General features: G+C 53.0%; 8 protein-coding genes across 20 annotated transcripts in view; 2 read left to right on the top strand and 6 right to left on the bottom strand.

The window, feature by feature from the left end:
* The window catches only part of NES (nestin), an 8,898-nt gene extending 7,781 nt beyond the window's left edge, over positions 1–1,117 (bottom strand). The window contains exon 1 of the mRNA XM_059675244.1: positions 169–1,117. Coding sequence (XP_059531227.1) covers positions 169–951 — 783 coding nt within the window. The 5' untranslated portion in view covers positions 952–1,117. The remainder of the gene's footprint in view (positions 1–168) is intronic.
* Positions 1,118–15,690: 14,573 nt separating this feature from the next.
* On the bottom strand, positions 15,691–20,192 carry CRABP2 (cellular retinoic acid binding protein 2). The gene is made up of 4 exons (XM_059673461.1): positions 19,944–20,192; positions 16,569–16,747; positions 16,237–16,353; positions 15,691–15,762 (listed from the first exon to the last, which is right to left on the bottom strand). The coding sequence occupies exons 1-4, from the start codon at positions 20,011–20,013 to the stop codon at positions 15,712–15,714; spliced, it is 417 nt and encodes a 138-aa protein (XP_059529444.1). The 5' UTR covers positions 20,014–20,192; the 3' UTR covers positions 15,691–15,711.
* Positions 20,193–33,679: 13,487 nt separating this feature from the next.
* On the bottom strand, positions 33,680–40,313 carry ISG20L2 (interferon stimulated exonuclease gene 20 like 2). 3 transcript variants are annotated; one of them, XM_059674286.1, is made up of 4 exons: positions 40,177–40,313; positions 38,704–39,552; positions 35,718–35,918; positions 33,680–34,658 (listed from the first exon to the last, which is right to left on the bottom strand). In XM_059674286.1, exons 2-4 carry the CDS (start codon positions 39,436–39,438, stop codon positions 34,545–34,547), a joined length of 1,050 nt encoding a protein of 349 aa, XP_059530269.1. In that variant the 5' UTR covers positions 39,439–39,552; positions 40,177–40,313; the 3' UTR covers positions 33,680–34,544. The 3 variants fall into 3 exon arrangements, with proteins under 3 accessions (XP_059530269.1, XP_059530268.1, XP_059530270.1); XM_059674285.1 differs by having other exon boundaries at positions 40,122–40,257; XM_059674287.1 differs by lacking the exon at positions 40,177–40,313 and adding an exon at positions 39,921–40,053.
* Positions 40,259–47,280, top strand: METTL25B (methyltransferase like 25B). Of its 9 annotated transcripts, XM_059674283.1 has the most exons (11): positions 40,259–40,392; positions 40,586–40,915; positions 43,260–43,384; positions 43,541–43,733; positions 44,230–44,292; positions 44,597–44,740; positions 44,860–44,928; positions 45,112–45,313; positions 45,510–45,692; positions 46,426–46,540; positions 46,942–47,102. In XM_059674283.1, the coding sequence occupies exons 2-11, from the start codon at positions 40,805–40,807 to the stop codon at positions 46,952–46,954; spliced, it is 1,218 nt and encodes a 405-aa protein (XP_059530266.1). In that variant the 5' UTR covers positions 40,259–40,392; positions 40,586–40,804; the 3' UTR covers positions 46,955–47,102. The 9 variants fall into 9 exon arrangements, 8 of the variants coding, with proteins under 8 accessions (XP_059530266.1, XP_059530267.1, XP_059530265.1 ...); XR_009449857.1 differs by having other exon boundaries at positions 45,112–45,692; positions 46,942–47,075; XM_059674284.1 differs by lacking the exon at positions 44,860–44,928 and having other exon boundaries at positions 45,208–45,313; positions 46,922–47,280.
* Positions 47,281–48,111: 831 nt separating this feature from the next.
* Positions 48,112–51,476, bottom strand: MRPL24 (mitochondrial ribosomal protein L24). 3 transcript variants are annotated; one of them, XM_059674264.1, is made up of 6 exons: positions 51,344–51,476; positions 49,289–49,532; positions 49,112–49,207; positions 48,804–48,907; positions 48,443–48,573; positions 48,112–48,340 (listed from the first exon to the last, which is right to left on the bottom strand). In XM_059674264.1, the coding sequence occupies exons 2-6, from the start codon at positions 49,469–49,471 to the stop codon at positions 48,204–48,206; spliced, it is 651 nt and encodes a 216-aa protein (XP_059530247.1). In that variant the 5' UTR covers positions 49,472–49,532; positions 51,344–51,476; the 3' UTR covers positions 48,112–48,203. The 3 variants fall into 3 exon arrangements, with proteins under 3 accessions (XP_059530247.1, XP_059530249.1, XP_059530248.1); XM_059674266.1 differs by lacking the exon at positions 51,344–51,476 and adding an exon at positions 51,208–51,323; XM_059674265.1 differs by lacking the exon at positions 51,344–51,476 and adding an exon at positions 51,061–51,201.
* An 815-nt stretch (positions 51,477–52,291) lies between these two features.
* HDGF (heparin binding growth factor) lies at positions 52,292–61,785 on the bottom strand. Its single transcript, XM_059674263.1, has 6 exons — positions 61,389–61,785; positions 55,339–55,415; positions 55,061–55,199; positions 54,207–54,398; positions 53,780–53,988; positions 52,292–53,603 (listed from the first exon to the last, which is right to left on the bottom strand). The coding sequence occupies exons 1-6, from the start codon at positions 61,473–61,475 to the stop codon at positions 53,597–53,599; spliced, it is 711 nt and encodes a 236-aa protein (XP_059530246.1). The 5' UTR covers positions 61,476–61,785; the 3' UTR covers positions 52,292–53,596.
* Positions 61,786–69,880: 8,095 nt separating this feature from the next.
* On the top strand, positions 69,881–94,989 carry PRCC (proline rich mitotic checkpoint control factor). The gene is made up of 7 exons (XM_059675269.1): positions 69,881–70,855; positions 81,261–81,308; positions 83,509–84,075; positions 86,625–86,720; positions 89,099–89,242; positions 91,979–92,044; positions 94,566–94,989. Exons 1-7 carry the CDS (start codon positions 70,397–70,399, stop codon positions 94,650–94,652), a joined length of 1,467 nt encoding a protein of 488 aa, XP_059531252.1. The 5' UTR covers positions 69,881–70,396; the 3' UTR covers positions 94,653–94,989.
* A 5,141-nt stretch (positions 94,990–100,130) lies between these two features.
* SH2D2A (SH2 domain containing 2A) lies at positions 100,131–109,559 on the bottom strand. Its single transcript, XM_059673268.1, has 8 exons — positions 109,450–109,559; positions 108,515–108,669; positions 107,570–107,754; positions 106,731–106,820; positions 106,380–106,548; positions 102,615–102,764; positions 102,104–102,415; positions 100,131–100,425 (listed from the first exon to the last, which is right to left on the bottom strand). Exons 1-8 carry the CDS (start codon positions 109,481–109,483, stop codon positions 100,276–100,278), a joined length of 1,245 nt encoding a protein of 414 aa, XP_059529251.1. The 5' UTR covers positions 109,484–109,559; the 3' UTR covers positions 100,131–100,275.
* Between the last annotated feature and the right edge of the window lie 8,554 nt (positions 109,560–118,113).

Below are 118,113 nucleotides of genomic sequence, written 5' to 3'. Positions count from 1 at the left end.
GAAAGTCTAGGGCCTCTGGCACCAGCTATGAGTTTTCTAAGAAGTGGTCCCTGAATGGGCAGCCACCCCCCTTCCACCCCCACTTTCCACCCCCTTCCCCAGAAGGTCTCTGAGCCCCGTAGGGACTTTTCGGAGCCTTGTTTCGCCCCAAGTCCCCCACCTCCTCACCTGGAACTTCTCCGTGGCCCTCAGCTGCTCCTGCCAGCGGCCCTCCAACCTCTGCTCCAGGGCTGCCCTGCGCTCTTGGAGGCCGCCGCGCTCGGCCTGCAGCTGCTGCAGCTCTAGGTGCCCCTGGCGGGCGCCCTGCACCGCATGACCCAGCCTCTGGCGGGCCTCGCCCAGCGCCGTCTCCATGCGCTCCACGCGCTCCTGGTAGCCGCGCACGGCCCCGCGCCACGCCTCGCCCAGCAGGCGCGCGAGCTCCTCCACTTCGGGGCCGGGCGCCGGGGGCGCGCGGGGGGGACCGGGGCGGCACGGGGGCCCAGCGGCCGGCGCGGTCAGGCCCGCGCGCTCCTCCTCGTGCGCCGCGCGCAGGGCCTCCAGCTCGCGCTCCAGCTCGGCCGCCCGGCGGCTCAGCCAGGCCTGGGCGCACTTCTCCGCCTCCACCGCGCGCCGGCCGCGGGCCACCTCCTCCGCCGCGCGCTCGCGGGCCAGCCGCTGCTGCCGGCACCGGCCCGCCACGCTCCCCGCCTCCTCCTCCAGGCTGTCGCGCGCCACCTCGGCCGCGTGCTTCTCCCGCCAGCGCTGGTCCACGAGGGCCCGCAGGGCGGCCAGCTCGTCGGCGGCGCGGGCGCGCCAGGAAGCATCCCCGGACTGTGCCCGGAGACCGACGAGCTCCGCGCTCAGCAGCTCATACTGTTCCTCCAGCGCCTTGACCCGGGCCAGGTAGGCCTCCAGGCGACGGTTGAGCTCCCACATCTGAAAAGATTCCACCCCCAGGCAGCCCTCCATCCTGCACGTCTGACCCGCCAAAGAGGGAGAGGCGCTGGGCACCGGGGGAAGCCAGCGGCTCGCACAGCTTTTAGGATGAAAGGGAAAGGGAGGCCGACGGGGACAATGACAGGACGGGGCGAGGAGCGGCTGGAGCGACGGGGAGTCCGGAGTGGGAGCGAGGCTATTCATACTCCCGCCGGTCCGGCCGGGGCGGGGGCGGGGCGGGGCCTGGGCCTTAACCCCTTCAGCTGGGAGGAGCCGCGGCATCCCCTGTCCGTCCCTGCGGCCTGGTGTGCCAGATGCAAAGTGGAACTTTTTTTTTTTTTTTTTTTTAAGGACAAGCCATGCCTGGAGAATCTGATCCCAGGGTGTGGCTTTCTGAGGGAGGAGGCAGAGGGGAAGGGTCATAACCCTGATGAAAGTCGATTATGCACAGAACTAGCCGTCCAGGGGGTGCCAGGGCATTCGGGGCCCGAAGAGGATTCCAGTCTCAGTTACTCAGCACACCCGAGAAAGGTGTCACTTCCTGAGCTCCTCTAAGACTCCGTTTCTTCGTCCATAAAATGGGAGCATGATGGAAAGCCCACGGTTGTTCTTTTTTTCGTTTCTTTTTCTTTCTTCTTTTTTTTTTTTGGTAATTGCAAATGCCCCACCCCACCCCACCCCACCCCAAAATACTAGAAAAAGGCAGAATTGCAAAGAGAGGATAAGAGAGACACTGCCTGGGGGAAAAGAACAGATGCGTTGTATTGGGAGAGTGAAATGGACACACACCCTATCGCCTCTGTGTCCATCCGAGAATGGAAAGGTCAGATGCAAGGGTACTTTCCCCATTACTCACCTCCATGCTTCCTCCTGCTCTCCCACAAAACCCGAGGTTCACGTACCCACCCCGCTTAGTCCGAGGCCTCCCCCCACCCCCGCAGTCTCAGGGAAGGGCGCCACGTCCTGGCCTAAGTGTCAGGGACTTTTGGGCAGAGGACGCCCCCTGGTGGCCTACAGGCCTGGCCAAGAAGAGGAAGCAGAAAGAAGCAGCGGTTCTTCCCTTGATCGCAACCAGCCCAGATTTATTGAGCCTTTGTGATGTGCCAAAGCGTGCTCTGACAACTTTACTTACATTGTCTGATTTAATCCTTCAAACATCCCTCTGATGGTTCTGCATTTCAGGAAGCAGAGAGCTCACCGAGGGTGGGAGTAGTTGGGGAGGCCCTCTGAGGAGGAGGGGTCCTCCTCCTGGGTAGGGGAGACTGTAGGACTTGGGATATGCAGAGTAAAGGCGAAGCAGGGCCAAGGAGGAGAGTCAGGGATAATGAAACAGGGGGATCTTACGGAAGGAATTTCTGCTCACATAAATCCAACTTAGATCTACACGTGTTAGTCAGCACCTGCTATGTGTCAGCATTCAGTCCCAGCCCTGGAGGAGCTGGGTGATGTGAGAGCAACAGTGATGGGTGCTCATCTGTAATACTATCAATCACAAAGAAAGTATATTAAGCCCGGCCGGCTTGGCTCAATGGTTGAGCGTTGACCTATGAACCAGAGGGTCACAGTTCAATTCTTGGTCCGGGCACATGCCCGGGTTGCGGGCTTAATCCCCCAGTGTGGGGCGTGCAGGAGGCAGTTGATCAATGATTCTCTCTCATCACTGATGTTTCTCTCTCTCCATCTCCCTTCCTCTCTGAAATCAATAAAAACATATTAAAAACAACAACAACCAGTGATGGGTGCTCATAGTCTGGTGATGGAAGTGGACATATAGCTTATTAGCTCCCAAGGTGTCTGTAGAGTCGAGGGAGCACAGACAATGAAGAGGGTCTCCTAAGTTACAGCAAACCAGAAACCTGGAGGCCATTCCTACCCGTCCCCTCCCAGCCCCAGGCAGGCTGGGATTTGGAATTCAGTACCACTATGTGCCATAGGGACTGGGAGGGCCCACGGGTGTGGAGTGCGGGGAGCGACTGAGGGCTGGTGTAGACAGGAGGCTGAGGCTTCTCCTTCCTCACATTACCTCTCAAATCCCGCTGTTTGGTTTGGGCTGGGAGCTCCCCAAAAATAGTGTCCAGGAGAGCTGACTGGGGTCTCTCCCTCCTCTTTCACTTCCTCCCTATGGGGAGAGAGATGCTGAATACTTGGGGTCCCTGGAGTCCTTAGGGAGGTCCCCTGGAGAGGTGGGGGGGCATAAGGAGGTGAATGTCTCTCCTGGCCACTCCCTCTGATGCGGAGGGGAGACATTTGGCACTGTGTCTCACACAGAGAGCATTGAGTCTGACCTTTGAACTTTCTAGTTGAATGACCTAGTGCCGTGGTCGGCAAACTGCGGCTCTTTGGCCCCTGGAGTGTGGCTCTTCCTAAGCCTTAGGAGTACCCTAATTAAGTTAATAACAATGTACCTACCTATATAGTTTAAGTTTAAAAAATTTGGCTCTCAAAAGAAATTTCAACCCTAACCGGTTTGGCTCAGTGGTTAGAGCGCAGGCCTGCGGACTGAAGGGTCCCAGGTTCGATTCCAGTCAAGGGCATGTACCTTGGTTGCGGGCACATCCCCAATAGGGGGTGTGCAGGAGGCAGCTGATCGATGTTACTCTCTCATTGATGTTTCTAACTCTCTATCCCTCTCCCTTCCTCTCTGTAAAAAAAATCAATAAAATATATTTTAAAAAAATTTTCAATCGTTGTACTGTTGATATTTGGCTCTGTTGGCTAATGAGTTTGCCGACCACTCACCTGGGGAAAGTCACATAACTTCTGTAGGTGATCCTCAGTTTACCTGTTGGTAAAGGAGGTTAACACCCATCCCCATAAGTTTTACCTGAGTATCAAACAAGACCAGGTGTGGGGACGTCTTTCTACCAAGCCATTTAGCTGGAGCAAACTGCCCGCGCATGAACCGCTCTGGGTGAGTTTTGGGGCTCATGGGAAGCAGAGATGATCTAGAATGCTGGAGAAGAGTCTGGTGTTGCTTTTCCTAAGGCAGGAGAAGGTGGGTTCTAGCAAACACAGCCTGACAGAGCTTCATCAATGCTCCGAGGGTTCTAAGCAGATCACCGGTATCTGAAGCGGAAAACTGAGAAAAATGAGGCCCCGCATGGGGCCAGCAGGCACTCCCCAGGCACTCCTAGGCAGTGTCCTCCTCTCCTCCCCCGGGGCTTGCACTGGATTACGGCGTTTTTGTGAGGCCTTTGGCTGCACTTCCTGTGTCTCTGGGCCCAGGACACATGGGCCATGTGACGCTACAGGGCTGGATACAGAGTTCAGTAGTTGTCCCCAGAGATATCCATGAGCAAGCCGAGGAGGGCTCTGGGCTGTCTCGCTGGGTTCTGCCCTCAGTCCTGACTGTTACAATGTTTGTTTGGGGTGTGTGTGTGTGTGTGTGTGTGTGTGTGTGTATGTGTTTAAGTAGATTTTTTTAAGTAGATTTTCTTTTTAAAAAATTTTAAAATATATTTTTATTGATTTCAGAGGGGAAGGGAGGGGGAGAGAGAGAGAAACATCAATGATGAGAGAGAATCATTGATCGGCTGCCTCCTGCACGGCCCCTCCTGGGGACTGAGCCTGCAACCCAGGCATGTGCCCTGACCAAGAACTAGCCGGTTTTTAGGCTTTTCACAATCCGCAGTGTGTTCATTCCGCATAACTGGAAGCACATCAGAGGAGGCCTGAGGCCATAGTGTTGAGAAGGAAAGCAGCTGCAGGAAGTATGCACGGCAGATGCGTTTCTCAAACATTCAAAACCCTGCAAAACAACGTGTTTTTTGGAGAAACGTGCATATGTAGCAAACATATTGCTGAAAGGCAAAAGAATGATAAAAATCAAAGAGAGCACAGTGATTCTGTCTGGGGAGGAGGAGGGGATGCAAGGGGGATGGAGTGGCACACCACTGGGTGTAATATAATTATTGATAAAGGACTTGAAGTATTAGAAAATAAATACATAGAGTTGGGCATCTTAAGTGTCTGAAGAGTTCTAGGGTAAAAGGACCCAGACTTTTCTTACGTGGATCCAGGAACCGGAACCAGGGTGGTGGGTGGAAAGGATGGGGCCCAGATGCCAGCCCAAAGGAGACGGTTGCAAGGCTTGTCTCTGTCCTGAGCAGGTTGCCACCAGATGGAGGGAAGGCTCTGTTACTGGAGCCCAGGCCAGCTGCTGCTCCAGGCTGATTCATTTTTGGAGCCGTCCTAGTGGATCTCGGTGGCTTCTTCAATCCTGGGGACTCCAACAATTTAGGAATGAACAACATGTCTTGACCCCAGGGTCTGTCCCTCTTCTGTCCTCCCTGAGAGCTGCAGTTCCTGCCCTGGATTACTGCCAGAGGGTTCTTTGGGCCAAAGCAAGAGGCCTGGGAATGAATTCCAGAAAGAGCTTGCTTGCGTTGTGGGATCAAAGAGAAGTGGAGTGGGATAAGGGAGAGGAAGAGGTGGTGCGCTCTCTACCCCCAGCCCCTCCCTGCCCAAGTAACGGTGGGCCCCAGGCCCCAGGTGGGGCCAAGCAGGCAGACCAGTCTGCCCCAGCCTGGGCCATGGAAGGGGAAGCGCCCGCCGGAGCCCCTTGTTGGGTGTGATGTCTCAAGAAGGCACTAGGTGGAGCCAGGACACCAGGACACTTCCGCCTCATCTATGGGATTTGGGGGTCAAGCGGTTTTCCTGCGGGGAGTCCAGTGTCCATGGGGACCCACTAGGAGGGAATGTGAGGAGGATTCGAGACAAGGGAAGTCTGAGGAGATGGGAAGAAGGGAGTCTGTGTGGGGGAGGGGGGAGGGGAGCGGGGTACCCAGGACAGCTGGGGGGAAGGGGAGGTAAATTTATCTTCTGCGCTGGTGGCATTAAAAATAACTGGAGGCTCTGAGTAACCCTAGCTCCCAGCTTTCTATGTTGGGGTGGAGGCCATCACGGGGACTAGAAGAGCAGAGTGATGCGGAAGCGGAGGGTGGGACTCCAGTGGTCCCCCACACACACACACACTGCCCCCCTCCTGCCTGGGGCTAGTGCACCAGGGCCTGGGCCTGCTGGTGGGCTGGCTGGGGAGAGGGGACAAGGAGGGAAGGAGGAGTGAGCGGGAGCCGGGCAGGAACAATGCTGGCTTCCAGCCAGGCGACTGAGGAGAGAGGAGGGAAGGGAGAGAATGAGGGGCGGAGAAAAGGAAAAGAAAAGAAAGGTGACAGAAAGCGCCCCACCTGGTGCGACTCCCTCCTCCCCTTCCTGGTCCCTGAAGCCACTGGAGGAAAGGAGCCTTTCTTCTGGGGTCAGCCCTCCCGCGGAGCTAAAGCTGCAGCAGGAGGCAACGCAGTGAGCCCTCAGCAAGGACTTCCCTGGAGGAACGGGGACCATGGGAAGGTCGTGGGAGGGTGGGTTCCCTCCTGCTCTGGTGAGTCCTGGCACTCGGCTGGGTTGTAGCACATGTTCTTGCCCCGAGACAGGCTGCCAGACGGGATGACCTCACTCCCCTGTCTCTGTGTTTCTGCGGTCCCTTGGCTGGCTTCTGGGTCCAGCTTAGATGACAGGACAATTACAGGAAAGTTTCGCTGAAAGATTTAGCCTCTGTACACAGCTATGAGGAAAGGGGCTGGAGCTGAGGCTGGGCAGCCTGATGGCAGACGCTGGGGATGGTAAGAGAGGGCCCTCGTGGACACCTTGTCCCACAGAGCTTGCTCTGGAACGGAGGAGAGGTGTGGGGCGACATGCCTGGCACATAATAGGAGCTCTGTGACTATTTCCTCATTGGATGGAAGAACAGATGGGAGCTCTTGTGTCGGGGATTGCACTGGCCCCGCTCACCACAGTGTTTGGCACATAATCGATGCTCTGTCAATGTTAGTCAAGGGAATAAAAGCTGCCCCTCTGCCCAGGGCTGGACCCAGGGCCGGGTCCTGCCTTTATAGGCACCCCCGAAAGCAGTGATGGCACCTGTGCCCAGTGTGGCCAAGAAGGCAATGACCTGGCCCTGGTTCTCCTTATCCTCGGGCTCATACCTGTGTAGGCTGAAGTGGGTTAGGGGCTAGGTTAAGGCTCTAGCAGGGGTGGGGAACGTCTGGCCCGCAGGTCCCCATATAAGGTCTGCGAAATCATTCGGTCTGGCCCTGCCAAGGCATGAGGGGTGAGTTAATTAAATGTTTGACCAAATATAGCAGGCTAATTTTTAAGTGGATAATTTTGTAGAGCACAAGAACGATGTTATAAATATCCAAATGGCCCCTGGCAGACATGAGGTTCCCCACCCCCCAGCAAAGAATCTCCCTCAGTGTTCCTCCCCGGCTGGGTGCAGGATCCCATGCCCTCAGGCCCCTGCTGAAACCTTAGCCCCTAATCCCCACCTGAACCTGAAGGGTCCGCACCTGTTCTGGCCTCATAAAGAGAGAGGGCCAGAGGGGCCCAGGCTGGGCCCACTCCAGGCTGAGAGATGGAAGCTAGACTGTGGGAGAACTAACATTTCTCTCCACGCTAACACCTGCTCCCCTCGCTAGAGAGCCCGGGGGTTGGAGGGGCCCAGCCGACAGCCATGTGACCTGCCAGTGTGTGGTGACCTCAAGCAGCCCCTTCATGTTACCCGTGAGTTCTCTGTCCCTGCCCCCTCAGTGACCCCCCAGGCAAGCCACACCCTTTTCTGCGCCTCAGTTTTGTCTGGACGGAAGGAGAGGGGTGATCCCTGAAGGCCCTGTCTTTGGGGACTCTGCTCTCTGGTCCCAGGATTCCCAGCTTCTAAGATCCCACCTGGGATGGCCAGAGGGAGGCTGGTGGCTGAGGACTGTGACGTGTCAGCTGCTCCAGCTTCCCTCACCTGCTTGAACCCCAGCCTGGCTTGCCACACCTGCTCACTCCAAGGGCTGGAGGCAGGAGCTGAGGCCCGAGCCCAATCTCCTCTGGGCACCCCCAGATCTCCCCTGGTGGCTGCCAGGGTTGCCCCCCTTTCTGCTTTTGAACCTACGCTGCTCCCTGCAAGTGGCTGGAGCCCTGGCCAGCCCTGCAAGTGGTTGGGAGAGCCTGGCCAACCCTACGGCAGGCTGGGACAGGAAGAAGGAGCAGTCTGAGGTTTCTGGGGCACTGGGCCGAGGCAGAGGTCAGGCAGCCACGAGGAGGCAGAAGAATGGAGGAGCTGGCCCTTTAAAGTCCCTTCTAGTTGGAGGGGTCGGTGGCTGCAGCTCCAGGGGATGAGAAAGGAACCAGAATGTCCTGGGAAATGAATGATGGTTCCAGAGGAGTCTATAGACCGGGGTTAAGTGGGGTCAACCCTGTCTCCCCCTCCCCCATCAGTGCCAGTGACTGTGCAGGGGGCTGACCCTGCTGTGGGAGCCACTGCTGTGGAGGGGGGGAGAGGGGGGAGGCTGGGAGGGGCTGAGGGGGTGCAGGCCAAGCAGACCAATGGGAAACAAATGGAGGTGGGGATGGACGCCCAGGGGAAAGCCGAGGGACAGACGCGCCTCTGAGAACTGATCCTCCGGTGGGAATGGGCTGGGCAAGGGACTCTGGAGGGTCCAAGTGTCACTGGAAGGGAGGAAGGGGCATGGAGACTTCCTGGGGCCTGGGGCTCCTCAGGGTCCCTCTGTAAGATACAAAGCCTCCCGGAGGCCAGGGAGGGAGACCAAGGGTCAACAGCAAGGGGTGTGCCAGGGCGCAGAGGAAGGTGGTGCTGGACAGGGGAGAGACGTGAGGGAGGAGCAAGGCCTCGGTGGGCCTCGAGTGGGAATCCTGGCAGCCCTGGGTAGGGGCGGGGTGGTGTGGGCCTGCCAGGTTTCTGCCGCTGCCTGGGAAGAGCCCAGCCCAGCGATCCTTATCCAGGGCAGAAACAGAACTGGTTTCTCGACTGGCAGCTGGCAGTGCCAAGGGGCCGGGGCAGGAAGAAGCCAGAGGTCAGGAGGGCAGTGGCAGGCCTGAAGGAGAGGTGGGAGGACCTGACAGGGGACCCTGACCAGCACTCGGCAAGAGTCTCAACCGCTGCTGCTGGGGCCACTGCAGGCACTGTGTTCGTGTCTTATTTGCACAGACTGATTCACTTTCCTTATTTATTGAATTTAGAGAGAGGATGAGAGAGAGAGAGAGAGACTAATTTGTTGTTCCATTCATTTATGCATTCATTCATTCATTGGCTGGTTCTTATATGTGCCCTGACTGGGGACCAAACCCGCAACTTTGGCGCATTGGAAGGACGCTCTGATCCACTTTCTATATAGACTAAGTGACCCCCCCCCCCCCACCCGGTCCCTCCTGTCCCTCTACTCTGTCCCCCATCTTCCTCAGGTATGGCTGGCCCAGCCAGGAGAAATACCTGGTTGGACTCAGCTCCTCCCCTCCTCCCCTCCTCCCCTCCTCCCCTCCTCCCCTCCTCCCCTCCTCCCCTCCTCCCCTCCTCCATTCCTCCCCTCCTCCCCTCCTCCCCTCCTCCCCTCCTCCCCTCCTCCCCTCCTCTCCTCCTCCCCTCCTCCCCATTCCCCCCTGAGCCTCTCCCCCATCCCCCACTAACTCTGGGAGGCTCCGGAGGTCACTGTGGGGAGGGGAAAGGGAGCTAACAAGAGGTGGGGGACCCTGGAGGACTGTCTCAGGGTCTGCTCCCTTTCACCTCCTACACTCCCTCCTCCTCCCACCACAAAGGGCCTGGCAGTCCCATCCATCTTGTGCCTGTGGAGGTCCTGAGGCAGCCTTTTGTAGGGACCTGGGGTCAGAGGGCTGACCATCAGACCCCCTCTCCTCTGACCCCGCACCCCCGGGGCCCTTTCTTTCCCCCTCCTCCACTCCTCTCTGGTCTGGGTATCTCCCCCTCCCTCCCACTAACTTTCTCCCCGAAGTCTCCTTCCCCCAGTCTCTCCCTCTGCATCTCTCTCTCTTCCTGTCTCTGGCCAGATTTCTGCCAGTTCCTCCCATGTGGGTCCCTGTAACTTGGCTCTTCCTGCCACATAGAAGCATGGAATTGCCCTTGGGTTCTGGGAGCTTCAAAGCCACTCTGGGCCCTGGGCTCCCCGCAGGCTTTCTCTTCTCAGGTCTCAGCGATGCCCTGAATTCCTTGGGCTTTGTTTTTGTTTTGTTTTTTCCAGATACAATTTTAAATTTAATTTTACTTGAATTTCACCAAAGAAAAGGAAAGAGAAGTTGATGGAATTGCTGAATTCATATCAATATTTCCTCGGGACAAGAGATACTTCCCCTAAAGTATCCATTCAAGATTTAAAAAAAAAAGAAAAAGAAAAGAAACTGAGAACATTAAAGATTGAAGTCATGATTTTTTCCAAGGACATATTTTCATTTTTGTTTGTATAGACTGACTTCTTGCTGTGAAAGATGAGTTTGTTGGCTCAGCCACACTGGCATGAACACACAGTTCTGAAAATATTGAAGCCCTTCTGTACCAGTTAGTAAATGTCAGCCACTGGACTCAACCCAGGGCTCTCGCTCGCGCTCTCTCTCTCTCTCTCTCTCTCTCTCTCTCTCTCTCTCTCTCCTTCCTGGCTGCCCCATCCCACCACCAGGACCAACCCCAACCCCCAGCTCCCAGTGCCTTCAACACCCACAACTTCTACCCCAAGCAGCTTGGTTTCCATGTTTTATGTCATGGCCATCAGGTAAGGCATTGTTTGCAGAAAGTACTCAGTGTGAAAACCCTTTGAAATCCCCTGCTCAAGGTCAGCCCTCAGGCCCTTGCCAGCTTGCCTGGCCCTGGATTTCTGAGAATGGAGGCCTTTCTCCCAATTCTCCCCAACACAGGGAGCTCCTTATGGAGTCAAGTGCACATCTGCATCCTGGTGTGATTACCTTGCCTCCAAAGGGACAACAGACACAGGCCTGTGGGTGTAGAGAGGACCCCTGAGCCGGCTCCAAATGGGGTGAGGCTGAAGGTGCTGGAGCCCGGGCTCAAGTGGAGGTGGCAGGAAGCTGGTGGGCTTTGCTCCGTGCCCAGCCCTGTGCCCGGTGCTCACGGTCCAGATCCTCTCCTATCCTACGAGAGGTGCCTTTTTGCTCCCTTCCCTCCCTCCCTCCTTCCTTCCGGATTTACTGAGCACCTGTCTGTGCGAGGGGCTGGGGTACAAAGGAAAAGCTAGCATCCCCAAGACCTCACCAACCCGCCTGTGAGAGCATCATCAAGAAAAGGGCTGTGACCGCGGTGGGTGCAGGATGCAGGGGGAGCCCCTGGGGACTCAGGGGAGGTTCTCCAGTGGAGTTAAAGCTGCTGGGACCTGAAGGCTGAGGAAGGGCTTTCCAGGTGGAGGGAACTGCATGTGGGAAGGCAGGGAGGCAGGAAGGAGCTCGCCTGGTCTGGGAACTGTGGGAGGGCAATGGAGTCCAGGTCCAGGAAATCTGCTGTTTGAGGTTGGGGTCCCAGAACCCACTCCCTGGGCCCTCTGCCTTCTTGACCTCCTTTGCTCCCGGCTTGGAAGAGGCCCGGGCCCAGATGCATAAATGGATGCTTTGACATTGGAGAGAGGGAGTGAGCAACGAGGGGCCAGGGGCCAGCTGGTGTGTGTTCGGGGATTGCTTTTCAGAAACCTGCCCCTCCATCTCTTCTTCCTCCTCCTCCCCCTCCTCCTCCTCTGACACCATGGCAACTGGGAGGCACCTGGGGAAGCCACCTGTGAGCTGGGCTGAGTTGAGGGGGAGGTGGGCTGGGGGTAGGGACCTCTGCTCCCCCTCTCTGAGCCTCAGTCTTGACATCTAGAATATGGGCATGGCAACCCAGTTGTGGGCTCCTGTCAACCCAGGTGCTCCAGGAAGCCCAGGCGCAGGCTGGACTCCTTAGGGGGAAGGCCTGGGAGGTAAGGGCGGGGCTGGGGCGTGCCCTGCATCATCCTGCAGCTGGGGACTCAGGAGGAGAGAAGTCCCTGAGCCAAGCAGCCTGCCTGGTGTGCCCACTGCACTGTCACTGCCCAGGAGCCCGGGGGAGCAGGAGACAGGGCTGAGGCACAGACACAGGGATGGATCTCCCTCTGAGCCCTGCAGTGAGCGGTCTAGGGGCTCTACCCTGCCAGGGCACAGAGCTCAGCTGTTCCCAGAACCCGGTCAAAGCCCCAAAAGAAGGGGCAAGGAGGAGCCTATTTCCTGAGGCTGCTGCTCAGATGGCTACAAGACTGGCTTAAAGCAGGAACATGCGCTCTCCCCATCTGGGTGCCAGAATCTGAAATCAGGGTGTCTGGGGCTGTGCTCCCTGGAAGGACTCCAGGGAAGGGTCCTTCCTGCCTCTTCAGCTCCTGGGGGCTCCTGGCCACATCCCTTCAATCTTCACGTGGCCCCTCCTTCGTCCTCGCATGACTTCTCGCGAGTGATCACCTGGCCTCTTGGTTTTGCTATTACCAGGCCTGTCTCTGCCTGAGCTCCATGCTCCTGCGTCCAGGATGTGTGTGCTTCGGTGGCACCTGTTTCCCTAAGATTTTGGCGCAGACTCTCCAGTGCCTGCTGGTGCCCCTGCCATGTTTGTCAGCCCCAACCCCGGGGCAGAATCACACATGGCCCCTCCCTTGTCTTTGCCTTCCGGTCTTGGGCCTCATGGCCTGGGCATCTCTGCCGCCTGAGCCCTTTCACCCTCCAGTGGCTGGGTTCGGAGAAGCTTGGACTTAGAGAAGGTTGTCCATGGGACTCGCACAGGATGTAGGCAGGGGGTGGGCTTCCCGTGCATTTTCTTCCAAACTTGCTGCTGAGTAATGAAGACCCGGGTAGCAGAAGAGCTCAAGAGGGACTTGGGGGTGGGAAGGGAAGCTGGAGGGACTTTTTTTTTCTTTCTTTTTTGAATCCTCACCTGAGGATATTATTGTTATTGTTATTGTTATTATTATTTTAGAGAGAGAGGAAGGGAGAGAAACATCATGTGAGAAACATCAGTCAGTTATCTCCCCGTTGACTGGGGATCGAACCCTCAACCCTTTTGTTGTACGGGATGACATTCAAATCAACTGAGCCACCTGGGCCAGGGCTGGAGGGACTTTTTCAAGGGTTGGGCCAGGCTGGATCAGATGGGTGAGGCGCCCCTCCCTGATCCAATCTGTAGGTTCAGGACAGTGATTTCCTTGTCATCTCAGGCTGCTGGGCAAGGAAGTACGGGAGAAGCAGAGCCAAAGGGAAAGGCCCTGCCACCAGGGAGCCACTGCCTCTGGGAGCCCCCAGTCTGATGGGGGAGACCCAGCCCCTGCCCTCTGGGATCTCCTGAGAAAGAGAAATTGGCCTCTTCTCTCTGCCTTTCTCAACATCTTTGTTCCAGAAAGAGACAAACTAGGCAGAGAAATGAGCAGGTGCTCGGAGCAAACGGGAGACAGTTCCAGCCAGGATCTGGGAAGGGGCCAGAGGGTCTCTCCAGGGTGGGGAGGGAGTCGAGCTCAGGTGGGAAGGATAGGCTGGGAGCCAGCAGCCTGGATGGAGGTCAGACAGAACTGGGTCCAGGATGGGTGAGAAGAGGGGAGGTGATGCCGAGAGAGACGAAGCAGGGGCTCAGGCCCGGAGTTAGGGCTCTTCGGGATTACAACAAACAGAAACTGGCATCCAGAAAGCCCAGCCTGACTTATGTTTTCCATTTCTGAAAACACTACCACTCCCCTAGTGGCCCAAGCCAGAAGCCCAGGGCACAGTGACACCTCCCTCTCTCTCCCTCCCCTCCCCTCCCGTCTAATGTATCACTGAGGCTGCACCCTCCACCTCTGCGCCCCCTCATCCCCTGCCCCTGATGAGCACCTCACTAGCCTCCTGCTGGCTTTCCCTTCACTCCCCCTTTTCCCCCGACTCCACTGGCAGCCAGAGGGACCTCTTACAAACACAAATGTATACTCTCTCTCACCCATTTTTTTGGGGGGCGGGGGAGGCAATCTAATTTTTGGAGGCCTTGCTTGGGAAGGCAAAACTAAAACAAACAAACAAAAAACCCACAAATGGGATGCCACCCGCCTCCCCCTTTTAAAAGCCTTTCAGTGGTTTCATTGCATTTAGAATAAAATAAGAAATACGGTGGCCCTCAGGCCAATCCAGCCCCTGACAGCCCCAGCCACCCTGCCCTGTACTCCTCACAGGACCTGGACAGCCCCAACCTGTCCGCAGGGCCCTTACCCTGCTGAGCCCTGTGCCTAGAGCACCTTTTCCTCTGCTCCATCCCACTAGGTGCTTCAGGATCCCCCCCCCCCCCACCGCCATGCTTTGTCCTCCAAAACACCTGCCCTCCTCCATCTGCGCCCATCCCAGTCTATCATGCTCTCTCCCTTTCTCCTTCATAGAACCTGCACGATATGCAATTATTTATTGGTGCATTTATTTTTCCATTGTCTATCTTTCCCCATTAAAGGTCCGTTTCCCTCTTACAGGCCGCATGAGGGCAGAGATCTTGTCCATTTTTCTCTTATCTGTGTTCCCAGCACCTAGCAGGGTACTAGCTCCTAGGAGGCACTCAGGAAATGATAGTTGGTTGAATACATGAACGGACCCCTCACCTCCCCCACCCCACATTCTGAGGAGACTTTGAGGAGACTCTGTCTCCCCAACTCCCAGGCCCTGATCCTCTGCCCTCAGCTGCATATGTGGCCTCTCAGGGGGCAGAAGCCGTAGGCCCTGGCACTGCTGACACAGGGAGAGGGAGCGCACTGCTGACGCAGGCTGTGAAGCGTGCCCACTGGCGGGAGCACAGACGCAGGGAGAGGCCACTTCAGGCTGTGCGAAGAGCTCGGGCTCAGGGAAACCCACCTGTCTGAGGTCACACAAACAGCAAGCAGCAGAACCAGGACTCAAAACTCTCTTATTCCAACATTGTGCTCACTTCCCTTTATCATGCCAGGAAAGCCAGTTAGAAGCTACTGCTGTAGGGAACCTGGTGAGTGATGACAAGGTCTGGCCTAGGGCAGTGGCCCGGGGAAGGAGGGCAAGCATTTGAGATCAGGATGGAATCTGGGAAGATGCGGTGTAGACTTGAGTGTGGAGGTTCAGGGAGAAGGGTCCAAGGGGCCTGGGAGATGTAGGAGCCAGGGCAGAAGGGGTATGTGAGAGGTCTCAAGGCAGAGACCTGCTTGTCTCAGACACGGAGACCTGGGCAGGAGCAAGGCCAGCCTGAGGCATCGATGAGCTCACCTGGAATGTGTGGGAGGCCAAGGCCAGGCCTGGGGTCGCCCACAGACTGAGGCTGGAGGAGAGAGAAGGAACAATTGGAGGAGGAGGAGGAAGCTGTGTCACCTTTGTGGAGAAGGTGGGAGGAGCGCCCCTCCGAGGGGTCAGGGGAACGAGGCCCTGGTGACCTTGGAAGTCAGAGGGGGGACCAAGGAGGTTGGAGGAGAGGAAGTGGGGGTGATGCTCACAGATTCAGCAGCAGATGAAGCAGTGGTGGTGAGAACAATGAAGGGAAGGATCCTAACTCATATTCCTGCTACTGAAACCTCAGCTCCCACACATCTCCTTTCCAATGAGCCAGAGACAGGTTATATTTTTTTTAAAACATTTTAATAAAATTAACCAATAAATATTCTATACTGTATAGGCTACAGGGACAAAGTAGAAGCCTGAGGGTTGTCTTTCCCTCTCAGGCCCTCAGGTCCCCTCACAGAAAGAGACGGTTCTGGGCTGGTTTGGGGCTGGGACTGGGTATTTGGGGGGTGAGGGGAGTGATTCCAAAATGGGTGAGCTGGGCTCCTGCAACCCACCCCTCTTTGTTGGAACAGGGGAGTGGAGGAGGGGCAAAAAACGCAGAGCCCCTGCAGGAGGCATCCCAGCACCTGGGGAAGTGGCATGGGTGAGGGGGACAGCTAGCCTAGAAGGAAGGGGGGAGGGACGGCCCACAGGGCAGAGAAGCAGGAGCGTGGGCTGGGGATGGGCTTGGGCATCTGTCAGATCCACAGCCACTCACTCTCGGACGTAGACCCTGGTGCACACAACGTCATCCGCCGTCATGGTCTGGAAGGAGGACAGAAGTCACTGTTAGCCCGGGAGGCCCCCGGCCCTGTGGCTTGGGAAGGGGAGGAGGGTTGAACAAAGGAACTCCGCTCTGTCTCTAGGCTCAAACCTGCTTCTTGGTTCAGGGCCAACAGTCAGAAGCTGGTCCCCAAAGGCCTGGGCATCATGGGAGGGAAGATGGCACCAGAGCCCCAGGGGTCTACCCTATATCCTCATCCCTGAGCGGGGGAGGTCCCCTGGAGAACTGCTGGGACCTCTCAGTGAATATCCACTGTTCCCCTCCGAGGGGGCGCCATTTCTCATTTGCGTGAGGGCACTGTGTGGACAGGGACAGCTTACTCACACCCCAGCAGTCACATCAGGATGTGGGAACCAACCATGACTGTCCTCGAACCCTCTGCACCCTGGAGCACCCCAGGACATCCCCCGAGGTAGCAGTGGGCTTGCGCTTAGCTGGGAGGAGGCAGGACTCACCAGGATCAGCTCCTCATCATTGGTCAGTTCTCTGGTCCAGGAGGTCTTGGGACCCTCTCCCTTCAAAAGCCTCTGCTCGCAGACCATTTTGTTCTCACTTTCCCATTTCACCAGGCTCTGCAAGGGAGAGGTGGCCAAGTGAGCTGCGCCCCCACCAGGGACAATGTAGCAAGAGAGATAGGGGCTGTACCCCCTTTCTCCCCACCACCACGACCGAGGGACTTCCTCCATTAGAAAAAGAGAAAGGGACCCAGGAAAAGACTAGAAAATGGCATGCTGAGAGGCAGGGCCATAGAAGCCAGGATCCTGAGGGACTCCTTCCTGGCACTCACCTTACAGGGCCTCCCATCCACAGTCTGCTCCTCGAACTCTTCTCCAACCTTGAAGTTAATCTCCGTGGTGCGCACGGTGGTAGAGGTTTTGATGTAGAAAGTGTCTCCCTCCTGTTTGATCTCCACTGCCGGCTTGGAGGCGGCAGCCACGGCGATCTTCCTCAGCATCACGTTCACCCCTGCAGAGGAGAGAGGCTCACCTTTTGGGGTGCTCCAGGCACCTGTGTTACACCTTCCCCAAGAGACAGCTGGAGCAGTCTGGCTAGTTTCCGAGAAAGTTCATGAAGGACAGGGCAGGTGGTGCAGCCCTAATGAATGATGGGGTTTAGGGAGGAGGGCAGAGAGGCAGTGCCTGCCCTTAAAGGATCCTGCTCCTAGCAGCCACCCCACCTGGGTGAGTCAGCAGTCCTAGATTAGCCACCCCGCCCCCCCTTCCCAGCTCAGGGGCACTTTTTCCCATTCCCCTCACCCAGCAGGCATCCTGCTATGGGCTCACTGGCTCTGTCCACCTCACTTTGGGCCCTTTGTCTACCCTGCTTGAGACCCTCTGCTGGGTGGGCTCATTAGAGCCACTGTGCCCTCACCTCTGCCCATGTGCAGGACAGACCCTCCCAGGCAGCCTCACCACTTTGTCCTGGAGGTAGGGACCACTTCCTCCCTGTGCTTCCACCTCCCCTATCTGGTGCCAGGTGGGCCTTCATTTGCCCAATCTCTGTCCCTCCCCAAAATGATGGGACAGGGATTCTCAGCCAGGGAAGAGGTGGCCAGCCACTGGGGAAGCCAAAGGTTCTGGAGTAAGATCCATTTCCTCGATTTCCACCTGGTTCAGCCGCGCTTGTAGGCTGGGTGACCCTAGGTCAGTGATGGCGAACCTATGACACATGTGTCAGAAGTGACACACATGTCAGAAGTGACACACGAATTCAAAAGGTTCGCCATCACTGCCCTAGGGCCTAGGCAAATGGCTTAACTTATCTGAGCCTTAGATTGCTCAACTGTAAAATGGAGACAATAGTTTCTCCCAAAGCCTAGCAAATGGGATGAGGTAGGTGTGTTTAGGGCCTAGTACTCAGTGCCAGGCACACCTTTGAGTTTTTAAGAAATAGTAGTTAGTCTTCCGGTAGCAGGCACTTTTACTGATAGAAGGAAGGCAAAGAAAAAGCCAGAGCTGGGGCTCAGACGTTCTCTGCATCAGACTCCTGCTCACCTGCCCTTCTCCCTTCGCGGGACAGAGGGGGGCACTGCCCTCCCCGCCCCTGATGTGTCCCCAACTCACCCTGGTAAGTGCTTCTCATTCAGAGTCCCCGTGCCTGTCCGCCTATCCTCTCCCAGATTGGACCGCTGCTCTCTGCTCCCCAGTTATTAAGAGGGGTGGGGGTGCCAGGAGAGAGCACCCCCCTGACAGAAGACAAGCAGGCAGGCAGGCGCCTCTGACCAGGGCCCGGGTCTAAACTGCCCGGCCAGGCCTCCTGCCCTGACTGGAGCAGAACCCCCCAGAGAAGCAATTGGTGGGGATGAGGGGGCCAAGCTGGGCCAGGTGAGCGGGATTCCCCTACCCCTGACCCGGCCCAAACTCCCTGCCCCTCCTCTAGACTTGGGTTCCGAGAGAAACAAATCTCTTTCCCCCTGGCACCACAGCACACACTCTGGCCAGAAAGAGGGAGTTGGAGGGAGAGAGCCCTGGCCCTCAGGAGCCCAGGAGCCCCGTTCCTGACTGCTGATCTCAGGCCCGGGGAGAAATGACCGAGCTTCCAGGTCCAGCTGACTGGGCAGAGGAGGCACGTCCCACTCCATGTTCTTGCACTGAGACTACTTCCCCCTTTTGCTGCCTGGGAAGTCCATCTGCTCTCTAACATTCATCTTTCCTGTTACAGGAGCAGAGCCTCCTCCATCCGTGGCCATCACACTGCACGGGACAGTTGTCCCCCAAACACCTGAGCATCCCTCACCGGAGAGGGACCCTGGACTAGGGCCAAGGAGCGTGAGAAGTGACTGAGGTTCCGGTGGAGGCAAGGCTGCTGGGTTCCGAGGAGACGCCCCTCCAGCCCGCCTCAGCTGCCTGTGGAGTGCGTCCAGCCTCGGCCAACCTCGGCTGACTCAGGGCTGTGTTAATGGGTCTGTTTGCAATCTGTCTCCCAGCAGGGCCTGAGGAGGGCACGTGGCTCTGAGAGACCCTGCAGGGAGGACAAACAGACGAAGATAGACAGACAACAGGGCTGGGCTTTGGTCTTATTCTCCAGCTGGGTCCTGGGGGTGCCTCACCCACTGGGGAGAGGAGCCAAATCTGGAGCTGGGGGAGGGGATGACACCGAGGCCTTCTGAAGGGAAATTTCCTATCCTTTTGGTCTTTCATTTCAGCGAGGGCAACACAAGTGCTGTGGTTAGACTGCAAGGAGAACCAGCAGCAAGGAATGCTGGAAGTCCCTGCTTTTCGGATCGCATTCCAGACCCTTCCTAGGTTCAGATTCACCCCTACAGCCCCTGGCCCCACACAAGGTGCCCCTCCCCACCCAGCCCAACTGGGTTCTCTCTGTTCAGTCCTGAAATGGATGGCTCTGGGGCTCCCAGGTGGCTCCCCAGTTGCTTAACCAATTTCCATCTCTTCCCAGAGCCCCCCACCCCCTCCAGCCATTTCCTAGCTTTCACCCCTTCCCCAGACAGGGGGCACACAAGACTTGGGAAGGACCATCTGGGTGGGGACAGTTTTCCCTGCCTTTAACCAGCACACCCAGCTGGGCTGTAGTGGGCATCCAGGGAGAAGGGAAAAGAGAACTCCTATTGGAGAAAGGGGGTGAGGGGGGAGTTCCACACAAAGCCATTTCTTGAAATCGAAGAAAGTGATAATTATCTAGAGCAATTTTAGGTTTCTGGAACTCGCTGTAGGAAAAATACTTGCCTCACAGATGGGGGTGAAGAGGGAGCAGAGTGGGAAGTGCTGAAGGGGGAAGGAAGGAGGGCCAAGGGGGGCTGGGGTGGCCCTCACCTGGCGGGTGGAGAGCGGCGCATGGGGAAGGAACTTGCCTGGGCTGGGTTACCAGCGGGGACAAGGGAAGGAGGCCGAAAGGTCTGGGGTGGGGGTGGGGGGGAGGGCCCCAGGCTCCCTGCCTGGATGCAGGGTTTGCAGCTCCTGAACTGAAGAGAGCCCCTCTTCCCCACCCAAAGGGATACGGACCTCGTGCTTCTGGTTTCTACTTGATTCACAGGCTGAGTCACTGCAGGAGCTGGCATCGGTGGGCGCCCCGCCAGAGAAAGCAGGATTTAGGTGGCCCGGCCCAGCACTCTGGGACCCCTAAGCCCTGATTCTACCCCCCTTCCTTTCTTACTCTTACCCACCTCCGAATACTCCCTCTCCGGGGCCCTTGCAAATCTCCTTACCCAGCACTTTGAGCAAATCCTCGAAGTTTTCCGATCGGACGATCTTCCAGTTGCCAGAGAAGTTGGGCATGGTGGCGGCGCTGGAGGCGGGCCCTTAGGGTCTACGGCTGGAGCACTGGACGGTGAGTCCTTTAGTCAAACGATATGTGGCCGCCGCCTTCGCCAGAGCGTGAGACTCGGGAAGCAGGACACGTCCCAGGACAACCCCAAAGCTGGCCGGGGCTCCCGCGCGGGCAGTTTTTATACCCGGTGCGGGCCCGCCCCTGCCCAAAAAAACGGGGTGGCCCCTCCTCCCGCCCCGCCTCCCACCCCACCTGGGGGGCCCTGAGCCGCGGCCCGCCGCACAGCCCCCACTGCCAAGCCCCCTGCCTCCCGATCTAGCCCCGTGGGCGGGACCAGGGTTTGCTGGGGACCGAGAGCGCGCGCCCCGCGCCCGCGGTGGGACGGGGAGGCGAACGGAGAGCGAGGACTGGGATTGGCCTCTCAGCCCAGAGGGGCGTGGGGCGCCGGGCGCAGATGCTCAGGGCTCAGGTCTTGCCGTCCGAACCCCAAGGTCATGTCGTGCGGGTTCCCCGCGTCTCCCCAACTCCTTGGTGTCGGGACCTGGGGCCGTCACCGCGGGCCAGCCCTGCTCGCGATCGGGAGCCGGAGGAGGGAGGGCGCGCCCTAGCTCGGCTCCGGGGAAGCCTGAATTGGACCCCCGGGACCACTCCGAACTCGAAGACCCGCTAGGGGCCCCGGGGGTTCTGGGCAGGCTCTTAAGTGAGGCAACGACGCCCCCTGCTGGGACGATTCGAAGGGGCGGGAAGGGGGCAGCACCCCCTCCGACTCCCCGCCGGGTTGCGGGCCCCGGTGCCACCTGGGGACTTTAGAAGTTGGCGCAGGGAGACTGGTCCCTCTCCAAGCGCAGGGCGTGCACCAAAGGGTTAAGCAGGGCCCCCGGCGCGAGGCTGGGGAGGGCAGAGGTCACAGCCAATCACTCGACACGATCTCTTTATGGAGGCGCTTTCCCCGCCGCTCGGCTCGGCAGACCCCCGAGGGGATCGCGGCGGGCGCGGGGAGAGGCGGGACCGACGCGGAGCCCCGAGGTTGGAAGGAGGCTGGGTGCCCCCGGGAGGAGGCGGAGCAGGGTCTCAGGTGTCACCATTCTCAGCCGTAAACCGGGCGGAAGGAGCGGCCGCCGCTAGGGAGAGGCTTTGAAGTGTGAGATCAAAGGAGGGGGCAGGGCAGCGCTTCCCGCAGAGACCCCGACGGAGAGGGCCGGGGGCCCGGGGAGCAGAAATGGGGGCCAGGCGGGGAGCCTCGGGGACTGGCTGGAGACCCGGGACTGCCCAGGCCGAGGGACGGAGCGGGGCGGGCGGCGTCTGTCCCGCGCGGGGGACGCTGCAGCTCAGGTGCCTTTGGCGAGTCCGCGCACGGGGCCCCGCGGCCCGTCCGTCCCCACCCCCGCCACCCTTCCTGGGCTGCCTCCCAGCTCCTTCCGAGGCGGGACGAGAAACCCCACATCTGGTCGCGGCCCCGGTCTCTCCCTGCCAGCGTGGCCGTGGGTGGAGCAGAGGACAGGCTCTGAGATTCCGAGCCCTGGACCGGTCTCGAGGGTTGGGGGCCTGCGCTGGGGGGAGTCCAGAGGCCTAGAGCCAAACGACAAGGGCTGGAGGATTTACCCGGGACTGGAGGACGCACTGCGGGTGGAGCCCCCGGGCCCTGAGGAGGGGACTCTGAATAATGGACGTGCAGGGACAGGGCATCTAGGTTGACTCTGCAGCAAGAGAGAGGGAGGGTAGACGGTAGAAAGGACTTTTGGATGGGGCCTCGCGCAGCGGTCACGAATACACTTGTCAGGTTTAAGGAAGGGAGCTGGAGGTTCAGCCTGGTTTGGGGGTCTCAGTTTTATGCGGAGGAGCTTATCTTGGGGGGGGGGGCTGGGCTTCTGGAAGGCAGAGGGCAGCAAGTAGAGATCTCTGAGGAAGGACAGACAAAAGCAGAGGTGGAAGCAAGAAGGGGTGTCCCTGGGGGATGTTCCCCCGGAGTTGCAGGCTCTGCCTGTGCTCCTCCCCCACCCGGGCTCCAGCAGTGCTGTAGGTAAAGGGAGAGGGATTAGGTTCTGACAGTGAAATCGGGCTCCTAGCCAAAGGGAGGGAACATGGCTGAAACCAGACTCCCACCGCCTCCCTCCCCCTCACTGCCCCCTACCTCCTCCACCCAAATCACTGTGTCCATCTCCACTCCTCTCCAGCCCTCTTGAGCCCCCAGCCAGAACAGTCTCGTCCCCTGCTCCATAGCCAGCCTGCTGCAAAGAGAAGGGCCCCGGCGGGCCCACGCCCCCACTAGCCTGGTGACTGAGGATGTTAAAACCTCGCCCAGAAGATGATCCCCAGGACGAGGGAGCCTAGACCTACAATAGCATGAAGGGGGGACATGGTCTGGCTGAGGACACTGGGGAGGCTGGACGGGAGCTCCCTGGGGTGGGGGCAGGGAGGCCTGGGCCCACTCCCCTCCCTTTTCTTCCTCATTCCCCCCACTGACTAGCCGGCCAGAATTTCCAAAAAGACAGAAGACAAAGGGAAGTCAGGCTGGGAAGGGAATTTTTTCCAGATGTGTTTGTGGTTTGGCAGCTCTGGGCCTGAGCTCCAGCCCCTGCACCCCAACCTTGGCTGAGGGAGGTGGTCCGGGGGTCTGGAGGAGGGTGCTGAGCAAGCGAGGCTGGAGGTCTCAGCCTCCAGCAGCCCCGTTAACCCGTTGTAAAGTGCAGGGGTGAGGGCAGGTGGGTGGGTGCGGAGCTTAGGGAAGATGCTGGGGAAGGGAGTCAAGGAAAGGGAATGGGATGAGACGGCTGGGGTGGGGTGGTAAGGGGAAAGGGGGCTAACGGAAGGAGAATGGGAGAGTGGGGGAGCCTCGGAGAGGGGCCAGGGAACCTAGCAATGGGGAGGATCTTAGCCAGCATCAGTCGCTCAGTCCCAAACAACTGGCTCTAATTTCCTGCGGGGATCAATAAGGAATTTCTCAATGTCGCTGGTCTTTTAATTACAACCAGATCTGGTGGGGCAACCCGCTCCCCCTTTCTAGGAGCCTGGGCCATACCCCTCTGGGGGCTCTCCCAGGAATTTGAAGACTCAAGCTGGGGAGGGTGCAAAGTTGGTGAGAAAAGCTGGGGGAACAGAGGCAGGATGGGGCGGGGTGAGGAGGAAACAGGCTAGAGAGAGAATTAGGGAAGAACATTCTAGGACTGTTGCATTGCAGGGTGGCGAAGAGGAAAGTGGCTGGTTTTGCAACAGCAGGAATGGAGCTGAGCAGGCATCTGCATGGCTGGAGAAGTGTGAGGGAGAGTGGCTATATTGTGTGCTCGATTAAGGGGTCTGGGCCTTGGGAAAAGGAGACACCCCACCCCTCTCTATCACTCCCTTGAGGCTGGGTGGGGGGAGGATTGGGAAGAGTTGGAGAGTCATGTACCCTTCACCCTCACCCCCAACTGGGGCCAGAGAGAAGCTCTGGCCAAATTCAGCACTGGTGGAAGGGCCTCACCCTGAGCCGTGTTATTGCATCTGTTGGGTCAGAGAGTTTGTTGGCTGGGAGTCATGTAGAAATGAAACCCAGGTGGGGGTGAGCCTTGAGTCTCTGGGACTCCTTGTAGGGGCAGCAAAGAAGGCAGGACTTGAACAGAGGATGGAAGGTCTGAGAGTGGAAAAAAGGAGTTGGTGTTAGGGTTGCCGAAGGAAGAACGCATGCAGCCAGAATGGTAAGGGATTAGAAATTTATTAGGTCATCTGGAGACCAGATGGGCTGAGCCCCAAAATGGCGCCAGCACCCAGGGACAGGGAGTCAGAGGTTTTAAAGGACTCTAGGCGGGCTTTTTCTGGGCGGAGAATTCTCTGGGCGGTCCGGATCCTAGGAAGGTCCAGAGGGGAAGGATAATGGTCTTAGCAAGTGGAATGTGGTCTCAGTGAAAGGGAATGTCCATTGTGAAGTGGCCTAAAGGTCAGTTCCCAGGGGAGGGGTGTTGATTCGATTATTCAATCAGACCAACAGTTGGGAATGGCTGGGCCAGAACAGTTGTGTCTCCTGGTCTCCCTAACCCTCAGCATTTCACTTAGCACAGTGTGGCCTTGAGCATCCTGCCTCCTGGTCTGGTCTGATCCTCCATACCCATGGGAATGTTCCATTCCTGTCTCCCTGGATTCAGGGACCCAGCCCTTTTCAAATCTGATAAGGCTCTGATTCTCTCAAATAAAATTGCCATTGAGCAGGATGGATGGGACCAAAAAGAACTTCCAGCAAGCTGACGCACAAGCTGGGAGATGGAGCCAGAGATCCAGAAAATAGGAGACCCATTTCCCAGAACCCTTTGGGTGCTGGGGAGAGACCCTGAGCACTAGGGAAGGTATGGGCAGCTGGACTCAAAGAACACCTGGCTGACCCCTAGGGCCAGCAAAGGGAGGCAGGTGTGGCCCGGTAGGGTCAGAACCACAGGGGGGAAGAAGCTGCAATAGAAGGTGTTACAGTTAGACCAGGAATGGGCTGCGCAGCATCTAGGCGAGGCAGCCAGGCGGCTCCTCTGTTGTTTTTGGCTCTGCTACCTGGTTCCCAGCTCCAGCTGCCAATGCGCTCCTCAGGGCTGGGCCAGCACGCCGAGCAGGTCAGGCTGAACCAACGGAAGAGCAAGGGAGACAAGAGGAGGGGATGAACTGACTGAGGAGGTGTCTGGACTGGATCTCTGTCCCTTGAAAGAGGTCTCTTGGGAGGGCGGGGGGGCAGTACACAGGTAGTCATTGAAGAGCCTGGAGACCCCGAACAGGTGCTGGCAGCTGCCGCACTGACCTTATTCTCTGACCCTGGGGTCTTTGCTTCTCTTTTCCTCTGCCCACATTGATGCTTCTTGCCAGTCAGGCATGGTGGGGGGGGGGGTCATCTTTTTCCCCACTCAGGCCCCTGCTGTTTCCTTTCCTACTACAGTGAAGGCACCAGTTTGACCCCCCCTTTCTCCTGGCCTCCCTGCTTCTCAGAGAACCTCCAGGGAGAGATGGGGATCTAGTGTGGCTGGGACTGCTGGGGGCCGTCCACATCTAGAGCGGATCAGACCTGGGCCTGACCCTGGCCAGCTGTGGCTCCTTCTCCTCTCGAGGGCAGCACTGCTGGATGGAGAAGTCAATCAGCAACATGACCTGCAGTTAAACTCCTCTTGTCTTTTGTGATCCAGTGACTGGGCCAGACTCCTCTGCTGATCCCACCTCCTGCCCTGCACTGGCCCTTTCACCCCTGGCAGTCAGGGCACCAGGGAGAAGGCTGTAGCTGTGACAAGTTTGGCAGGCTGGGCACCTGCGGTCTAGCCTCGAAGCCTGCCACTGTTGCCCAAGGTGCTGGGCCTAGGGAGCCCAAGCCTTCGCCCAGTGCCACCTTTCCCACTTTCTGAGACTGGGGAATGGAAGAAGAGCAGGGGTCCAGGAACCCCTCTCCTCATTGAGATGAACTGGATGGAGTTTCTCGATGAATCAGCAGGCCTGCAGACTGGGTGTGTGCTATGTGCCTCCTCTAGCCTGAACTGCAGAAGGTGGGCACCGGGCCAGATAACCAGACTCCAGGATTGAAGAGGAAAGAGGCAGGAGGGAAGGGGGAAAGGCAAGGTCCCAGAGAAGATACTGAGGGGGTCTCAGGTCTGGGCTTGGAGGTGCTGGATAGGGATAAAAAGAGGGCAATGGACTGACTCACTGTTGGTGCGGGGAGGTTCCAGGTAAGAGGGGCTGAGAGGTCAGGTCAGCCTTAGGAAGGTCAGGCAGCTGGGGGAGAACTCCTCTGCAAGGCACTTGAGTGCTTTTATTTTCCTCCTCTCTCCAGCCCCCAAATGCAGCTATTGTTTCCAGACACAATAGTTGCTCCCCAGCCTGGCTCCTAGGGGCCTATGGAAACCAGCTGTGCTAGCAGCTCCAGGAGGCGGCGGGAGCCCTAGGAGTGAAGTAATAAGGGCCAGCTTCCCCAACCCCAGGGCCCTTCTTGTTGCTGACCAGGCCCTGGCCCTTGGGGCCAGAGGGCCAGAATCCTTAGAGACAGAATCAGAGGTGCAGGGGGATTTAAGAAGAGCAAGGGAGGTGCCAGGAGCCCAGTTTCCCGGTCCCTGCCCCCACCCTTCCATCACTAGCGGGCAGGGAATTAAGAAGGGGCATGAGTTCAGAGTCTGGCCCCTTAGGCAGGCTAGGGCTTGTCCTTCCAGTGACCCTCCCCACCCCCCAGCCCCTCCTTATAATAGACTGGAGAGATGGGTGGCGGGGCGGCCCCAGCCTGACCTAGCCCTAATGGCTTTCCCTGGGCAGCCTGAACAAAATGGGAAAAAGATGTGTGAGGTGGGAAGCTCCGATTTCCTTTCCCCTGCGGGCGCCAGCTCTGGAAAATGTTAGCTGTCAAAGAGAGACTCAACAGTCTCCGCCTCCCACTGCCCAGTACCCCCTACCCCATCCCAGCCACCAGGGCCTCTCAGCCGGCCTGGATTCCCAAGGGCACTGGGCTAGCAGCTGTGAACATCGGTTAGCCAGGCTGAGCAGGCGCACTGCCCTGAGAAGCTCCCAGCCTCCCCGGCCTGTCTCCTCTACCAACCTGGGGAACACATCCAAGTGGGAGCTTTGGCACTTGGGAATCCGTAGGGACATGTCCCTGGGGATCAAAGGAGAGAGCAGCTCCTGGATTTCACAGTTGCCAACCTCCTGGCCACGGTTTCACACCTCCTAAGTCCCAAAGCTCTGGGACTGTCAGCCACAGGTTTCCAGATGATCTGGGGTTTTGGTTAGTCAGTCTTCCCACTGAGCTCACAACCGAGAGAGGGCATCATCCTCTCCAGGATGGGCCCTTCTCACTGCCTGTGGGCATATGGTCTCTGTGGGCCAGTCCCCTCCGATATGCTCCCTGACCCCTTGGTGCCAGCTTCCAGGAGACTCAGGGAGTTGATTCCAAAGCTGGGAGCAGTCAGTCCCTGCCTTGGAGTGGAGAGTGGGCAGAGGTGGGTTGTGTGTGGGGGCCTGGCTCTAGCCTCTGAGAAAGCCTTCAGAATACTCTACCCTTTCTCCAGCCCGGGCCCCTTTGCTCCTACCCCAGCTCCACCTCCTCTCCTTCAGGAAAGCTTCCCAGATCTCGCCACTCTGTCAGCACAGCCTCAGGTCTCAAGCGGCCAGGCTGGATTATCTGCCTCTGCCTCCCTGTGGGTCCTGGGTGTGGGCCGGCTCCCAGAACAAGGGCATCTCCTTCTTCCTCCTTGGGTTATGGTTTGGATCCCTCTCATGGAATCTTTCCAAAGAGGCCACCAAACAGGATTCCAGGGGGTGGTAGGAAATGAAGGGCCTGGCCTTTGGGGAAGTTGCCTCTGGCTGAGGGATGCCAGGCAAGTTGGGTTCCTGGCGCTGCTGTGCAGAGACTGAGGGGTCAGGTCACAGGCGCAGGGCCCAGCCCTCCGTCCCCAGGCCTGGGAGAGGGAGGCGTGGCTGAGCCCACGCTGTGTGAGAGCTTTCCTTGTGTTTCCTTAGAATCTGCCTGATTCTAAAGCTTTGCTCCTAAACATTTCAGAATGGAATCCGGTTGAGCCTGGCAGAGAATTAAGGTATGCTTGCTCTTCCATGCCAAATTTTTAAAAACACCTTCTCTCTCCCCGCACCCTGCCTCTCAATATCCTATGTGTTATATATATTCTTTCAAAGAAAGCATAGTTGATGGTGTCCCTAAATAAGGCCAGAAGCCGTACATATTAAAGAAAGAAACAAGACAAGTCAGTCTGCACAGTTAAGTGATGGGAGGGCAGAGAAGACACCAGAACAAAGGTCTATGTAGGAATTCACAAAGGCCAGGGACTGGTGCACAGAGGGCCAGGGAGTGAGACCTGGCTTACCAGGACCCCTCCCCTCTGCAGTGCCACTACATATCACTTATCTATTCAGTTACTGCCTTGATAACTAGAGATCATGCAACCCAGTATATCTCCACCCCCAAGCACATGTGGGTCCCCACCTGAGAGGCACACATGCACTCCCTGAGCACTCTTTGCGAAGCCAGTGTGTACAGGAACTTGGTTGGGAATTAAAAGACCAAAGATATCGACTCGGATTTAAACATCTGCTCAGGATCAACCACATCCAAGGTCATCTGCATGTGTAAAGCTAATCTGCCCCCAAATTAGGCCACTTACTACCTCTGCTGAGTTCCAGTCTGGTATCAGCTGCTGGCTGATATCTCCCTTTGGCTATCTTTAGGCAGCTTAAAGTCAACCCAATCAATACCCAATTCATCTTCAAAAACCTGCTCTTCTGCCTGCCATGTTCTCTGTTGTGGTCAATGGCACCACGCTTGTCTGGTCACTGTAATTCAGAAATACCAAGTCTACCTTTAGTCCTCTTGCCCTGATCTCTGAGTCTTGCTGATTCCACCTCCTCAGTGATGCTCATATGCATCTTCCCACTTCATTGATTCAGGCCTCTGTCACCGCTCATCCAAATTACTCAAACAAGGACTCATCCCCTGGCCCTTCTTCAATCCAGTTTCCACTTGGCTGTGCCAGCGTCATCCTCCTAATACTCAAATTTGATGATATCACTCCCCTGCTTCAAATCTCTCAGTGAATGTGGACAGGACCTGCCACTGTGCACTGGAATTAGTACACTGGTTTCTCCTCATGTTGCTGTACCCAACTTGGGGGCAAAGACAAGGCTACTTCCCTTAATGCCTAGCAAAATGCCTGGCACATAGCATTTTGCTTCATAAAAATTTGAGTGGAAGGATTCCAAGTCTCACCAGATGCCACCTGGATGTGTTAATAGCAGAGTAGGGTGCGGTTAATAGCAGAGGCTTCAGACTGGCAAACCTGACAGGTCTGAGTGCCAGCACCACCAACCTTCAGCTATTTGGCCTGGGGAAGATTTCATACCTTTTGTCATCCTTGGTTTACTCAGCTGTTAAATTAGAATACCACCCCCTCCCTTACAGAGAATGGGAAAATGAACCTGAAGGGGTTAGCACTGTGCCTGGCACTGAGAAGCACTCAGTAAAGAGTTGCCAATCATCAGTTAAACATAAAGGGTTAGAAAAGAATCCAGGCCCTAGCTGGTTTGGCTCAGTGGATAGAGCATCAGCCTGTGGACTGAAGGGTCCTGGGTTCGATTCCAGTCAAGGGCACATGCCAGGGTTGCTGGCTCGATCCTCAGTGGGGGGCATGCAGGAGGCAGACGATCAATGATTCTCTCTCATCATTGATGTTTCTCTCTCCCTCTCCTCTTCCTTTCCTCTCTAAAATCAATATATATATATATATATATATACACACACACACACACACACACACACACACACACACACACACACTAGGGGCCCGGTGCATGAAATTCGTGCACTGGGTGTGTGTGTGTGTGGGGGGAGTGTCCCTCAGCCCAGCCTGCCCCCTCTCACATACTGGGAGCCCTCAGGCGTTGACCCCCATCACCTTCCAATCGCAGGATCGGCCCCTTGCCCAGGCCTGACGCCTCTGACAGAGGTGTCAGGCCTGGGCAGGGGACCCTCATTTCCCCCCATCACTGGTTCTGCCCCCAGCCCAGGCCTGACGCCTCTGGCCCAGGCGTCAGGCCTGGGCAGGGGACCCCCATACCCCTCCGATTGCTGGCTCTGCCCCCTGCCCAGGCCTGATGCCTCAGCCAGAGGAGTTGACCCTCATCACCCTCTGATCACCAATCACCGGATCGGCCCCTTGACCAGGCCTGAGGCCTCCGGCAGAGGTGTCAGGCCTGGGCAGGGGACCCCCAGCTCCCCGCGGTTGCAGGCTCCGCCCCTGCCCAGGCCTAATGCCTCTGGCCTAGGCGTCCAGCCCGGGCAGCGGGGACCCGCAGCTGCAGTAGCCCCGCGATCGTGGGCTTCGCTTTAGGCCCAGGCAAGGGACCCCTAGCTCCCGGGACTGCCAGCTTCAACTGTGCCCAGCTCCCATCGCTGGCTCCACCCCTACTTCCTGCTATCACTGGCCAGGGCAGCAAAGGCGCCTGATTCTCCGATCATGGCTCGGGGCAGGGCCGCCTTTGCCCTGCCCCCCAGCTCTTAGCTCCCCCCTGGGTTTCCGATCACTGTCAGTGGCAGGGGGCTTCTTCCTGCTTTCCCTTTCGCCTCCCTGCATTGTGCCTACATATGCAAATTAACCGCCATCTTGTTGGCAGTTAACTGCCAATCTTAGTTGGCAGTTAATTTGCATATAGCCCTGATTAGCCAATGAAAAGGGTAGCGCCGTACGCCAATTACCATTTTTCTCTTTTATTAGTGTAGATATTCTCCAGGATTTTAAAGCTAGAATCATTAGGCTCCAAGAAGCAAAGTGACAATGTCACAAATTTAGCAAGGGGTAAAATCAAACTTAAAACCCAATGTCAAACAAGGTAACTTGCTGTTACTCTATAAAGCTGTGGATGAAAAAGGGGCCATATACTAAACCTGACAAGCTCAGGGGAGGCCTGCAAGGTGGGCCTTATAGAGACCAAAAGTAACCACACAGGATAGTCTGAACATAAAAATTCCTAACCGAAAACTAGTCATGGCAGTAGCCACATCCTAGGACTATAGCTTCCTTGACAAAGGTCATTCTTTTTATTATTTTTAAAAATTTCTAGAGAGAGATTGAGAGAAACATCAATGTGAGAGTGAAGTATCAATTGGCTGCCTCTTGCATGCCTTTGACTGGGGATGGAGCCAGCAAAAGCTCCACATGTGCCCTGACCTGGAATTGAACTATGGTGCATGGGCAAACATCCCACCAACCGAGCCACACCAGCCAAGGGGACAAGGTCAGTCTTAAATGAGCCTCTGTTGTCTTTTTGCATCAAAGATAACATATCCTCAGAATGTCAATCCCCTTTTCCAGATCTCAGGGATACCTACCTCACCAGAGCATCCCACAGAATCCCTCATTGTTCTCTTTTTTTAAAATATATTTTATTGATTTTTTACAGAGAGGAAGGGAGAGAGACCGAGAGTTAGAAACATCGATGAGAGAGAAACATCGATCAGCTGCCTCCTGCACATCTCCCACTGGGGATGTGCCCGCAACCCAGGTACATGCCCTTGACCGGAACCGAAACTGGGACCCTTCAGTCCGCAGACCGACGCTCTATCCACTGAGCCAAACCAGTCTTGGCCCCTCATTGTTATCTTTTTCCCCTGCGTACCATCTCCATGTGCTGTAAATGTCAACTATCTTATATCCACCAATGTAAAAGTCTGTTTTACTTTTTATACAATCTCAGAGATCCCCTCCCCTTTGCTTTCTCCTGTCTCCCTAATCTACCAATCAATTTCATGTACCCTCCCCCCCCTTATGTCTCCTCCTTTGATTCTAATGTATAAAATAAGCTGTATTGCCAAAACCGGTTTGGCTCAGTGGATAGAGCGTCGGCCTGCGGACTGAAAGGTCCCAGGTTCAATTCCAGTCAAGGGCATGTACCTGGGTTGCGGGCATATCCCCAGTAGGAGATGTGCAGGAGGCAGCTGATCGATGTTTCTCTCTCATCGATGTTTCTAACTCTCTATCTCTCTCCCTTCCTCTCTGTAAAAAATCAATAAAATATTAAAAAAAAAAATAAGCTGTAAAACTGCCATTCTTAGGAGCATTTTCTCAATTTATTGAGATTTTGCTTCCTGGAATTTGTCGTCCATTTGGCTCAAATAACTCATATCTCTACAGGTTTGTACGTTTTTTATGAAGACACAGCTGTTTGGTGAACTTACTCTACAGTACAGGTAAGTGAAAGTGCTTTGTGAATAGGACACAGACTGTAGATATAGGGTATTCATAGATGTGCCTAGCATATTGCAAACATGGATATTCATCTCTAAACTTGGACTTGGGCTAGCATGCCTTGGGGCAAGTTCATAATTACAGCACTGTTGATCTTTCCTATTGTCGGCTGTAATCATCTGTTAAACTAGGAATTAAATGATTCCTCCTTGGAGCCTTCACTAGATCCCTGGTTCTTTAAAGTGGAGAAAGGGACAGTGCTATCATCTGAAATTTTTTCAAAAAATTGATTTTAGAGACAGGGATAAACTTCGACCTGCTATTCTCCCTACCCGTGCATTCATTGGTTGGTTCCTGTTTCTGCCCTAACCCGGAACCTGCAACCTTGGTGTATCAGGACAGTGCTCTCATTGAGCTACTCGGCCAGGCCCCCTTCCTCTTTTGAGAACCACTTGGTTACGTGGAGTTTTAGACTATTAAGTTTATGTTCGGCATACAGTTCTCAATCTTTGCCCTTTCCCAGGCTCACCTGCAGCAGGGGACCTCTTAGCATTAGAAACATCATTATGCCATGAAGAGGATATCAGAAGAGCTTGTGTTTTATCATACATGTGGTCCACTCTGCCAAACAGGACTTGTTGACAGAGATTCAGGCAGCAATCTGCAATGGGGCTCTCCTATTATCAGTGGAAGCCCGGGATCCTGGGGACAGAGGGGTGCAGAAGGAAGGACTGAACAACAGGACATCCCCGGGCACTCTGCAGGGGAAGCTGGGCTCTGACCAGAAAGTGAGAGAAAAGCGAGGAAATGGTTACAAGGTTCTTTAGTCCCTCAGGTTCTTCCTGGCAAGCAAAGTAAGACTGAGTTCTTTCCAATGTTAGACTGAGACCAGGGACCCTGCAGAACATGGGGGTGAGGGGATGAAGCATGAAAGCCAGTTGCTACTTTACCAAGATACACACAAAGCCAGGTTTGTTTCAGCCAACAGGTACTCTAAAAACAGCTCAAACGAAAATTTTCTAGTTTACTGATCACAATATAATGTATATGTAAGCACAATGTAATGTGCTTTGATGTGTATACCCAGTGTGGGGTGTGGCTCTCCTAGTGTATAGGACACTGGCACCTCTTTAGAAGGTGTCATGGACATTTCATGTTGGGCTCAGCAGGAACCAACTTGCTCAGAACTCACAGCTGCCTGTGCAAGCAGATCCTGCAGCACAGGGCGTGACAAGACCATGTTGAGTCTGGTGCAGCCACAGAAAATTCCTTGCTACAAGCAGCCATGACCATGACTCTGGCCCCTGGAGCCAAACCAGCCACTCAGGAGGGCACAAGTCCTGCTGTATATATGGAGTCTGCATTTCCTCAAGACAGTGATCCCAGACACAAGGTTAGCCCTGTGACTCACATTCCCAAAATGAGGGTGTGCAACCACCAAGGAAGAGCTAGCAGGAGCAACCAGGCTGGCAGCACCAAGCACCCTTCCTCTCTTGCTCCATCACTCCCATGTGCCCATTCTCCAAGTCACTTTCCTGGTCACAGGCACTCCATATACAGGTATTCTAATGGCCTGGGGTGTGGTCCTTGGTATGTGGTAAGGATGAGGACAAGGCGCCAGAGCACACGGGCTACACAAAAGGCTTGGTCAGTGCTTCCCCATGATTTCCAGCAAACAAGGGCCTAGTTAGTGTCATCCAGACTCTGAAACCCCCTTACAGAATTATAGCCCTACAGGACCCGTGACAAAAGTTTAATGTAAAGTTAATAAGGAAACACCACACACCCTGGCTGGGTTGCTCAGTGGGTTGGAACGTTGTCCCGTACACCAAAAGATGGCGGGTTCGATTCCCAGTCAGGGCACAGTTCCAGGTTGTGGGTTCAATCTTTGGTCAGGGTGCATATGAAAGGCAACTGATTGATGTTTCTCTCTCACTTTGATGTTTTTCTCTCTCTCCCTTCCTCTCTAAAAAAACAAAGCAAAAGACAAAACACCACATAATTGTTTTTCCATTATTAAAATTTATCAAGAAAAAAATTTATCAAGGGAATAATTTGAGTTTTTAGAGGCTTGGTTTAGCAAAGTAAAAGCCTAGAAACTGCTGGGAGGACAAGGGTAAAGGGAGAAATGGGAGATATTTGTAATACAATCAACATAAAAAATATATTTAAAAATAAAATTTTTACCCTTGACGGGGGAAAAAAAAGACTAAAATCATTTAAACATTTTAAATCTTTTAACCTACCAAGTGGGATCTCAGTTAAATAAATCCTCTCATGCTTTAGGAAAGAGATAGCTTTCCTAAATCATAAAAGTTGACTTCCAAGTCACACTCTTACCTCGACTGCCCTGTAATCCTACGAACCACACCTCACCAGGGATGGTTTCTCTGGAAGTCAGGGTGGGATAAATAGGCGATATCCTGACACAAATTAGATGTAGACTCTGATATGCGATCATACAATTTATCATCCAACCAGGATACTTTTGAGAGTGAAAAGGGGTGCTGTTCACCACTTGAGAACAGAAGGCATACAATGGCCATCCTTGGATAAGGCAGTTTGGGAGACTAAATTTCCCAATATGCCCTGCCCTTGAAAGTAAAAAAGCTTGACTAGAACAAAGCACTCTGGGATCTGTGGTTAGCACCATTTAAGAGGTAAACAGTATAGGGCTGGGTGGTGGCACGGAAACTTCCTCCTTCCATGGGATACTTAACCAGACACAGAACACAACACCTGAGGTGAGATTTCAATGGATATTAAGTCTGGGGAGAGCCTCTCACCCTCCCCAATAACTCTAGCTTCCAAAGGTGCGGAGCAGGTAGAGCCATCCATTGGTTCACTGCCCTGTGCCCACACTGCTGCTAATCTTTAGGGGAATTCTGGGCCAGGTGCTGCTCCCACTCAACTTCAACCAACTTGTACAGCTCCATGGTAGCCTGAGCGTCTTCCACAGAGGAATGTCCACTTTTTCCAGCCTGAACAAGGGAGGAAGAGAAAAGCATTGGGCTATAAGAAAGTGTTGTTTTATATGCATAACCCATAGACCAGACAATGGGGTGGTGAAGGCTTGGGGTGGGGGGGAGGTTGGAGAGGGCAATGGGAGGAAAAGGGCCATATGTAATACTTTCAACAATGAAGATTTTTTAAAAAGTGTTGTTTTTCCCCCTTCCCTACCGGTTCCCCCTAACCCAGCTGTGGGCAAACTACGGCCCGTGGGCCGGATCCGGCCCATTTGAAATGAATAAAACTAAAAAAAAAAAAAAAGACCGTGCCCTTTTATGTAATGATGTTTACTTTGAATTTATATTAGTTCACACAAACACTCCATCCATGCTTTTGTTCCGGCCCTCCGGTCCAGTTTAAGAACCCATTGTGGCCCTCGAGTCAAAAAGTTTGCCCACCCCTGCCCTAACCCCTTATATAAGCAGTTGTTTCTGCAGTTAGTAGGCTGCAAAGGTAGAACTATGGTAGGGCCCTACTCCTTATTTAATTTCAAGGGTTCAACTCCTAGGAAGTCTGCTCTTATCTGCCTCAATCCTTTCTGTGGCAACATGTGAACGCCATATTCTTCTATTCTGTAGAGACAAGACATCTAGATCATAGCCAGGCCTTCTAAGTCTTCCATTTTCCCCAGTTCCAAACTCTCTCTTTATGACATGTCTACACCCTCTACCAGGCAGGTCCCCCCTTTCTTGAATGCCAAATATGTGAAATACATGAGAGGTCCTTGCATCCACTCTGAGGTCTTTAGACCACCACCACCTGGTTTCCTAGTTTCTTAGGGTTTTACACCCACTTAAGACTTTTTTTTCCTTTCCCAAGTACAATTTGGAACACTGGTAGCGAACAGGAATTATTATCCTTATATACACATGGAGAGATCAATGGGCCTCTTAGCCCACAGCTCTTCCTTTAAGAGCAGCCTGCCTGGATTTCTCTCCAAAGGAATTCTGGGCGCAGAGCCTGGAGAGGCAGTAAGAAAGGACCCCCCCGTGTCCAACCAAGGGGCCTGGCAGCCTTTGGGGAGCGGTTACCTGGATGTCCCGGTTCAGCAGCTTCTTTGTGAGATGCTTCAGAGACATGGTAACATTCTCTGGGCAGTCAGCCTTCCGGTTGAGAGGAGGGATATGGGACGTGTCACGGGTAAGAGACTTGGGGTGAAAGTACTGAAGGGCTTTGAAGTCATTGTGGATGGCATGTCCCACCACTATCTTCCCTGTGAGTATTTTCAAGATCTGAAATCGGCATGGAAGAGGTAGTAAGGAGTAGGACTCAGGTGGAGCCCTGCATCCTAAAAGTCCATCGTGGTCCTAGGTCCTTTCAGATTCTTTCCATCAAGTGCCCACCTCCTTCTCCTTGAAAAGCCCTCTCCCCAAGTTTCCTTTCACTTAAAATCTATCTTCTCCCCACAAGGTGAAAGGTGAAAGTAGGTATTTGTGTGTGTGTGCACGCGCGCACGTGTGTATTATTTTTATTTTTCAATTACAGTTTATTTTCAATACTATTTTGTATTAGTTCCAGGAGTACAGCATAGTGGTTAGACAATCATATACTAATACTTTACAAGATGTTCTTCCCAATATTTCCAGCATCCACCTGGCATCATATATAGTTATCACAATGTCATTAACTACACTCCGCATGCTATACTTTATATCCTCATGACTATTTTATAATTACCAATCTGTATTTCTTAATCCCTTCACTTCTTTCACCCAGTCCCCGAACCCCCTTCCCTGAAAGTAGATATTTTTCAGTGTAACCCTTTTTGAACTTACATCGTCCGTGATTCCTTACCTTCTCATCAACTTCCACTCCAATGATAGATTAACCTGCTACAGTCTTAAATCACACTCACATTCAGGATGTTTATGTACCTATATAGTTCAGTTCTGGCTTGCTACTTGAAGTCCTTTAAACATTATCATTATGTTGACCTTAGGCAGAAGGCTGGGACAAACGGAGTCAAAGATGGGCTCCAGGGAGGTGACAGAAGCCCCAAATTACAGGCCAATACATATATATACCAGTATATAGTTTGTTTTTTTGCAGGGAGAGTCTATGGCTTTCATCATATTCTCAAAAAGTCTACAAACCATAAAAGGTTAAGAATCACTTATGGCCCTGGTCACTGTGGCTCAGTTGGTTCAGCGTCATTCTGTGCATGGAAAGGTCGCTGGTTCAATTCCAGGTCAGGGCACTTGCCCAGGTTGCGGGTTTAGTCCCCAGTTGGGGTGTGTATGAGAGCAACAGATCGATGTTTCTTTCTCTCTCTCCCTCCCTCCCTCTCTAAAATTAATAAAAACATGTATTTTTTTTAAAAAAGAATCACTTGTAGACTAAGGCTGTAGAGGGAAGTGGGTGACCCATGCCTGTGCTGTTTTGTTTTGAATGTTTTTATTAATTTTTTTTTTTTTTTGAGAGAGACAGAAACATCGATGAGAAACATCCATCAGCTACCTCCTGCACGCCCCCGACTGAGGATCGGGCTGCAATCTGGGCATGTGCCCTGATCTGAAATTGAACTAGGGACCTCTTGGTTCACGGGTCGATGCTCAACCACTGAGCCAGAGCAGTGCTGTTTTAACAGAAAGTCAGTTTCACTGCTGTATAGCTCCTCCTGTCATAACCAAAGGGTATTTACCAGCTGTTCAGGAAACATGCACACTAGACTTGCAACCAAATAGCTTCCCATGATTCCAGGATCCTAAAGTATGACATACTACCTACCAGTGAGGACAACCAAAAACTATGCCATGGGCTCTGAAGGCCATTCCAAAATGGATTTCCAAATAGGTTGTGAGCAAGAGCAATAGTCCTAGAAAAATCAGTGCGTGGCCTCCCAACGGGACCTCTTGGGAGGGGCCAGACTCATTGGGATAGACCTTAGTCTAGTGATGGTGAACCTATGACACGCTGTCAGAGGTGACACGCAAACTCATATTTTTGGTTGATTTTTTCTTTGTTAAATGGCATTTAAATATATAAAATAAATATCAAAAATATAAGTCTTGGTTTTACTATGGTTGCAAATATCAAAAAATTTCTATATGTGACACGGCACCAGAGTTAAGTTAGGGTTTTTCAAAATGCTGACATGCCGAGCTCAAAAGGTTCGCCATCACTGCCTTAGTCTCATGCACAGCTTGGGCACTGGGAAGTGATTTATGATGAAAACCAGATGTGTGTAATCAACCAAGTATTTAGTTGCTCTTGATTTCACCTCCAGTTTATTGTCCACCAACACCTTTACTTCACATTAACTTCAACACATAGCCCTTGTTAGAGCTGAGTGGATTTGCTGTCAGAGACCCGCCCCATCTTCTGCCTCTCCCAAGCCTTTGTTCAGCTGTGCCCCTAATGAAGACAATGTTCTTTAACTCCATTCTGAAGGCTAGGCGCTCTCGCCTCCTGGGAGCACACCCACATCTTCCCTCCCCTCCTCTTCTTCCTCCCAGGCATATTTCCTTTACCCTTCTCTCTCCTAAGCTCCAAGGGTCACCCCCCCCCTTTTTTTTTTGCCTCTGAACTTGTTTTCTGAGCCCATTTCTTCTAACACTCACTTCTTTACCTCTATGAATTCCTAATTAAACTTTCCCTTATAGTTTGAAAAAAAAAAATCCACTGTTTTGGCATATAATTGGCATATAAGCAATTATTGGAACAGAGTGTGTCCTAGAGAAGGCAAAGAATGTGACTCTGAAATTACAAAGAGGTGGACCAAGGGCGCCCTCTGCAGGCCTCCCTGGTTCATCTTCCTTTCCTGTTCATTTGTTGCGCTCCCAGGACCCAGCACAGGGCTACAATGAGCAGGTTTGCTCAATGGGTGAAATTAGAAATCGGACACATCAACCCTGGGTCTTTTATCCCCTCCACTGCAGGCTACCTGTTCCAGTTATACAAATAATCCCCAGCTCCTTCTGTAAACGTTCTGCCTTCTCCTACCACCAACCCTGTCCGCACTTACCTGGTCCTCTCCCCACCCACCTGGCTGCTATCGTTGTGCCCCATGACGCTCACCTGGCCCCGAGCAATCTTGAAGGGGGTAGCATTCACCATGTGCTGCTTGCGGATACCACTCCATCTGGTGCGGTAGTCCACAATGTGACAGGGGGGAAGGATGTACTCATCGTAGAGCACATCTCCGTTGTAATTGACGATGCTACAGCGAGCCAAGGAACTCACATGCCCCTTGGGTCCTGTGCCCACCATCTCGCAGTCAATTGCCACCATCTTCCTTGGCGTCTTCTGGGATGCTCCAGAGCATTTATTCTCTGAACGAGCCAGGGTGGAGTTATGGGGTGTATTCTTCTGAATAGGGTTCTTTTGGGGGTTCTTCTTCTGAGGGCGAGTTGGGGGGCTCTTAATCTCTGGAAGGGAACTCTGGAACTCCTCCAGCAAATCCGCTTTCGCCACAAAAGAACCAGTCTTCTGCGAAGGGGCAGGGGTCAGCCAGGGCACCGAGGCTTTCTTGTCCAGGGACCGCTCTGACCCACTGCTCGAGTCTGCAGTCTTCTTCTTTTTTGGAAGGGGAGAAATTTTCCAAGCGCCATCCACCTGAGGCGTTACCCCTTTCTTTGCAGGTTCTGAGTGCAACTTAGGCACATTGTTAGGGGGCTGTTTCTTCTTATTCAGAAAGCCTCTCCTCTCTAGGAACCGCCGCCTCCTGACAAATTTTTGGTGCTTGGCATTCCCTTCTAATGCCTTTTTGGGGGGAGGTTCGCCAAAATCCAGATTGAGGAGTAGGGTAGACATGAGGATGGTGGATGGTAGGAGAGCAGCTGGGACGAGTGGCTCACCAATGAGAGGAGAGAGGGCTCATCCTCTGCAGAGTCCCACAGGCCAGCCTCCGAGGGTTTGTGGTATACCCTGGGGAAGAAATGAACCTGATAACAGATCCCAGATGGGAGAACAGTAAGACCCATCTCCATAGAACTTAAGGTAGGAAATAAAGCAGAGCAACCTCCCAGTTAGAGGGGGGGCAAATCTGTAATGTGAAATGACGGAAGGACACTGTCCGAGACAAGCCCGCGAATCACCAGTCCCATGGCCTTAGGAAGGTCACCTCCCGCTCTCTAGATCTGTCCCACTGGCAAAATGAGGGGGTTGGAGGGCCAACCAGCCTGATTCTCTTTCCGAGTCTGGAAAGCCAGGATAGGTGGGCTCTACATCGCCCAGGGAGAGAACGTCTAAGTACGCTCGACACCAGGGACGAGGACGGCGTAGATGACTCTTACCTGGCATCTATCTAGGTTTGCCAGGCATCCCCAGCGCGGGTCCCACGAATAGGTATAATTCCAGGTACCTCTTTCCCCCGTTTCCGGGTGGAGGCCATCTCCACATGCTTCTCACCCACGTCCTTCTCCCAAGAAAGGACCTTTTACAACACACAGCAGCGGGGGTGGGCGTCGGGGGAGGCCGAGGCCGGGGGCAGTTACCTCGGCGAGCTCACTTGGGCGGTCCAGAAGCCGGTTCCTCGCCATCACCACCTACCTCTCAGATGTGCCCGCTGAGAACGGAAACGCTGGAACCGGATACGGAAATGGGCGCGCGCCGACGGGGCCCCGGGCCGGCAGGCGCGCGGCGGGGAACGTGCCGGAGGCCGTAGGTCCCCTGCCCCTGGGAGCGAGGTCCGGGCTTCCGAGTGCTAGAGCAGCGGCAGCGCGGCGCGGGCGGGGCGCGCTCCCCGGCCCCTCTAGCCCCGTGGAGGTACAACTCGAAGGTGTGGGGAGGCCGAGACGAGCGGGAACTGCCGCGCGCTAGGGCCCCGAGCCCCACTTCCGGGATGGGCGGGAAGTGCACGGGGTAGGCGGGGCGTGCACGGGGTGGGCGGGGCCTGAACGCCGCGGCCCGTCTCTGTGGCGTCACAGTCGGGCACACCATTTGTTTTCCGTGCTGACAGCTTCGCTCTGTGGACGTCGCGACCTGTGATGTCAGGACGCCTGGGGTCTTGAACCTCCATCTGGAACCTGGAAGAGGCAGCGTCTCGGGCCAATGCTGAGCGCTTTCTTCTCGCCCCGCCCGCAGAGCTGAACCCAGCCCGGGCTCTGGATCCGCGTGGTGCTGACCCTGCTTCCGTCCTCACCGCGTTCTCGCTCCAGGCGCCACCGACCGGACCCCGATGCCAGGCGTTTCCGCCCGGGGCCTCTCTCTCGAGGAGAGGAGGCAGCTAGCTGTGAATCTCACCCGGGTGCTGTCTCTCTACCGTTCCATCCTGGACGCCTACATCATCGTGAGGCCACGGGGTTGGGGCCGGGGTGCTCCTGGTTGTGTGCTTGGCTGGGTGCCCGCGACAGGTAGAGCATCTGGACCAGCGGTTCTCAACCTGTGGGTAGCGACCCCTTTGGGGGTCCAATGACCCTTTCACAGGGGTCGCCTAAGACCATCGGAAAACACATATATAATTACATATTGTTTTTGTGATTAATCACTATGCTTTAATTATGTTCAGTTTGTAACAATGAAAATACATCCTGCATATCAGATATTTACATGACGATTCATAACAGTAGCAAAATTACAGTTATGAAGTAGCAACGAAAATAATTTTATGGTTGGGGGTCACCACAATATGAGGAACTGTATTAAAGGGGGTCACGGCATTAGGAAGGTTGAGAACCACTGATCTGGAGAGTTAGCATCTCTTTTCTTTCATGATTTTCAGTTCTGTCATTACAAGAAGGGGTTAAAATGGGGGAGCTTCTTTTTTGTTTTTTTGCAGATGACGCATACATTCATATTTCTAATATTAGGTTATTTTTCCAAATCCAAAGTAATAAAACACATGCTTGCAGCTACGTTAAATTGTCCTAGGAGCATGTGAGGTATTCCCAGAACACACAAGTTTGTTCATCCACGCTTTGAATAAATTCCGGGTTTTGTAATGTAATGGACAATTTAAACTTTAGAATTAGGCAGGCTCCAACTGGAATCCTGCCTCCCCTGCTGTGTTAACTTACGTAGGCATGAAATGGAAATTCCTCCTCGCCCCGGTCGCTCAGCTGTAACATGGAATCCTGTTTGAAGGGTCCTTGTGAAGAATGAACGAGATGATGTGTTAGTGGCACCAGCATCCACTGAATTGTTCAGCCCCTAAACCCAGAAGCCATTTTTGATTCAGCTCTTTCCTTCACTGATCTACAGTCCAATTCTTCAACAATTCCTGTTGGCTCTACCTCTAGAAAAGATACCACCAAATTCACCCATTTGTCTCCATTTCATTGCTACCACCCTGGACCAACCCACCATCACCTCTCCTGGACTGCTTCCTAATTAATCTCTGTGCTTACTTCAGCCCCTCCATAATCAACTCTTCACAAGCAGCCAGATTAATCTCTTTAAAATAAAAATCTGATCATGGCAGTCCCTTGCTTCCTAGGTGTTTTGATGAAATCCTAACTCTTTACCAATACCTGTGCTACCCATGAAGCCCTATGGGATTGTCCCCTGCTGTCTCTTGAATCCTGTCACATTTCATTCTCTCCCACATTCACTGTACTGTACCTCCAGTGGCCTGAGTTTTGCTCCACAAATATGGCAGATATCTGGGTCTTTGCTCTTACACATCTGCCTGGAATGTTTGTCCTCAGCAGAAAGGCTATAGAGTAGAATGGTTAAAAGCAAGAATTCTAAAGTCAGGTTGATTTCAAATCTCAGCTCTGATACTAGCTTTTTGCTTTTTGATTTGGGCAAGTTACTTATGTGTTAGTTTTCTTATCTGTAAAATGAGGGATAAAAAAATGGTACCTACCTCATAGGGTTGTTTTGGGGATTAAATGTGTATGTGTGTGTGTATATATATATATGTGTGTGTGTGTATATATATATATATATATATATATATATATATATGATGTTTAGAACAGTGCCTGGCATATTGTAAGTATTTAATAAGTGTTTGCTATTACATGATTTTTTTTTACATGCCTGTTTACTGTTCATCATTCAAATCTCAGCTCAAGTGTCAACTCAAGTCTTTTCCTCATTACTCTTACCTAAAGTGGTACTGTCTCAATGTCTCCTACTGTTTTGTTAGTGTTTTCTTATCCATGTGTCATTTGATGTTCTGAAAAACATTTCTTTTTAATGTGAACTGTGCAAGAGTAAGAAGTTTGTCTGTCTGGTTCGTTGTTGTGTCCTCAGAGCCTAGAATAGAACGTGGTGCCTACCCAAAACTCCAGAATTTGTGTTCAACGAATGAATAAAAATACATTCTGGCATATCAAGTGTCTGACATATACACAGGTCCGTTACTAAATGGTAACATACTAACACTGCATGTTAGTCACTGTGGTGTTGGATGGGATTGTAGGGAAGGCACCTTCCTTCTCTAGGTTCTTCACTCAGTTGAATGAAGAAAACAGACACATAAATGGGAAACTGCTAAAAGGAGAGGTGTGTTCAGAATGCAGTCTGGGCTCTGAGGAAGGAGTGGGAGGCTGGGGCAGGCTTTAGAGAAGAGGTAGCTCGGATGTGTAGTAGGTACCTGCTGGTTGCAGCCAGTGGCCCTGTGTTGAGAGTGGGGTGGAAAGCATGGGAAAGGTAGGAGCCTGCTGATTGCTTCTCCCCTTCTGCAGGAATTTTTTACAGACAACCTGTGGGGCACACTCCCTTGCTCATGGCAGGAAGCATTGGATGGACTGAACCCACCACAACTGGCCACACAGCTGCTGGGGATGCCTGGGGAAGGGGAAGTGGTCAGGTATGGGCAAGGGGGGCCCTGTGCTGGGGGACTTGGCACTGAACCCTGTCACCAGTCATTGCTCAGAGGGTCTCACAAGGGATTCCTGGGTTGTAAACGGGTGCACCCAGGATATAATGGGACGATTCACTGGGGTTCTGGGCCGGGCTCTCTCAGGTACAGGTCAGTGTGGCCACTCACCCTGCTGGCCCTGAAGTCCACAGCCTGTGCCTTGGCCTTTACCCGGACACCTAAGTTTCAGGCCCCCTCAGAGTTTCGGAAGAACCCCAGCCAGAGCTCCCGACTTAAAGCTCCATTCCGAAAACATGTCAGGCCCAAGAAGCAGCATGAGATCCGGCGGCTGGGAGAGGTGAGGAGATGCCTGGGGTGTAGGTGGTGTCTGGGAGCCTGGGGACTGAAGCCAGTGGAGGGAGGAAAGGACAAAGATGTGGGCACCTTATATCATCTGCCGGTCCCTTCCTTGGCAGGTGTACAAGAACCCTAGCTTGATGCTGGTTTGGGGGATTTGTGGTTTTTTGTTTTTTTTTTTTTATCCTGGGTTGGTTGGTAGCCTTGTCAGAGTCACTGTCTTATTCCTGTGTTCACACCTCCATAATCTGTTCATGGCTTCACAGAGGGGCTCTTCTTGTTCTGGGGGGAGGTTGAATCACTGACCTTAGAGGGGTGAGGAGAGTAGCCTGAGCCCAGGGTCAGCACCCCTAGTTCTGGTTTCCCTATCTTGTATCTTCCATGGCACCCTCTACCCCTCTTCCTCGGCCATCTTCATCTTCTCCACTCTCATTATGGCTAATGGTCCGGGCAATCAAGAACCAATGGCAAGAGAGCTTTGTTCCCTTCTGTTCCAGTTGGTGAAAAAGCTGAGTGACCTCACAGGCTGCACCCAGGTTGTGGATGTAGGCTCAGGCCAGGTGAGCCAGACACTCCCAACATTCTTATTTTTGCTGTTGTTTGTGTGTGTGTGTGTGTGTGTGTGTGTGTGTGTGTGTAGGAGGAGGAAGGGGGGGGGGGCATTGAGTGTGGGGATAGAGCAGCTGGAAGGCAACAGGTTGTCAGGCCTAGGCCCAGGGAGGCAGGTGCCAAGGAGTGATAGAAGTAAACGGTAGAATTTAAGCCCTCTGGGCGCCTGGGACCCAGGTGTCTTGGCCACTGAAAGAGGTGACAGTAGATAAGAGCTGAACAGGGCTGTCTCTACCCTCCCTCTCGTGACTCCAGGGCCATCTTTCCCGCTTCATGTCTCTGGGGCTAGGGCTGAAGGTGAAGAGCATCGAAGGGGATCAGAGGCTGGTGGAGAGAGCCCAGCACCTGGACCAGGAGCTCCTGCAGACTCTGGGAAAAGAGGAGAAGAGGAACCCGCAGGTAGGCCTGCCCTTCCTGCAGCCAGGACTGCAGCAGCGGGGTCTGCCTGGCTGGATTCCCGCTTTCAAGTTTCTCAGCTTGAGATGATGTGGTCCCAATCTCCGCTCCCCCTCCCCCAGGTTTCCCCTTCGCCAAAGCCTCTTCACATCTTAGGGGCACTCTCTGGTTCCAAAGTGCTTTCCACACGGGTACGTCCATCTCACCACCACCTGTGAAGTGGCCAGTCGGGTATTAGACTCATTACACATGAGGAAATTGGGACTCAGACATGAAAAATTTGCAGTTATGATGACAGATCCGTAATTTATCCCTTCTGGTTCCAGGTCTAGCTCTCTCCCATGCCCCAGCTTCTTCTCCATCTTCTTCCTTAGGAGGGAACACAGAGGACAGACCCCTCCTGCAGCCTGAGGTGGCATGGGGACAGCACACAGACTTCCCAGCTGCCTTGTCCTTTCCTGCCTCCACAGGTGGTGCAAATGCACTCTCACCGCTCCCCGCACCATGTGGCCCGGTGGGTAGACCCTAGGACCCTGTGTGAGGAGGTTCTGCTTCCGCTGGAGACCTCCCCTCAGGGTGAGGCCCGCTTGCTGCTGACAGGCCTCCATGCCTGCGGGGACCTGAGCGTCGCCTTGCTGAGGCACTTCTCCTCCTGCCCTGAGGTGGTGGCCCTGGCCTCAGTGGGCTGCTGCTACATGAAGCTGAGTGACCCTGGCGGCTACCCACTGAGTCAGTGGGTGGCCGCGCTGCCTGGCTATGAACTGTCCTACAGGCTGCGGGAGGGGGCCTGCCATGCCCTGGAGGAATATGCCGAGAGGCTACAGAAAGCAGGCCCTGGCCTCCGAACCCACTGCTACCGGGCAGCACTGGAGACGGTCATCCGGCACGTCCAGCCCAAGCTCCGTCGGCCAGGCGTGCAGGGGATCCCCAGGGTCCACGAGCTCAAGATTGAAGAGTGAGGCTGGAGGAGGTTGGGGGGCGGGGGTGTTGGGAGCTTACTGGAGGTCCGATTCCCTCCCACCCTCGCTTGTTAGCAAGTCTTACAGTAGAGCGAAATGCAGGCAGGGGAGTGATTGAATTCTCTGACTGGGGCAGCTTCTCAAAATTTCTTTAAAAGGGAGTTGTCATTCTTTTATCAGTAGACTATCAAGACTTAAATGTTAAGAATATGGCTAATTGGACAGGTCTGGCTGAAAATACATTTTTGGATCAATTTGTTATTGGATAGACAACTCATAGCCAGAGAAACATTTAAAGGTGCCAATTAGGCCCTGCCTGGAGGGTGTGGCTCGGTTGGTTGGAGGGTCGTCCTGTGCACCGGAACATGCCGCAGGGCGACAGAAAGCAGCCCCTGGTCCTGTTCCGGCTCAGGGCACATGGCAGGTTGTGGGTTTGATCCCCACCCAGTCGGGGTGAGTACGGGAGGCAACCAGTCAATGTATCTCTCACATCGATGTTTCCCCCGGCCTCCCTCTCTAAAATCAATTAACAACAAAAAAGAAAAATACAAGTTAGGGTAGCAAATCAAGCAAAGTTGGAACCAAATGAGGAGTGGACAGTTTGAGTGGGAGGTGGAGGTTCTGAAACCAACTGAGCGCTGTGTGTGGCTGACCCACAGATACGTGCAGCGGGGGCTGCAGCGGGTGGGGCTGGAACCCCAGCTGCCACTGAACCTGGCTGCTCTCCAGGCCCACCAGGCCCAGGAGAACCGCGTGGTAGCTTTCTTCAGCCTGGCCCTGCTGCTGGCCCCACTGGTGGAGACACTGATTCTACTGGACCGGCTGCTGTTCCTTCAGGAGCAGGGTGAGGGCGGCCTACAGCAGGGACCCAGGGCTAGAGGGGCTGGATCTTGGGGTTCCTCCTTCGGGTCCCACATTTCATCACTGTAGTGGTTCTTAGACCACCTGCTTCAGTCACCGTGGGATGGACGTGGGGTGGGGGACTTGTACAGAGAGATTCCTACTGACTCAGCCTCCGGCCTGCATTCCGGAAGTGTACTTTAAGCGAGTGTCCCGGGCAGTACTGAGGACTGCCTTCTCCCAAGTCAGTACCTCAGGCACCGGTGTTCCTGGTAGAGACCCCGGTCTCCTTAGTATCCCGGGGCCTCCATGGGGGAAGGGCTCTGCCTGCCTGCAGCCTGGGCACGAAGTGGGGCTGAGTGGGCTTCATGTCCACCCTTCTCAGTAGTCCTGCCTTTCTCCCAGGCTTCCATTCTGAGCTCCTGCCCATCTTCAGCCCTCAACTCTCTCCCAGAAACCTGGTTTTGGTGGCTACCAAGAGGCCTCTGGGTCAGGCCTTCTCTGTTCTGGAGACTGAAGACGCTGCTGCACTCTGAGGAAAGGTGCATCTTGGACCCCATCTGAAACCACCCAGGTGCCACAGTGGGTGGCAGTCTGCACTCCTCACCCAGAGAAGCAGCATCCCGCATCCTCCCCAGAATCATGGTGTCCCACAGACCTTCAGCTTCGTACTCTCTCTCCCTCCATGTGTTATGTAATATTATGTAAAAACTTATTTTTAATTTATTAAAGATTTAAAATCTTGCCCTGACCGGTTTGGCTCAGTGGACAGAGCATTGGCCTGCGGACTGAAGGGTCCCAGGTTCGATTCCGGTCAGGGGCATGTACTTTGGTTGCGGGCACATCCCCAGTAGGGAGTGTGCAGGAGGCAGCTGATCGGTGTTTCTCTCTCATCGATGTTTCTAACTCTCTATCCCTCTCCTTCTCTCTTCCTCTCTGTAAAAAATCAATAAAATATATTTTTAAAAAAAAGATTTAAAATCTTGCTCTGGCTAGTGTTGCTTTGTGGTTAGAGTGTTGGTCTGTGCACCAAAGGGTCATGGGCTCAATTCCCGGTCAAGGGCACATACCTGGGTTGCAGGTTCAATCCCCGGCCTCCGGGTGCGTGTGAGAAATAATCAATTGATGTGTGTCTCTCACATCAATGTTTCTCTCTTCCCCCTCCCTCCTACTCTCTAAAATAATCAATGGAAAAAATATCTTCGGGTGAAGATTGCCAAAAAAATTACAATATTATTTCCCTTCCACTTCTACTAAGTATAGAAAAGGACAGATGTGCACCCTCTCTACTTAGATCCTGCAGAGATGCAACAATCAGATCTTACACCCCCAAACTCCACTGCCCTCCAGAACAGGTGGCATCTTCTGTTACTCAGAGGTCTCCATTGAAGGGAGCCTCTCTCCCTTTGGTCTCTATCCCAGAATCTGTCAGCCCTGCCCCTTGGGAAGGCCACCTTAAGGCTAGCGAACTTCCATTCCGGACCCACAACAACACTGGGACAGATGCTCCCCTCCTCCAGCCCCAGAAACAGGTACCGTGGGGTTAGGGGTGCCAGAAGACAGCAGCTGCACGGAGAGCAGGAATCATGGCTCTTTATTGACGTCTGAAGGTGATGTGGCCCCAGTCTTCAAGGCTAAGGCTAGGAGGGGGCGAAGCTCCCCCAGGTTCAATACCAATAGACTTTCTTGTGTCTCCGAGGCTCCTGGATCCCCATTGCCTCCATCACCTCTTCTTCCAGTGTCTTCAGACGGGGCACATAGGTTCTTTCTAGAGCATCTTCCACTGATGTGTCTTTAGGGCCATCTATTGAGGAAGGAAGACCAGTGGGAGGTCTTAACATCTCTTATTCCCACTTCTGTCACCCCCACCCCCACCCCCACCTTCCTGTCCATCCCCCAGCCTCACCAATCCATGTTTCAGGGACGATGCCATCCGCTCGGGGAAACTCAGGTTTGGGAATAATTCTTCCTGATCTTGTGGAGACTCGGACCCGCTCTCCTGCCTCAGTGAACCTCCACTCCACCTCAGTGGGTTTCCTAGTGGGCGGAAGAGGTGAGCCTGGCCTGGGAGCCAGGTTTCCCTGCTGCTCTGAAACCTAAAATTCAATGGCTGGAAATACTGAGGTCACCATCTTGTTTCACTGCTACCTCTGCACTGGGATTGCCTGTAGGGTCATGTCCCACAAGATGACCACTCTCAACTTCCAGAGCATCCAAACCACCATTCAGATGATGGAAACCATCTGACCAGAACCCCACGTGCTTGCCTGTCCACAGGATCCACAAGTTTGACCTGGTTGTGGAGCAAGGGTGCTTCGCTAGGGATCATGGTTCCTCGGTAATCCTTGGTCCTGCCAATGTAGCGGTAATGCTGTCCAAAAGAGAGGGTTATCAGAAACCAAAGGGAATGAAGGCAGCTCACCTACTGCAGCCCTGCGCATCGGTCCATGTTGAAGAACGGACGGTTCAGTGGTCTCACCGTGCCCGCAGCTAGCGCCAGGCCCTGTGCTGCTCTTGCTGACAGGGCTGGATGGGACAGGCCTCCTGAGCACCCACAACCCCACGCCTCACTCACCGTATTCAGCCCCTCCAGGACCACCCAGTTTCGCTCCCGGATGACTTGAACCACTTTGCCTTGCTTCCCGGCATCCTTGCCTTCTAGAATCTCCACCTGTGGCAAGACAAGAGGGTCAGGGAGGAAGATCCTTCCCCAGGAGCCCCACCACCACGCTATCCCCCCTGAGGTTCTCACCCTGTCCCCACAGAAGAGATGCCAGTCTTCATCAGAAATGGGTTCCACAACCACAGGGCGCCGCCGGGTCCCTGGCGGGTTCCTCCTTTTGTCTGCCAAGCTACCCGGGCGGCTCATCCCATAGCGGTAGTTGGGGGGCAAAGTGACCTTGGATGCCAAGGCCAACAGGGCCGAGAGACGCATGGCTGACGGCTGTGAGAAATCCCCGGGCCAGGGAAGGACCCAGAAACCTTCCTGGTCAGCGCTGGGGTAGACAGGTGGAAACAAGGGGACAAAGAAGCAAAGGAAGGGATTTTTTGTAAGTATTTACTCCGTTGTTCAATGGGCCTCATCTCGTTGAATCCCCACATTATATCGCCTTCATTTTACAAATGAGGAGATCGATCCAGAGAGGTTAACTGACTTGTCCATGGCCGTAAAGCTACTTATGCAGGAGAATCAGCATTCAAACCCACATATATCTGACTCCAAAGTCCAAAGAGTTCATTGAGGCCAGGAATCATATTATCTAGCTCACCCCTGAATTCAACAGATCTCAGTAGGGCGTAGCACATAGTAGGTACTCAATAAAAAGTTATTGAATAAATACACAAACAGCAGGATAGGAAGAAAACAGGTAATGGAACAAAACACTAACATAAGGCCAAAAAAACCCAGGCAGTTATAAAGTATAGCAAACAGAGAACAGAGGTAAAACTGTTATTAAAATGTTCCTACATTACTTCCAATTCCTATCTTCCGTCAGGAAAAGACCATTCTTAAGACAGCTTCTTTTCTAAAAGAAAAGGACCCAGAGCCAGACTCTAGGATTATGATGAACTAAATCAACAGGGTGGTGGAGAACTGATGGCAAAAGTAAGTGCTTCTGTTCATTGAGCATTTGCTACCTGCCAGGTGCCATCTAAGTGCTTTCCTGTATTGTATCGTGTAAGAAAGGAGGCAGCATTAACCTTGTTGTAGAGCTAAGAATGAAGCCAAGCCTCGAGTACAAATAAAATGCACTGCAATGGCGTAAACATGTCTGGACGGGGAGTTAGATGGTCTAGGAGGTTCTAGTTCCTACTTCACCTTATTCTGTGACCCAAGGCCCCTTAACTTCTGAGCCTGTTTCATCATCCATGAAACTTTACAGGCTTGTTGGTGTCATTCAAATTATTTGTAATACTTCAAGAATAATGTAAGCAGTATTATTCCTTTTGGGTAAATTAAAAAAATATATATATGTATTCTGGTACAATCATAAATATTTATCGGAAGGAATTAGGAAGTAACTCTAGTTTTGGGGGAGAGGAACAGTTTGGGAGGGCTCTTTCCATCTGTGCCTTGCCACGACGTTTGCATTTCTTAACCATGGGTAGTTTTAAAAAATTGTTTATCTGAACAGACATTTCTTTATACTTCTCAATATGAAAAAGGCCTAACGTTATTTTGAATGTTAGTTGAACATGAGGGTCTTAATGCTCCCATTCAGAATTAACAAACGGTCTAGTGAGCACGACTATGAGAACCAATGCTGGGAACTTCACTCTTGCTGGCATTTGGTCTTCACACTGCCTGTGAGACCAGGAAACCGAGGCCCCGAGAGCTGTGTGCCTGTCCCAGCTCACACAGCTAGACGGGCAGAGCCCATCCTAAGACCCACGACTCCTGCGTGACTCCTGCCAGAAGTCCTTTAGCCTCAGCCATGCTAAATTTGAAGCTCTGGGAGGAGATCCCCAAAGCGAGCCCCTTGCACCCCCGCCCTGGATCCTTTCCATTTCCCCCCTCCATACCCTGGAGTGGTTGGTGTCTCTTTCACAGTAAAGCGCCGTGCAAGGCAGTGCCTGGTGGCGCGTCTGCCCTTCCGGCCCCAGCTCCAAAGGCTTTCGCGCCAGCCCCATCCCAGGTGCGGGCATGTCCCAGCAGCGGGCAGCACCCACCCGCTCCAAGCTTCCGGTGCAGGGCAAATCCAGGCGATACCACTGAGCAACAGCCCGGGAAAAGGAAGGCCTTTACCGCACCCACCTCCCCCACGAGCCCGAGGCTGTCAACATCCCCAAGCTGAGCGGGCCTCACCTCCACTACCCGTTGCACCGTGGCCCTTCCGCCCGTTACCTCTTGCATGTGGGCCCCAAGTCCTGTCCGTCCCCCGTCCCTCGGCTTTCTGGGAAATGTAGTCTTACCGTAGAGCGGAAGCTCAATCAATCTAGCCTCTCTGCATGCTGGGAGTTGTAGTCCGCCGCTACGAAGCAAGCTGAAACAGGAAGTGGGGTCGGGTAGGAAATCAAGGAAGCGTAAACTCACCGTGAAGCACCACGGGCATTGGAGGCCGAGCGCGATAGGCTGCCGCACCGGGCACAGTCCTGAACAAGCTGTGTGGGCTGCTGGGAATTGTAGTTGAGACGATGGCTCCATTTTCTACACGATTGTGGCTTCCAGGTTAAAGCAGAGAGCCACCCTTTCCAGGCAAGGCTACGGATAATACTCTTCCCACACGCCCTTCTCTGCCGGAGGCGGCCGAGGCAGATTAAAACACTGTCAGCCAATGATCTGGTCACGAAATGTCAAATCCGCCAGGACCCGCATATGATCTCATCCACCTGGGAAGATTCCACCTACCAACCCCCTCGCCTCTGATCACCAGTGAAAGGTGCCTGTTTACTGCGCTCTTGAGTGTCAGTTACTTCCACAGCCAACCCAGATGCCCCACTTCCATGGCCAGTGGGCTGTGCCTGGTATCGACACTGACACCTCCATCGTGTGCACTTTTTTTTTTTTTTTACCTTTTCAGGTGCTTATGGAGAAACCTGTGTTAAACAGTGACTGGGCAAGAGAAGTAAAACGAAATAGTGTATTCTGTGACTTTGCCTTCATGCAGAACTTTGGATATTTTGAACAGCCTGAGAATGAAGGAGAGGCTGATACCCCCTACCTCAGTCTGAAAGCTAATTTGGAAATCATTGGTATTCCCCTTCCCCTCTCCCTCTCAATAGACCCCCCCAAAAAATCAGTCAGAATCCAATGTAGTAATCAACAGGTTTATTTTCCTAGAACTGAAATTGTCTACGGTTCTCAGAGCTAAACTACAGTCAGCAATTTTTCATCAGAGCCCTAGGGAGAGGGAGAGGGGCACGAGATGGAAGAGGCAGAGAGACCCCGAGAAAGAGGCTGGGAGGGGCACTCACTTCCCTGTCCTCTCAGTGGGTACAGTCGGATCTGGTGAAACACGGAGGGAGCGGGTGGGAGCGTGTGGGTGGGGATGACACCAGGAGGGACACCAAAGCCCCAGCTACAGAAGGAGGTCACCAAGCCCTAGCAGAAGGGGGGCCTCCCAGTGCACCTCAGAAACGAGGGCAACAGCGAGGAAGAAAGGAGCCGAGTGGGGGCCACACAGAGGGATAGGGGTCTTTAAATTTTTTTTTTTTAATTTTCTTTTATTAAAAACATTTCCTAAAAAATGTGTCTTCTCCTTTATGTCTGGGTGACATGTGACTGCAGGCTGGCCTTGAGCACTGTGGGGAGAGGGGAAGGGCAGTGAGGGGTCGCCCCAGGGCATCACATCTCTGGCCCAAGATCTAAAAGGAGAAGCTACTCCTCAACACTCCCACCGAAGCTGAGCGAAGTCGGCCCTTCAGATCCCAAGTCCATGGACCAAACAACTGGAAGCCCAAAATCTTCTGATGAATAACTACAACTCCCAGAACTCCTGGGGTGATCAGCAAAGGGAAAAATGGGTGTTATCCATCATCGAGGGAGGCCCTCCCCCGCAAGCTGCCCCACTTTCCCTGAATCTAGGCAGCTGAGATAACAGGTGTCGGAGGAAGGGACCGGAGCTCAAGAAGATGCCGTCCTCCCGCCCACTCCCCACCCCGATCTGAGGACTGTCCCTCTCGGCCCAGAAGCCCACCCTTGCCATTTACCCTCCATCCTTTTTACTCCTAACTCTGACCCAAACCAACACAGAGACCCAGAATGCCTGGGGCAGGGGCAAAAGGGTGTAAGGAGATGAAAACAGCTGGTCCAGAAACCCTGGGACCCAGATCCAGGCAGGGAGGGACATAATGGCCTCATCTCAGCCCATGGAGCAGAAGACATAGCCCTGACTCAGATCCCAGCGGTGTGGGGGCATGGAGGTGACGTGGAGGCAGGGCCAGATGGCATGCCACATCCAGGTCCATCTCCGGGGACCGGGCTTGGGGAGGGAGAGTGAGTGGAAGAGAGCAGGTGGGGTGGGGAGGGGTTCCCAGTTTGCAGGCCATGGCCAGTTTCCCCAGTAGCACCCAGACAGCAGCAGGAACGGGGCAGGGGCTCCTCTTGAAACATTGGTGGCTACAGGCTGCGAAGGAGGGTTAGAGGGGAGAAGGGTTAGCAATGAGGCCTTGGCCTGCCCTCGCCCCAGCCAGTGCCATCTCCTGGCCAAGTCCACCCGGCCTCCCGAGAGGCGGGTAGCTGCAGACCCTCCACCCTCCTCGCCAGAGGTGGCTGGGCCCTCCCAGCTCAGGGCTCACTCACCTCTCATTATCTCTGATGCCTGGGACCTCAGCATCTTCCTTGGCAGCCTCTTCCTCCTCTTCCTCTGGAGGCTCCCGGCCAGAGCTGGGCTCCGAGGGGGTGCTGTTCTTCTCCACCTCCACAGGGAAGGGCCGCTCACCCTCCAAGTTGGCCACCTCCTTCTCCTCCCCTTCAGGATCTTCCGCCTCTTTGGGACGTTTCGGGGAGTCCTAGGCGGATCGGTAGAGATGGATGAGGTGGGCTGAGGCTAGAGCGGGAGGATGGCAGCCACCGGCCTGGGCCTCCCCTCCTTTCTCCAGAGGCTCCTTCCTGGATAGGCCAGTCCCTGCCCAGCCCTCTGCTTCTCAGCAAGGGACTCCCTAAGACCAGGGGCCAGGCCTCTCTCAGACTGGGAATCCAGCCCCGGGGCCCCAGGGAGGCCAGTTACCTCCAGCAGGTCCCCTGCTCTCCTTTTCAGCACCCCCTTCTCATTCTTCTCCTTGGTGGGCTCGTCGATGACCAGCTTCCCTTCCTCATCACTGCTACCCTCGGTGTTCCCCTTCTTGTCACCATCGCCCTCTGCGGCCTCAGGCTCCGGCTCCGGCTCCGGCTCCTCCACGCAGCTCTTTTTCTGGGAGGACTGTGGCAGTGACGGCAGAGGCTGAGTGGCACCAGTGGCTGCCAGGCTAGGCCCCCTCCCCAGACCCCTCCCTCAGCCACTCACTCCTTCCTTTTCCCACCTCTCCCCCACCCCCACCCAGGTGCCCAGTCTCACAAGTGATTTGAGACCCACCTCTGTCGGATTAGCCCCGGGGTAAACCCACTGGCCGGGCAGGCAGGGCTCTGTGCAGGAGGGGGGAGGGCTGGAGCAGGAGGCAAAACCTCGGGTCAACTTCTCCCAAAGGGAGCTAGGACCCTTTCCCCGCCAACCCCCGCCCCCCACCCTCCCGCCTCGTCCTGCCCGGCTCACGTGCACCTCCTCCGGGAAGCCTTTGTGGAAGAGTTAAGGCCAAGTGCTACACTCACCCTGGGCCCAACAGAGGCCTCCCCACTTACCGCCTCCATCCTGTTCTTGCCCCCTCCCCCCGGTCTCACAGCTACACCACACACCAGCACCCCATACCCTCTTGCCAGAAGCCTCCCCCGCCCCCCGCCCCCCTGCCCTCTGAGCTACTACTGTGAGAGCCCTGGTTCTCCTGAGACCCATTTCTGAAGACTAAGCATCCTGCTTGGGCCCGGGGTGTCCAGAGCCTGTGGCCACACCTGCGCTCCAGGGGGTCTACTGGGCAGTTGGCAGCTCACCTGGTAGCCAGAAGCCTTGACCGTAGGGTTGTTCTCGATCTCCCACAGCCCCTCGCTGAACCCTTTCCTCTTGTTGGGCTTGCCAAACTTCTCCTTGGACTCCTCGTAAGGGAAGAGGTCTTTGGGGCCCAGGAATGCCCTGGTGAGAGATGGGAGACTGTGCTCTCGAGCCCCTCGCTGCCTCGGAGCTGTGCAGCCCCACAGGGAAGGGGCGCCATAACCACCCGTTCCCCAAAGCGGTCTGCCTGGGGCCCTCCCCACCGCTGCCCCTCACTCACGTCTCGTGGGTCCCGAAAAAAAAGACTTGGTATTTGTTGGCTGCTGACTTCACCGCAGTCTCAGGCATCTCGTCAATCTGTGAACAAGGAGAGAAGTAAGTTGAGCGGGAGGTCTGAGTTGCAGGTTTGGGGTGGGGGCTGACCTCTAAGGCACATCAGCGTAAGCCGGAGAGGGACCCAGGAGGTCACCAAGGGGCTGTGGAATGACCCTTAGCGGTGGAACTTTTCAAACAAAGCTAGACATGACGGCGCATCAGAAACCCCGGAGTTAAGTCACCCCCACTCCTTCACAAATCAAACAGCATCAAATGCCCAGACCCTATCTGTATGCTCTGCATCTCTGCTATCACCCTGGGCCAACCACGGTCCCCTCTTGCCTGGACTAAAACCACAGCATCCACGTCCTTTCAGTCTCCATTCTTGCCCCCTACCACCCACCCTCCCCACGGCAGCCAGCGTGGCCTTCGGAAGTGCTGGACCCGGTGAACATTTCCTCCCATCAATCTGTCACCTCTTCTCATGACGGCAGGTCGGAATCCCACTGCTGCCACCAATATTTGTACGACGCTGGGCAACTATGGCACCTCTCTGCCTCGGTTTCCTGGTCTTTAAAATGGAGATAGTCATAGTGCTTAAGCCACAGGGTGGTGAGGGCTACAGGACCGTAACCAGTCAGGCTGCTCCCTCAGCCTCCTGTACTCACCAACGCCTGACCAGCCTTCCAACCTCAGCCCTGTCACCACTTCCTCCAGAAGCTCCCCCATCTCCCCCAACCTGGTCAGCTCCCCAGATACAACTCTCAGCACCTCTCCTTCACGGCACCCTCACGACCCCAATTTCAGCCGTTCACGTGATCATCGAATCAATGTCTACAGGACCACGCATGCCCGAGATCAGGGAGGCCTGTCTGTACGCCCCGCAGTGCCCAGCACACAGCAGGTGCACAGCAAAGGCTGCCGAATGGACCTCTGAGACAGACAAAAGCACACGGCTCTGGTGCCAGTGGAGGGGTGAGGCCATGGCTGCCTATTCCCCGCCCCCCCCCCCCCCCCCAGTAGTAACCACAACAGGCTTCTAGGAAAACACTTTGAAAACTTATTTGCCCAAATAACAGGGCAAGTGAGTGAGGGCCAGGGCTTGGGAAGAGCCCGGCCTGCCCTGGGCGCTGCAGGCAGCTGTGAACGTGCAGGGGTCTGAGGTCCGGGAAACGCAGAGGGCAGTGGCCCAGCCGGCCTCTCAGATCAGGCCCTGGCCGCCCAGGCCAAGCTCAGCGGAGGAGAAACTACAACTCCCAGCAGCACTTGCAGCAGCTCCAGCTACCGGGCTTCCCTCGGACGGAGGCCAGGTGGCCATGTTGCCCGGGGCCCCAGGCGCAGATAGGAAAGAGGCGGACAGGCAGTGATTCACGCATCCAGACGGGCACAGAGCACCTGAGGGCCCGGGAGACAGGAAGCTGGGAGGTTGGAAATGTGCTAAAATAGACCCAGGAGAGAGGGTGGGCCCTGGGCGCGAATCGGAGGGGCATCTTGCTCCAGACATGGAGCCTTCCAGCCCCTGGGCACCTCCTCCACTTGCCCCGTGGCCTCTGGGGACAGAGGTCCAGCCCCTCCCCCCAGGAAGGTCGGGCACCGACGGGGCCTCCCCGTGACCAGCAGACGCTGAGGTGCGAATGCGGGAGGTGGAAAGGCACCCTGTCCCCCCCCCCAAAAAAAAACACACACACACACGATCTCCATCGCCATGACAACCCAACCCCGCCCCCCGGGGCCACTCAGCAACCAGGAATGTGACCACCCCTCCCCCAGGCCCTCTCTCCGGATCGGGGAGGAGGGGACGCTGACACACACCCCACCCACAAGCCTGGAGCCCAGCGCCCGGCGCAGGGCAGTGCTCTAAGCTCCAGCCCGGGCCTCTCGGGGAGCGAGGACCTCGGGGTGGGGGTGGAGGCAGAGGGGCCCGTCCTCGGCCAGGACACCTGGGTCCAGTTACCAGCTAGCTCCCCGCCCTCTTCTCGGAGGGAGAAGCAAAAAGCAAACAAACAAAAAAACGCACCACAAACTGAGAGCCTCCGGGGCTTAGGGATCCCGGGAGACTGGCACTATAATAGCAACAATAGCCCCTTCCCTAAGCGGCTCCCCGGGGCAGGGGTGGGGTCTGAGGGTCCCAGCTGAGAGCGCCGCAGCGAACTCCGAGCTCTGTGCTCAGTGCCACGCGGGAGCCGCGCATGAGCATGCGCCCGGAAAATGCGTGATGACAGGAGAGAAACTGAGGCTGGGAGAGGGCGTGGGGCCAGCGAAGCTGTCTCCAGCACAGACACAGCCGAGCAGCTCCCCAGACCGCGGGGCTTGGAGATAAGGGGTGACAGGGCCCAGGAGGCCACGGCTGCCCAACCTCAGGGTGGGAGGGAAAGAAAAGAACGGCTGGAATTAAAAATAGACAATGAGACACACCGGACAGACCCTCCCTGCTGGCCTCTAGCCGAATAAAAGGTGGGTCTAGAGGAGAAGAGAGACCAGGGCCTGGGCAGATGGGCCGCTACCCTTAAAGCAGTGGTTCTCAACCTTCCTAAGGCCGCGACCCTTTAATACAGTTCCTCATGTGGTGGTGACCCCCAACCATAAGATTATTTTCGTTGCTACTTCATAACTGTCATGTTGCTACTGTTATGAATCGTCATGTAAATATCTGATATGCAGGATGTATTTAGGAGACCCATGGGAAAGGGTCGTTGCACCCCCAAAGAGGTCACGACCCACAGGTTGAGGCCTAAAGGGTCACCCCACCCCCCTGCCTCACTTTGTGTGGACACCTGTGGGGAAGGGGCCAGGAGGCACATTCTTTTCACTAAATGGAGTTTCTACCTCCCCCACCGCCCAGAGAAATCCCTTCTATCGTGGGCCCTCCACTATACGCATTTGGAAGATGACATGAGGTCTCTGAGGATGCCTGTGCCCCCAATACAGACATACGTCTCCCAGGCGGTGCCTTTATATCCCGGCTGTGACTCAACACGTGAGTCAAGGCTAAGTGGGTCGGGGTGGGGCCAGATGGGTGCTGGAGACCCACTGCAGCCCCTCCACTGGCCCAGCAGGGGAGCGGGGTCTGCTACTTCTCTGCCCTCCCAGAATCCAGGCAAGTTACTTTTTCCTCTCGGGCCAGGCCCACGCATAGGAAATCCTGTCCTCGCAGAGCCCACGGGCACCCTGAACAATGAAGAGGGATCGGGAATCCCCAGGTGAGGAGAGGCCTGAACACCTCACCTCCAGCCTCAGACCAAACCCCGGCCCAGGGTGGCCTGAGCAGTTCAGAGGAAGGCAGCAGGGAAGGCCCAGCCCACGGCCCTGCCAGCCAGGGCTCTAACCACCACACCCAGGGCCCAGGCCCCACCTGACCCAGGAACCGGAAAATCTGGGGCAGGAGACAGTTGGGGCCGGGAAAGTGTGGCAAACCCAAGAGGCAGAAAAGAGAAGGTAGTGTGCTGGGTGTGGGGGCGGGGCGGCGGAGGAAAGAGGAGTGAGGCCCTCGGGCTGCTCAGGTTAGGTTGTCCGGGACCCAGAGGAACAGGAGAAAGGAGGAAGGAACCTGGGGGGAAGGGGGGCAAATGCCTGAGTCCTGGTGGTTAACTGCTAAGAGCTTGGAGATCCCCCAAGAAGTCAGGCAGGAGGAAGAGGGAGGAGAAGGTCAAGATGGAGTCACACCATCCTTCCAGGTGGGGCCCAGCACGTGGCCCTCTGGCTGACGCTTCCCACACCGGGCTGCTCTAGCCTCACCCAGGATCAGCCATGCTGCCCAGAAGCGGGAAGGAGGGTGCACAGTGGCCTTCACCACAGCAGAGGGGTGGTCCCCTGCTCATCTCAGGAGGGGCCGGGCCCCTCTAGGGACTAGGACCACATCCAGGGGATGGGGAGGAGACCAATTTGTCTGTTTATTTTTATTTTGGGGGTGGGTGTTTTTTTTGGTGTTTAAGGGGGATGCATGTCAGAAATAACTTGGGTGTAGTGCCCCCACCCCACCCCACCCCACCCCACCCCCGCCCAAAGAGCCAGAGCACAGGCAAAGGGTGGAGTCCCAGCTCTGGGACCCTGGTCTGGTCTTCCTCCCCCAGCCCTAACTTTATCTAAGAGGCCCAGGCATCAACCAAGGAAGAGGCTCTGCCTGGGGGGGTGGGGGTGGGGCCCACCCTCTGCCCTGGAGGCCAGTGGGAAGAGATGAAATGGATGGCATCCCCAGCCCCAGGCATTGCCCTCACTACAAACAGCCACCAAAACCTACAGGTATTCCTCACAGGGCCAGTGTAGGCCCACCTGTGTCTCTCCTGCCCCCTCCTCTCTAACCCACCTTCCAGCTGTAACCCCTCCCCGGGCCCTAGCCCAGTCTCTGGACTTTGTCCCACCCCAGCAGGCAGAGCAGAAAAGACCTGGATTCAGTTCTTGCCCGGCCCACCAGGGCCTTGGTATGCAGGCCAAGAAGCCAGTTGGATCAAAGGTGCAGGGTAAAGTACATGAGTGTTCACATGCCACACACATACATGTACACACCAGGCCTCTGTGGGTGCTGCCTCCCCTATCCTCTAGGAGGCCCTGGGGTCGGGGAGAGTCCAGCTCTTTTTGTACTCCATTCCAGAAGCCAGGCATCTAGAAGTTCCAGGAAACAGGAGCTCAAGGCATATGGGATTAGGCAGACTCCTCAGAGGAGAGTACGGAATGAGGAAGGGTCTTCCGGTTTCCTCCGAGTGACCCCAAAGTTGGCCTGACACTCTGAACAGGACACCAGGGAGCCTAGGGGTAACTTCCTAAGCTCAGGGCAGGATCTGGGCCAGATGAAGACACACAGACTCGCGCCACCAAGAGCAACCACGGCCTTAAGGGAATTCTGCACGTGGCCCCCTGACCCAGAAGATGCCCTCCCCCTCCCCCCTCTCTGCCTTTGGACTCCACTCTCCACCAGTCCTACACTCTAGGCACCCCCTCCGAATGCCAAGGCCGCCCCATACCAACTTTGAAAGAAGTTGCCAGAGGCACTGCCCCCTGTGGCATCCCCGAACTCCTCCAGCTCCATCCCGCCACCTTCCTCCCTCCTACTTCACCTGTCGCAGGCCTCAGGGGGGAAACATGACTACAAACCCAGGACTTTGGGGCCCACCCTCCCACCTGGCCAGGTGCTGGACTGGGGGGAGGGGCCCTCCTATTGGCGGGCTGATCCACCACATGGCACATTGGGCCTTTGGGGCCCGCGAGGCTCACGTGGGGGTGGGATGGCGTGGGGGGAGGTGTAGCGGCAACTCGGGCTCTCCACCCACGTCGCCTCGCCTCCAGCCTCCGCGAAGAGGCGGTGTGGACTGGACTTCCCTGCCCCACCGGGTGCGCCAGGCACCCTCAGGCCCAAATGTGAGTTGGCGGCATATGGAGGCATGTTTTCGTGGGGCCAAGGAGTGAAGAAGGGTCCTGGCGGATGGTTTCCGAACCAAGGAGAGCGCCTCCTACACCGTCCCCAACCACTCCTCGACCCTCTCCACGTCAGACCTCTGAAGGACGCCCCGAACCAAAGTTTTCCAGAAGCCAACTCCGCCTCCATCTATTCCTTGCACGGGCTGGTGTCCCTCTTTCATCATTTAACCCAGCGAGGAGTTTGAGCTTGGGGCGACAATCAATGAAGAAGCGGGGCGTCTAAGGGGGTCCCAAAGGGGGTGGCGGTGGCGCCTGGGGGGTGGGAGGAGTTACAAGACCGGCCCAAACCGAAGGCAGCGGGTCCGAAGCCGCTGGGAGGACGGGGGCTGGGAGCAGAGCTGAGCGCGCACGGCCAAGTCGCAAAGTGACCCGCGCCCTCGGGTCCCCACGCCGCGCACACGCCTCTGCGCTCGGACGCCGTCTTGCCAGGTGTTCGCCGCCCCCACCCGGTCGCCTCCCCATTATATAACCCGCGAGCGGGCTGGGGGCAAGTCAGGGGCCCGGACCCCCGCCCCCACCCGCCTCGCGGACCGCTCGCACCCTCCCCGGTGTTATGCAACCCGAGCCCGAGGGGGGGATCGGACGGCTGGCCGCGCTGCTCACCCGGGCTGGCCAGTGTGGGTAGCCTTTCATCTTGGCGAACACCAGGTCCCCGCATTTGTACTCCTTCTGCCGGTTGGATCGCGACATGGCTGGGCTCCGGGTGCCCCGGGCTCCGCGCCGGGCCGGGAAGCGCGAGCCCAAGTTGGCGCGCGTGGCGGTGGCGGCGCCGCTCCGCTCCGGCCCTCGCGCGGCCCCCGCCTCGATGGCGGCCCCCGGCCCGAACTCCGGCGCGGCCACGGCGTCTCCCCGCGCGCGCCGCACGGACGGGGCGGGCGCCGATCCCGGGGCGACGCTCCGGCGCGGTGGGTGCGCGCTCGTGCAGTTGTTTGTGTTTGAAATTAAATTGCTCCCTCCTCTGCGCGAGGCCTCTTCCTCCACCCCCCGCCCGGTCCCCACTCCCGCTCCCTCCTCCCCCACCCCTCCTCCTCCCCCGCCGCACCCCCTCCCGCCGAGGTTCGATGCGCGCAGCTTCCGGACGCTCGGGCCTGCCACCGCCCGACGCCCAACCTGAGGCCGCCCTGCCGGCGCGCGGCGACACAGGCCTGGGGAGCCGAGCGCCGATCTCGCCGAGCAGGCTTTGTGTGCCCCCGGTCGGAGGGTGCCCGCCCGGCGGGAGGAGCTGGCGCCCGGCTGGACGGAGCGGCCTGGCGCCCCTCCCCCGGCCCCGCGGGGCGCTCACCACGGTGGCCTGCTCTCGGTCAAGTGGCGACTTCTCGCAGGGTCTCCCTGCCCTCTGCCCCCTGCCCTCTGCGCCATCCCTAGCCGGGAGCGTGTGCTCGGCGCCCGCCGGGCTTCGCAGCCTGCTGGGCGCCGGGGCGAGGGGCGCGCAGGGGCTGCCCTGGACCTCCACGTGCTTAGAGTCGGTGACCCCGGGGACGTCGGAGATTTGCTCCTCACTGCGGGCTTTATGGAAGCGTTTGGTAGCCAGGAGGTGGCAGAGGGGTTGTGGCACGAAGTGGCCACGTTCCACGTGCATTAGATGGATGTCAGTTCTCCATGCTAGCTCCTGCCAAAAGAGAGCTGGGCTCTACGCTAGCCAAGCCCTCGAAGATGAGGTGTATTCTAGCGGGAAGAGGTTGTAGAAGCCAGTAAGTCCCAGATCCTTAGCAAGCTGTGAAGACCGGGAGCCGGGCACTACCTCGGTTGGGGTGGGAGCGGGAGAGAATCTGCGAAGGCTTCGCAGAGGTGGCTACCAGAGCTGGGCCCTAAAGAACGAGTGTGATTTTGCTGGATTCCAGAGACTACATTTTAGCCAAGGTTGTAGCTTATCTAGTGATAGAACAAAACTTGGCCTCAGGCCTCTTCCCACTGAGCCAAACAAGACTTTATTCTAATGACATCTTTGATTTGCTGTCCCTGTATGGGTCTTGGATTTGCCCAAATTCCAGATACCTGTGGTCTCTTAGAAATAAGATATCGGTGCCCTAGCCAGTTTGGCTCAGTGGATAGAGTGTAGGCCCACCGACTGAAGGATCATGAATTTGATTCCGCTCAGGGGCGCTACCTCTTTTGCTGGATTCCTGCGGGTGGGGCGTGTGCAGGAGGCAGCCAATCAATCAATGTGTCTCTCTCCCTATCTCTTTCCACTCTCTAAAAATCAATGGAAGAATGTCCTAGAACAGTGGTTCTCAACCTTCTGGCCCTTTAAATACAGTTCCTCATCTGGTGACCCAACATAAAATTATTTTTGTTGCTACTTCATAACTGTAATGTTGCTACTGTTATGAATCGTAATGTAAATATCTGATATGCAGGATGGTCTTAGGCGACCCCTGTGAAAGGGTCGTTCGACCGCCAAAGTGGTTGCGACCCACAGGTTGAGAACTGCTGTCCTAGAGTGAGGATTAACAACAACAACAAAAGAAATAAGATATTTGAATCCTAGCCCGGACCGGTTTGGCTCAGTGGATAGAGCATTGACCTGTGGACTGAAGGGTCCCAAGTTCGATTCCAGTCAAGGGCATGTACCTTGGTTGCGGGCACATCCCCCGTAGAAGGTATGCAGGAGGCAGCTGATGGATGTTTCTCTCTCATGGATGTTTCTAACTCTCTATCCCTCTCCCTTCCTCTCTGTAAAAAATCAATAAAATATATTTTTAAAAAAGATATTTGAATCCTCTGTTATAGCGTGTCCAGATCCTTAAAGTTTTGCAACAAAATATTCTAGGTTTGAAAAGGTAAAATATGCATGTTTTTCTTTGCACACGTTTCTGGATCCTACTTCAAAGCATATTGTAGTCTCCTTGCAAGGAAGGGCAGGAGGTAGCCAAAAGGCCCAGGTCCACATCCCACTCTGCTTGCTGTTCACCCATCGCGAGAACTTGGACAACGCCTGAACTTTTGAGTTGCAGTGTCCTCAGCCATCAGATGGGGTAACATTGCTGCCCTGCCAACGTCGGCCGCAGGGAATAGGTGCTCCTCATTGGCGAAGGCCTGCCCTTCCTACAGTCCTTCCTGCCAGTTGGTTGTCCTGCCCACGGCAGTGCACGTCACAAGTCTTGCCTCTATAACAGTGTGTCCTCTTAGTATCGTTCATTCCCCCTTGTGATAGGAGTCCCTCAACCAGTGATGGCGAACCTTTTGAGCTCGGCGTGTCAGCATTTTGAAAAACCCTAACTTAACTCTGGTGCCGTGTCACATACAGAAATTTTTTGATCTTTGCAACCATAGTAAAACAAAGACTTATATTTTTGATATTTATTTTATATATTTAAATGCCATTTAACAAAGAAAAATCAACCAAAAAAATGAGTTCGCGTGTCACCTCTGACACGCGTGTCATAGGTTCGCCATCACTGCTCTAGACCCCAGGCTGCTGGCACAGTGGGGCCCTCTGCAAGGTCCTGGTGCAAGAAAAGAGCATGTCTTCAGCCCTGGACTTGCAGATTTGTCCAATAGCAAATCCAATCTTGTTGCAACAGAGCAGCTCCATTCCAGGAGGCGTTTATTCTGCGATGCATTCTACTTAGAAATGCAGTCAGTCCGTGTGATAGTCCGTTTTCTGTCAGGCTAATGTTTTCCTTTGTTGTTCTTACTGTTGTTAGGAGAGACACTTGTCAACATTTTTAAAGATATTTCAGTAAAGCCAGTGTCACAATAGGTTTTCTTTTAGCGCCCAGGCCGGTATTATAAATCTGCACACTCGCAATGCAACAAACATTTTAAAACTACTTTCCAATGTAGCACACACCCATTGAGTTAAGAGTCCTATATACCATTTCTCCACTTTGTTGTGTCAGGAAATCCTGTGCAGAGGTGGCAATACGGATCCTACGTTCTGTTTTGCAACAAATCTCTTGGGCCTGCCTCAGTCCACCATGCAGATGCTGGTTGCAAGAAACCAACCAGGGTTCCCTTTGTTGCTGTAATCTCCCAGGCCTTGGGTGCAATTTAATATCCAAGTTCTCTTTACAACAACATCCACCAACTCACAGCTGCCCCTACCAACCCAGCCAAGAGCAGAAGGGGGTCAGTTACAGGGGCAGGCGGGCATAAGCCCGCATCCCTTGGGATTTAGGTCTGACTTAGTGCTGTGTAATCTTTAATGTGCAACCGAATCACCTGGGAATCCTCTTAAAAAGCAATTCTAATTCAGTAAGTTTGGGGTGCCTGCATTTCTAACAAGCCTCAAGGTGCCGCGGCTGCTTTACACGACCCTTTGAGTGGTCAGATCTGAGCACACAGGTCACAGGCCCCCCGACTGCCCGGGCAGCTTGGAACCAGTTCACAAATGTCTCAGTGAAATGATGCCGTGGCTGCTGGTGCTTGCTTCTGCGTTTGTATGGGAGGGAGGACAGGACAGAAGTCAGGGGACTTGAGGCCCCAGTGCCGAGCAGACGTGTGAGTGCAGATCTGGTTGTGGGGTTCTGAAGAGGGGGGTGGACTTATTCTGTCCATATCAGGAAGGAAGATTGGCTCAGAGCAGGAGGGATGGGGCTGAGGGTACTAGGGAAGGGGAAGTGTGAGCTACTGGCAACAACCTGGGTTTGTATTCCAGGGGACCTGGGTTTGAATCTTGCTTTCGGCAAGTGACTTGAACCTCTAAACAACATTTTCTTCCACCACTATACACATGTAAATACAAATAGCTGTGTTATGGGGTGGTAAGGGAGATCATCAGTATCAAAACCTCATAGATGCACCCGGCTGGTGTGGCTCAGTGGTTCAACGGTGACCTATGAACCAGGGAGTCACGGTGTGATTCCTGGTCAGGGCACTGCCCAGGTTGTAGGCTCGATCCCAGTAGGGGGTGTGCAGGAGGCAGTTGATCAATGATTCTCATCATTGATGTTTCTATCTCTCCCTCCCTCCCTCTCCCTTCCTCTCTAAAATCAATAAAAATGTATTAAAACAAAAACAAAAAAAACCTCACTAATTCATTAGTTTCCAAGGAAATGTCAGTTTCTTCCCTTTAAACTCCCGAGAGAGAGTAGAGGGGTTTGGCGCCAGCCCTCAGGGCTGTGTGACCTACTCCTATCACCACTTCTTGGCGCCCCAGTACCCCCACTAGGAGAGGAAGATGAGTAGTTTAGACCCAGTACCCCCACTAGGAGAGGAAGATGGGTAGTTTAGACCAGTGGTTTTTCAAAACAATATCTCTATTGCCCCCTCTCCCGAGTGCCACCCAAAATAAAAGTGCAGCCATGCTGCTATGCATTTTAGGGGGAATCAGAGTGGTTAAGAATCAGAGATATCGGGGTCTGAGTGCCCGCTCCACCTTCCGTGTCCCTTTAGGAAAGTTACCTAATGGACCTGAGTCTCTCTTTGAATGTCTGTAAAATGGAGTGTCTCCGTTTCCATGTCTATAGAATGGGTTGTATTGAGGAATGAATTAATATACTTAAAGTGCTTCCAACAGAGCCTGGGAACATAGTAAGTGTTTAATAAAATTGGTTATCACTGCCCTGGTTGGTATGGTTGGAGCGTTGGAGTATCATCTCGCGTACCAGAAGATTGAGAGAGAGAGAGAGAGAGAGAGAGAGAGAGAGAGAGAGAGAGATATATCACTTGGTTGATTGGTTGCCTCCTGCAGGGGCCCCTGCCTGGGGCTGGGGAACCTGCAACTGAGGTATGTACCCTTGACCAGCCCCTTGACCGGGAGTCAAACCCACCACCCTTCGGTCCTCGGCTGAGCCTCTAATCACTGAGCCAAACCAGCCAGGGCGCCTCCTTTTATACTTTTTTAATATATTTTATTGATTTTTTACAGAGAGGAAGAGAGAGGGATAGAGAGTTAGAAACATCGATCAGCTGCCTTCTGCACCCCCCCCCCCACACACACACACACTAGGGATGTTCCTGCAACCAAAGTACATGCCCTTGACCGGAATCGAACCTGGGACCCTTCAGTCCGCAGGCTGATGCTCTATCCACTGAGCCAAACCAGCCAGGGCGCCTTCTTTTATTCTTGTCTGGGGTTGGGAGAGCCTGTTTCCACCATCCTGAAGCGGGGGAGGGGCTATAGCTGTTCCTTAAACAGCTTTTAACCAGCCCTCCTTTCTGTTCCCTTCCCCTCCCATGTCTCACTCCCTCCCAGAGGCCTCCTGAGCCCCGGGAGGCTCTTCAGGAGATCGTATTGATCCTCACACTCCCCACGGCCAACTTGGGTCTCCGCTGTCTTGGATGTGCCAAGCCAGTTACCACTGGGCCATTGCTTCCCATCTTCCAAATGTTGTAACTGTGCTTTCCTCTTTTCATCATCCCCGTCTTTGTGGGTTTGAATCTTTTTAGAATGGTCTTTCATGCCTTTTCACAAAAAATTTCTTTATTGAAGTTTTAGCAGGATTTCAGGAGGGAATCCAATTAGGTAGGTTCAATTCACTATTTTTTACTGGAAGACTTTATTACTATTACTACTTTTGGAATAGATAATACATGTACAGGTTACAAATTTCTAAACGTATGAAAGAGTGCACATAAGAAATATATAAACCCTTTCCCACCCATGCCCTGAAGTCTTCCTTCCTTCCTTCCTTCCTTCCTTCCTTCCTTCCTTCCTTCCTTCCTTCCTTCCTTTCTTTCGTTCCCTCCCTCCCTCCCTCTCTCCCTTCCTTCCTTCTTTCCTTCCTTCCTTCTTTCTCTCTCTCTCTTTCTCTAATCCTCACCCAAGGATATTTTTTCATTGATTTTTAGAGAGAGTGGAAGAGAGAGGGAAAGATAGAAATATCTATGTGAGAGAACACATGGATTGGTTGCCTCCTGCATGAGCCCTAACCAGGCCCTGGGCCCTGGAGGAGCCTGCCACCGAGGTACGTGCCCTTGACTGGAATCGAATCTGAAACCCTTTGGTCCACAGGCTGACGTTCTATCCACTGAGCCAAACCAGCTAGTGCACCGTGAAGTTTCTATTATCAGTTTCTTGTATAAAAATAGCCATTTGAGGGCCGGGTATATACCTAATAAGATGAATCATCAATCTTTAGAGTAAGAGGACCAGCTTTGAAAATATCTGTCAAAGACAGGTCCCTGGCCTCGTGGGGCTTCTTGTCTCTGCAGGGCAGCAGATGTGTTAACAAGGAGCAAGGATAGCCACATCCCTTTAAAAGATTCTTATTCTCTTAGGGTTCTAAGTCGTTTCACTGTGTGTTAATAGCAGGGGTTTCTCACAGAAGTAGGACAGGGCTCCTTAATGCTCTATCCATTTTTCAAAGGAGAAAAGTGAGACTCAGAGAAGAGAGGTGACAGCCCAAAGTCACCAGAAAATAGGTTGGGGGACCGAGATTCGGAAAGCGGGTATCAGAAGGCAGCCTTGTGCAAAGCTCACCAAGATTGGGAGGTCAAGTTTCCCAGAGTGGTTCTGCTTTGCAATTAATTTCTTAAAAATGGACTCTGGGCCCCACCCCACCCCTATTGAATAAGCACCTCTTAAGCACCAATTCAGAAATTTTCCTTTTTAAGCAGCTTTCCCAGCCCTGGCCGGTTTGGCTCAGTGGATAGAGTATCGGCCTGTGGACTGGGGGTCCCAGGTTTGATTCCAGCCAGGGGCACATGCCCGGGTTGCAGGCTAGATCCCCCTCAGTGGGGGGCGTGCAGGAGGCAGCCAATAGATGATTCTCTCTCATCATTGATGTTTCTATCTCTCTGTCTCTCTCCCTTCCTCTCTGAAATCAATTAAAAAATATATATATATAAAGTTTTCCCACTGACCTCAGGGGCATTAAAGTTTATGACTTGATATGCAGAAAGAATGCTGTGGAATCCAGAGCAGGAAGCAAACAAGAAGGCTTCATAGAGAAGGTGGCATATGAGTTTGTCTATATCGGCAGGGTGAGCTTTAGACACACGGAGAGGGTACAGGAGAGGGGGCCATAGCAGGCGTTAGGGAAGATTCAAGCTTGGGCCTTTCACTGTCCTTTCGTTTTTGTCATCATCTTTGTCCCCCTCATGATCCTTTCCATCTTCCATTATATATTTCTTATATAATTCATATATAATTGATTTCAGAGAGGAAGGGAGAGGGAGAGAGAAACATTAATGATGAAAGAGAGAATCATTGATCAGCTGCTTCCTGCACGCCCCACACCAGGTACCAAGCCCGCATGTGCCCTGACCAGGAAGGGAACCGTGACCTCCATGTCCATAGGTCCACGCTTATCACCGCGCCTCCGGCCAGGTTCCATCTTCCTTTTTGGCCTCCTCCCCCAACTTCAACAGAAGTAGAATCTTCTCTCTGGGAGCAGGAAGGTGGCGCCCACGCAGAGGTGGATTAGCGTGTGAAGGACACAAGAGGCAGAGCGGACAAGGGCACCCAGTCTCAGGCAGGCAGGGACAAAGAGGGATAAACAGGGATAGGACACAAGGTCGCTCACAGATGGACAGGGAAGGACAGGTACAGAACCGTGGGCATCCGAAGGGCACACACAAAGGCCGGATGAACGCCAGGCACAGACAGAGCCCATCTGGAGGGCATGTGCAGAGGGGGGGGGTGGGAGTCATGGCAGACAGCGATGGCGCAGGGGATGCCCCAGATTTGTGGGGGGGCTGAGGTGCAGGGGCTCCTTTGGGCCGAGGGGAAGGGAGTAGCCTTAGACACCGGCTCTGACGTCTTTCTGTCTCGCTGGCTGCTGCAGAGGGAGCCAGTCCCCAGGCTGCAAGGGCTAGGTTTGCTCCGGGATGTGCACCTTCGTCAAGAGGAGGGGGGCCACCTCCTCCCTCTTATGTCACATGTATTTCAGCTCTCAGATGTTTATTGTTAAGCTTGAAAGCTCGCCTCTTTCTAGCTCGCAGCCCAGTTTCCTACAGGTCTCTCGGGCCCTGTCTCTTTTGGGGGTGTTTGATTCCAACTCCGGTTCAGCCGACTGGGGAACTTCAGTTTATTTCCGTAGCACTTTCTCTTTAAGCTCTTCTCCTCTGGCCCCTAATCCGCCACCTTCCCAGACTCCCTCTCATTCCCGACATCACTTGCAGTTTCGACGAGCACTACAACTCCCATAAACCTTAGCGCTCAAGAGGCTACCCTAGGGAACTTCAAGAACCAAAAGGCTCTCCTGCCTGCCTCCGTGATTACCGCGGTGACCGACGGGGCTGGTAGTCACCCAGGAATTGTCGGGCGGCATCACCGCTCGAAAAAACCTACTCATCCCAGAAGACCTCGCGCCAGAGGCGGGTGGACCATCTGTCTTAAGGCGCAACCCTTAATCCTCCCTCGGACTCCAACTCCCGCCGGGCCTTGCACCGAGTTCCCTGCGGCGGAGAATGGGGCTATGTCCAAAGCTTTCTGGGAGTTGTAGTTCGTATGTTAGAGAGGGAAGGAGGGGGCGGAGTGACGCGGCGGCCATTAGCTGTGTGTAGTTGCCCGGGACTGGGAGCCTAAGTGAAGAGGGAAGTCTTATTCGGTGGAAATCCGCTGTGGCGATGGGCTACTGCCGGGGCTAGCCCTCGAGTACGGAGAAGGTGGACTTTACGGTTCCCCGCCCCGCCAAGTGGCGGGGCCCACTAGGCCTCCGGGCATCCCCGGTCTCAAGTAGGCCTAGTCTGCCGGCAAGGGCGCCCCCAAAAGCGGAGGCGCCATGTCGCTGGTTGCTTACGCCAGCAGCGATGAAAGTGAGCCGGATGAAGCGGAGCCGGAGGAGGAGGCGGCGGCACCCACATCTGGGCCGACTTTAGGGGGCTTGTTCGCTTCTCTCCCCGCACCCAAGGGTCCGGCCCTGCTGCCTCCGCCCCCTCAGATGCTAGCCCCCGCCTTCCCCCCTCCGCTGTTGCTGCCCCCACCCGGCGGAGACCCCCGGCTCCAGCCCCCTCCCCCCTTGCCCTTCGGCCTGGGAGGCTTCCCCCCACCTCCAGGCGTGAGCCCGGCTGAAGCTGCGGGAGTCGGGGAGGGGCTGGGATTGGGGCTGCCCTCGGCGCTGGGCCCTGGCCTCAGCCTGCCCCCCCCTATCGGCGGTGCCGGGCCCCCCCTGGGGCTCCCCAAGCCAAAGAAGAGAACGGAGCCCGTGAAGATTGCGGCGCCGGAGCTGCATAAGGGGGATGTGAGTATCCGAGGAGGGCACCCCTACACTCCGTCGGGCGTGGGCATGGGCACAGCCGTAGGCAGGACTCCCTCCGATGAACGCTTCCGTGGACTCCAGGCCACTGGCTTCCTAGTGCGTGCAATGAACTGAGCTGAAGGTTGCCAGCCTCGGGGAGTGAAGGGGCTGGTGCATGCCGCTTCTCGAGGCTGGACCCGCCTGCAGGAGGGTCGCGCCCCATCACTTGGGCCTGAGACCCAGGCTCAGGCCTGGGCACACCTGGCGCTGCTCCCTCTTGTTGCATCTTCTACCTCGGGCCAGGGTTTTGCTCTGTTTTGTTTTCCCTCTTCCGCTGAGAGCAGCATGACACCTGGGACCTGCGAGGTGACAGGAGAGCGGATTCTTGAAGCCCTTGGGCTGAACTCTAACCTCTCCCTTTGCCTCGGGACTTACAAGCGTCAGGGTCTGAAGGAAAAGGGTAGGAATCCTGGGTTCTATTTTTGAGGGGAGTTAGGGAAGAAAGGGAGTATCTGTTGAGCTCAGATCGTTCGGCAGGCTTTGACCCTTCAGGTATGACAGAACTCGGGTTCTTACAGTTGAGAAAGGGTGTTGAGCGGGTGAGGTCTTACCTGGTGGAGGGCGGAGTGGGTCTGTCTGAGCCCCAGGTCCGGGGCTCGGTGTCACCATTCAGGCACTGCCAAGCTTAGGGGAGTTAGGATGCTTGGGGACTATTTCTAGAAGAGGCAGCCAAGCGTATATTTCCTGTTTATTAGAGCAGAAAGCTAGAAGGCCTTTTCTGGAATACTTTGGGGATCGGGGCAGGTAGTGTTTTATATGTGTAAGTGTTTATTGATCTCAGAGAGAGGAAGGGAGAGGGAGAGACAGATAGAAACAGCGGGAGAGAAGCATCCATCGGCTGCCTCCTTCACATCCCCGACCGGAGACCAAGCCCGAAACCCGGGTATGTGCCCTGACCGGTCATGGAGCTGGTGCTTGACCACTGAGCCACACCAGCCGGGACGGGCAGGTAGTGTTTTAGAGTTACCCCGAGTTCCTTCCTTTCTTTCTCTTCTGAAAAGTTAACTGGCCAGCCCCTGGCTTACCTTCAGGAGCCCCCCAAGAGAAGCTTCGTGCTCTTTTCTTACCGCTTTCCTTCGGACTTCCGAAGCTGCCTGGGCGCCGTTTCCGCTCTTAGTGCTTCCTGGGCCCTGGGTTTCTTCCCCAGGAATCCTAATGGTCTCTCCCTCTCCTCTTTCAGTTCTTAGCTTAAAAGACACGTTTTTCTGCCCTAGCCGGTTTGGCTCAGTGGATAGAGTGTCGGCCTGCAGACTGAAGAGTCCCGGGTTCGATTCTGGCCAAGGGCACATGCCCCGGTGGTGGGCTCTGTCTCTGAAATCAATAGAAATATTTTTTTTTTTTTTTAAAAAGACATGTTTTCAGTGAGGACTTCCTAGCCTACCTATTTAAATTGCAACTTCTTATCACCCACTCTTCCCCATCCCTTTCTTTGTTTCATTTTTCTCTATAGCACTTACCACCGCCTAACATACTATCTACTTTTTTTTTAAATTGTTTTATTGCTTATAGTATTACAAAGAGTATTACATATGTCTCCTTCCCCCCGCCCCCGCCCTTTTTTTCCTCCCGCCTAGCATACTATCTACTTTTTCTGTTTGTTTGTTTTTTCGAGAGGAAGGGAGAGGGAGAGAGAGAAACATCAACGATGAGAGAGAGTCATTGATCGGCTGCCTCCTGCAGGCCCCACACTGGGGATCGAGCCTGCCACCTGGGCATGTGCCCTGACTGGGAGTCAGACCACGACCTCCTGGCTCAGAGGTCGACACGCAACCACTGAGCCGCCGGCCGGGCAGTATACTATCGAGTTCCGTTGCCTCCGCAAAGGCATGGCTTATGGTTTGTCTTATTCACACTATGTCTCTAGGCAGCGGTTCTCAACCTGTGGGTCGCGACCCCTGAAAACACATCCTGCATATCAGGTATTTACATGACGATTCATAACAGTAGCAACATTGCAGTTAGGAAGTAGCAACGAAGATAATGTCATGGTTGGGGGTCACCTCCACATGAGGAGCTGTATTAAAGGGTCGTGGCCTTAGGAAGGTTGGGAACCGCTGCGAGTGGTTTAAAACAGTGCTTGGCACATGGTGAGTGCTACTGAGTATGTCCTGAGTGAATGAACTCAAATAAATATGGATTATTCATGGGAAGGGCGGTTCCAGAATCTCCCTCCCTCCCTGCTCCAAACTTTCTTCCAGATTACTTCCTCCTCCTTTCTCACCCGAGTCTGTCATTTTTAAGTCGAGGGTCCAAAAGCCTCTTGTTGCCACACTGAAATTTACTTTGACCTGGATTTAACCTGAAACAAAGGAAAGCCCCTGAATACGACAGAGGAAAATAGGTTCATTTCCTTGGCGTTCTCTTTTCTCCCCTCCTCACAGTTCTCTCCCCAGACTGGACCTTAGCCTCCCTGTGGTGTCTGGGGGAAGGGGCCCTGAACCAGCTGCCTCCTTCCACCGCGACCGTGGGAAGGCTCATTTCTGGGTCTGGGAAGGCAGCAGTAGAGAAGTTGCTGGTGGGGACTACTGAGCCTTCCATTTAGGCTGGCCGACATGGCAGCACACTCTGAGGACTCCTAACTCTATCCCTGCCTTGTAAGTCTAATTCCCTCAGTTTCTGAGGTGAACTGAGTGACATGGATAGTTAAGATTGTCACACGCTGGCCTTTAGCTGGCTCCGTTTCCCACTTTGTTCTGTTTAAGTTATTGTTCTCTGAACACATGATTCCTGGGGAAAGAAGGATAGCCTAGGAGTGTTCAAGATGATCAGGTGAGGGTGACCTTCGCCTCTGAAATCGTGCCCCCTCCAGGTCTCAGCTCCTCTGGATCTAAGCTTTGTGTCTTACACTTAGTAGGCTCTCAGTACACGTTTAAATAAACGAATTAGGTTTCCTTAAATAATTTCCCTTTAGAGTTGGGTGCTAAAGTAGAAGTAATTAACGCTGAACTTTTATTAATTAAGTTAACTCAGTATTGAGCTACTTCTCTGCCAGGAGCTAAGAGAATAGCAGTGAACATGATAGACCCTGCTCAAAAGGAGTGTATGGTCTATTGGAGGAGCCCAACAAGGAAATGTATTTCAGGTCAAGTCAGAGGATAGAGCTGGTGCCATGGGAGCACACCAGTCCAGCGGTTGGGGAGGCTCCAGAAAGAGGAGATAGCTGAAGAGAGAGAAGACAGATGAGTAGGAGGTGGCCAGAGAAAGAGCGGTGGACTGGGGAGGAGCCCCTCAGGCAGAGGGAATAAAATGTACAGAAGCCTAGAGGGGGGAGAAGGAAAATGCTGTGGGAGAACCTGAAGGTACAGCCGCTGGAGCCCATGGGTGGGCAGGGGAATGATGAGAGAAGGTGTTACCGCCCTAGCCAGTTTGGCTCAGTGGATGGAGCGTCAGCCTGGGGACTAAGGTCCTGGGTTGCAGGCTTGATCCCCAGTGGGGGAGTAGGCAGGAGGCAGCCAATCAATGATTATCTCTCATCACTCATGTTTCTGTCTCTTTTCTTCTTCCTTCCCCTCTGAAATAAATAAATGTATACATATACATGTATATGAAAAAAAAGAAGGGGTTACAGAGAGAAAAAGGTTGAGGCCAGATGATAATATGCCTTAGATGCCATGCAAAGGCCTTTCTATTCTGGGGTAGTGAAGAGCCCTTAAAGGCTGAGCGAGAATTCTCTGATCACAGATGGCGAAAGGCCTGGAGGGAGCAGGACTGTCAGAGACACAGTGTGTGAGATGATGGCCGCCTGGAAAAGGGCGTAGCAGGGCCTGGAAAGAACTGGAGGCTCCAGGTCTGTTCAGGAGGTAGAAGTGATAAGACTAGGGGATTGACTGGATGTCATGGATCAAGGCGAGGATTCAAGGCTGACCCCTGCCTTTTGGCCCAGCCCACTGGGAGAGCAGTGATGCCATTTATTTGGGGAATAAAAGAGGCAGAGCAGATTGGGAATTAGTTAGATTTAATTGGTTGCAAGTATCAAAAACCAACTCAAGCTACTTTAAATAGTAAAGCATCAAATGCACTGAGGTACCTCAGAGAGTGCTGGTCAGGAATCGGGACCCACACAGCTTCTTGCACATTTGACTCATTCAGCTGCAGGCCACTTCCCTCTGCTGCTTATCAGCCTTTGTTGCAGTGGAAGATGGCCACCGCACCTTCGTGTTTTTTCATTCCCTTCCTTTTAGTGGTCAGCCAGATTGAACTACAATCTTAGTCCCAATTCTGGTTTTGTGGGAGAGATTGGTTTGATTTCGGTCACTCATCCATTAGCTGCAGCCAGCGGATAGGTTAATATCATAGTCTGTCTCCAGGCGCGTGGCAGAATCACATTTCAGCTTTTGATTTGTCTGAGGAGTTAGGAATGGTCCATGAAGTGGATACTTCGTCCTCTTCTTTTCCCTTCTTACTCTTGCTTCCACCCAAGCTACCTCCAGACATTGGTCGATTGTTGATGTCATGGGCTTAGAGGATACAGACTTCTAAAATAGAATATAGAAAACCGAACTTAGACTAAAATAGAATATAGAAAACTAAACTTAGAAGAGTAAGTCTACTGACAGAATGTGCATTCCAAAGCAACCAGGAATTTAGGCTTATTTGGATTAGTATTACCCATACTTTCAGATTGTTTACTCAGATAGTGGAAAGGCTGAAGCTATGTGATTGATTTTTCACTAATTTTGGTCATTTCTGTTAACCAAATAATTAAGAGTTGACTGCAGTGGTTTAAGCTAAGTTTTAGCTCTGAATAGAAAGGGAATGAGGGCCCCACTAACACTGTGGGCCACTTGCTTAACACCTGACATTGTGCGAGGCACTTCGTGACCCTGGAAGGTATTGTTTCTAGTTTATAGATGAGGAAATAGAAGTTAGAGATCAGAGGTGATTTGCCTAAAATCACACATTTGGTGGTAGCAGAAGTCATATATGCACCCAGATAGGTTTTGTTCTGCCTGTTGAAAAGAGAAGAGCCTTGGGCAGACAGAAATAGGAAAGCAATACAATGAGGAGTGCAAAATGGGAGAGAAAATGATAACCTAACTAAAATGCAGATGTAAGCAGAAGGTGTTTCAGACCAAAGAGTAAAAAACGTTGGCGAATCTAGTTGACCTGAGTTTGGAGCCTGGAGTGGAAGGGTGTTTGTGTGTTTGGGGGGGCGGGGGGGGGGCGCGAGGGGACAGATGAGAGAGAGAGAGAGAGAGAGAGAGAGAGACTGTCTGTCTCTTTGTCTCTGTCTGTCTGAGCTTGGGCCCTTATTTCCTCCTTGGCTCCTGGCCCTGGCAACTAGCGATTGCTTTTTGGAGCGGCAACCTGTGAGAACCAGAGCCTGAGAAGATAAGAGAGAGGCTGCCATGGGGAATGAGGCTCTGATAGATTAGCAGATCCCACTGGGCTTAGCTTAATGGAAAGTGTCTGTTTCCGTTCTTGCTCAGCAGTCTCAGGGTGTGTGTGTCTTGTCACTCTTGGCAGCTAGAGCAGAGGGGACAGTGGTGGCCATTGAGGCTCAGGCTCTTGTGAGGCCAAGAAGAAATACAATCCTTTCTTCTTAAGAGCCCTGGCTGTTTGGCTCAGTGGATAGAGCATCAGCCCGTGGACTGAAGGGTCCTGGGTTTGATTCCAGTCAAGGGCATGTACCTCCATTGCAGGCTTGATCTTGGCGGGTGGGAGCCAACCAATCCGATGTGTCTCACATCGATGTTTCTCTCTCTCTGTCTCTCCCCTCTCTTCCACTCTGTCTAAAAATCAGTGGGAAAATATCCTCAGGTGAGGATTAGCCAGAGAGAGAGAAGGAGAGAGGACGATCAGTTTGTGCCTCCAAAACTCAGGAATGCCTATTCTGGCCCTGCACACTTCTCCCAGCCCTGGTGCTCTGGTATTTCTAGCATTGCCCGTTTCTCTGGGCCCCATGGCACAGACCCACTTCGATTGCCATTCGCTGGTCTGTAGTGCTCTATAGGAGTTGGCTCCACAACTTCCATTTAATAGGTTCCTGGGGAAAACAGTTTGACAGTTCCTCAAAAAGTTAATTAGAATGACCATGTGATCTAGCAATTTCACTCCTCTGTGAAAACGGTTAAAAGCAAGGATTCAAACGGGTTCTTGTACACCACTGCGCACAGTAGCATTACTCACAGGCGCCAAAAGATGGCAGCAACCCCCGTGCCCATCAACAGATGAGTGATCAACAAAGTGTGAGAGATACATACTGAGGAATATTATTCAGCCTTAAAAAGGATTGAAATTTGGATACATGCAGTAACATGGATGGACTTTGAAGACCTTATGCTAAGTAAATACTACACACAAAAGGATACATATTGTATGATTCACTTATACTAGGAAGCTGAAGAGGCAAATTCATAGAGATGGAAAGTGGAAGAGTTGTTACCAGGTGCTGGAGGCTGGGGGTGGGAAATGAGGAGTTGTCATTTAGTAGGTACAGAGTTTCAGTTTGGGATGTTGAAAAAGGTCAGAAGCCTGGCCGGCATAGCTGTGTGGTTGAGGGTCGACCTCTGAACCAGTAGGTCATGGTTCGATTTCTGGTCAGGGCACGTGCCCGGGTTGCAGGCTCGATCCCCAGTGGGGATCAATTCTCATCATTGATGTTTCTTTCTCTCCTCCCTTCCTCTCTGAAATAAAAAAATATATATTAAAAAAAAGTTCTGGAAATAGTGGTGTTTGTTATACAACATTGTGAATGTACTTAATGCCACTGAATTGTACACTTAAGTGGTTAAGTGGTAAATTTTATGTTATATGTATTTTACTGTGAGAAAGAAAACCCCCCGATATGCTTCTATACCTCTCACCATCAAGGAAGTTCTCCTTGAGTCTAAGTTAAGTACCGTGTGCCTAAGCTAAGCCCATTGCTTCTAGCCAGTTCTGAATAGAAGCTGAATTGATTTTCTTTTCAAATGCTCGAAGGCAGCTGTATTTCCTCTTCCCTCCATCCTTCCCAGGGTGACAGGAGAATATATGACACATCTTTTATCATTTGGATTACTCATCGCTCTGCTTTTTGGAACTCTAAACCAAAATTTATTATCTTTTGTGAATATTTGGATAATTCCTTGCTGAACTTTCCTTCTGTTTCCTGTTAGTTTTCAATCAGGCCCCCACATGCCCAGAAGTGTTTTGAGTGGTATCTCAACTTGTGTTTTTTTAAAAATATATATTTGTATGGATTTCAGGGGGGAAGGGAGAGGGAGAGAGACAGATAGAAACATCAACGATGAGAGAGAATCATTGATCGGCTGCCTCCTGCACATCCCCTACTGGGGTTTGAGCCCACAACCTGGGCATGTGCCCGGGACCTTTTAGTCCGCAGGCTGACACTCTATCCACTGAGCCAAATAGGCTAGGGCTAAGATGTTAAAGTTTAAACGTGCCTGGGGACTTCAAGAGACCCTCATATACCCCATAATGGGGTGGTACTCTGTGGTCCGCTGGGAGGAAGATAAACCTTCGTGGTCAAAAGATGGGAGATGATCAGGAGGACCTGAGGCAATGGGAGTTTGGAACTGAGAGAAAAGGTTGAAAATGCTTAGGTGTTTGGGGCTTAAAGCTTTTTCTTTGGTTGAGTTTGACATCTTGGCAGACTAGAGAGAATAATCCTTGACCTCTTTTGAATATTAGTTTACTGTATACGTTTTCTCTCAGAGCAGCTCGTGCAATCTCTAGAACATCTTTGTGACATGGATAAGTATTTCCAACTGAGGCTTAGAGTTAGTTAAATGGCTTATTGGGGGATTCCCTACCCAGTAAGTGGCAAAGCTGAGACTCAAACCTGTATTTCTGATTCTGTGGGTGGTGCTTTCTTGGCTGAGTCTTGTGGAGCCTCATAGGATCTGGTCAGTGTGGATCTCAAACCTGGACAAACACGGACAGCTCAGCTTGATGTTGCTGCAAAAACATGGGAGCCAGAACGGATTCAGTCATATATGACCTCTCTGAGCCTTATTTTTCTTACCCGTAAAATTGAGATACTAATGCCTGCTTTGAGATGTTATTGTAAGGATTAATGAACGATTGTGCGTAAATTGCCTGACACATAGCAGGGACTCAGCAGATGGCTGTCCTTTCCTTTACCACCTTATCCTATCCCTCACATTTAAGTACACACACACACACACACACACACACACACACACTTGACGGCAGTTAGTAATTATTAAAGTCATTATGGCCCTGGCCGGGTAGCTCAGTTGGTTAGAGTGTTATCCCGATAAGCCAAAGTTGTGGGTTCGATCCCCAGTCAGGGCACATACAACAAACAACCAATGAATGCATAAATAAGTGGAATAGCAAATCGATGTATCTCTAACTCTCTCTATCTCTTTCTCCCTCTCTCCCTGTCCTCTCTCTCTCTCTCAAATCAATAAATTTAAAAAAATTATTATGTACTGACTACTCTGAGGCAATATTGAACTATAGGGCCTTGGCTGTCAGAGGCGAGGCAAGGCCAGAATGTACACATGAAAAATGTAACGTTTCCAAAGCAAGCACAACTAAATCAGGGTTAGTGTGGTCCCATCTCAACAAATGAATGACACCGGGTCAGAAAGAACAAGGGGAGACTCTCCCGGAAGACTTCTCAGGAGTTTTGAATGAGGAAGTACAAGGGTGTAGGTTGACAGAGTGGGTGGTGGTAGTGATGTAGGTACAGGGAGAGAGAAGGCGAGGGACTTACATGAAAGAAAGCACAAATGTAAGAACAACAGATTCTTTGAAGGCATATTTGAACCACACTTGATGCCCTTAACTCTTACTGCCTTTAGTTATTAGTTATTTGGGTGCTTGTCATTATTCGTACCAGACTGTAAGCTCCTTGAGGGAAGGACTTTTGTCATGTCCTGGCACACTGACTGTCTGGCCCAGGGCTTGCCTCTGTAGTCCGTGTACTCCACGCCCTGCCAGGTGCCTGTGGGCTGAGTAGACCCACATCATAGCTTTACCCCAGCCATGGGACACCAGTCGGGAAGCCCTGTGTACACTATCTAGCACTCAGTCCTGCATAGAATAGGTTCTTTTTATTGGTTGATTGATTGATTTTAGAGAGAGAAACACTGATTTGTTGTACTTATTTATGCATTTATTGCTTGGTTCTGACTAGGGATTGAACCCCCAAACTGGGCGTATCAGGATGACACTCCAACAGAGCTACTCAGTCAGGCCCTATAATAGGCTCTCAGTAATGATGATTAAAATATCCTGGTAGCCCTGGTTGGTGTGGCTCAGTTGGTTGAGCGTCATCTCATCCACTGAAAGGTCGCCAGTTTGATTCATGGTTGGGGCACACACCCAGGTTGTGGGTGTGATCCCCAGTCGGGGTGTGTAAGGGAGGTAACCTATTAATGTTTCTCTCATGTCAATGTTTCTCTTCCTCTCTCTCTAAAATCAATAAAAACATATTATAAAAAAAAAAAAGATCCGATAGCAGACAAATCCAGAAAGAGAGATGGGAAGGTCAGTTGAAAAAGATGAGCAGAGGGTTTGAATTTGTGTAGAATCTTGGAGGTGATTCCTGCCTAATCATCTTTATTTATAGATGCCCAAATCAAGGTCCTGACAACAGATGGAAAGCTTTTAAGGTTCTTGGTTTGGGATTACTTTTAAAAATGAAATGTTAAAGCTTGCTGTTCATATGCCTTGCATCTTTCTGGTAGTTGAAGATACTAAGAATTAGTATTGAGTTAAAAGTTTAAGATATTTTTCAGTGTAAGAGCTTGTATTTGAAACAGTTCTGATGAGTCAGAGGGATAATACAGATGACCTTCTGTCTTGCCCAATTCTCACAGTCATCATTTGCTAGCCTTCTTTCTGGACACGAACAACTGTTCAGCAGATAATAGATCATACTTGGAGAGGGAATGGATTTCTCCAATGGCTTTGACCTTTAATGCCTCATAGAAGAGTAGTTAACACACCACTTAATCCCACGGGAGTTCCCCAGCCCTGTGGTTATGTAGTCTATATAAGTGGTTTTAGAAATGAAGCTGAGATTAGGTGAGATTGTGGGCCAAATCCCATTCATCTTCTAGTGGACAGATTTATAGGAAGAGGAATGGGTATACCTTTTATTTCCATCAAAGACTAAATGGGAGAAAATGGTTTTAATATAAAGAAATAGAAATTGATGCAACAGGGTAAGAGAATGAAAGACCAGGGGAGGTCAGCTCATCCCCCGCTCTCTGAAGATGTGTGAGAGCAGGCCGGGAGCTCTGCTGGTGGCCTGGGCTGAGGGTGGGGTGCCCTCGCCGGAGGTGGGCACAGTCCTTCACACGTGCTGTATTGAGTGTTTCCCCCACTGTCCTTAAACAGCGAGGCCTTATTCCATTTCTTTTTCTCTTAGTCAGATTCCGAGGAAGATGAACCCACAAAGAAGAAAACTGTCCTCCAGGTAAGCTTCGCGACACAATGGCAGCCATTTTTTCTTCTTCCCATATTACTTTCTAAAAGACAGGATTTACGATGCCCAGCAGTTTCCAAATCAGGCGTAGAACAAACGCAGGCATTTGAGGACCAACTGTTTCAGGACGATTTTGTTTTCTTTGATAACATCAGACTTTGTGCTTCTTGCCCTCGCCTCGCTTTAGCGTGGTAGTGTTACCTCTCACAGGACAGGCAGTGGTAGGGAGATGCATTGGAGCTCAGTTTGATTCACTATGTTTCAGGTAAAAGGATTATCTAGGAAAGATAGAAACAATGGATTGGTCAAAATGATGTTAGGGAACATCTGTAATTTATTTTTAAAATGTTAATTTTTCCATTAAAGTTGACATACAGTGTTAGGTTTCAGGTGTACAGCATAGTGATTAGACATTTATATAACTTAGAAAATGATCACACCTTTCTAAAACCCACCTGACATCATACAGTTATTACAATATTATTGACTCTATTCCCTATGCTGTGCTTTATATCCCCATGACTATTTTATAACGCTTATTTGTATTTCTTAATCCCTTCACCTTTTTCATCCAGCCCCTCAACCCCCCTCTCATCTGGCAACCATCCATTTGTTCTCTGTATTAATGAGTTTGTTTCGAGAACATCTGTATTTTAAAATTATTCATCTTCTCCCTGTCTCATTTTTAAACTAGAAAATAAACACTTCAATAGCACTTACTGTGTACCAGGCACTGTTCTGAGTGCTTTAGTAGCATTTAATTGATTTAACCCTTATAATATTGCCTGTCATAGTGTTATCATCATCCTTGTGTTACATAGGCGGAAACTGAGAGATTAAAGAACTTGCTGAAGGTCAGACAATTGTGGGGGGCGAGGCGGGGCTGGAGAGCTGAGATTAGACTCAGGTGGTCTGACTATGGAGTCCAGGCTCCCAACTGTTACATTTGGCTGCTGCTCCGTAGTCAAGACCAGAGGCCCTCAACCAGCCGGTGCCAGGACATGGTCTCTGCTGTTTTCTTTGTTTCTTTATTCTGGCTCCCAAGATTTTCTTCCTGTTTACTTCACATTTAGGACCATGCTATCAGCATGGCTTCCAGGAGGAGGTGGACGGGCATAGAAAGTGATGGGAGGACGCTGGCTCGGATCAGAGGGCACCCCAGTGTAAAGAGCAGTCTTCGGGGTGGTAGGAAGAGATGAGTGGTTAGAGAAACTCTCAACTTGAAGGCAGAGTGGGGACCCATCATTGCAAAGGGATGTAGCCATGAATCCAGGTGTCATCTGAGAAGTCAGACACTTCAGAGCTATCCTGAGGATGTGCTCCATGTGGAACCTCATTCCGGTTCCTATGACTCTGAGCTTCTGGGCTGTGTCAGGCCGGAGTGACCCAAACCTGTGAACACAGGCAGCAGGGAAAGGAGCCCATTTTCCGGATGAAAAGTTCGGCCTGGCCTGCTTGACTGCAAATCTTATTTATGTGTTCTGGGCATTTCTTGGCTGAGAGGGATATAGTACACTGGTCCTCCAAGACCAGTGACCTTATTCCATTCTCCTTTTTCAAACTGGCCTTCCCGCAGCCTTACAGTTAGGCCAGGCTGGCCCTGTAGCATATAGAAAGCAGAATCTGAGAGATTCTATATGTTAAATGCTTGACTCTGACATAAACGAGCTGAATGTAACACATCTTTAGGGCTTTCCCTGGGCAAAGGAGGGACATGTATGAATGTCTCTTGGACAGAGCCTTGTTCTTGACTTTAGAGCAATCCAAAGGCAGCAGCAAGTTCCCATGTGAAGAGGAACCTTCAGGACATGGAGAGAGGTTAGGTGAATAGCTGGAGAGAGCCCTGGGCTTTTTGGGGAAGAAGGATGATGAGGTTGAGAGCATCGTATTTGACAAAAACACAACCAGGGGAGGCTCTGTGGCAGAGGGCAATGAGCTGGGTAGGGATGGAGCCAAGGAAACAGGGATGACATCTTACCTGGGGGAAGCAGCCAGCAGAAAAGAAGGGCCTGAGATAGGAGTTAGGCCCAGGTTGGATCACTGGAGTAGGTGAAGGTGAGAAGGCAACAGGGCTGATAAGGTTTTAGGCTCGAGCACATATCTGTAATTCTTGTTCTTGACGTTAGCAGTACATGTCATAACAGTTCACTTGTCATCTTTCTTTCCGGCTTCCCTGACCCGGGCTCACCAGGGATCTGGCCAGGGGACTGGTTTGTCTGCCTTGCTTCCCCAACCTAAAAACCTGACTGTGAAAGAGACTAACAGGTTGCTCCTGCCCCATGCCTTCTCTCGGAAACCCGCGGATGGCTCCTCTGACACTAAGCCCTCCAGGCAGGCTTCTAAGACCAAGCCCTCCTCTCTCGCCCCTGTTGTGGGCACCACAACCACCACGCCGTCGCCCTCCGCCATCAAGGCTGCTGCCAAGAGTGCTGCCCTGCAGGTGACGAAGCAGATCACACAGGAGGAGGACGACAGTGATGAAGAAGTAGCCCCTGAGAACTTTTTCTCCCTCCCTGACAAGGCTGAGCCACCTGGAGTTGAGCCATACCCTTACCCCATTCCCTCTGTCCCTGAAGAGCTGCCTCCAGGCACGGAACCAGAACCCGCCTTCCAGGATGACGCAGCCAATGCGCCCCTTGAATTCAAGATGGCAGCAGGCTCAAGTGGGGCCCCTTGGATGCCCAAGCCTGGGGACGACTACAGCTACTGTCAGTTCTCCACATATGGCGATGCCAATGCCGCTGGTGCTTATTATCAGGTGGGTAGGAGGGGTCGTTGGAGCATGGCGGTCAGGGAGAGCCCTGAGCCCGTGCTACAGCCTCTGGGGCATCACTTTGGCTGAACTGAAAAATCTCCTAGTGGTTTTCCTATACCTTCAGGCCTCAAAACATACTACTTTTATTCTGAACCATATTGGGCTAAAGTTTCCCAAGTCTTAAAGTCAGTCAGGTAGAACCACATAATTGACACCTTTATTCTGAAAACAAAATCCTGTTGTGGGGGCTGATGAGAGAGAGGGAGAAGGTGGAAGAGGAGTGGTCTCTAATCTTAGAGATCAAGATAGCTGTGCAGATGTGGATGATGAAGATAAGTGAACTGTGGCCTAGATTTCTAGTTGTAATGAGTCCAAGAAGAGTTTCTGGAGGTGGAAAGTCAGAGAACACAGAAAGGAAGGGGAGAGGTGGGACTGGGAAGGAAGGAGGGAATCTGGATTGTTGAATGACAAGGGAATAGGGAGATTGGTGAGAGGCCCCGACTGAGTCATAAGAAGTTGAAAGGACCCAGTAAGGCCCTGGAGAGGGGACATTAGGGGGCTATCAGCTGGGCTGTGATAGAGAATGAAGTCTGAGGGTGGTTTGGGGTTTGAATCCCAAGCTATATGAGTCTGGGCAAATCCTCAACTGTCTCTGAGTCTCAGATTCCTCAGCGGTTAAATGGGGATGACAATGGCAACCTCAGGATTGCTAGGAGAATTACATTAGCTTAACATGGTACCTGGAACATAGTAAGTGCTCAATAAATGTTATAACTTTTTATTCAGATGTTATTTGGATTAGCTATTTAGGTTGTTCTGTGTGGCCTCAGAGAGTGACAGTACAGGGTGCCGGCTTGTGAATAGGTTTAAGACTTTCCCAGCAGTCAGAGCTTCTTTAGATGGAGAGGGATCCCAGGAGTTTGGGGACTTGCAGAGGCAGCTGGCTGGCTGGTCCCAGCTGGGCAGCTGTAGAACGTTTCCTGCTGGCCTGGGATGGTTGGAAGGCTTAAGTCCCTTTCGACCACTGTGATTCTCTGGTCAGTGTTTATCTTATTTTCAGTTTGGGCATGGGTAGGGACCCTTTTCAGATCAGAAACTCAAACAGTTGTGTTTCCTAGATATTGGCTATTAAACCTTGTTGTATCCTATAGCTAATCAGGGACAATCTGTCTTCCTTAAACATTGTTAGAAGGAAGGAAGATGAGAGTGTTTGACCTCTTTAGGAAAAAAAAAAAAAGATGCTATTTAAATCAGAAACCTTGTTTACATCCAGCAAATGAATAACAAAATGGAGTTATCTGTCCAGTTGTAAACATCATTGAGGCAGTCTATGCAATTAAGGCACTTTAAATACACTAGGGGACCCTGTAATGTAAATATGTTATTGTGAGTACAGTTGATCCTTGAACAAGGAGAGAGTTAGGGGGCTGATGCCCCTCCTCCCTGCACGGTCAAAAGTCCTCTTATAACTTTCCATTCCCCCAAAACTTAGCTACTATTAGCCTACTGTTGACTGGAAGCTTTACTGATAACGTAAGTAGTTGATTAACACATATTTTGTATATTATATGTACTATATACTACTATATTCTTACAATAAAGTAAGCTAGAGAAGAGAAAACGCATTTACAGTGTTGGAAAAAATCCACATGTAAGTGGAGCCATGCAGTTCAAATTCCTGTTATTCAAGGGCCAACTGTACTTTTATGGAAAATCATAATCGTTCTGGATTTTTATATAGCATTTTGATTTAGTCATTATTAAGCCTTATTTTCCACTTAGCTCACTATAAAATGAATGTTCTTACAGGGGCATTTGTTTGGAATTTGGAGCAAAGGTGGAAGGATTAGAAAAAGTGTGGGCAGGGTAGACACAGTTTCTCAGCCCTATGGCTGCCTGGCTTGGCTGCAGCAGGGGCCTTGCCTTCTTCTCGGGTCCACAACGACATCTGCATAGCTCACCCCTAAGGGGAGAAGCATCAGATTCCTGAACCAAAAATCTGGTAACACAAACTTGCTTTGTTCCCAGCTTTGTAAATTCCAGATAGTGGTTGTTTTTTGCATCAGAGATCCGGAAGCCTTCCTGCCCTTCATTATAGGCAGTCTCCCTGTGTCTAGAGGCCCTAAATAGAATGAGGAGCAGGAATGACCTGCCCTCACATCTTCTGCCCCCTCTCACCTCAGAGCTTATTAGGGTCTATGAGCAGGAGGAGCAGAGCTGGGGGCACAGGAGATGTAAAGGGTGGGAATCACTCGGGAAGCAGCCGAGGGAGCAGGGTGTAAACTGAAGCAGGAGAGAACATCTTTATTTCTTGTCACCCTTTCCTAAAAAATTCCCATCTGTCTGGATGATGCATATCAGAAAAGCTGCAGAAGTTGTTCTTGAATTGTGGGAGAGGTCCTTAGGCTCTGCCTTTAACTGGTCCACCTGAGCTCTGTAGTGTGGGCGTCACCATTACCTCTTTGATGAGGGTTTTCTCGGTTCCTGGGCAGAACTTGTCCCCTCTCCACTGTGCCCTCAGTTGATGTGCTTTTTCCTTTCCTTGGCTGCAGGATTATTACAGTGGTGGCTACTATCCTGTACAGGACCCGACCCTGGTACCCCCCCAGGAAATTGCTTCAGATGCCTCCTTTATCGATGATGAAGCAGTAAGTTAACAAAGCGCAAGTGACCATCTTTGGCCCACAGGAAAATTGGAAGCTAAAGGAAATTCTCTTTAAAACTATTCAGATAGGCCCTGGCCTGTTTGGCTCACTGGATAGAGCGTCGGCCTAGGGACTGAAGGGTCCCAGGTTCGATTCCGGTGAAGGGCATGTACCTTGGTTGCGGACACATCGCCAGTGGGGGGTGTGCAGGAGGCAGCTGGTCGATGTTTCTCTCTCATCGATGTTTTTGGCTCTCTATCCCTTTCCCTTCCTCTATGTAAAAAATCAATAAAATATATTTTTTTAAAAAAACAAAAAACTATTCAGTTAGGATTAGGTGTGATAGCACGTAACTGAGAATCTCCAAATAATAGGGCTTCTATAAGAGAAGGTAATTATTTTCCTCGTAAAAGAAGACTAGAGTAGGCAAGCCAGGCAGGACTGGTGGGACAGTTCCACAAAGTAGTCAGGTCTAGTCCCCTTCTGATCATTATTTTGCCACCTCTAGGTTGTGGCCTTTATTCTTACGGTCAGTGATAGCAACTGAGGCTACAGCTGCCACCTCTGCATTCCATCTAGCCCTCCGCAGCTGGGTGGGGAGGAAAGAGGAGAGACATTTCCCCTCCCCTTTTAGGAGACTTCCCAGAAGTTTCTAAGTTCACTTCTACTCCTATTTCATTGACTAGAACAGGGGTGGGCAAACTTTTTGACTCGAGGGCCACAATGGGTTCTTAAACTGGACCGGAGGGCTGGAACAAAAGCATGGATGGAGTGTTTGTGTGAACTAATATAAATTCAAAGTAAACATCATTACATAAAAGGGTACGGTCTTTTTTTTTTTTAGTTTTATTCATTTCAAACGGACCGGATCCGGCCCGCGGGCCGTAGTTTGCCCACGGCTGGACTAGAATCTGGTCACATGGCCTTACTAGTGGTAGGGGAGCCTAGGACATGTAGTCTTTTGGTTGGGTGATAATATGCCTAGCCAACATGTTGGGTTTGTTTTGGGAAGGAACAGCAGCCACACTAAATAACCCCTGTGTTTCCTATAACTGGGTCCGCTGCTGCTGAGCTTCCTACCCTCAGTGCAAGGGAACATAAGAGCCCTATGTCCTGTGGTCATCAGGCCATGTTCAGGTTATAAAGTATTGTTTTATCTGTAGGGATGTCATAGCCAATTGAGGGGGCACTGGAAATAGAGGCTGCTTCCTCTTTGCATGCAGGTTCTTAAAAAATTCTAGCCCAGCCAGCATGTGCAACAACAACAACAAAAACCAATTTCTACTTACCTGTTCACAGAAAGGTGTGCATACCTTTGCATACTTCTCTGCCTGTGGTTAATACTGTGTATGTCCTTTCTTTTTTTTTTTTTTTCCTAAATAGTGCTTTAAAAAAAATATTTTTATTGATTTCAGAGAAGAAGGGAGAGGGAGAGATAGAAACATCAATGATGAGAGAGAATCATTGACCAGCTGCCTTCTGCATGCCCCCCACTGGGGATCGAGCCCGAAACCCGGGCATGTGCCCTGACTGGGAATTGAACCATGACCTCCTGGTTCATAGATCGATGCTCAACCACTGAGCCACACCGGTCAGGCTTATGTCCTTCTTGACAAGTTCCATAGTTAGGTTCTTTTTGTTCTAAGCCTAAGAGGCATAAAGGAGCTGCTCACCCAGCGGCAAAAGTCGGTTTTTTGTGGGTAAAGTGGCCTCATTAATGCTCAGACAAGGACCTGGGTCTGACTGAAGTCCGAATGTTTTAATTTGGTTCCTCAGCACCCACACTCCCTTCCTGAAACATCTTTGGGTGACTGTGGAGTGATCTGTATGCTTTGTGAGGGGGAAGAGGAAAGAGGAGTGAGTGGTCTCCTAGAAAATTTGCCAGGCCTTTTCCTATGAAGCTCCCTCTCTATGCAGCTCCATGTTTTCCCTCTCTGATGTCTGCTCTGGTGTGGGGTCTGCTGAATTGGTGATACCAAACCAGTGAGGAGGAACAGACATGTAAAAATAACTGATTTGCAGAGGAGGATTCCTGGATTTTTTTTTATCCCAAATTGTTCATTTGAAAACTGCATGCAATCCTTTAGGCAGATACAATTTATAGTAATTTGAGTACAAATTCATAAAATTATTCTCAGTACTCACTTATGTTTGGAAATGTCTCTTGACCTTCCTTTCCCTGAGTCCAGGAGAACTGAGAAGTAGCCATGCATCTGGCATCAGGGCAGCTTGGTAGTGGGCAGGGTGAAATCAGATATTACAGAGGGGAAATGAGGATGCAGTCGAATTGGGGAGTCACAAAATGATTTGATAACATATGGGTCCTTAGCCACATCTCCTAATCGTAATCCCCCACTCCTGCATTTTTTCTCCTTTTCTAGTTTAAGCGGCTGCAGGGCAAGAGGAACCGAGGGAGGGAGGAGATCAACTTTGTGGAGATCAAAGGTGATGACCAGCTCAGTGGGGCCCAGCAGTGGATGACCAAGTCATTGACAGAAGAGAAATCCATGAAGTCATTCAGCAAAGTAAGTGGGAAAGATCTACTGAGTGGCAAACTTGGAAGGCCCCAGAGCAAAATTTGGCCCTGCTTCCTACTGTTACTGTCAGCAACACATTTAGCAAACACCTGTTGTCAATGGCATTAGCGTATGCACTGAACCTCACAGACACTGCTCCTGCTTCCAGAACTTTGCAGCACGTTGCTCTCCATCTGGACGGTGGAGTCTGGTTGCTGAGATGAATGGTGGAGCAGTTTCCCAGTTGGGAAGATGCTCATATGTTGTGGCCTCTTCCCTGGCTGGACAGAATCCATAGCCGCCCTGCCCTCTCCCTACTGTCATGCCCTTTCTCCATCCCATTAAGCTGGGACCCGGCTCAGCATGTCTTTGAGGTATGGGCACCACAGAGCTCAGAAGTCCTGGGGTCCTAGGTTCTCAGTGTGCAACCCCTCCTTTCTCCTTTATTTATTTATTGTAGCCATCTGTGGTCTTTTTTCCCCATTATTTATTGTAGCCATCTGTGGTCTTTTTTTTTTAAATGTTTTTACTGATTTTAGAGAGAGAAGAAAGGAGAGAGGAGAGAGAGAGAAACATTGATGTCAGAGAGAAACATCGTTCAGCTGCCTCCCGCACATACCCTAACTGGGGATTGAACCCACAACCTGGGCATTTGCCCTGACCGGGAATCAAACCAACAACCTTTTGGTGCACAGGATGACAATCAACAGAGCCACACTGGCCAGGGCCACTTGTGGGGTCTTTTCATACGCTATATCCCTCATATTCCCACACCACACTCCCACCTTCTTGGGACTAGTTGTCATCTTTCAGAATGACGACCATCTCTTCACCTAGTAGCTGAGTACAGCAAACGTGGACATTTATGAGTCTGCCATGGCAGGGAGAATGTGGGGAACCTTGGACTCCAGCCCAGCACCAGCAAGGCCAAGGTCGGGCATCTTATCCCCTTCTTCTCTCGTTTGTTTTATTTGCAGCCACAGATGGCCATCTGAGCCCTAGCCATTTGTTTTAACTGAATGCTGGCGGTCATATAGGACTGAGCAAAGGATAGTGGTTAGATCAGCGTAGATCCATCACTGTTTACTGGAGAAACCACTTAGAGCGTGCTCTACTAACTGTGGGTGGAGAGAGTTATCACACAGTAATAGCAACTGTTGTTAACGCTCACTGTGGGCCAAGGATGGCGCTGGATGTTTTATGTTTCTCATCTTTAACTGTCACATTAAATGACATTAAATAGCAGCAAGGAATTGGAGTTTGCTATTTTCCCTGGTCTAAGTTTTCTTTCCACCATCTCATTGTATTGAGCTAGATTTTAAAAAAGAATACAGGCTCTAGCTGTTGTGGCTCAGTTGGTGGTTATTATCTTGTACACCGAAATGTCGAAGGTTCTATTTCCAGTCAGGACCCATACTTAGGTTGTGGGTTCAGTCTCCTGTTGGGAGTGGGTTCGGTCCCCAGTTGGAGTGGGTTTGGTTCCCAGTTGGGGCATGTACGGGAGGCAACGGATCGATGTTTCTCTCTCTCTCTCTCTTGCTTCCTTCCTCTCTCTAAAATCAATAAATGTATTCTCTAGTGAGGATTAGAAAAAATACAAATAAGTCCGGCCAGTGTGGTTCAGTGGTTAAGCGCTGACCCATGAACCAGGAGGTCACGGTTCGATTCTCGGTCAGGGCACCAGGGCACATGCCCAGGTTTCGGGCTTGATCCCCAGTAGGGGGCGTGCAGGGGGCAGCCAATCCATGATTCTCTCTCTCTGATGTTTCTATCTCTCCTTCTTCCTTACTCTCTTGAAATGAATAAAAAACATATTTAAAAAAATAAAGTAAAAATAAAAATGAAGATAAAGATGTGGATCTTGTCCCTGCGGAGTTTACAGTGTAGTTGGGGAAAACAGATTTAAGGACACTTGAGTGTAAATGATTACAGTGCAAATTGATTACTTAAGTGCTGAGGAGACTCCAGAGAGTTTTGGGAGTTGGGTGGGGCTAATTAGGAAGCTTCTAGTCTGAGACAACACTGGCAGAAGACAGAAAAAGCACAGAATGAAAGCCCAGACCAATACAGATTTTGACAGTAGATCTTTTGCATCATAATTCGGTTAGTGGTTCAGTGCAGTTACGGGTGGAGGTTGGATGATTGGAGAGAGGTGGAGAGATGGTGAAAATTCTAGTTCCAGGGAAGCTGTTGGTACTTACTAGGATGGGGGAGGTAGAGATTTAGCCAAAGGTAAGAGAGTTTGATGGTAGAGAGTTTGGTAAACAGTAGGTAAGAGACAGGCTAGACATCTGGACTGACTGGGGAGTAGGGGACAGAGATGAACAGGCTTGAGGGGTTGTGAGAGGGGAGGGAGGTCTGTGCTCTGGCACTTAAGCTGTTTTAGATGAACTATAGGCAATACAACTGGTATCAAGTGTTCACTGTGGGCAGAGCTTGGTGTGGGGGTGGGATGGGGTCATTAAGAAATAGAAGACAGAGTTCTGACAGAGTATTTCCAGTCTAATGGGGATATTAGCAGGCTATTTCAGGCAAGTATTCTGAGCTTGGGTTTTTTGCATAAGAGCTTTAATAAAAATAATTGCTTTGTAAGTGTATAGGCATAAAAACAGCTCCAGACACACTCTTCCCCCCAGGACTTGGGCTGTGTCTTTGGTTTCCCATTCCCCATCATTGCACCATCTGGGTCCCTGAAAAACTTCTTTTCTTCCTGTGGCTTAATGGTTGTGTTGTCTTCTCTTGCAGAAGAAAGGTGAGCAGCCAACAGGCCAGCAGCGGCGGAAACACCAGATCACATATCTGATTCATCAGGTGAGAGCACTGAGAGCCCTGGCCTGCCTGGCAGGATCCCTATAAACCTGAGAATTTAAAGGCTGAGCTAAAAGCCCAGGTGCCAGGCACCAACTCTGGGAAGGCATCCTCTGCCATTCTCCATGTGGCCACTGGGAGTGTGTGTGTCCTTCAGAATTACTACTCTGTGTCATTCTCACTTCATGTAAGACTCAGGTACAGGTGCTTAAAATAAACTCAGTATGCCCAAAACATTATTAAACGTAGAGGGAGCGAAATAGTTTATCACAGGGTTTTAAAAATTTATTTTAGTTTAATTTATATTAGTTTCAGGTGTCCAGCATAGTGGTTAGACATTTATGTAATTTATGAAGTGGTTCCCCCAATAAGTCTAGTACCCATCTGGCACCATACATAGTTATTATAATACTAGAGGCACGGTGCACAAAAATTTGTGCACTCAGGGTTGGGGGGGGGGTCCCTCAGCCCAGCCTGTGCCCTCTCGCAGTCTGGGACCCCTTGGGGGATGACCACCTGCTGGCTTAGGCCTGCTCCCCGGGGGGATTGGGCCTAAGATGGCAATCAGACATCCCTCTGGCAGCCTGGCAGCCCTCGGGGGATGTCCACTTGCCAGCGGGGAGCAGACCTAAGCTGCAGTCAGACATCCTTAGCGCTGCTGAGGAGGCAGGAGAGGCTCCCACCACCACCCCTGTACTGGCAGCCATCATCCTGGCTTGTGGCTGAGCAGAGCTCCCCCATATGAGAGCGCACTGACCACCAGAGGGCAGCTCCTGCATTGAGCGTCTGCCCCTTGGTGGTCAGTGTGTGTCATAGTGACCAGTCATTCCCAGTCTTTCTGCTGTTGGGGTCAGTTTGCATATTACCCTTTTACTATATAGGATAGAGGCCTGGTGCACGGGTGGGGGCCGGCCGGTTTGCCCTGAAGGGTGTCCCGGATCAGGGTGGGGGTCCTGCTTGGTTGCCTGGCCAACCTGGGTGAGGGGCTGATGGCTGTTTGCAGCTGGTCACACCCCCTTCAGGGTAGGGGTCCCCACTGGGGTGCCTGGTCAGTCTGGGTGAGGGGCTGAGGGCCATTTTCAGGCTGGCGGGCGACTGAAGTTCCCAGCCTCGCCTTTTTTTTTTTTTTTTCTTTTTTATTCTGGGATTTATTTACCTTCTATAATTGAAATATTGTTGCCATCACTGGCGCTCCCAGCTCTGAGGCCGCAGCCTGCTGAAAGCAGGTATCTGGGGTTTGTTTAGCTTGTATAATTAAAACATTGTTGCTTCCGGAGCTCATAGCTGGGCCGTGGCAGGCGAGGAACCTTGGCTTCCTCCATCACTGGAGCAAGCAAGCCTCATGTTTGCTTCAGCTGCGTGGCTGCCGGCCGCCATCTTGGTTGGCAGTTAATTTGCATATCGCCCTGATTAGCCAATGGGAAGCATAGCGGAGGTATGGTTAATTACCCTTTTTGTCTTTTATCAGATAGGACTAGAGGTCTGGTGCACAAATTCGTGCATGGCTGGGGATCCCTTGGCCTGGCTGGCGATTGGGGCTCATTGGGACCATCTCGCCCAGTCCCAATGGGGGCTGATCGGGGCAGTTGGCTTGGGGGAGGAACTGCGGGAGGTTGGCTGTGGAACGCACTGACCACCAGGGGGCAGCTCCTGCATTGAGCATCTGCCCCCTGGTAGTCAGTGCGCATCATAGCGACTGGTCAACCTGTTGGTCGTTTGGTCGCTTAAGCTTTTATATACATAGATTGACTATATTCCCTGTGCTGTATTTTATTATATTTAAAAAATATATTTTTATTGATTTCAGAGAGGAAGGGAGAAAGAGAGAGAGAGAAACATCAATGATGAGAGAATCATTGATGGCTGCCTCCTGCATGCCCCCTACTGGGGATCGAGATTGCAACCCTGGGCTTGTGCCCCAACTGGAAATTGAACCAGTGGCCTTTTGGTTCATGGGTCGACATTCAATTGCTGAGTCACACTGGCTGGATTTGTTAAGGATTTTTGCATTTATGTTCATCAGTGATATTGGCCTATAATTTTCTTTTTCTTTTATTGATTGTTTTGTCTAGTTTGGGAGGACATGGTTCGATTCCTGGTTCAGGGCACATGCTCAGATTGTGGGCTCAATCCCCAGTGGGGGGTGTGCAAGAGGCAGCCAATCAGTGATTTTCTCTCATCATTGATGTTTCTATCTCTCCCTCTACCTTCCTCTCTAAAATAAGTAAAAAAAATATTTAAAAATATTCTTTAAAAAAAACACACCTCAGCCCTGGCCTGTGGACTGAAGGGTCCCAGGTTCGATTCCAGCCAAGGGCACATGTCTGGGTTGTGGGCTTGATCCCCAGTAGGGGCATTCAGGAGGCAGCTGATCAATGATTCTCTCTCATCATTGATGTTTCTATCTCTTTCTCCCTCTCCCTTCCTCTCTGAAATCAATAAAGAAATATAAATATATATATAAAAACACACACACACACAACACCTCAGTCTGACTCTCCCCGCCCCTGTCTCCTTGCCACAGGCTAAGGAGCGAGAGCTGGAGCTGAAGAACACTTGGTCCGAGAACAAGCTCAGCCGCCGGCAAACCCAGGCCAAGTACGGGTTCTAGCTCCGACCTGACGGCGGATCCCGGGTCTCCAGGAGCCCGCGGCCCCGCCCCCCGGGGGACACCGGCCGCTCCACGCCCAGGACCTCTTTCCTCGAGGATCTAGCCCTCGCCTCTGCGAGAATGAACATATTTGATAGATTTTTCTTACAAAAGTTAGAAAACTCGGCTCCTTTCTGCCTTGGAGCGAGCAAAGACTCGAGTGATGCCTCAGAAGGGGCTCGGAGTTCTTGGGTGAGAATTTGCTCCCTATTGGGTGTGATGAAATGTCGAACCCCTCCCTCCACCTTTTTTTTTTTTAACCAGGGATGTCTGTTGAAATAAAACATTCAGTCTGACAGATGCTGCCTGCCCTACCTCCTTTCCTACCTTTTAGTATGGCCTCCTTTTTCATTTTGGACCTGTCTCATGTGGCATCCTGTCCCTGTGTCTGCTTTTACCTTGTGTAAAGCACTCTCTGGCCAGCGTGAGTTGCCTCGATGATGACCTTGCCTTTGTTTCTCTGGACCTAAAGTGGGTCCAGAGAAACTAGGTTCGTGGCCATTGAAGACCCAGGAGTTGTGTGTACATTGTGTTTGGGGCAGGAGCCTGTGATCCCAAACATGGGAAATACTGCTTTTCTCAGGTGTCTCTGAAGATTGGGGAGGTCAGGAGGTTCTTTCTGTGACAGGAAAGAGTTGTTAGACATAACATCCATTCCAGCAAGAGGTAAAGTGGGGAAATGCCTTCCCTGAAGATGATTTAAGTTTTCACTGGTAGTTGGCCTAGACTGGTTTGAGAGCTTTGCAGAGAGCTTGGGGGCTGGACGAGTCTGGGAGGCTTCTGGATCCCTAGCTTTTTGCCAGCAGGAAGGGCTGGTTTGGGTGGGTGGCTGGAGAAGGGAGCTGGTGGGGTCTATGGATTCAGTTAGCTGTCCGGCTCTGTGAGGCCCAGAGTGACAAGAGAGAAGGAAGGCATGGTTCCTCCCTGCGCGGAGGGAGGGAAGGTGCGTGTACTGGTCACAAAAGTGTGTGCAGATTTTCCTGAAATGTGTTGCTGAGGATACTGGGACTCCAGTGGGGCTTAACCGCAGGGGTGTCCTACAGGAAGAGAGTGTTGAAGAAACTCCTGTGAGAAGAAAGGCCTTGGGTGCCAATCAGAGGAGCACTGATTGGACAGAGATGCTTGACTCCCGTTGCAGGTTCTGAGCAGGGACTATACAGAGGAATTGGTTTTTGACAGTCCTGGTGACAGAGGAAGGTTAAGGCCAGAGGGGCAGTTTAAGTGTGTGGTGGGGACTTGGGGCTGAGAGGGAAGAGGCAGCCGTGTGGCCTCTCACCATCCTTCTGGTCCTGTGTGCTGGGTAAGTTGAGTCTGTTTGCCATTAAGTGCAGTGGAGGGTTTCATCACTTACAGGAAAACCACCCACTTATCTGAAATCTGACCTACTTTGGGGTTGGAGCCAGACAGGGCTCTTGGATCCCTCAGGGACCTTCAGGCTGCAGTTGTCAAAATCGGTGCATTAGCCCCACCACTCCCATCATCCACAGAGGCACTGGGGACTGAGATCGCCCCTCTGGGTGTCTTAGGTGGTGAGGCAGGTTTAACAGGGCCAAACCGTCTGTGATCCTGAGGAGTCAAATGCTCTTCCCTGGGTCCATTATGCTACAGGTGCAGCGCTGCTCCTGCGGTGCCCTACTCCCGGGACTGCAGCCGACTTCTATTCTTGGGGTCGCGTCGCGATGTAGCGGGAAGGGCTCTGTGCCCGGAGGCAGGGCATGGTAGGTCGGGAGAGCCCAGTGTCTTCTGGGAATGATATTTTTTAGGTTCCCTTTGCCTTCCGCCTCCTTTGATTCTCTGCAAGTCATTTAAGCCACATTTTTAAAAGCCACTTTTTAGTTCTGTCAACAATGACGTTTTATTTAGTGGGTGGAATTTCTTGGTCACCAAGAGAAATTTGACAGGTTAGAAAGTTGACAGCTTCTGGGTGGTAGTAGCCTCAAGTCTGGTGGTAAACAAACAGGAAAGAGAAGACAGGGATGAGGGAGAGAGGAGGCGTAAGGAATGGCACTTGGTTAGAGTTCGCAGGCAGCAACAACCAGGGGGCAGAGGGAGGAGGGGTGGAGAACGTGGTCGGAGATGGATCCCAGTCGCTGGCAGATTTTGGAGGGACTGGGGCACAGTTCGTGTATTGACCGGACCGTAGAGCCTGGAAGCTGAGCTACACAGGGATCCAGCTTAGAAACTGCCCAGAGACGGCAAGGCTGTCAGGGTTTTCAGCCTCTGCCCCACAGCCTCTGGCCCTGGGGAGGGTCTTGGCCAGGTCTTCTCCCCAGTTGGGTGCTGAGCTTGCTGTCCAAGAAGCCACAGTCTCTTGAAGGGAATGGTTGCAGTTCTGTGGGCCTTGGGAAGCTCTGTGCTACCTGCTTCCACCCTTTTTACCCTCTCCTCCCTCAGCTTTCAAGTAGAGTCCCGTGTTCTCAGGCCAGGAGAGAGGGTTGAAGGTGGGGCCTCTGACGAGTGGGTTCATGGGCAGCGATGTGCTGTGGAATTGGGATAGCTGAGGTTATGGAGTTCTTTTCACCCGAACACCCCCCTCCCCCCGTGCCCCTGAGCCAGGATTATAGGACACCCTACTGAGATTGTCTTCTGCGTTCGCTGAGGGAGCAGATAGGATGAAAGGGGCAGGTCAGGGGGGGCAGGAGCAGGACAATATGGACAGTCGTCAGGGTCAGCCATGGCGCTGAAGGGACTGGAGCTGGGAGGTGTGGCCGTTCTGAAGGGGACCTGGGCTGGGGGTGGGAGACTTCCCTCAGACCTGAGAGTGGGCTGTGCCAGAGAAAGCCCTGCCTGGAGAAGGCAGAGGAGGGATGGACTGGCCATGGGAAGATTAGCAGGGAAATGCCCGAACCCCACCCCCACCCTCAGCGCAATGGCTCCAGCTCATTTTCCTATAAAAGTTACCTTCATCCTGAGGTCCCACCATAGCCTCAGACCTTAGCTTGGCAGTGAGCGAGCAGCATGGTGTGGGGCCATGATTTTGGTGAGGGGAAGGCGGCCCCACCGCCTCGTCCTCAGGGCTGGGCCTGCAGCTGGAGCTCTCGGGAGGACGGGGCCCTGTGGTCTAAGGGAGAGCCCTGGGTTGGGATGACATGATCGGGGCCTGACTGCGTCCAACTCCCTGTCACTTCCCTTCTCTAGACCTCAGTTTCCTATTTAGTTGAACTGCAGTCAGTCACGAGGGGTCTGAGGTCCCTGTTAGCCCTAGCAGCCCTGCTCTGGCAAGCCCTTCATTCTGCTGGTCTTGTCTGAACTGTACAGCAGCCCTGTGTGCAAATAAGGAGGCACTACTTCCATTTCAAAGGAATGTGGGGAATGGACAGACGCAGAGAAAAGGTTTCCTGCAAAGGTTACGCAGCCAGTTAGCACAGAGCCACCCCGGGGACCCAGGGCTTTGGATGCCATCATCTGGATTCTCCTGCCACCCCTCCGGGGGCCCACCCCAGGCTGCGTGAAGGAGAGGGAGACGGAGGGTCATGGGTCCCACTCTGCCCGCCTCTAGCAGGCTTTGCCCCTTCAGAAACACCGAGTGGGTCCCTAGGCAGTCCGGCCTCCTCCCAGCACTGCCCATCCTGCTACCGCGGGTCTTCTGACTTTCTGGGGACCGACCAGCTCTTGCTATGCAGCGAACTCCTTTCTCTGCCTCCTCCCCCTGCCACAAGGAGTCAGCCACTAGGTGACTCCCTGAGTCTAATCTGAGACCTTCCTTGCACTTTCGGCCTCTGATGTATGTAAACCATCTGCTCCCTCTCCTCCCTCCCTCTCCTCTGGCTCAGGAGGGGGTTTAGACCTACAGGCGGCAGGAAGTGGAACCCCAGCTCTGTTGACTCAGCAACCATATTCCTCCTTAAGCTGATTAGCACTGGAGTGGAAAGGAGGGGAATTCGCTTGTCACTGGAGCTGGCACCTGCACCAGGCTGGGCGTGGTGTGATGGCTGCAGCACCTGGGCCAGGGGATTTCTGCGCCTCTGGCAGGAGAAGGAGCCCTGACAGGCACTGATTGCCTTGAGCAGGCTGCACAGGCAGGACCACTGGAGTACCTGGGCCTGAGTGGCTTTGGGGTGGGTGGGGGGCAGTCTCTGTTCTAAGCCCTGAGGGCAACCCAGGGGCAGACAGTCCTGCCGCAAAGAGCCCCCAGTCTGAGACAAAAATAAGACCCAGGGCAGATTATTCCAGGTGGTTGAAGCCCAGAATACGGGTTCTGCCCGAGGCTGCCCTGAAGTGGGTCTGGGCAGAGGATGCTTCACAAAAGGGAAGAGAACTGGGTTCCAACTGAGGCAGAAGCCGATGGCCTTGGTCTTGGCCTTGCCTGGAAGACACAAAAGAGTCTTGGGGCCGCTCGTCCTCTAAGCCTAAGGGCTCACACACAGGCTGGCAGTACACTCTCCCCTCCCAGTCTTGTGCTTGTCCCTCTTTCTCTCCTGGCATCCACAGGAGATAGAGCCACCCTCTGGCCCTGGCTGCCTGCCCAGCCCAACCCAGTTAGGGAAGGAATACTTTGCAGAGAAAGGTCTGTGTCCCTTGTCTCGGGTCTCCTGCCAACAGATCTGTGACCCTTGCGCAGGTGTCTCTCAGCCCCCGACCCCTCTGCCTTCCACAACACGAGAGAGTCAGAGACAGAAGGAGCCTGGAGTACCTGCATCGCTGTAGGGGGAGGTGGTTGGTGATGATTTATTAGCCAGACAAGAATCAACAAACAAGTTCTAACATCTGTTCTCGCCAAACCAACCCCCAGACAGCAGCAGCATTGGACCAGGGCCCAGACCCAAAGGCTCAGAGGACCAAGGAAGTCAGACTCGGTGCGGAGAGGCCTGGGCAGCGGGCCCTCCTCGCCCACATCCTCAGAGGACACCCAACACTGAGGACTGGGAGGGAGCCGGTGAGTGTGTCCCCAAAAGGAAGTGGGTTCCACATTTGCTCCTCTGACTCCGGGCTTCTTTGTGGGAGGCCCAGACCTGTCAGGATAACAGGGCTACGCCAGGGTCTGGAGGAAGGGAACCAGCACCCAGGACCCAGTGCGGTGGAACCCAGGAAAGCCACCAGACTTCCTGTCTTAGGGAATTTCTGACATTTCCTGTGAAGACAGTGGAGGGGGGGTCAGGAACATAGCACTAAACGAGGGGCTTAGGAGGCCTGGGTCCTAGTCCTTGACCTCAGCCAAGTCATCCCACTGGCTTTGTTTCCTTATCTGCACAGCAAGGGAGTTGGACTTGATCAATAAGGGCAAAAAAATAAAAATAAAAATAAAAATAAATGCTGCTCCTCTTCTTTCCCTCACCCATAGCAGACATCACTAATCAATCACGGCGCTCTTTTCTGCTGAGTTCAGATATGACCTTAACATCCTTTCCAAGGCAGCGCCTTAGAGCCTTAGGCGGCAAGGACCAATGGACTGGAGTTGGGATACAAGGTGACACATTTTTGCCGTCTTTGCAATAGGTGACAGCTGAGGTCCTTTCCCGCTTGGATCGATCACCTTGTTCCATCCACATTTCCTTAGGAAGGCACCTGGGTGCGTGTGAAGTTCTCTGGACCTGCTGTTCCAGGTTAGCCTCCCTCCGCTCAGACACTGGCTCCTGAGGAGGCCCTAGGGAGGGCCACGTCTTTCCTCTGTCCTGGAACTCCTGTCTAGGTTGTGAGGGAGGCTGTGTCCCCAGAGAGGCAGGGGCTGGCGGGGCACGGGAGGGCCTTGTCCAGCCACAGAGTTCTCGGAATGCAGTTGCTGGCCACCTGGATTCTGGAGAGAGGACAGTCTTAGGGCACACCCTCGACCCTCTGCCTTTTAGGCCTAACTGCAGCCTCACAGGCCAAGACATCTGGTCTCAACAGACACTGGCCTGCACAGAGGAGGGCTAAGTCCCTCTCGTTCATTCAACAAACATGTCCTGAGCACCTGCTCTGCCAGGCACTGTGCTGGGTGCTCTGGAAACAGAGATGAGTAAGTGCCAGCCCTGCCCTCAGGGAACTCACTCTGCCGGGCAAGGGGAAGCCAGTGTCCGGCGGCTCAGTGGCGTGGCAGGTGTGTATAAAACACAGTGGACCCTCTGTGGTCAGGTCAGGGAAGTCCTTCCAGAGGAGAAGGGCAAGCTGGTCTTGTAGGATGAGTAGGATGCTCCCACGCCTCAGGAGGGTGTACTTGCCGGAAGTTGGTACGGGCAGAGGGGCTGGCGTGTGCCAACCCCAGGAGGCTTGAAACCACTTGGCTACTTGGAGAAACATGACCAGTTCTGGGAGGGAGGGCGATAAAGCTGAGGAGGGGGCACCCTCCCTCTGAGTATGGAGGGCCGCATGGGCCAGGAAGCCGTTTTAGAAAGACCCTTCTGGCTTCCTTGGGGTACAGTGGCTCAGAAGTGGCAAGACTGGTGGTTAGAGACCAGCTAAGAAGCTCTTGGAAAAGTCCTGACGAGAGAAATGGGGCTTGAAACTGGGGAAAGGAAAAATATATTTGGGAGCAGACCCAGCAGAAACCAGTGACTTATAGGGGATGGGGGTGAAAAGGGAAGATGTAGAAGGAGCCCTAGGATTCTGATTTGGGTGGTTGGGTGGCTGGAAGGTTATTGATCCTGATAGGGCACCTGGCAGGGAGCAATCGGGGAAAAGGCTGGGGCAGTGCTGGCTGTGCTGAGTTCGAGAGGCCATGGGACACTGGGGAGTTGAGCAGAAGCCTGAAGAGAAGTTTGGATAGAGACAGGGACTGGTGACATCAGCTCCAGGATGGCAGCAGGTGGCAGGGGTGTGGGTGAGTGTGAACAGATGAGGGCTGGGGGGAGCCTGGGGCACCAGCAGGGAGAGAGAGTGGGAAAGGGCCTGAGGTGGGGAGGCAGCGGGAGAGGGTGGGAGCAGCCCATGACATACTGACTTGAACTGACCAGTGAGAAGACTGGGGAGGTGGAGGGATGGAGAAGGGAGAGGGGAGTGTGCACTGGGGGTGGGGTGGAGGGCATGTGCTCATCTGAGACGGCACAAGTCTCTTCTTCAGGATGGGCGGTTGATAACGGCTGGGGGAGCGAGCCCAAGTTCAGACTGGGAAGGAGAGGATGGGTGGGGCACAGGTTGGGGTCAGTCTCAGGTGGGTTTAAGAAGACAGGCGGGTGAGATGGACACCAACCAAAACACAGGCTCTGTGTGGAAGGCCTTCGGGGGCTTGCTGGGGCCTCTGTTTTCTCTTTGAATTAGGAAGGGATGAACTGCTGAGAGGTGGAAGCGGGTGGGGACTTGGCAAAGGGTCCCAGTGACTCTAGGAAGAGGAGTGGGAGCAATTGCTGGGCCTGCAAAAGGAGTGCTGGCAGCCTGGACTCTGTCCTCCCCAGACCGCTGACCTTCACCCTGACCCAGGCATCCAATCTGAACCCTTCCCAAACCAGCTTTCAGGAAGTCCTTCCTGTGATCTAGCTATTCCCTGCTCCCCCATTTACCTGTCTTCCTGGGAGAGGCCTGGACCGGCACTTCCGGAGGACGGGGTGCCAGAGGATGCACGATGGGCCCTCACCCCCTGATGGCACCTCCATCTCCACCTCCACCTCGGCATAAATGTTGCTGGGGGCTTCCCCAGGGCTGCCCCGGCCCATAGCATAGAAGGCTATGGGTTCATCCGGCTCGTGGTAGATGGGGTTGGAGGGCTTGGCGGGCAGGGTCCGGCAGAGTCTTGGCGCTGGGCTTGCGTAGGCTTCGGAGGACAGCAGAGGTTTGGCGGGGACGGGAGGCTTGGGTCTAGGCGGCTGGGAGGGCTAGGAGAGAGTGACGCCAGGGAGGAGAGTGGGTCAGAGCAACCAGGTAGGGTCGCGGCAGGAGCCCAGCCAGAGCTCTGCCCTCTGCAGACCCCCCTCCTCCCAGTGGCCCCACTCCTCACTGGCCATGCCTCCTTTTTGTCTCCTGGGTCCTCACCTCCCTCTGCCCCGCCTCCTCCCAGTTCCTCCAGCCCAATACCTCCTTTGGCTCGCTGCCCCCCTCTTTCTGCGTGAGGGCTCTGGGCTTCTCCTTTTTGAGGACTGGGCTATACTGGGAGTGTGGGTCCTGGCTTTTGCTTCCAGCGTCTGCTTCTTCAGTCCTTAGGGAAAGTCCTGCTGGCTCAGGAGTCTGCAGGGAAAGGAGGCTTGAGGGACTTGGTTGAGCAGGGACAGTGGGTGGGACGGACAGGTGATCCAGGAGGACAAAATAAACCAGTCGAGGTAGAGGATGGGGCGAGGGGCACAGAAATTCGGCCTGCCCTGGGTTCCCTGGGTGAGGAAGCGGGCACAAGGATGGCAAGGAGACCGGGGGGCGGGGAGGTAGCTCTAGTCACGGCAACCTCTAGCATTAAACTTAATTTCACCTGCAGCACAGGACCAGGCTGGTCTTCGTTTGTGCCTGTGGTTGTAAACATGCAACAAGCCTGGAGAAGTCTTTAGCCTAACATTTTTTTGGCATGATAGATCTCCAAGACTGCTGTGCCTACATTTATTTCTGCAGGTGCCAGAGGAATACTTTATGGAGAGATCAGCCAGATGTTTTAGGGCCGAGAGACCGCCTCGGAGGGGACGAGCCCTACAGTGAGACGCTTCCCTCCCTCAATAGGTGTGCTTTTAGTTCGGCAGTTAGCCCTGGGGTCATGGCTGCCCCCAGGTGGCGCAGGCCATAGGCTTTCCTTGTGCTCCTGCAATCCGCCAAGTGCACGTTCCATCTGGAGGTGTACAGGCGCGGCAGGCTTCATGGATCCAAATCGGAATTCTTATTCCCTGCCCCCTCCTCCTCCTCCTCTCTCAGCATTCCCTTTATGAATAAAAAAGTAACACCTCCCCCCCCACCCCCGCCATAGCAGTATCTTAGGAGTCAACCTTGACCCCTCCCTGCCCACATCGGATGGAACACAGCCCTGCTCCTTCCACTGCCTAAATATTTTTACATCTGCACACTTCTCTCCCTGCCCACAGCCACCACACACAGTCCAGGCCTCTTAAATCCTCCCCTGTGTTATCTTGCCCTTTCAGCCCACTCTCCACTCTACGTGCGTGAGCCTGCAGAAACTCTCCTAGCAATCCTTCGGTGGCTGCCCCTTGCTCCATGATAAAGTCCAAACTCCAAAGAGCTTGAGTGACAAGACCCTTTGAGACCCCATCATAGAGGCTGGTCTCCAACAGTTCTGCCTTCAGCTCTGTCAGTTCCAGCTGGTTCCCCTCACCTCCAGACTTCCCTACACCCCGTTCTCACTGCTCCAGATCTTCCGGTCTCCCCTATTCCTCACAAAAGTCTACAAGAGTTGCCTATAAGGCATAGTTCCCACTTTTAACAAAATATTTTTATTGATATTTAGAAAGAGAGAGAGAAACATCAATGTGAGAGCAAAACATCGATTGGCTGCCTCCTGCACACCCCCTACAAGGGATCGAGCCTGAAACCCAGTCATGTGCCCTGACCAGGAATTGAACCAGCAACCTTGCAGAGCATGAAATGACACCCAATCAACTGAGCACACCAGCCAGAGCGACCCCACTATTTGAGCTGATTCCAATCAAGCTCCAAGAAACCATTCTTGCCCAGGTCCCCAGTGAGTTCTTGGCTAAATTCAATGGTCAGTTCTGGACCCCTAGGCACTTGCTCTTCCATGACTTGCTTTTTTTTTTTTTTTTTTGCTTGGCTTCCAGACCATCACACTCCTGGTTTTCTCCTCTCTCTCTCTCTCTCTCTCTCTCTCTCTCTCTCTCTCTCTCTGCTCCTTCTCAATGTTCTTTGTAGGTTCTCCCTCATTTTTGCAAACTCTAAATGCTGAAGACGTGGTAGTCCTTTCTTTTCCATCTACACTCACTCCTGGGTGAGATTTCACCCCTCCCGAAGGCTTTAGAATCAACCCAGCTACATGCTGATGACTCTAAATATTTATTTCCAGTCCAGACCTCTCTCTCAGACTCCAGACCCGTGTATTCCAACTGCCCACTTGCCATCTCCACGTGGACATCGAATGGCCATTTCAAGCTATACACGTCAAAACTGACCTCCTGATCTCCACTGCCCCCAGACTTGCCCCTCCATAGCTTCCTCCTCTTGTGGCAGGGTAGGAAGAAGCTGGGGAAATTCCTTGATAAGTGGAATAAGGGAAACCGAGACAAAATAATTAAACAAGGCCAAACACTTTGAGCAATTCACAGCCAGCTAATGAAGCAGAAGGTTTTATCTTCCCTAACCAAGGACACTTAGGAGCAAATGGTTTACACACTCCAGACTGTCCTGGGGCCGACCAGCCTCGGTCTGGTCCCTCTTCAATAATGTTCGTTAAAAGTGAAACTAACCCCCGACCCTTCTATCTGCACATTCTGATGAATCAATATATTGAAGGACACACCTGAAAAGCTAATGAACATTCTACTGAGACCCTCTCCTAAGACCTCCCCTAGGATTCCACTGGGCCAACGAAAGAAACAAGCCTCAAGACAAAGGGCTCACAGTGCTCAGCTAGTTTGGGTCAGTGGACAGAGCATTGGCCCACAGACTGAAGGGTCCTGGGTTCGATTCCAGTCAAGGGCACATATCTCGGTTGCAGGCTCGATCCCCTGCTGCATGTGGGAGGCAACTAATCAATGTGTCTCTCTCACAACCATGTTTCTGTCTCTCCTCCCTTTCACTCTCTAAAAACTATTGAAAAAATGTCCTCAGCTGAGGATCAACAACAACAAAAAATCACAAAGGGCTCACAGTGGATTCCTGTTAGAGCATGCCTACAGCTTGTGTTCGTTGTCTCTCCTCTCACTAGAATGCAGGCTCCATGAAGGCAGAGGTATTCGGTCAGTTTTGTTTACTGTTACTTTCCCAGACCAATGCCTGGCACAGAGTGGTCCCTCAGAACTGCCTGAACTTCCTCAGGGAGGTAATTCCTGACTCAGCTCTCCTCTCTCACCACACCCTCACACTTGTTTCCCATTATTTGTCTCTTTGCTGCTGGTTAGTAAGCTTTGTGGGTTTGGAACCCGTCTGTCTGTCCATGGTTCTATTTCCAGAGCCTGCAGCACCTGGGACATGCTGGGTATTCAGTAAATATCTTTTTCCCCCTCAAATATGTTTTCATTGATTTTTAGAAAAAGAAGAAGGGAGAGGGATGGAGAGATAGAAACATTGATGAGAGAGAAACATTATCAATTGTCTGCCTCCTGCATGCCCCCTACTAGGGATCAAGCCTGCAACCCGGGCATGTGCCCCTGACATCTTGGTTCCTGGGTCGATGCTCAACCACTGAGCTACACCAGCCAGGCAATAAATATCTTTTAATTAAAAACAAAACAAAAACGCAAAACAAATGGCCTGCCTGACCGGGTGGCTCAGTTGGATGGAGCATCATCTGGGGCACCAGGGTTTCGGGTTGATCCCCGGTCGGGGCACATACAGGAATCAAACAGTGGACGCATGAATGGGTGGCACAACAAATCGGTATTTCTCTCTCTCTCTCAAATTAATAAATTAAAACAACAACAAAACAAAATAAAACCCACAAATGCCCCAGGTGCCTGACTGGGGCCTCTCAGAAGGCCCTGTCTCTGGCTGGGCTGGTCTCTCAAGGATTCCCGCCCAGCAGGCACCTTCTCCACGGAGAGGCGGAGGCGGGCAGGAGCGGGGCTGGGCAGTCCTCCCGCAGGTGTCCCGGGCTCTGTGAGAAGGGGCGCTGGTCAGGTGAGGGTGAGGGTCAGGGCGGAAGGGGGGGTCAGGGGGAGGGTGGAGGTCAGGTACCTGGCGGGCGAGGGGCTGGCTGAGCGTCTCCCCGTAGGGGCTGAGCGGGGACCCCGAGTAGTGGCGCAGCAGGTCCTGCAGCCGCGCGTGGGCGCTGTCCTCGCCCAGCACCACGTGGCGGCCGTCCCGGAGCTGGGCCAGCAGGAAGTGGCGGCAGCAAGTGCGGCTCCTGGGGGGCCCAATGGGGATCAGGCCTGCGCCCCAACACCCCCAACCCTCCCCGCCCCGCGCCACGGTGTCCCCCGCAGCAGTGGGATGGGGAGGAGCTGCCGGAGGGGCTCACCCCGCCCCGCCCCTCGGAGCAGCCCGGTCAGCCCGAAGCCCGCTTCCTGGTCGCGGCCCCGCCCTCACCTGTAGGTCAGCACAAAGGTCACGGCGCTTTCGCTGAACCGCACCAGGTAGCATCCCTGCGGCTTGGTCTCCAGCAGCCGTTCGGCCTCTCTGTGGTGACGGAGGAGAAGAGAGAACGGGGCTCTGACCCTTCCAGCCTTGACCCCTGTTTCCCGGGCTCTCACGGGGGACCCCACCCCAAACCAGGTGAACTGAAGTGGCTGGAGAGGGTGGGGATGGGAGGGAGAGGATGTGGGCACTGCTTTTCCGCCGCAGGGCCTGGGCGTGGACGGGACCAGAGGTCCCACCCAGGACGACTCCCAGCCCTGCATCCTCCCGGCCCCATCCTGGAAGGGCAGCTGGCTGTGGGCTGGCGGGGGCGTAGGGGAGGGGAGGGGGGGGAGCGGGGAGTGAGGTGGTGGCGGCTCTGGGGGTGGTGTTGCGGCCGCACCAACAGGGATGGAATAGACTTCTAGATGTCAAAAGTCAAGCTGACAGAAGTGAAGCAGAAATGGAGGAGGAGGTAGGAACTGCAAGGGAGGCAAGAAAGAGGAGCGGGCTGGGTGAGCTGGAGGTAAAGATGGCGGGAGAGAGCCTGAGAGGCAGGTGGAAACCATGAGGATTAGAGGCCTTAGATACAGGAGGACAATTGAGTCTGTGGTAGAGAGGGGAGACTGAGGCACAGAGGGGGGTGGACGGGAGCCTCTCCAACCATCTCCTCCAGGAGAGATGCCTTGGGGAGTGGCCTGGGAGCCTCCAGGCGTCATGGCCTGGACTTGGAGCCCAATCGACGCCCGACTGGCTGCGGACCAGGCCTTGCCCCTGCCCCTCTCTGGGCCTGTTTCCTCCTGGTGACTCACCTCCGAGTGATGAAGCCGTGGAACCAAGGAGGGGCTGCCCCGTGCTGCAGGAGCCCACGGGCCTGGGTCTTCCGGAACCAAGCCCGGGTCTCGGCCTGCAGGGACTGGCCTCCTTCCTTAGGCACCTCCTCAGCCTTCCCAGTGTCCTCTTGACTGGAGGCAGCCCCCAGGGCCTGGGGAGAGGCCTGGTTAGGGTTCAAGGAGGGAAAGTCGCCATGATTCGTGGGCCCTCTCCTGACTCCAGGCCAGCGGCCACCTTCTCATTCTTACCCCAGACCCTCCTGGGCATGGGGGGAGCTCCCAGCCCCCACCCCAGTTGCCTATTTTAAGTCTAATTGCCCAGAAAGTCCTTCCCAAAGTGTAACTTAAATCCCGTCTTCAGCTCCCCCGCTGTCTGGTTTCAGGGATATTTCTTTCTACTTCCCTCTTGGCCTTGAAGCCAGTAGCAGTAAGCTGTTAAATTGTGCCTAAATGGGGGTGAAGTCTTCCAGACGGGCAGAAAGTCATGCCCTGGCCTGAAGGATGAAGACAGTGATGCCGGAGGTCACCCCAGAGGCCAGAATGAGGGAGAGCTCACCCTAGAGGAGGAGGGACTGCGTGGGTTGGCAGGGAGGACCTTCTAACCACTGGGCAGGCTGGAGGGACTGAGATGGGGATGTGCCAGGCGAGTAAGAGCCGCGGGGAAAGGTGCCGACGCCTGCTTCCAGGACCCGATACCCTCACTGTACCTTGGTCGCCTGGGGACTCAGCTGAGCTTCCCAGGGACCGAGGAGCAGTTCAGCATACGAAGGAGGGACTTCCCACCTCCTTTTCCTCTGTGCCCTTGCCCTGTAGGCAGCCCCAGACCGCTCCTGCTTTCTCCCGTTGGCCTTTGTCCGTCTGTGTGTCCGCACCCAGGGCAGGCTTGGAGCAGATGAAGGAGCTGCACCCCAGGTTCCCACTCACCGCAGCGTGGACATCTGGGGCTCTGGGGCTGAACGGGGCCTCTCCAGCTTGCAGGGCCTGGAGTCTGGTGTCCTGAAGCAAGCCCTGGCAGCTTTTTCGAGTGAAGTCCAAGGGCTGGAAGGTGGTGAAGGTTGGAGGGGGGGTGTTGTGACTTCCTGTTGGCACAAAGAGGACGGGGGGGGGGGGCTCTCAGTGAGGGACTGCATCTCTCTGCTGCCCACCCTCCCCCAGGCTGAGAGGTGCCTCTGACCAGGGACCTGGAGGACAGGGGCAGTCACGACAGCAGGAGAAATGCAGGTAGGACAGTGGGGGGAGACGGGGGAGTTTATCAGGGAAGAGGAGTATGGAGCCAATGGGGCGAAGAGGGGCTGAGGCAGCAGAGGGGCTTGTTGGGGGCAACTGGGCACCAGGAAAGAAGGTGGATGTCAGCTCGTCGTCTGGTGGCCTGGAAGTCAGTCCCACAATCAGGGAGCTGAGGCAGATCTCTTTATTTTAAAAAATATCTTTTTTTAATTGATTTTAGAGAGGGAGAGAGAGGGAGAAACATCAAAGGTGAGAGAGAATCATCGATTGGCTGTCTCATGAAGGTCCCCTCCAGGGATCGAGCCAGCAACCTGGGCATGTGCCCTGACTGGGAATTGAACTGTGACCTCCTGGTTCATAGGTCGATGCTCAACCACTGAGCCATGCTGGCCGGGCTAGGCAGATCTCTTTAGTGCAGCCCCTCTTTCTGGCCTAGGGCCCCCCGGCTTCCCCCATCCCTCCTCCCTCCTCCCTAAGAAGCACACAGCAGACCCTGTCACCTTTGTTCTCAGGGCTGAGGGGACCTGCAGTCCCAGAGAAGGAGAAGGGGTGGTGGCTCTGGCTTGCGGTAGGGTTCTGGCCCAGGGGTCTCCTTGTCCCCTCCCACCCACATTCTTAAACATCACACTTACCTTGGGGGCTTATCTGGGCCAGGGGGAGCTCCATGGGGGCAGCCTGAGGAGCCCAGGAGCCGGGTGTGTGCCTGTGCTCTCAAAACGTGTGCACACTCAGCAACTCTTCTCTCCCCCTGCCCCCTGGGCAGGAAATGTCGCTCTACCCACAACCCTAGCCCTAGCAGAGCACCCACGTCATGGAAAGCCATAAGACGGTCGTCCCTCCCCCGGAAGCCAGGCAGCTGAAGGTGGTGGTGGTGCGGTGGTGGGTGTTTGTGTCAGTCGCTCTGTGTCTGGGTGTTAGGAAGTCCATTCTGCTATCTGACCTCGACCCCCCCCCACCCCCCCCCGATTCTTTCTTTACTCCCTCACTCCAGACTGGGACTTCCTTTTCTCTCTCTCTGTCTCCATCTCAGCTTCTGCTCTGAGCAGTGGCAGTGGGGATATCAACCTTAGGGAGATAAGCCCTAAAAGGTGCTCAGGCTTCGGATTCCCTGGAGATTTATACTCAGGATTATGTTCTTGGGACACCTGAGGAGGGGAGCAGGCAGGGCTGCAACAGGAAGGACGTAGGTCAGACCTCTGGAAGGACATTTTGAGGTCATACGAAATCTGTGAGACAAAGGGTAGGGAGGAGGGGGCCTGGCTTCATCCTCCAACAGATACAGAAGTGGTTAGGGCAAACCAGGCAATCCTGGAGGAAGGAGGGAGAATTCCCTCCAATTATTAGTAACACTGTTAGCAGTTGTTAACGACTTCAATGCTGATGTCTCGCAGTGGGCTGTGTCTCCTGCTGTCCTAGAGGACCAATCCCATTCTCTCTCATTTGACCCCTCACAAATGAGAAGGGGACTGGGAACATGATCCCCATTTTCCAGGAGGGAAAACTGGAGCTCAGAGAAGTGCCTTCGCCAGGGTTTTCAGTGTCTCACAAGGTGGTGACAGAGTTGGAGCAGGATCTAGATCTCTTACTGATCTCACCGTGATTTAGGCCAACGGTCCTTGACTACGTGCCAGGCACTGTTCTTGGTGCAAAGAACCCAGAGAGAAAAAGGATTTTGTTTCAAGATATCAGGTGGCAAAAAAAAAAAAGATATCAGGTGGCGTGATGCTGTATATAGAAAACCCTAAAGACTCCACCAAAAAAACTGTTAGAAACAATAAACAAATACAGTAAATTTACAGGATATAAAATTAATGTATAAAAATCCACTGCTTTCCTATATACTAACAAGTTTCTGAAACTTCAGAAAATGAAATGAAATAAAGAATTCCTTTTGCAATTGCAACCAAAAGAGAAACAGAGGATGTGAAGGACCTATATACTGAAAACTACAAAAGCATTACTAAAAGAGATTGAAAAAGACAATGAAATTGAAAGCTATTCCATGTTCATGGATTGGAAGAATCAACATAATTAAAATGGCCAGCCCCACCAGTATGGCTCAGTGGTTGAGTGTTGACCCATGAACCAGGAGGTCAGGATTTGATTCCTGGTCAGAGCACATGTCCAGGTTGCAAGCTCCATTCCCAGTAGGGGACATGTAGGAGACGGTCAATCTATGATTTTCTCTCATCATTGACGTTTCTCTCTCTCTCTCTCTCTCTCTCTCTCTCTCTCTCTCTCTCTCTCCCCTCTCCCTCCCTTCCTCTCTCTGAAATCAATAAAAACATATTTAAAAAAATAAATATTATGGCCATATTACCCAAAGAAATATACAGATTTAATACAATCATCAAAATCCCAATGTCATTTTTGTTGTTGTTGTTAATCCTCACCCAAGGACATTTTCCCATGGATTTTTTAGGGAGAGTGGAAGAGAGGGAAAGACAGAGAGAAACATCTATATGAGAGAAACACATCAATTGGTTGCCTCCTGCACACGCCCTGACCAAGGCCCGGGCCAGGGAAGAGCCTGCAACCAAGGTACCGATATGTGCCCTTGACCGGAATCAAACCCGGACCCTTTGGTCTACAGGCTGACGCTCTACCCACTGAGCAAAACTGGTTAGGGACCAATGTAATTTTTTAAATAAATAGAATAAAAAATCGTCAGATTTGTATGGAACCACAAAAGACCCTGAATAGCCAAAACAATTCTGGGGAAAAAAGAATGAAGCTATAACACAATCTGATTTCAAAATATACTACACAGTTATGATAATCAAAACAGCAAGGCATTGGCAAAAGAACAGACACAGAGACCAATGGAACAGAATTGAGAGCCCAGAAATAAAACTACATTATATGGGCAGATAATTTTCAGCAAAGTAGCCAAAAGCACACAATGGTGTAAGGAAAGCCTCTTCAATAAATGGTGCTGGGAAAACTGGAAAGCCACATGCAAAAGAATGAAACTAGATTATAGTTTGTCCTCTTGTACAAACATTAATTCAAAATGGATCAAAAACCTAAATATACGATCTGAAACAGTAAAGCACATAGAAGAAAACATAGGTCCTAAACTTATGGACCTTGGTCATAGAGGGCCCATGGAGGGCTGCAGTCCGCGGTCCGGGTGCCTTTGAGCCGAGCGGGCCCTGCGTGCCTCCAGGGCAGAGCCCACGTCTTGCTCGCCTTTGAGACCCTGTCGCCCACTGCATACCTCCTGTGAGCAGGTGCTCAGCACATCATGAGGTGCTAGAGGTGGTTGGCGCTGGGGCCAGGCAATCGCACAAGCCAGCATCCCTGCCCACAGGACTCATGCCCGCCCCTCTCCAGAGCTCAGTGCGGACACCGGGACATCGCCGGCAAGGCCATGGCCAGCCCCGCTGCCCTGCTGCTCAGCGCGGTGATGCTGATGGCCTCCTGGGCTGCTGGACCACGCCAGGCGGAGTGAGGCTGCCTGGATATCTGGATCACCCCAACTCAGGGGTATCTGCCCCTCTCCAAAGCCAGGAGAGGCAGCCGCCTTCCCCGGGATCTTGGCTGACTGAGTAGATATTCCAGCCCCAGCGTCGATATGCCCTTCGTTCGGCTCCTGGGAAGGCAGGACATCTGAAGAGTTTGGCCTCTCGGACTGAGCAGGCCAGGAGCTTCTCCTCCCGCCGTCATCACTCCCACCACAGAGGAGAGAGAAGAGGCGGGGGCCCCTGGTGAGCCAGTGGTGCCAATGGGCAGAAGGGAGGTACTCCCAGGATAAAGACGTGGACAAAAGAGGAGCGCTTAGTCAGGGCACAGGACATTCCTCCCTGCCCTCTCCCCCCTTCCCCCACCCCAGAGGCTGCAACTCTCAATCACCAGGTTGTTCTCAAATCAAACGTCAGACAGAGAAAGGATGGGAGGCTGGAGAGGCCGTGAGGAGAGAAGAGCAGACGGAGGGGGTGTGGGAGAGACAGAGGCAGGGAGACGGAAGGTTAGACCCCTTTACGCAGCTGCAGTGGGAGCTCAGAGGCCCCCTCAGGGCTTCTCACCCACCTGCCCTTTTGCTCTCTTGGGTGCGCCCCACCCCCACTGGTGAGCACCGGCCTGGAGACCTTGTGTTGGGGGCGGGGCACATCCGGAGGGGGCAGAGGGTCACTCAGGTTCCCTCCCTCTCAGGCTGTGCCGGGCTGGTCCTGATGCATGATTTCACAGGACAGGGGACTAGGCAGAGGTGCAGGGGGAGAGGGAAGGTGGCAGCAGGGAAGAAGTTCTGAGAAGGTGGAGAAAGATTCTGAGCTGAGGACTCTCTCTCTCTCTGGGAGGCAGAGAAGGAGAGAGTGGACAGCAGGGCAGAGGTTGACAGCTGAGTCAGGCAGGGAGCAGTGCGATGGAAGCGAGGGGCCGCCAGGGTCCACCTCTCAGAATGGCAGGCAGGGTGGGCTCAGTGTTGCCAAAGCAGGAAGGATGAAGGTGGGACTGCAGACAGACGGCTGGAGGAGGGGGGTGGAGGGAGGCCGGGGGCAGAGGAGGCGGGGTGGCCGATTTGGAAACAATCACACCAGGGAGAGACCTGCATTCGGGAAGGCCACGGGCTGAAATCTGATAAGGGGCAGCAAGTGCTTTGTAAGCTGCAGAGCACGTAGAAGTGATTGTCATTGTTGTCTAATTGTGAGAGCCTGTAACTAGACGCTGCAGGAGCCCATTCGGTGCCAGGGAGAGAAGGCCAGGCAGGTGACAAATACTATGCGGGCCATTGTTGGCCTTTGCACGGACCGACACAGAAGAACATCTAGAAGTGTAAATGCCCATCTGGGAGGTGGGGCTGCGGGTGATTTATATCTTATTTCTGCTTATCTGTATCTTCTCTTTATGATTTTAAAAGCACATACATTATTTATAGAGTGAAAAACACGCAGTTTGCTTTCAAAAGGAGCCTCCCTGTGCGGGTGGTGGAGGGTGCGGGGGAGGGGGCTGAGGTCGGAGCCTGCAGCCTGGCCCTGCCCTCTCTCTACCTGGTTGGGTACCACGGAGTCTGACCCACATGCATTGTCCAAGAATGTCTTTCCTCCACGTTCTGGGCTGAGCCAGAGTGGGTTGTTGTGAACTTGGGATGGGCAAGCATGTTTTGTGTCTGGGGAAATAAAAACAGGCAGGAGATAGAGAAAAGCAGACACTTCTCAGAGATTTCCTGGCAACTCTGCCTGCCCCCCACGCCCCGCCCCAAAACAGCCCTTTGCTTGCAGTGTCTTTGGGGCCATAAAAAGTGAGGGCACCCTCCCCTCCCGACCCCCCAGGATCAGCCTCCACCTCTAGTGGCTCTCACGCACCCCTCATTCCTCAGTACCACGCCTCTTGCCTTTCCCATCCCCCCCACGTCCTCTGTCCAGCTTTGCTTCCCAGTCTGAGTGTGGACCATCACACCCCGAAGGCCCCCCCACATGTTTCCCCGCGGGGCCCTCACCCTCCTCTCTTTCCCAGCCTAGACTCACCCTCCCGGGCCCTGTGAGCCTGCTCTTCCCCACCTGCTCAGAATAATCTCCAATATCAATCATTCCTTATGCTGGGAAGAGCTTTCCAGTTCCAACGTGTGTGCGTATGTGTGCATGTGTGCATGCGTGTGTGCATGCGTGTGTGCGTGCGTGAAAATCCACTTGAGCGAGAATGCGTCAGTGATCTGAGAGGTGAAATGACTTGCCGAAGATCACATCACATAGCCAGTCCTTGGACGTCCAGCGCCTTCCCCCACCATCCTGCCTCAAGGGCCGAAAACCAGCTGAATTGTCCTCCCTTGTCCCTCAGCCCCTTCTCTCTCTCATCTGAAGTCTTCATTCACTCTCAGTAATTCCTATGGAGGACAAATCTGTCTTACTTTCCGTGCCATAAGGCAATCTCCCATAGTCACTGTTTCTGATGTGAACTTTCTTAGAAATCTGTCTTGTGCCTGTTCACTTGATAAGAATGTCATCTTGTGCTATTATGATGTCAATATTCTGCTTTATTTCTATAATGTTTTTCACAAACTAAGGAAAATGGTTTCTTTAAAAAACTAAGACATTTTCTCTTATTAATTCTGTATCATATTTACAGCAGAGGGAAAACTGTTTTAACCAAAGTGTAAAATGGTTAACGGTGGCAACTGATAGAGTCTGCTTAGAGTTTATAAAAAATGTATACCAAAGAGACATTCATAAATAAAACAGGCACTTGGAAAACTCCTTTGAAAGCAGACCTAGGGATGTCACCTACACCCTTTGCACAGATTTTGTTAAAATGCCAGATCTAGAAACGCACCGTCAGGCAACCAAGTGCACACAGAAAGGGACTGTTCCATACAGCTTTCCGTGGCTTCGTTCGGAGTGACGGGTGCAAGTACGTCTGTGAAGCCTGAATTGACTCTTTCCCCCGGTGACAGACTTCTCCTGTGAAGTCTGAGCATGTTGCATTGCCTCCCGAATCTTTTGAGCCTGAGTTCAGTCAGCATCAGGGGAGGCTGAGGACTTGACCTCAAGCTCCTGACTGTCTACCCAAGGCCTCACCACGTGCCGTCTCCTCCCCTCTGACCATGTGCCAGGCCCTCACAGTACCCTCTGCTCTGACTCCATCGTAGCCTTACCAGCCTGGATTCCTAATCGGGTACCTGCTCATCCTCCCTCATCCTCTCCAGGGGTGGACAATGCCACTAGTGTCCACTCACTAGTGGCTCCTTTCGACAAGTGGCCCAGCGGGGCTCTTACTCATGGCAGGCAGCAGGAGAGGGCCCAGGTGCTCATACCTGCTGACACCTGGACAAAGACAAGGATGGGGAGGAGGAAACCAAAACCCACCTCTCACCCCTGGGGCAGGCAGTGTTGGCCCCAGGGTGGTGCCTGGGAGCCTCTAGCAAGAAGGAAGGAGACCTTTGCTGTGGGGCCATGGCCCTGGACTAACATCTGCCTTGTTCTATCCCCCAACAGAAGGTTGGAGACAAAGGCAAACAGCTTGTAGACCAGGAGCTCCACGGCATTCCTCACACCAGGCAGGAGAAGGTCCACGGTCGACTGCTCCCTGTCATCCCATCCAACACCCTATACTGGCTGGACAGACTCGGGCTCATAGGAAGACAGACATTTTGGCACCTAAGAAACTGGAAAAGTTTCAGTAGAAAAGGTAAGCGGACTTGAAAGTATAAGAAAGACAAGTGCTTATAAGGGGTAAGTATTTTTTTCCATCCTTTTCCTCCTTGTTCTTATTAATATCAGTTATTTATTTACACAAATGGTTTTCTCGGGACCATGGGCATGATAAGCTATTTTAAGTTGTTTCTGTGTTATAAAATCTATCATTTATTGGCAATTCCTCAGTTTTTCTCATCAAACTCATATGAAAATTCCTACAATTGAGTTTTAAGTATAATAGTGTATCTGAGACTTTACACGAAGCAGTTCCTAAACATAGATGTCAAATTTCCCCAAAAGGGCCCAGCTGCGTGGTGCACTGGTTTGAGGGTTGACCTATGAACCAGGAGGTCATGGTTTGACTCCCGGTCAGGCGACATGCCTGTGTTGCAGGCTTGATCCCCAGTGGGGGGCATGCAGGAGACAGCCAATCAATGATTCTCATCATTGATGTTTCTCTCTCTCTCTCACTCTCCTTTCCTCTCTAAACATCAATACAAATATTTTAAAAATTCCCCCAACGGGAACCATTATGAATTTGGTGGACTGGAAAGGTTTCAGGAAGTATTATGAATCTTCTTGTTGAAAAATAAAGGCAAAAAATAAGATTAATTGTAGGTATCATTTATCTTTAGTAAAAAATAGCTCTCGGGACATATTAAAGGAAGCCACTGTCTGCAAGGCAAGGGGATGAAGCGATTTTGTCCTTATGGACTGAAATGTACAGAACCATCACTGACATCGGTGAGTGTCTGTACACTAGCACTGATGCCCACAGGGGACACAAATTCTCGTTCATCTGCCATCTTCAAGGCATATAGTTGGTTATGCTTCAGAAAAATTCTCTCAAGTTTTTCTTCCGAAGACCATGACGGTGAGAAGGGAGATTTGTGCATGATAGCATATAAATGACTTTTGCAGAAGTTAATTAGAATGATGAGCTGCCCCTGGCTGGGTATCTAAGACCTGGTGCCCTGCCATACAAGCTCCTTGGACCTGGAGGGGCACAGTGCTATGGAGCTGACCTAAGAGCATGGAATCATGGAGGGTGTTTCTGGAATCTCTCTTTTAGTCACTGCGTTTCCCTTTATGCCTCTGTGGTAAGTGTCCATCGCTCCCGCCCAGCTGTCTCTGGGTGAGGAGACCCTCCTCCCCTCCCCACAACTCCCCTGTATAGTTGGGAAGTCCCTTCTGAAGTCTAACCCCCATCTCTCCTGTTACCTTGGTTAATCCACTTCTTTCCTAGGGCATGGCTGGACATAGAATTTGTATTCTAGCATCCCTTCATCCTTCTCCCCAAAGTTCTTGGCCAACCACCACCTGCTCATCTTTGGAGATGGAGCGCAGACAGAATTTTTCTGAAGCTCTCTTTCCTTCTGCCTCCAATCCCTTCCATAAGCCCCTCCACATTCAGATGACCAGCCTTCCTGGGCGTGCAGGGTCCAGCACTGTGGAGGTTAGGGGGCATGGGTGGTGATGGGAGGCTTGAGCCCACTGCTGCCCTCCGGGCCTTTGCAAGTTCAGGGGCGCCTGTGTGCTCTGTGTGAGTCTCAGATCCTGGGTTTCTGTGTGGAATGTCTCCTCCCTTTTACCTGCTGGAGGCCTCTCTGAGACCCAAAACACAGAGGAGAGAGCAATCTTTGCCCCCTAAGCTGTGGTTCCGCCAGCAACCATTAGGGGCCACTGTTGCTTCAGCTTCCAATGACAAGTGGGTCAGGGCAGGGGTGGGGGACAGGCGGTCCTTAGTGCCCACCCTGGCCCTGTCAGGGGCGTGGATATGAAATTGTCATAGACTCATGCTCAGTCCACTCAGGCCCTGCCTTAATGAGCTGTGGTTTGTGGGACAGCTGCTGGAGTGAGCACATCTCTTCAGACTCCAGGTGTGTGGCAGGGAGTGGCAGCGTGTGGCAGCCTCTGGCAGCGTATGGCAGCGTGTGGCAGCAGGAGCTATAGCCCTGAGAATCTGGATGCAGGAAACGCCGGTACAGGATGCTAAAAAGTCCTGAGCTATGACCGACCCCTTCCGCTGCCCCCTTCACCAAGGTTTTAAGTCATTCATCTGTGGTTCTTTCCCTTCAAATGCCCGGATGGCCCTGGCATAAGAGCTGGGAAATGAACTCCCCTGTGCTCCTTCAACCTGCCTCCAGGGCATCTCTGCTGGGG

The sequence above is a fragment of the Myotis daubentonii genome, chromosome 18 (assembly GCF_963259705.1).
Source record: "Myotis daubentonii chromosome 18, mMyoDau2.1, whole genome shotgun sequence".
Classification (NCBI taxonomy): Eukaryota; Metazoa; Chordata; class Mammalia; order Chiroptera; family Vespertilionidae; genus Myotis; species Myotis daubentonii.
Note: the sequence above shows the minus strand (reverse complement) of the source record. Positions and strands in the feature narration are given on the sequence as shown.

Excerpts from the sequence above, each read along its gene's own strand:
- CRABP2 (XM_059673461.1), bottom strand. The coding sequence starts at position 20,013 with ATGCCCAACTTCTCTGGCAACTGGAAGATCGTCCGATCGGAAAACTTC. Across the intron at positions 16,354-16,568 it reads TGGATGGGAGGCCCTGTAAG|AGCCTGGTGAAATGGGAAAG; the intron begins GTGAGTGCCAGG and ends TCTCCCTTGCAG. Across the intron at positions 15,763-16,236 it reads ATGATGAGGAGCTGATCCTG|ACCATGACGGCGGATGACGT; the intron begins GTGAGTCCTGCC and ends TCCTCCTTCCAG.
- ISG20L2 (XM_059674286.1), bottom strand. The coding sequence starts at position 39,438 with ATGTCTACCCTACTCCTCAATCTGGATTTTGGCGAACCTCCCCCCAAA. Across the intron at positions 35,919-38,703 it reads TCAAGATTGCTCGGGGCCAG|ATCTTGAAAATACTCACAGG; the intron begins GTGAGCGTCATG and ends TGCCGATTTCAG. Across the intron at positions 34,659-35,717 it reads TGCTGAACCGGGACATCCAG|GCTGGAAAAAGTGGACATTC; the intron begins GTAACCGCTCCC and ends TCCCTTGTTCAG.
- METTL25B (XM_059674276.1), top strand. The coding sequence starts at position 40,805 with ATGCCAGGCGTTTCCGCCCGGGGCCTCTCTCTCGAGGAGAGGAGGCAG. Across the intron at positions 43,385-43,540 it reads GGGGAAGGGGAAGTGGTCAG|GTACAGGTCAGTGTGGCCAC; the intron begins GTATGGGCAAGG and ends GGGCTCTCTCAG. Across the intron at positions 45,693-46,355 it reads CACGAGCTCAAGATTGAAGA|ATACGTGCAGCGGGGGCTGC; the intron begins GTGAGGCTGGAG and ends GCTGACCCACAG.
- MRPL24 (XM_059674264.1), bottom strand. The coding sequence starts at position 49,471 with ATGCGTCTCTCGGCCCTGTTGGCCTTGGCATCCAAGGTCACTTTGCCC. Across the intron at positions 49,208-49,288 it reads ATCTCTTCTGTGGGGACAGG|GTGGAGATTCTAGAAGGCAA; the intron begins GTGAGAACCTCA and ends GTCTTGCCACAG. Across the intron at positions 48,341-48,442 it reads CGTCCCTGAAACATGGATTG|ATGGCCCTAAAGACACATCA; the intron begins GTGAGGCTGGGG and ends CTTCCTCAATAG.
- HDGF (XM_059674263.1), bottom strand. The coding sequence starts at position 61,475 with ATGTCGCGATCCAACCGGCAGAAGGAGTACAAATGCGGGGACCTGGTG. Across the intron at positions 54,399-55,060 it reads TCAAGGCTTCTGGCTACCAG|TCCTCCCAGAAAAAGAGCTG; the intron begins GTGAGCTGCCAA and ends TCACTGCCACAG. Across the intron at positions 53,989-54,206 it reads GAGCAGGGGACCTGCTGGAG|GACTCCCCGAAACGTCCCAA; the intron begins GTAACTGGCCTC and ends CGATCCGCCTAG.
- PRCC (XM_059675269.1), top strand. The coding sequence starts at position 70,397 with ATGTCGCTGGTTGCTTACGCCAGCAGCGATGAAAGTGAGCCGGATGAA. Across the intron at positions 84,076-86,624 it reads CCGCTGGTGCTTATTATCAG|GATTATTACAGTGGTGGCTA; the intron begins GTGGGTAGGAGG and ends CCTTGGCTGCAG. Across the intron at positions 86,721-89,098 it reads CCTTTATCGATGATGAAGCA|TTTAAGCGGCTGCAGGGCAA; the intron begins GTAAGTTAACAA and ends CTCCTTTTCTAG.
- SH2D2A (XM_059673268.1), bottom strand. The coding sequence starts at position 109,483 with ATGGAGCTCCCCCTGGCCCAGATAAGCCCCCAAG. Across the intron at positions 107,755-108,514 it reads CCCCAGATGTCCACGCTGCG|GCCTCTCCCCAGGCCCTGGG; the intron begins GTGAGTGGGAAC and ends AACCCTAACCAG. Across the intron at positions 100,426-102,103 it reads GGCCTCTCCCAGGAAGACAG|AATCCAGGTGGCCAGCAACT; the intron begins GTAAATGGGGGA and ends TCCTCTCTCCAG.